Source organism: Musca autumnalis, unplaced genomic scaffold (genome assembly GCF_047663935.1).
Source record: "Musca autumnalis isolate F117 unplaced genomic scaffold, ASM4766393v1 scaffold_1, whole genome shotgun sequence".
NCBI lineage: Eukaryota > Metazoa > Arthropoda > Insecta > Diptera > Muscidae > Musca > Musca autumnalis.
In genome coordinates, this window is record NW_027411644.1 from 299,138,284 (window position 1) to 299,282,462 (window position 144,179).

Sequence of the window (144,179 nt, forward strand, 5' to 3'; positions counted from 1 at the left end):
CCTCGGTAACCTCTCAGGGCGATTCTTAACCCATCCAACTAAAACCCAGGGCCTAACATCATATTTTGATACATTACCACAAGAACAAACACATGACAATACACTAAACACTTACGGAGAACACTCTTGGAGAATAGGATCGATTGGTGGCCACGATCCACACTCGACCCACCCATCCGTGGTCCATATAGATTCCTACCTCATTTTTGTTATGGACCCCATTAGCTCCCTCTACCCATACACCTCCCTCATGCAGCCCCTTCCCTCCCTAAAATAACAACACTATTCCATATTCATTTTCTTATCAATACTCAAAAATCAAACATTTTTATTATATAAAACATAAGTCTATAATTAATAGATTATTCTTAATCCTAACAGTCAATAAAACATGATAACGACTTGTCGTGAAACAAAAAAAATTAATATCAAAAATCTTTACTTTCTTTACTCGAAATTTGGAACCTACAATCGTACGGAATTGGGGTGGTTTCGGGAAATTTCCCTAATATTTCTTGTAATCTTACTGTCCCTACCTAATCGAGCTCAATTAAGTGGTGATCGTAATATCTGAGACATTCAAAGTCTCTAAACAATTATAGAAAAACCCCTATCTATTACGCTTGTAACGTCCCTCACAATATTTTCAAGAACCAAAAAAGAAATAGATATAACAAAATTAAATACTAATAAAAAAAATTAAATAAATGGTCAAAATTTAAGAGAAACAAATAAACATAAAAATAAACTACATATACTAATAATAATACATATACTTAACTAAAAGATATGAATTTAAAGTTTTCTGGGCGAATTCCGCAAATTTGAGCCTAAAAGTCTGCTTCACATGCAGCGCTCGCACTGATTATATCAGTTTTATTTCTCGTATTCCACTTTGAGTGGCCAACTGACATACGACTATATGATGTGCAGACTATTCTTGCAATTACTGCAGTTTTATTCAAACAGCTGATAGCTGGTCAAAACTGGGTTCGGGACACTGCTACAATACTTAAGCAGCTGTCTTTTAGCACTCAGCACGCAGAGATGTATGTAACAGGGTGTTACGTAATTTGTATCGCCACAGACTGCCAGCGTATGGAGTTGCGGAGCGTAAATTGTCGCATGAAATTTAAATTCTTTGATTTTGCAACTTTTGTTGATAATTTCAGGGGATACAATACGTTTTCCTACCTTGATGTTAGTAGTATTATAAACGGCAATGCTTGATAAATCACTTGAGATCTGATTATGCGTATGACACAGGCACACACTGTGATTCATGGACTACCTATGAACAAAATAAAATTTCCTTAAGCTTTTTGCTCTTTAATTTGTCTTCTTTTTTAAAAAAAACATGACACTCACTTTCTTGATTGTAGTCTACGGCATGAATTTTGGTTGTCACAAGTGTTAAACCTTCAAAGTCTTTTTATTATTCACTCAAGTTTTTATTTTCTACCGTTTTATAGCCAACAATAGCACAACATTTACGTCCGCACTCAGAAAATTCCACTTTAAATATGGATGATTACTCTTCATTTTTACCTTTTATAGGTGCATTTTCCCAAACAGACATTCTTCCAATAAATTATCAGTTTCAACCGTTTTTCTCTTTCTTTCAAACGTATGAATTCAAAATCCCCCATTTTCTAAACATACGCCAAACGCCATGACACCAACCGTTTGCATTCAGCGCTGGCAGTTATAATTATTTGGGCTACCCTGTACTGTTTAGTACGGTTGAATTTGACAGCTGGTCTGCAAACTCAAGTTGACAGCTGACATCAAAACATTTGTGCAGCCAACCACCACATACATTTATTGAACTTTCGTCTCCCTACATAACAAAACAAATTTTGATCAACAATCGGAAAGAAACTCAACTAAAAATTGCCCACATCCTCATCAAACCAAGAACTGGAGGTTTTCATGGGGTATTAGGCAAACCTGGCTTTCGTCACAATTCCATCTCTACGTTGTTCAACATTTTTTTTTTTTATCGGTTGGAATATGTGCGTGTGTGTAGGTGGCCTCCATATTGCCGGCCGCAAAAATAAACAAACTACAAGAAAATTTTATTTATTTTTTTCCCGTACAAACATAAGCTGGAAAAGATGCATTTTTTTTATAATTATGCCCATCCCGACATGAGCTGATTGCTGCTAGGCCATCCATCCTTAAGGTTTGTCCCCATTGGTTTTAACCAAGCATTTGTATGTGTGTTTGCATACAACCAGCTTGATCATTCACAATAGTGCTGTTTTTGTGAAGAAAACCAAAACAAACATATTCTGACCAGAATTAATTTAGTTCATCTGTGTTTTTTGGTGGATTTTAGATGCATTGGTCTGTGTTTGTCTTCTGTGCCGCCTTCCTGGACTGATGCAGCGAAGGGTCGCTCCTGAAACACGCTTCCGCCTCAATGCCAAGAAAGCTAATCCATTTCCCACACAGTGTAACCACTTTAGGGTGATGGATTTTTTTTAATAATTGAATTGTCTCGGTCTAATACCCGTCCCGCAACAAAACTCCGGCTATTACGAGCCTGCGCAGGAAGAACCGGTGTGCGGAGGGTTTGTTCGTCTCTGATAGGGATTGGTAATCGCCTCAAAAAGGCAGAACTATGAACAAATCGTGATTCTAATTATGCATGCGTCCCAACGTGGGGAACTCCCACACCCTGAGGTCTCATTGGCCGGGCATAAAAACATATTTTAGGGAAGTATAGTGTAATTTTGACAAATTATGTGATCATTTACTTTGGGTATATGTTATTTTCCAGACCCCCTAGTGGATTCAACCTTGTGATTTGACGGCCCGAGTTTTATTGCTTCGACTGCTTTGGGTTCGTATTGTTCCCAGGATCTGCTGGTAAGTTCCTTTGCTTATTTTCTTAGAACTATGACATATAGGACATGCACCAAAAATAATTACTTGTATAATTAAATCAAATAATTACCTATCCTATATTGCACATAGTTACTAATACTAATATCACAGTCGTTTTCGTTTGCCATAAAACAGCCTATCACAGTTGGTTATCACCTCTTGAGGTCCTTGGCATGAGCTATACCTAACGGCCGACCTTGAAGGTCCTCAAGCTCATACATGTTATTGCCAATCGTTTTCGATATTCTACATTTCGTGAATTTTCGCGCAAATTTCGCGTTAATGTTCTTTTGGAAGTCGCTTAATACATAGTTTCGGCGAAAAACTTCCTGCCCAGGCATGAACCTTGTTACCTTGACCCTCTGGTTATACCTTTTCGCACTTGCTTCATATGCATTATGCATATTTTGTTTAATTTTTTCCCGAATTAACTGCAAACGATCGCTTTTATCTATATTAAGGATCTCGTGGTCAGTTAAAGATTTTAATTTCTTGGCCAAATCATAATCAGTTCCTTTCAGGAACATGTGATAGCCGAATAAGGCAAAAAAGGGTGTTACACCGGTGGCCGAATGTACTGCCGTTCGCAGCGCACATTCGATCTCCGTTAAATAGAGATCCCAATCCCTATGATCTTTCTCCATATATGCACGAATCGCCGCCAGAACGGATTGATTAACCCGTTCTGAGGCGTTCGATTGGGGTGAGTATGGGGCCGTTTGTAAATGTTTTATTTGGTATGCCGTTATCAGATCTTTAAATTGTTTGGAGACAAATTGTGCCCCATTATCACTATGGATAGTTTCTGGGACACCGAACTTCCTAAATACCTCTTCCACCAAAAACTTGACTACATTATTTGCAGTCGCTTCTTTCATGGATTTCAAGAACACGAACTTCGAAAAGTGGTCTACTACTATGAAAATATAAGCATTGCCACTCTTCGAACGTGGGTATTTCCCCAAAAAATCAATATAAAGCTTTTGGAAAGGTCGTTCGGTTTTAACTTCGTTTCCGATGGTGGTTTGGGTATTATAGTTTGCGTTTTTAGTCTCTTTGCACGTCGTGCATTTGCCTACATATTGACGCACTTGTGACGTCATATTGGGCCAATAATATTTTTCTCTTAGGCGACCAAGTGTTTTTGCAATACCACAGTGGGCTGAAGTGGGCAAATCATGTGCCTTTTGTATCAGATCGTGAGTTAAAGATTCTGGAACCCACAATCTCCATTCATATTCCCCAAACTCATCTTCATTATTCGGTCTCATTCTCTTGTATACTAGCCCTCCTTGAACCTTAAGATCCGGTAGCCTCTCCTTATTGTCTAGTATTGTTTTCTTCAATTCTTCATAACAGTCTTTTTGAAACTCATTCATGTCAAAGTCGAGGATTTTGTCCATTTCAAGCTCCTCAATCGTTGGAAGCCTCGACAAGGTGTCTGCCACTACATTGTCTTTCCCCTTTCTGTGTTCTATCTCGAAGCGGTAATGCTGTAACTGGAGTGACCAACGGGCGAGACGACCGCTCAAGTCTTTCAAGTTCATTAACCATTGGAGGCTAGCATGGTCTGTTATGACAGTAAAGTCCATTAATTCGACATAAGGTCGGAACTTCTTCACTGCCATAACAGCCGCTAGACACTCCTTTTCGGTTACACTGTAATTTTTTTGACTTGAGTTTAACTTCTGGGAGTAAAAAGCGATCGGGTGCTCGTCTCCGTGGTCACTCAGCTGGAACAGTACGGCCCCGATACCGTATTCCGAGGCATCACACTGAATGTAGAACCTCTTCTTAAAATCTGCATGTCTAAGCACAGGGGCACTTATTAATGCTCTTTTCAAATTGTCAAAGGCTGTAATGGCTTCTTTGCTCATAGTGAATTTTTTGTTCTTCTTTAACATGTCCGTCAGTGGGGCAGAGATGGTCGCAAAATCTCGGATGAACCGACGGTACCATCCTGCCGTTCCCAAGAAACTGCGAACTTCTCTAGGATTTCTGGGTACCGCTATCTTCTTTATGGCTTCCACCTTTTCGGGGTCTGTCTTCAACATTCCTCCCCCTATGATAAAACCTAGGTACTTAAGCTCTTGGAAGCAGAATTGTGACTTTTTAAGTCCAATGGTTAAATTTGCATTTTTGAGGCATTGTGCAACTTCCTTTAAAAGTTCTAAATGCTGCTCAAAGTCGCTTGAAATGACCAAGAGGTCATCGAGATAGACGAAGACGTTTTCCTTCAATCTGCTGGGGACGACCTTGTCCATTAGCCGGCACAATCTTTGCGCAGCATTGCATAAGCCAAAGGGCATTACGCGAAACTGGTACAAAGGTCGTCCCAGTACAGTAAAGGCCGTGTACTTCTTGCTGTCTTCGTCTAACTCGATTTGCCAGAAGGCAAATTTCAAGTCGACACTACTGATAAAAACCGTTTCATCAATCCTACTGAGTATTCCGTCGATGTTCTGGAGAGGATAAGCATCCTTCTCCGTTAATCGATTCAACTTCCTAGCATCGAGGCAGAAACGATTCTTCCCGGGCTTCCTCACCACGGTGGTTCGGTTGCTCCAGGGACTCTCGCTTTCCTCTATAACCTTAAGTTGGAGCATCTTATCAACCTCTTCGTAAGTAATTGCTTGGACAGCAGGCGACATAGGATAATGTCTATCCTTCACCGGCTCTGCCCCCTCTATCAACTTAATGGTATGTTTTTCGAGCTTGGTTCTTCCTAAACCTTTCTCTTCAAACGTATCAAATTCCTTTATGACGTCATTAAGTTTTGCTTTTTGGTCTTCTGTGAGGTTATGTGGTTTAAGCCGATGTTCAGTGCTAGAAGTTGTGAATTCTTCAGTCACTTTTTCTATATCCAATTCGCTAATTTTCAATACCTCTGGGACTAGGTCAAACTCTTGCCAAAAATCTATTCCTAGATACAACATTTGCTCCAGATCTGGACATAAATAGATGGTCATATATCGTCGTTTTTGATTGAAATCTACCTCACATTCTATCTTTCCCAGAACTCTAAAACTACGACCACTTGCTGTCGTCACGTTATGGAAAACAGGTATAATATCCATACCCAAATCGTCTACCAATTCTCGACAATCTTTTCCCAATAAGCTGACCGAAGCCCCACTGTCCAGTAACCCTTTTAAAATTCTTCCTTTTATTCCGATTTCCACATACATTCTGGGATCATTTTTATTTGACTCAGCTCGAGTAATTGATTCTGCCATTAATCGTTTCATCTTTCGTTTTTCAGTGGTCTTGTGTCGAATTTTTAATATTCGCTTCGGGACATGGGGTTCAGTTGAAGATTCCCCAAAAATTCTGGCCCTTGTTTCTTCGTAGTTCTTTTTTCGATCTTCTAGTGATAAATAATGTCTCTGACCTGGATATACTACTTTGTCCTTATTTCCTATATCTTTTTCTTTTATTTCTTCCAGGATTTGTCGTGGCTTTATTTTTATTGGGCTGTATTCTCGGGGTCCTCTCTCGGACGTGTCTCCCCCGTCGTCTCCACGCCCCTCTTGGAGTTTCCCGACTGACAATTTGGGCAATGAGGAGTTGTGGTCCTCGGCCTACCACACCTATAACAAAAGAGTTTCCGTTCTGTGGATGGGCATTCTACAAACATATGTCCTGTCATTCGGCAATTCCAACACACAATTACTCGATTCTGCTGCTGGTTTAGACGCACTGCTGAAACTTTTTCCACAACTGTCTCTGGGGAATTTGGCTCTTCATAGTCGTATTCGTCGAAAACTACCTCGTTTACTTGCCTTCCCATACGTTGCTGAGGCTGAATCGGCCTGGAATCGCGTTTTGGGAAGTTCTTTTCGGCTCCTTTACATTCCTCCCTCAACCTCTCAACAGTGGCTATTTGCATGGGGTAAACAATCATCTTAATATTTTCTTTGACATTAACTTTTATCATATTTACCATATCTAGGTCTGTTATAGGATGAACTAAACGCGATCTTAACTGACCCATGACATGAAAATATGCATCGATGGTTTCGTTTGGCAGCTGTTTGCGCTCTACCAAATCACGCATAGCTTCGAATGACGATTTGGTATTTCGATATTGGACCAATAATGCGTCTTTTAATTGTATCCACGAAGTGAATGTGCGCATCTTTTGCGTCTGCCAGAACCACTCTAGCACGGGCCCCGATATTAAAATCCGGAAATCCCTCAGAATTTCGTCCCAGGGGATCCCATACTGAGCTTGCAGACTTTCCAACCTAAATATGAATTCTTCAACAGTGAGCTTCTGCGAATTCCCGTCAAAGTTAATGCCAAATTTGTCCACCCTAATCCTGATCATGTCGTTATGGAACAATGGTGGATAGCAATTTCCATTGGAAGAAGATGTTCCCGATGGTGGAACACTAGAATGAGAGGCCCCATTCGACACCTCTGGCAACTGCGGTGGAGGGATGTTTTCATTAGCCCGTGAAGTACTGGGCATGGAAGCTGTTTCCTTATTATTCATACTCATACTTTGAACGGTTTTAACTAAGGTATCTAATGTCCTTTTCATGTCGCTTATCTCATTGCTAATGATCTTTTTCATCTTTGTTTCTAGGTATTTGTCAGTTGGTTGTCGTGATTGGTCTGGAGTTGAGAACCTCTCAGCCCCATTATCCGCTCCCACATGCGCCTGTGGTGGAGGTTGCGTGTTCACATTATCCTGTCCTGACCGCTGAATTATCGTAGCAGATAAGTCCCTGATTGTCCCATCTAAGTTTACAGTATTAATTTGGTTTTCTGCCATTTTTTTCTTTTTAGGTGCAAGGTTATGATGTTCGTTATTTGTACCGAAAGTTGGTGGCAAATTTCTTTTGCTGGCCGATCGCGTTAGCATGCCCCTTAAAACCGTCCCTAGTTATACTTTCCTAGCAGTTAATAACTAAGATTGGAAGAATGTTCTGTCTGCGAGAATCTATTTTCACCTATAGTCAACTTAACAAGTGCTTACTGTACTGGTTGTGCTAAAATCGCTATTTTGAAAACTTGATTAAAAACCTTTAAAACTATTATATTCTGTCAATCTTGTGATATAGACTATTTCTGTAAATGTCATGTATATAGAAACACTTAAGGTTCTTTTTATATCTGCATTCACTTTTTTCTATCCCTTAGCTATCTAAATATATTATTTTCAAATTTAATGTAATTAATTTTTTTCATTTAATAAGGGAGTATAGGCTGTTTTTTTCAGAGGGGGTTGTATGTTAGGAGTTATTGATCATGTTGCAATACCAACAATCATTATTCACTTTAACAAAAATCATCATTAGCTTGTTGTATTAAAACTCACTAGCATTTGGCTCTGTGATGAATTTTTGAATTGGTATTTGCAACACCGATTTTTATTGTACATACTTTTTTTCAATGAGTGTAACTTATTCTCCAAAAATGCCCTAGTCAACATATACATATACTAAACGAAATACCCCTTTTTGGATAGTAATCCCATGGCAATATTTTCCTATACTTTAAAAAAAAACAAGCTTTCATGAGTTTCTGGTAAATGACACTCTGTCTTACGGTCATAGTGGTTCCCGCAACGGCTATCACTTTTTCCATACAACTATCCTATATCAGGGTACCCTACAAGACAAAACAAAATCTACTCTTAACAAAGCACAGGTCGATACAAACATTCATAGTTACAAAAAAGACAACTAGAGATTGCACATGACCCTTAAAGGAAGTCTATCCTAAAACTAATATACCTATATCTAATATTGCACATTTATACAGAGCCTATATCGATAGACCTGGCTGCAATATAGACTAGACAAGATTAGCTTTGGACTAGATCTTTTGGTCTATTTATTCTATTTTGGGCTATTTCTAAGTGCCTCGCTTTTCTGCACTTACGCTTTCTCTTACTCCTATTACAATCTACTTAGACCTAGGAGGTACGTTTGATTTGGGCGCCATTTCTGTTATGACCCCATACGGGTGCTAATTTGGATCTTCCGGTAGCTCCTCGGTAACCTCTCAGGGCGATTCTTAACCCATCCAACTAAAACCCAGGGCCTAACATCATATTTTGATACATTACCACAAGAACAAACACATGACAATACACTAAACACTTACGGAGAACACTCTTGGAGAATAGGATCGATTGGTGGCCACGATCCACACTCGACCCACCCATCCGTGGTCCATATAGATTCCTACCTCATTTTTGTTATGGACCCCATTAGCTCCCTCTACCCATACACCTCCCTCATGCAGCCCCTTCCCTCCCTAAAATAACAACACTATTCCATATTCATTTTCTTATCAATACTCAAAAATCAAACATTTTTATTATATAAAACATAAGTCTATAATTAATAGATTATTCTTAATCCTAACAGTCAATAAAACATGATAACGACTTGTCGTGAAACAAAAAAAATTAATATCAAAAATCTTTACTTTCTTTACTCGAAATTTGGAACCTACAATCGTACGGAATTGGGGTGGTTTCGGGAAATTTCCCTAATATTTCTTGTAATCTTACTGTCCCTACCTAATCGAGCTCAATTAAGTGGTGATCGTAATATCTGAGACATTCAAAGTCTCTAAACAATTATAGAAAAACCCCTATCTATTACGCTTGTAACGTCCCTCACAATATTTTCAAGAACCAAAAAAGAAATAGATATAACAAAATTAAATACTAATAAAAAAAATTAAATAAATGGTCAAAATTTAAGAGAAACAAATAAACATAAAAATAAACTACATATACTAATAATAATACATATACTTAACTAAAAGATATGAATTTAAAGTTTTCTGGGCGAATTCCGCAAATTTGAGCCTAAAAGTCTGCTTCACATGCAGCGCTCGCACTGATTATATCAGTTTTATTTCTCGTATTCCACTTTGAGTGGCCAACTGACATACGACTATATGATGTGCAGACTATTCTTGCAATTACTGCAGTTTTATTCAAACAGCTGATAGCTGGTCAAAACTGGGTTCGGGACACTGCTACAATACTTAAGCAGCTGTCTTTTAGCACTCAGCACGCAGAGATGTATGTAACAGGGTGTTACGTAATTTGTATCGCCACAGACTGCCAGCGTATGGAGTTGCGGAGCGTAAATTGTCGCATGAAATTTAAATTCTTTGATTTTGCAACTTTTGTTGATAATTTCAGGGGATACAATACGTTTTCCTACCTTGATGTTAGTAGTATTATAAACGGCAATGCTTGATAAATCACTTGAGATCTGATTATGCGTATGACACAGGCACACACTGTGATTCATGGACTACCTATGAACAAAATAAAATTTCCTTAAGCTTTTTGCTCTTTAATTTGTCTTCTTTTTTAAAAAAAACATGACACTCACTTTCTTGATTGTAGTCTACGGCATGAATTTTGGTTGTCACAAGTGTTAAACCTTCAAAGTCTTTTTATTATTCACTCAAGTTTTTATTTTCTACCGTTTTATAGCCAACAATAGCACAACATTTACGTCCGCACTCAGAAAATTCCACTTTAAATATGGATGATTACTCTTCATTTTTACCTTTTATAGGTGCATTTTCCCAAACAGACATTCTTCCAATAAATTATCAGTTTCAACCGTTTTTCTCTTTCTTTCAAACGTATGAATTCAAAATCCCCCATTTTCTAAACATACGCCAAACGCCATGACACCAACCGTTTGCATTCAGCGCTGGCAGTTATAATTATTTGGGCTACCCTGTACTGTTTAGTACGGTTGAATTTGACAGCTGGTCTGCAAACTCAAGTTGACAGCTGACATCAAAACATTTGTGCAGCCAACCACCACATACATTTATTGAACTTTCGTCTCCCTACATAACAAAACAAATTTTGATCAACAATCGGAAAGAAACTCAACTAAAAATTGCCCACATCCTCATCAAACCAAGAACTGGAGGTTTTCATGGGGTATTAGGCAAACCTGGCTTTCGTCACAATTCCATCTCTACGTTGTTCAACATTTTTTTTTTTTATCGGTTGGAATATGTGCGTGTGTGTAGGTGGCCTCCATATTGCCGGCCGCAAAAATAAACAAACTACAAGAAAATTTTATTTATTTTTTTCCCGTACAAACATAAGCTGGAAAAGATGCATTTTTTTTATAATTATGCCCATCCCGACATGAGCTGATTGCTGCTAGGCCATCCATCCTTAAGGTTTGTCCCCATTGGTTTTAACCAAGCATTTGTATGTGTGTTTGCATACAACCAGCTTGATCATTCACAATAGTGCTGTTTTTGTGAAGAAAACCAAAACAAACATATTCTGACCAGAATTAATTTAGTTCATCTGTGTTTTTTGGTGGATTTTAGATGCATTGGTCTGTGTTTGTCTTCTGTGCCGCCTTCCTGGACTGATGCAGCGAAGGGTCGCTCCTGAAACACGCTTCCGCCTCAATGCCAAGAAAGCTAATCCATTTCCCACACAGTGTAACCACTTTAGGGTGATGGATTTTTTTTAATAATTGAATTGTCTCGGTCTAATACCCGTCCCGCAACAATGAAAAAGAGCCAACGAACGAAGTGAAAGACCCGAATCTTTTTTATGAACGGAATGAAAAAGATCGATCCGCTCAATGAACGAGATTGCCCAACACTACCCTACACCACTAACCCTGAGTATAAGCTTTTGACTGGTAAAATTCAAAATATTAAAATTTGAGATAGCTTAGCGCCTTTGCTCTGAATGTCTTCATTAATACACGTCGATTTTGTTGAAACGCATTTAAGTGCATCGACAGTACAACCCAAATAAAAAATGGAATAGTGGGATGTATGCCAACCATCAATAGGCTTCTTTCTGTTTGAGACTCCCATCAACCCCCAAAATTTCGTGAGGATCCGATCAAAATTTCGTAGTGTGATTGCACAAAAATGGAAAAAGGGATGCATTACCGACTATTGCGATATCTCTGTTGTTTGACCACCTATGACAACACACATCGTTGTAAAGGTGATATTTTCTACTTTCCTTGCCAGGTTTTGCTTTCGATATACCTCTTACAGAAGGGAGATATTAACTTTGAAATGAAACGTTGGCCTTTTTTCCAAATATTTTTGTTTCTCACATTCCGACTCCTGAATAATATCCGACCATTATCAAAAATCAAAAGTTTTTTTCCTCTGTGGGACCCCCAATAACACCCAAAATTTCGTGACGATCCAATTAAAATTTCGACCTGTAGCGTGATTTCCAAAAAAGTGGAAAAATGGGATGTATTACCGACTATTGCGATATCTCCGTTATTTGGATACCTACGCCAACCTGCTTTACATCATTGTAATGATGGGATTTTTTACTTTCATTGTCAGACTTTGGTTTTGGAAGGTCCGGAACCAAAGCTGTGATATTCGTCATTATTATTAAAATCGCAAAAATGTAAAGTTGTGTTCTATTAGCGGCTTTTGCGATATCATCTTTGTTTGACCACCTACGACAACCTACGTAACATCGTTACAAAGGTGTTTTTTCTACTTTCATCAGCAGGTTTTGCTTTTGATATACCCCTTTTAGAAGCAGAGATATTCGCTTTGAAATAAAACGTTGACTTTTTCTCCAAATAAGTTTTTTGCCCATTCCGACCTCTGAATATTATCCGACCATCACCAAAATCAATAGGCTTCTTTCTCTGTAGGATCCCCATTAGCCCCCAAAATTTCGTGACGATCCGATTAAAATTGCGACCTGTAGCGTGATTACAAAAAAATGAAAAAATGGGATGTATTGCCGACTATTGTGATATCTCCGTTATGTGGCCACCTACGCCAACCTACTTTACATCACTGTAAAGATGGGCCACCGTGGTGCAATGGTTAGCACGTCCGCCTTGCACTCAGAAGGTCTGCGGTTCGAATCCCAGGCCAAGCAACATCAAATTTTCAACGGTGGCAAAACTCCCCCTCAGTAATGCTGGCGACATTTCCTGAGTATTTAAGCCTTGAAAAACTTCTCTACAAGTGGTGTCGTAAGACACGCCGTTCGGACTCGGCAATAAAAAGTAGGTCCCATATCATTGAGCTAATATGAATCGGCGTGCACTCATTGATATGAGAGAAGTCTCCCTTGTCCCATCTGGGATGTTTGTGGAACAATTATTATTATATTATTATTATATAAAGATGGGATTTTCTACTTTCATAGTCAGACTTTGTTTTTGGAAGATCCCCAACCGAAGCTGTGATATTCGTCATTAAAATCGCAAAAATAAAAAGTTGGGTTCTATTAGCGGCTATTGCGATATATTCGTTGTTTGATCACCTACGAGAACCTACTTTACATCATTAGAAATGCGATATTTTCTACTTTCATGGCCAGGTTCTGCTTTTGGTATACCCCATATTGAAGCTGAGATATTCGCTTTGGAAAAAACGTAGTCTTTTTCTCCAAATAAGTTTTTTGCCCATTACGACCCCTAAATATTATCCGACCATCACCAAAATCAATAGGCTTCTTCATCTGTGTGACCCCTATTAACCCTCAAAATTTCGTGACGATCCGAACAAAATTGCGACCTGTAGCGTGATTTCCAAAAAAGTGGAAAAATGGGATGTATTACCTACTATTGCGGTATCTCCGTTATTTGGTCACCTACGCCGACCTAGTTTACATCATTGTAAAGATGGGATCTTCTACTTTCACAGCCAGGCTTTGCTTTTGGAAAGTCCCCAACCAAAGCTGTGATATTCGTCATTATAATTAAAATTGCAAAAATGAAAATTTGGGTTTTATTTGCGACTATTGTGATATCTTCGTTGTTTGATCACCTACGAGAACCTACTTTACATCATTAGAAAGGCGATATTTTCTACTTTTATTGTCAGGTTTTGCTTTTGGTATACCCCGTATAGAAGCTGAGATATTCGCTTTGGAAAAAAACGTTGTCTTTTTATCCACATAAGTTTTTTGCCCATTCCGACCCCTAAATATTATCCGACTATCACCAAAATAGGCTTCTTCCCCTCCGGGACCCCCATCAACATCCAAAATTTCGTGACGATCCGATCAAAATTGCGACCTGTAGCGTGATTACAAGGTTTAGATGGACAGACGGACGGACTGACGGACGGACACACAGAGCCAGATCGACTCAGCTCGTCGAGACATTCATTTTGGTATATATAAGTATGGGTCTACGTCCATTATTTCGATGCGTTACAAACTTTTTGGCCAAAACCAACTTATAATAATTGTACTGATAAACAAGTAAGAACGGCGTTAAGTTCGGCGGGGCCGAACTTGTTATACCCTCCACCACAAGTTGTATTGAAATAAAATGGAATAATTAGTTTTCCTTCGTGTATGAAGAAGACTTAATACTAAATTTCAGCAATTTCGATAAAACAATGTGAGGCACCATTCTATGGGGGCTATTTCAAAACGTCGATCAATACCGACAAATTTCTGACGGAAAGTTTTTAGGCTCAGAGAAGACTAAGTACCAAATTTCCTATATTACGGTAAGAGAATGTGGCTAAAACCTAAAAAATACCGAAAATCAAGAAGTTAGCTTCTATGCGGATATAGGAAGACGTGGACCTATACTGATAATACTCTTCTGGAATATTTTATAACTCTTGGAAGACGAAATAACGAATTTCAGCCATATCGGTTGGATATTGAAGTCACAATCTTCAGTATTACGAAAATCGGGAGGTACCGTTCTATGGGGGCTATATCGAAACGTGGACCTATACCGACGAATTTTAGTCAGAAATGGGGCAATATGAAAGCGTGGACCTGTACAGACATATTTCTGGCGAACAGTTTTATATCACATTGAAGACTAAATACCAAATTTCAGCCATTTTGGTGGAATATTGAAGACACAACCTTCAAAATACGAAAAATTGGGAGGTACCTTTCCATGGGGGCTATATGAAGGCGTGGACCTATACCGACAAATTTAAAGGGGAAGCTTGAGTACCCCCAACGAAGTCTAAATACCAAATTTCAGCCATTTTGGTGGAATATTGAAGACACAACCTTCAAAATACGAAAAATTGGGAGGTACCGTTCTATGGGGGCTATATGAAGGCATGGACCGATACCGACAAAGTTCTGGGAGAAAGTTTTATACCACCAACGTTGACTAAGTACCAAATTTCAGCCATTTCGGTGTGATAATGAAGCTAAAACCTTCAAAATACCGAAAATCGGGAGGTACCGTTCTATGGGGGCTATATGAAGGTGTGGACCGATACCGACAAAATTCTGGGGGAAAGTTTTATACCCCCAAAGAAGACTACGTACCAAATTTCAGCCATTTTGGTAGGATAATGAAGCTAAAACCTTCAAAATACCAAAAATCGGGAGGTACCGTTCTATGGGGGCTATATGAAGGTGTAGACCGATAACGACGAAATTCGAGGGAAAAGTTTTATACCCCTAAAGAAGACTACGTACCGAATTGCAGCCATTTTGGTAGGATAATGAAGCTAAAACCTTAAAAATACCGAAAATCGGGAGGTACCGTTCTATGGGGGCTATATGAAGGTGTGGACCGATACCGACAAAATTCTGGGGGAAAGTTTTATACCCCTAAAGAAGACTACGTACCAAATTTCAGCCATTTTGGTGGGATAATGAAGCTAAAACCTTAAAAATACCGAAAATCGGGAGGTACCGTTCTATGGGGGCTATATCAAAACGTGGACCGATATATCCCATTTTCAATACCAACCATCCTGCAAGTAATAAAAACTTCTGTACCAAATTTGGACTTTCTATCTTTAAAAATGCGAGCTGTATCTTGATTTCAACAGACAGACAGACGGACGGACGGACGGACAGACGGACATGGTCAAATCGACATAGAATTTTATGCTGATCAATAATATATATACTTTATAGGGTCTCCGACGAATATTTCGATGTGTTACAAACGGAATGACAAATTTAATTATACCCTCCATATGGTGGAGGGTATAAAAATTGTACTGATAACGAAATAGCGTTTTTTAAATAGATTCGGTGGAAAAAGTTTCCGCACCGACTGCGATTACTCAAGCCCTTTTGATATTTTTTCTATTTAAAATTTTAAATTTTCTTTGTTTGAATAAATATTTATAGAAAACAAATACGATTCTCGCAAGCAAAGTCATTAAAGACAGTCTGTAACTTTTGCGAATTCGTTGCAAATGATCTCTTATTCGATAGCTACAATAAATATAAATATAAAAATCGCGAGTTTATAAAAAAAACAAAAAATTGCAATATTGTCAAATGTGCATTATATCGACACCTCCAAATAATAGTATGCTAAGTCTAAAAAGTGAGTTTTGCAGGAGAAGCTCTCAAAGTTTGGAAATTTTTTTGAACTTCAGTACTATGCTAAGTCAATATTTGTTTATAACTTCTGTTCGGATTGACCGATCATTACCAAAATCTGACAGAATTTAAGTCAAAGGACGTTCGACACCTCCAAATAATAGTTTGCTAATTCTGAAAAGCGAGTTTTGCAGGACAAGCTCTAAAAGTTTGGAAATTTCTTTGACCTTCAGTACTATGCTAAGTAAATATTTGTTTATAACTTCTGTTCGGATTGTCCGATTATTACCAAAATTTGACAGAATTTAAGTTAAAGGACGTTAAATATAAAAATGTAAAGAACTTGAAAACATGCTAAGTCGACTTAGCATACTATTATTTGGAGCCGTCGATATGCTCTGGAATATTGCGATTTGATAACAAATTGGTCCAGAATGGTTTGATATTGATATTTACACTAAAAACTATTAATAAGTTATTAGTCGAAGGTCACACTAGAGTGGTTTCATTGAAACTTTTAGGGATTCTTAAATCGAGTTCCCCACTACAGCAACTTCATGATCTTACTCTAGTATGGAAATCGACCTAGGAACCCTGGATTTCATGAAATTGTTTCAATGAAACCATCTAGTTTGACCAAGGACTTACGAAAAGCGTATATGTCATTATAACAAATAAACTTAATCAATGCATTACAGAACTTCAATACATTTGGTGCGGAAACTGTTTTCGCGACAGATAAAAAATGACACCGTATTTCACAGAAGCTTTTCATTCTCTACACGGATATGCGGTGGTATTTTTGATATTTGCAAAAATTGCAAAAAAGTTATAACCCTAATGTAGATACCTATTGAGTCTATCAGCACTAGCTTGAGTTATTAGAGCTCTGTTCCAGAACTAAAAAGTTTTTACAATTTTTACCACTTTTACACATTTTGCGTTCCCGTATACAAAATTTATATGAACATCGTTTACGACTTTTACAACTTTTACCACTTTATCAAGTACGAGAACATACCATAGATGTTAATCATGGTGGATTAATAGGGTGTAACGCCAAAACAGCTGATCTTCATACCAGTTGTCAAAATGCGATATTGTGAATAAAATCACATACAAAAGCTCTGTTCCTTTACGTGCAAGAATCTTCAAGTTTTACCACTTTTTACTCGAAAAGCGTTCCTTTACTTCAGACACCATACAATTCATATGGGAGCAGTTTACAACTTTTGCTACTTTTGCCGGTTTTACCACTTTCAAAAGTAAAGGAACAGACCAAAAATGTAAACAAGCAAGTCACAGTAATGCATTACTGTGAGCAAATTTGACGTTAAACATGATTTGATGTAACACCTTCATATTCCACCATGATGTTACTTTTATATTAAAGAAATTAAAAAATTGTGTATGTTTTTTTAGCTTTATTTCAACTAGGTTGTTGTGCTTTGTTGATACAGATTCAATGTACGAGTAGATACGATGGAGGGGGAAAGACAAAAAAAAAGAAGCAAAACTAACCACAGCATATTTATAGACAAATCACAAAACCGGTTTTTGCATGAAAAGGGAGTCTCGAGAGAGAGAAAGCCAAAACAACCAGAGAGCTAATAATGGGGAAAGTAGCGGAATCTAGAAAATTTATTTTTGTATTTGAAAAGCATTCATACTTTTGAAAAAATAGAAGTTTGCACATAAATACAAAAATTTGTCCATTCACTTAAAAAGAGGTGCGTTCAAATTGTGGACAAAACAAGTAAAAAAGTATCAGTCGGCTTTGCCGACAGAGATATACCCTCAGCCTGTGTATGTTGAAACAATTATTTCCCAAAAAACGTATGTATTTAGGGGGTTTTAAAATTTTTGGGCGTTGGGAGGAGATACTAAAAGGAATGCATCGACATTAACCATTATGGAAGTGGATTTCAAGCCTCTACATATGGTGCCTATGGGGTTTTTACACCCTTCGGGCTGTTTGCTCAAGAAGTATGGACTTGCCCCTGAAAAAAACTTTTACCATCGTAATTGAGGCAGCGAATGCAAGCAACTTCAACAAAAATCAAAGTGATTCGATATGAGGTCTTAAAGTGAACTTATCCGAAATTTTGTGTGGGAGATACCGGATGGAGTGGACAAATATAGTCCATATTTGAACCTGATCTATATCTGGTAGATATATTAGGATATGTAATGTATGGACCAATTCGGCCACTCCTTTCAAGAGCAATTTTTCCGAACATTTTTTATCTTTTGTGGGGGAGATACCTGAAGGAGTGGACCGATATGGCTTATCTTCGAACTTAAACTATGTTTGGACAAAATATTACTAAGGCCAAGTGTTGGACCGAATCGTCAGATCCGTTCTAGAGTTATCTTACGCTCCAACCACCTCACACGGTGTCATAGGCGTTTTCTGCAACTTTCATGCTATTTTCTCTGGAAGTATGGACTTGCCCCTAATAAAACTTGTACCGTCGTATGGGGGACGGTGAATAGAAGTTGCTAAAATAAAAATCAAAGCGATTCGAGAGATGACCCTAAACTGAACTTGTCTAAAATTTTGTGTGGGAGGTACCAGAAGGAGTAGACCGATTGAGTCCATATTGGAACCACATCTAAGTCTGGTATATATTTCACGATTGGCAAAGTATGAATCAAATCGGTTACCTCCTTCAAGAGTTATCGTGCGCACAAATTTTCCGAACATTTTCGAACTTTTGTGGGGGAGGTACCGGAAGGACTGGACCGATATAGCCCATCTTCGAACTTAAACTAAGTAAAATATTACGAAACCCAATATTTTAACCGAATCGGTTCATCCGTTCGAGAGTTATCGTGCGCTCCAGCCAGCAGGACAGACAGACGGACGGACATGGCTAGATCGACTCCAAATTGTCTGAAACACATTTCGTCCAAACATACTTGGGGTACATACTTGAGGCACATTTTCATCGTATCAAAGTGTATGTACCCTCCTTAGCCTAACTAGGCGTTTACACCAGACAGTTTGTCTTCAAATACAACTCTGATTTACTAACACATAAATACATTTGTCGTTTGTCTCCCAGTTGTCCATCATTTCTTCACAGACAGTAGGGAAGGCAAATTTTTGAAATTTTTGTAAAAATAAGTGAAATAATAATTGAAATGTGTTGAAAACAAATGAACATGAACAAAAACGAAATATTTGAACGGAAAACAAAAAGAAATCGACGATTTTCATTCAAAATTTTACAGCAGTTTTTGCAGTTGTCGGGACGCCTACGTCACACAGGCAAGTTGTTGGATTTTGACAATCAATACATGAAGTCAACTGTCCTGTCATTTGTAAACGCAGGGTAAAGGCTGAGGGTATAAAAAACATATGGTGTAAAGTACTCATAAATTTCTGAATTTATATGAATGTAACATAAATAATAACATTTATATGGCATATTTAAATTTTGCATCAAAAATTGCAAAAAATTCGATGTTTTGCTTGCGGTTTATGCCAAATGCGTGGAAATTCATAGACCAAATGCAACTTTATAAACGTGGAATGACAGATAACAGACTGTACTATGAAAAACTCAACAAATATTGCATTTGAACATTTCGTTTGATAACTGATCTCAGCTTTTATTACTTACGGTATTTTTCACACTATTTCACACATAACATTTGGTCTGTTCCTTTACTTAAAAATGGTAACAGTGGCGGAAAATGGTAAAAGTGGTAAACTACTATCATATAAATTGTATGCTATTAAAAATAAGGGAACACTTTACAGGTTAAAAATGGTAACCTCAGGCAGGTAAAGGAACAGAGCAATTACAGGGCTTCCATACATACCTTCTAAATCCTTTCACAGTTATGGACTAAAAACATCCATAAATATTGCACTTCAACAATTCGTTTGACAGTTAATATCAGGTTTTGTTAGTTACGTTATTTTTCCACAGCATTTTCCAAATAATTTTTCTTTATTTTATTGGAAACTTTGTTGATGTTTTGTTGTTACAGCTTATCGCGGCGGCAGTGAAGATAGTGGCTGTGATATTTTATTTTTAATTACACAACCAGCTAACCACACTGCCAAAGCGCTTAGCCGATCGTAAATATATTTTAAGTTTTCTTTTTTTGCATTTTTTTATGGTTAAATCATTTAAATTAACGAAAAATCAAAGAAGCTAAAATGGCATCTCTGTTCTTTTACTTACCACAATTTCCGTGAGTCGCCATCTAACGTTGAATTAGTTTTGCGTGAGTGGCAAACTGTTGTTTATGCTATTAACCACCAATGAATGCCTTTTATGTTTATGCTTAAAAATATGCTACACAAAATAATAGGCTTGTCAATGTACATGGAAACACAGGGTGCTTCATTTCGGTGATATGGCATAAGTAGAATGTTGGCAGCATAGAGACAAAAATGTAAAAAAAAAACCGTTAAGCAAGGCTAGGAAATTTGCTGTGCTGTTTTCTCCTTTTCTATGCCATGAGAAAAAAAATCTAGAAATAAGGGTCAAGGTTGGTTGTCCTTATTTTTATGGTAGTAGTTGACATTGATGTAAGCACATAGAAATTAGTTCAAGGTCATTACAAACTTAAAGTGAATTGGATTTCTGGGTTATATATTGTTGTAAAGCATAGAGAAATTCAATGAAGTAAATCTAGGAGCGGAATTATGGTTGAAAGTTCATTCTATGCCGACATAAACACTATAAAGGCCTGGGCACATAAGCTGCCTCGCCTGCTAGCCTTGCTTGCTTCTGATAAAAGAATAAAAAAGAAAAGGGCAACCTAGTTCGAAATTTGCACGGCCTTTTCTAGTATCTTGAAATTAATTGAAAAACTCTAGATGAGAGCTTTTATTCCGGTTTTCCCGATAGTAGGAGTGCTGATTTAGACAGAAAGGTAACTCTTAAAAGAACAGTTTGCAAAAAATTATGGGAAAATTTTCGATTTTTAAGCTGGGGTTATGAACTCCAAATTCTAGTGAAACGTAATGCCGGAGTTATTGCCATACTTGGACGTATATCAATGTCTATGCAGAGGATTTTGGTGCATTTCCTAGGAAATGTGAAAATTTAGCTAACATGATTTGAAATTTCGAGTCGATTAAGTCCGATTGGACGGCTGGTGCACGCTCTTATAACTCTTGAAGGGGGTAACCAAATACGATGAACATCACAAAGTTTCTTCTAATCTTATATTATCTACGTTCCCGCCAAAAATTGCTACCACATTAAAATTTCTGCAAAATGTAGGGAAAAGAAATATGACAGTAACGAAAAAACCTGCAACTTTTTAGAGTACAGGGGCTGGATTCTTTTTCTATGAAAATTTGAAATGAAAAATATTTCCTTTATATATTTTTCATTTGACAGTTTTCTCCTTTATAAAAGTTTTTATTTCACAGTTTAATAGAAACAGAATTGAGCCCCAGGAAAGCAAAAGTCGTAAACTTTTTAGAGACTTTTTGGTTCTATTACAAAAAGGAATTGGAAGCCACTGTCGTGAAGTGATAGCACTTTCACCTTGCACTCAGAAGTCTGACCATGACATCAAAATTTTCCTGAATATTTCAAAAGGTTCTCTACAAGTGGTGTCGTAAGGCACGACGTTAGGACTCGGTGATGTACTCATTGATATGGGAGAAGTGTCGGACAAGATTTTCGGGTACCTCTCTCACAAAAGTTCAAAATTATCGCTTGATTGCAGATAAAATCAAATTACATACGGATTAAGAACTGTTCGCAAACATATTTTAATGTTTATTTCGGACAGTTCCCTCGAAGGGAATTCCCTACTTCACGAGATATTGGCCCGAAGTTCCAAAAAAGCATGTACAATCTATAATGATGCTTAATAGCTAAAGAGGATGTGTACCCTTTCATCTGATCAAAACTGTGCCTCATCGAAATAATAGTTTTAGAACCCACTTATGTTAAGACTAAATCCGATTAGCCTTGTCCGATGTAGCCATTTCCGTCCATCTGTTTGGTTGTTTGGAGGACACGATAGCTTCTTGAGCCAAACTTTCCCGTCCACGTTTTGGAATAGCTATCACATAACAGTAATACTCTAGACAGACGGCAACGTTAATTTGCATTAATTGCCTTAAATTAATTCGTGCATTATCCACATTCTTAATGTACAAAATCAAAATGAATTCAAACTGAATTTAGGTATTTCAATATGGCAATACTGTAGAAGAGAGCCCATATTCATGTAAGGGAGAGAGCATATTCATGCTCTGAGACACAATTTACATAGCAAACAACAACAAAAAGTTGTTTACGAGCAATCAGCTGTTTCGTTAATGCAGAAACTGTCGTCTGCGACGGTAAAATTAAATGCAGTTCTTAATGCAATTAATTCTGCCCATCTGTCTAGGGCATAAGAAGATTTTAGCCTCATTTTCCTCCCTCTATGAAGCAAAATTATTAGCATAGTTCAGTGTATTGGTAAAGCCCCCCGGTACCTACTGATTAACATTATTATTCTGAAGGTTTAAGTCACATTTTTAGATTCCCCATGGGCAGGAGTCAAAAGATATTGATAGGGACTATATTTTGGTGAAGTATCTAAGAGTACATAAAGACTATGCCGAATTTAGCAAATCTAGTGGATTAAAATTGTCATTTTCATACAATATATGTATGTCAAATGAATCGAGATAATACACTTAATCATTGTATAAAGCGGCTATTACACCTAACATGTTTTTATTAAAAATGCGTCATTTAAGTTGTCATTTCCATAGAATATCTGTGAAATAAATTACGTAAACTCCCAAAACAACTGTTTTAAATGCAAGAATAAAATGCGTTAAAGTTTATAGTCTAAACCAAGCTTAAGCTGTGGACAATTAGAATATTTGACATTTTTATTTCGGTGTGAAAAGGAAATATCCCTATAAAATTTAGTGGCAATGTTCCGATTTTATTAGGAACGGTAATATAAGGTTTGTCTGGTTATCCTAAAACTTGTAACAATTTGTACCAATTGTTGCTGGAAGTCTGTTAACACAAAAGTCCAGCAAAAGAGAGTGATTCGAGAGAGACATTTTGACCCGGTCGAGTAGAATAATTTCATAGAAAAACATTAATGAAATTATGCGTTTCTAGATCGAGTTCCATAGTAGAGTAAAATTATGAAATTGCTGTAGTACGGAATGCGATCTAAGAACGCCTAATTTCATGAAATTTTTGAATGAAATTCACTCTAGTGTGGACTGGGACTTACTGAGAGTTGGCAAATTCTTGCTGAACAAATTTGTTCTAGCAAGCACTTGCAACTATTCTTCTTCCTGCAAACAATAAATCAGCTGTTTTTAATTATTCGGTATACATTGGCCTGTTCCTTTACTTCTAAAAATGGTAAAACCGGCGAAAGTAGTAAAAGTTGTAAACTGCTCCCATATATGGTCTGTTCCTTTACTTTTGAAAATGGTTAAACCGGTAAAAGTAGTAAAAGTTGTAAACTGTTTCCATATGAATTGTATTGTGTCAGATGTAAAGGAACGGGTTTCGAGTAAAAAGTGGTAAAACTTGAAGATTCTTGAACTTTAAGGTACAGGGCTTATGTTTGTGAAAATTGAAAACAATTTTATTGTGGAAAGAAGCAGTCAATTGTTTTGTTTTTTGGAGAACGAGGTTGCAAAATGGAAAATTTATTTTTTTCGGGTAATTTTCTATTTTATTTTTAATAAAATATAAAATTGTTGCTTGTTTGGTTCCTTTAATGGCGGACTAAGTGTTCTGTTTTGGCAAATCAGCTGATAGCTTGCAGGTTTTTACAGGGAGGGTGTCTGTTTACTTTTTACATTTATACTTCCCGAAAAATGCCACAAAATACTGAAAATCCTCTGTATAAACAATATTTTAGGAAAAGGATTTCGGTTGTGTAACCGAATTCCTAATTTACCAATAGATGAATGCCTCCATTCACATAGGTTGAGGGTAAATCCCTGTTGACAAAGCCAAATGACCCAGTTCTATCGAATATCTGTCAAAAACCTAATGTACGTTGGCAAATAAATAATGTATTTCGGTCAAAACGTTGAATTTTGTTAAAATCTGTTAGATATTTGATGAAATAAAAAACTGTTTTAGGGACCAATGTAAATAAAGTTTTATAAAACTTTTGATATGAAAACAAACTTTACACGCAACGTATACATTACGTTTACGCATTGTATGTAAATTGTATTTATTTTGGATTATTATTGCTAGTATTTGGCCCCTGTAATAATGAGAAGAAAATAAGAAAAATACTATATAACACTGCAGTTGATTCAAATGTGAAAATACCCCAAAATAATTGTGGAATAAATACATATTTCAAGATTGCGGCTTCCAAACATTTATTTAAGAAATGAATAAAACAAAATACTTAAATAAAACTATTAATAAAACACCAAGTTAAGAAAAACGTTTGTTCAAAAAATATTCTTTATTTATTATTTTTCATTTAGTGGTCAGCTTAAAAAGAAAATATTAAATATTATTAATAAAAAAAATTTCATTTAAAAACATACCTTAAATAAATAAAACTTATATTTATCGAAAAAAACAACAACAACTTAATATTATTATTTTAAGTCTGGAAAATTATCACTAAATGTTGTTATTTCAAAACACTTTTTACTTTATTTTCGAAAAATTGCATAGCTTGTAGTAAAGTTTTTAAATTTATTACATATTTGTATTTTCATCTTATAAAAAAACAACAACAAACCAGTAGATTGATCGTAATGGCGTGTCGTACCAGATAGTGCATTTACAAACTACTTATAAACCCAGTGCAAATGTCACCCCTGATACGAACTCCAAAACAAAGGATAAATCGAACAGAAATGCAAAAAAAAAAAAACAAAGACAAACAAACAAATCAAAATTATGGCGAACAACTCAATTCAACGCAAGATGTAGAAAGTAAAGAAAGGTTGTAGTAGTTTTGTAGTTGTCGTTGTTGGTGGGTGATGGTTGGTTGGTAATCGTGGTCATGTTGAATTTGTTGATAAGTTTTAGTTGTTTCATTGTGGGTTAAGTGAAGGAAGAATATAAACGTTGGCCCAACAGCAAACAACAAACAACTCGTTATTGGAGTAAAAATCGTACTTCTAGAGCGTGGCGTAAAAGTAGTAAGGCTGCTTGAATCGTTACGCATACTTGACGTTTACATTTTGTAGGTTTATTTTGGTGTGTCTGTTTGTTCAAAGTTTAAATTTATTTATTTCTTTCTCAAAAGCAATATTTAAATTATTTTTATTCTTAAAAAAATTACTCTAGTGAAGGCATTGCTGTTCGAACCAAGTTAACGAAAAAAAATTAACTAAAAATGCTTTTCAAATAAAACCAAACAAAATAAGGCAAATCATGCTTTTTTCCTGTGCTGAAAAAATATGTGGCATGATAATATAATGTTTGTCAATGGTAATTTTATTTATAATAAGGAGTAAAGTCCACATTAGTAGTGCGAGAGAGAATGTGAGAATGCGATAACTGATATCAGAAATTTGAGATATTGAATCGTTATCTAGAGGACATTCCATATCTATAGTTTAATCGTATAGAGATATTGATGCATGTACCATGGGCCTATTATCAGGTTGTACAGCACAAACAGCTGACTATGATTTGACATATCAAAATACTCTATTTTGATCATGGCACAATAATACAGGTACAGCGGCAAAAACAGATGATTATCACATTAGTTGTCAAAATGCATTATCGTGGGATAAAATCATATACAGAAGGTAAAGAAGTAATTCACAGTAATGCGTTGTTGTGAACTAGTTTGACGTGTGGTATGATTTGATTTAACACCTTCTTATTCCACCATGATTTTGACTGAATCCATAGTGGAATAAGAAGGTGTTACATCTAATCATGCCAAACGTCAAATTTGCTCACAATAATGCATTACTGTGAATTGCTTGATTACATTTTGTATGTGATTTTATTCACAATAACGCCTTTTGACAACTGGTATGAAGATCAGCTGTTTTTGGCGTTACACCTTATTATTCCACCATGATTGAATCACAGTACAAAAAGTATAGAAATTTGACATTTAAAGAGAAAAATCATGATCAGCTGCAAGATCATTTTAAAAGTTCACGAAATCTGCGGGACAAAAGCTCTATTTTGACAGAAAATCAAGCTTCAAGCTGTCAAAATAGCGCTGTTCCTTTACGTGCAAGAATTTTCAAGTTTTACCACTTTCTACTTGAAAAGCGTTCCTTTACTTCAGACACCATACAATTCATATGGGAACAGTTTACAACTTTTGCTACTTTTGCCGGTTTTGCCATTTTCAAAAGTAAAGGAACAGGCCAAATGTCTGTGTACATGTTCATAGAATTTATTCACATTGACAAATTTGACAGATTGAAATTAATCAGTTGGCCACCTTATTATTTCATCATGATCAGATGTTTTTGCTATTATGGATGTTGAGTGTTGCCAACATAAATTAACTGACCATTGTCAATTTAAAGCTCTGTTCCTTTACGTTCAAGAATCTTCAAGTTTTACCACTTTTTACTCGAAAAGCGTTCCTTTACTTCAGACACCATACAATTCATATGGGAGCAGTTTACAACTTTTACCACTTTTGCCGGTTTTACCATTTTCAAAAGTAAAGGAACAGACCATAAAGTATGACCAAAAAAGCTTTAAGTTCATTAACTTCAAACAAGTTTTAATATAAATCTGTCAAATAAATGACGTATTTACCTAACACACTTTATTTAGGTGCCAGTGTAAATATAGTTTTAGATTGAAATGATCTACACCATGGTGCATTTATAGTATGTTTACATATAACCAGATTTAATAAATCCACTGGATTTGAAATGTCAACCCCATTGCGTAACCTCCAATGTAAACATTGGTTGAAATGTGACACTAAAATAAAAAATTGGTTTCATTTGACAGTTTGAATATATTTCATTATCACAATAAATTTGACAGCTTGTGTGAAATCATCTGGCCTTATAACGACACCGTATAATCATGGAAAACATGTATGATACAATTAAGAGCGCATTCAGACCTAAAGGAATCGGTATTAATGCTAAACATAATATAACTTTTTTTGGGACAACGCGTGTCACTCAACGGACCGTATGTGCTGAGGCATTAAGGGGCCAAATACGCGTCAAAAACAACAACCTCATGAAAAAAGTGTAAGTAAGGCCTTGAGACAGTGGCTCCGTTGAGGGCCGCTCTACAACAACCACATGCAAAAAATTTAAGTGATGCCAAGGTTTCTTTTGAAGTTTTCATGGGGTTGTTGTTTTTAATGCGTGACGCGACACACAACGAACCGATTGTGCCGAGGCCCTAACGAGAGTTAGTAAAACTCTTTTATAGTACGTTTACATCTTACATTTACTGAATTTACTAAATGTTTTGGATTTAAATTGTCAAATAAATTCTCATAAAATTTCATAAGATCACAAAAAGCTCTATTGTAAACCTGCTATAAGTCACCATTACATCCAACAGATTGTAACAAAATGCGACATTAGGTGTGTACTGCTTGGTTTACATTTACGAAATGCACTCGATTTCAACTGTCAATTCCATTGCTTAAACGTCAAATGAAATCCAATCCAAGCTTAACTCTAAACGAGAAAATTAATAAAGTCATTAAAAAAAATGATCTTCGCCCTAACAGGCAAAATTTCAAAAAATAAAAAATAGGCTGAGCCCGGCTGGGATTTGAACCCACGTCCTTGAAAACATATCAAAAAAATGTTGTCACGGCGTGTTAGCGTTCAAAGCCAAAACTCATAACTTCAAAGGCATCGCAAAAAGCGGTTGTTGTGAAGAAAATACATTTCAACGGCCAAATATCCGTTAATGTATAAAAACACATTTGCATTTGAAAAACGATAAGTTCTAGGACAGAGAAGCCATTACATAGTCGATACGTCCGAAGATTTGCTTTACCACCAATGAAACCAGGTAACGTAATTTGGTGACTATGTGGGTTCGAGTCCATGGCTTTCCTTTTTCACTTGCAAATAATTTCAGATCATTAAGCTTAACTCTAAACGAGAAAATTAATAAAGTCATTAAAAAAAAAATGATCTTCGCCCTAACAGGCAAAATTTCAAAAAATAAAAAATAGGCTGAGCCCGGCTGGGATTTGAACCCACGTCCTTGAAAACATATCAAAAAAATGTTGTCACGGCGTGTTAGCGTTCAAAGCCAAAACTCATAACTTCAAAGGCATCGCAAAAAGCGGTTGTTGTGAAGAAAATACATTTCAACGGCCAAATATCCGTTAATGTATAAAAACACATTTGCATTTGAAAAACGATAAGTTCTAGGACAGAGAAGCCATTACATAGTCGATACGTCCGAAGATTTGCTTTACCACCAATGAAACCAGGTAACGTAATTTGGTGACTATGTGGGTTCGAGTCCATGGCTTTCCTTTTTCACTTGCAAATAATTTCAGATCATTAAGCTTAACTCTAAACGAGAAAATTAATAAAGAAATCCAATGGATTTAGGATGAGTTTTCATTTGAAGTATACGCAAAGGAATTGACAGTTGAAATCGAGTGGATTTCGTAAATGTAAACCAAGCATACGATAACCCAATACTTTGTACAAATTCGTACAAATTTTTACTGAATGCTGTTCGATAACAAAATTATCCAGCAAAAGGGAGCGAGTTTGGAGAGATTTTTAGAGAGTTTTGTGACTGAGAACTTTGCGGGACAAATTTTCCCAGCAAAAATTTGCAAGTCTGATCAGCTGACTTTTAATCACCTGTTCAATGTAAACAACTCAAAATGTTAGCATTTTTGACCAAGAAAATTTCACAATTGCACATTTTTTTAGATTTTAAAGCGTGGTGGATAGGATTAATGCTCTAAATAAGTCAAATGTAATTTTAAAATTTATGTTTTTGTTCCGTTTGGTTTAAAATATCAAAATAAACAAAAACAAATTTCATACATCTTCGGAAACAGCTGACTTTCTTGCAAGTTTTTGCAAAATGCTGTTCGATAACTTTCTGCAATTTTTCTTTCTTGAGAGAGTAAAATTCACTGAGAGAGGTTGCTGGAACTGACTAATTATTGCTGGGAAAGTTATCGTACACACCTATTTAAGTTGTCACTTTCACTGAATATCTGTCAAATAAATTACGCATTTGTCCCAAATACTTGTTTAGTTGTGCCGGTGTAAATTACGTTTAATTTGTCAATTACATTGGGTAAACATCAAATAAATCTCATATTTTACTAAAGTTTTAAGTGATAGTTAATTATAGAAAATGAGGTTTAAGAAAACTCAACATGTGTTTCCATGGCCTGAAAGTGAATTGTTACCTCAATGCACTAAAGATAACAACAATTCCCTATCAGAACTATGCGGGGGGCTTTGGTGGTTACGCTTTGCATTTTTCGATTTGTGAATGGAGATAAAGTTTTATTGGACAATCAGGTGTATGAAACTGTCAAATAAAATACTGTTTAAAGTCCAAATATTGTAGACAGGTTTGACCTGATTATTTTTTGTATGTTTAGGGCCATAATTTATGACCCACAGAAATAACAAAATGACAAAGAAATAATGTAAATATTTTACATTATATTAAATGCTCGATTAAGTTTAGAAAGTGGGAATTCAGACAATTGTTCTTAGTAATTTCTTTTTCTGGTCTGAATCCAATTGATAGCTTATCAATTTGTGTTGATATAAATTCTTGATTAGTTTCTACGTAATCTGGCGATAAGAAAAAAGGCATGTTTTTTTTGAAATGGGTAATGCCGCATGACATTTAACAGGTGTTTAATAACTTGCTTAAGACATGTTATAATTTCTATAGGTATTATTGTGATTTTCCTATTTCTTTCTGTTTTTTAGGCTTTAAAGAAAAAAATTTCTTCCACTTCAGTGATTTTAATGCATTATAAATTTCTGAGATATTAAACATCAACTGAAAATTAAGCATTAAAAACATTTTTATGTGTTGAATTTTTTAAAAATGTTTTCTTTTCTTTAAGAAGAAAAAGCCAAATTCACATCAACACGCAATTTTCATGTGCTCCAATTATAAAGCAATGGTGTTAATTTTTCAACAAAAAATAATAATGAACATTTGCCATAGGAAATTTCTATTTGAGTGTTGAGTTGTGATTACTACTTCTTTAGGCCAAAAATATAAAAGAAATACAGTATTTATCACAAATCATTGAGGAAGAAAAATTAGACCATTTATTGCAGTAAATGTGAAAATTTAACAATGCGTGACCAACCGTACGGCCGACCGGCTGGTGGTTTCGTGTGTTAAAAATTTATGAGGAATTATGTATTTATGGTTTTTGTGCAACTGAACTGGTGAAACTGACCAAAGTCATTAATATTGAAAAGTGAGCAATATTTTTTTTTTTGAAAGGAAGCTTATTTTTGATTTGAAGAAAATTTGGCATAACTTTCACTATTGAGATTAATAAAAAGTGGGAATTATTAGACGGTTTTATTTGTAGAAAATTCCGTCAGTCAGTTAAAGTAAATAAAGTAGATATTGAAAATAGAAGCCACATAATAAGATAGCCAACAATAAAACCAGCAGATATGAAGGAATTGGAATACTTTAAAAGGAAGGAATTTTGGGCTGTTTTAAACGCAATTTATATATATTATATTTATAAAATGATAAAGTCCATTATCTCATTATCATTGTATGAATATGACAGCTTAAATCCTTTGGATTTGCTAAATCCAGCATAGTCTAAATGTACTGTTAGTATTAAAGAATGATGTGCTGAATAGAACCCGAAGATAATTTTTATGAATTATTAGAATAGACGACCAGAAGTCAGGCTTTACAGAAGACCAGACTCCCGTCAATTTAAGTGTCAGAATGCAAGACAGAGAGAAAAAAGGGAAATAAAAGATGTACTCTAGAAAGTTTAAGAGCTGAACAAAAGTCTTGCCAGATGTATAAACACCAAAGTAGACTAATGCTTGGTTAACATTTACGAAATCCAGTCGATTTCAACTATCATCTAAAGTCCATTGGATTTCATTTGACGTTTAAGCAATGGAACTGAAAGTTGAAATCGAGTGGATTTCGTAAATGTAAACCTAACATAACATAAAAGTTGTGTTTCAAACATTGCGCTGAGCAGCATTTTGCCACCGTTGAAAATTTGATATTGGTTAAGTACTGAAGCTGTAATTAATACCCCGTTTGCATTAGAGCCTTTTGCCGAGTTAGCCTACTTCATGAGGATTCTACCTTAATCCTCTCAATGGCTAATGCAAACATCAAAGATTAAACCGCTGGGTTTAATAGATCCAGTGGGCTAATCTTCGTAAGTGCAAACAAGATATAAAAGCAAGTATAGCTGTTATGAATTGCAAATTTTGACTTTGACAATTTTAATTATATTTAATTTGTCTTTGAAAATAAGTTGAATAAATCTGAAATAGAAATTCTTATAATGAATATTATCCATATCGTAATGACTACGTTTTTGCAAAAACTTTATAGAGAAGTTGTGCTGAATTTATTGCACTTATACCTCGTTGGCAAATGTCAATTCCATAGCGCAAACGTCAAATAAATCAAATAAATCCTCATAAAGAAGGTTAACCCGGCAAAAGCTCTAATGCAAACACCGTTTTACAGTCCACTGACTTATAATTGGATTTGATTAATCCAGTGGATTTAAATTGTCAATTCCATTGTGTATACGTCAAATGAATCCTCAGAAAGGAGAATACCCCGCCAAAAGCTCTAATGTAAACATGGTGTTATTTCAGGGCTTTAATAGAATGTGCAATTTAAGCTCTTATAGGACGTTTATATATATATATATAACCGGATTTAACAAACCCACTGGGTTTCAAATGTCAATTCCTTTGCCTATACGTCAAATAAATCCTCATTATGAAGGTTAACCCTGCCAATGGCTATAATATAAACATGCCTTAAGCCCCGGCACATACGGACCGTTGAGCGTCGCGTTACAACAACCACATGAAACTCGTTGCTTTCTTCCCACATGTGAAATTATAAAGGAATGTCAGAGACTCTTTGCAATTCCGCAGGCGATCCCCAATATAATTTGACATTTGAAAGCAAGCAACGAGCTGATTCTGTCACGGACTTTAATTGCATGAAATAGCTGTCATACAAAAATTATGTATTTATCCTAAATATATGTTTAAGGTGCCGGTGTAAATTTGCTAAAGTGGTCTTTACCATGGTACATTTATATGAGCTTTGTTCCTTTACTTTTTAATGGTAAAAGTGGTAAAAGAGAAAACTGTCGAAATTGCTCAAAATTGCTCTCTCATAAACATTTTTACCAGAAAAGGAACGAAAAAATGGTAGATCTGGTAGCAATGTCAAAAAGAAACATAAAAATCAATTTTCTTTTTTAGTTCACAGTTTTTAATTTAGTTTTGTCAGCGTTCGACTTTTTCTTCTGTTTTTCGTTCATTTTTTTCTTCATTGTGAAACAATCGTCAAACAAATGTCGATATAGAACATTCAAACCTACCGGTTGTTTCTAAATAAAGTCGGAAAAAAATAATTTGAAAAACTTGTAATTTTTGTGGAAAAAAAATTTCTAGAAATCCTCTGAATTATCAAAAAGGACTTATTTCTCTTTAATTTGGCTTTTTTCCAATATGGAAGAACTTGTCAAGGACCCGCATTCGGGGGCACGGCCCCCAATTGAATCGATAATTGCAAAAAATCCCATCAATTGTGTACATCCGACTAATATTGAAGATCAGAATTCTCCTGCTCTTCTTTCCCAATGTGGCACATTAACATCTGGCAAATCAGTGGAAAAACTTATTGCTAAAAAAGATGCAATTATCTCTAAATCACTGCAAAAGGAAAATTCAGGAGATTTTCAGTTGATGAAAGAAGGAAATTATTTTCCAACGAATCTGTCTAGTAAATCGAATTTTGGAAGTACGGATACGATAACTTCCATTTTGTCTTCTGAAGCTATGGATCATGATAATTTGAAAATCAATGGTGATGAAACGTTTACAACTGTCAAACACAAGAAATTTAAACGGGATGATGCTGGCAAAATCGTTACTTCTAGAAAACGAAAGGTTAACATGGAGGGGAATTCCGTGAGTCAAACTTCTTCTAATAGATTTTCTATATTAGGCAATATGGATATTGAATCTGATAATAACATAGCTAAAAACACACTTCCTGTAACTTCCAATACGAGTGATGCTCAAAAAACCTCTCCCTCAATTGTAAAGGGATCCGCCACGAAATCGTTTTGTCCGCCTATTTTCATGCGAAATATTAATATTAATTCCTTAATTGCTAACTTAAAAGCCAAGAACGTTGCCTTCAGGATTAAGAATAAATCAGGAGGTAGAAGTAAACTATATTTAACTGATACCAATGCGCACACTGAAATGATGCAATTGCTTAAGGAAAAGGGCTTTGATTCATATTCTTACACTCCTAAAGAGTTAAAACGCCAAACTGTTATTTGTAGGGGTTTATATTATAAAACGAACCCTATAGATATTAAACAAGATATCGACGAAATTTCTCCTAACACTGCAGAGTCAGTTACGAAATTTTCTACCGATTATTCAAGGAAAAAAGGGTTTGACACGGGCCTTTTCTTGATCACCTTAAACGCAGGAGCATTGCTTACTAATATCACAAGCATTAAGGAAATTTTGGGTCAAACGGTTACTTTTGAGAAACCTAAAGTAAATTCGAAAATTCCCCAATGTTGGAGGTGCCAACAATGGGGTCATTTTTCTAAAAATTGTAACAGGCCTTTTGCTTGCCTTAAGTGTGATCAATCACACGCCCCTGGTGAATGCTCATTTAAATCTGATGGCGGTCTTCAACCATTCTGTGTTAATTGTAAAGAACGAGGGCATCCTTCTAATTACAGAGGTTGTAAAGCCTATGAAAATTTCTGTGCTATGCGTAATAAACATATAAATGAGCAAAAGTCGCGTAACCTGGCAGCAACTAATATTGTAGATAAGGCTTGTCAAAATGCTGTAGGTCAATCATATGCAAGTTTTTTTAAAAAATCTGACTCTAACCAGTCTCAGTCCAAAAATCTCAATTCGTCGCTAATTTCGGATTTTATGAGTATTGCTAAACAGTTCCTTGAGCCTGAGGAACCTACTTTGGAGCAACAGATAATGACATTTATGAAGAAGTATAAGACAATGTCTAAAGAGGAAGCTAAAGCTGAATGCATAAGAATCTTGAAGACTATTGAGTCTCAATATGGCTCGTAGAAATTTACATATTGTTACATTTAATGTCAGATCTTTAATAGATCGTTCTAGAAGAGTTGAATTAAATTCTATTATGACTAACTACAAAGTAGATATAGCTTTTTTGCAAGAATTACACTTGCGTAATAACACTTTTTCACTCTTAGATAATTACTCAGTAATTTACGATAAAAGCCCTTTAGGAGTTGCGATCGCATTTAAAAAATCCCTTTCTTTTAGAAGAATTTGTATCCCGGGACATAACTTCTTAAGCGTTTTTGCAGTTGTGGATGTCAAATACAATGGAGCCAATAAGAAATTTATTGTAGGTTCTCTTTACTTCCCCAGCAATTATAATCGTTTAGAAATTGTAAATGGTTTGAATGCAATTTTACGATATGCCGAGAGTTTTGATGGTCTAATCTTAGGAGGAGACCTAAATGCGAAAAATATTTCCTGGGGTGATGCTGATAACAATTACAATGGTTGCATTCTGTTGAATTGGTTGCAGAACGAATCCCTTTCTGTTTCAAGGATTTGTGATTTGCATCCTTCTTTTCCCTCTGGTTCTTCGCACTTAGATCATTTCGTAATAAGTAATAACATTATTGACAGTTTGAGTATAAACTATAAAACGTCAACATTGCCTACTTTTTCGGATCATCTCCCATTGAGTATTAATATTGTCTTACCAGACTTTGATTTTATATATAAAAATCCAAGAACGTTTACTTCTTTTATGAACACCAACTGGGTAGTTTTCAAAAATGATGTTAGTAGCGCAATTTCAGCGATCATGCCTCCGAAAAATCGAAATTTGTCTAACCAGGAGATTGATTATTATATAGAAAAATTTGAGACATCAGTAAATTTAGTTTCTTCCCGCCACTCCGAACAAATTGAAATTTCCAATAAAAAATTTGTTCCATCTGAGAAAGTTAAAAAACTCTTAAAAACTAAATATAGGTGGCAAAAGGACTTGAAAAATATTTATTCTCGTACCCTTAATCGCAGGCATCCTGATTATCTACTTACTTCAAAACAAATTGAACTTATTTCGGTAATAATAAAAGAGCAAATAAATATAGAGCAAGCCAAAGCGTTTAATAACCGCCTTGCTAAAATTAAACCTGGTCCCTCGACATACAAAGACATTTACAATATTATTGGTCGTTCTAATCGCGCTTCTATTAAAACAGTAGCCGTCAATGGGTTAGAAATCGAAGGTACTGATCGTCAGCTAGTTGCTTTAAAATACCATTTTCAAGCCGTTTTTAATTCTCCATCTCGCGTCAGAAATGCTGATGTTGTTGACGATACTATTAATCAAGTCATGTCAAATATTCCACTTTCAATTGCAACATTTAACGATGAGTGTGACGTGGCAAACGACCTTGTTAGTTCCTTGTTTACTTCCAAAAGTGAAGTTATGGGTATAGTAAATTCTATGAACAATAAAAAATCTGCAGGTATAGACAACATTTCGAATTTTGTAATTAAAAAATTTCCAGAAGAGGCGTATGAATTTTTAGCTATTATTTATAATAATTGTTTTAATAACTCCTATTTTCCAAATTCATGGAAAATTGCTAAAATACTACCGATTCAGAAACAACGTGGTAACAATGACGTAACTGCATTGAGACCCATTTCTCTGCTTCCAAATTTAGGAAAATTATTTGAAAAAATTATTAAAATAAAATTGGACTTAAGTGTTACCAGTAGTTTTATTCCAGAATGTCAATTTGGGTTTAAAAAAGGAAATTCAACACTACATCCTCTTCTTAAATTTACAAGCGATGTTGTTCAACATTTGAGGGAACGTAAGTGTACAATTGCGGTTTCACTTGATGTTGAAAAAGCATTTGATAGGGCCGATCATAAGGGCATATTGTATAAAATGATAAGAATAGGTTTTCCAAATTCTTTGAACAAGCTTGTCCAAAGTTTTTTTAAAAATAGGAAATTCTGTGTTTTGCATAACAATGAATTGTCATCTATGGGGGATATAACCTGTGGAGTCCCACAAGGTTCAATACTTTCCCCTTATTTGTTTAACATTTTTTTATCCGATTTTCCTCACGAATTTGGTGATTCGAAGGGAATATTATATGCCGATGATTCGTTACTTTACGCGCACCATGAATCACCCGTCGAAGCTCTCCGTCAGGTATCTTCTCACCTTGAGCAAGTGAATAATTTTTATTTGGATTGGGGAATTAAAATCAATGTGGCGAAAAGTAAAGCGTTATGCTTACGAAACGCATCCGGAAAATGCAAACGGTTCGTGGTTCCACAAAGCAAAAATTTGAAATTATTTCTTCATGGGAACGAAATTCCATTTGAAAACTCATTTAAATACCTTGGAGTTAACTTCGATAAATTGTTAAAATTTAATAAGCACGCTAGGGAAAACCTTAGAAAAGCTAACAGAATGAAGGGATCGTTTGCTACATTATTTCATAACAAATTCTTATCGGCTGAAACAAAATTACTCCTATACAAGGTTAGTATAAGACCAGTCCTTCTTTATGCTTTTCCGATTTGGTTCACCATTTCACCAACCGTTATGAAAGAAATGGAAGTTTTTGAAAGAAATATTATTCGGAAATGCATAAGGAAGAACTACAAATCGGAAAACAGGAGATTTTCAAATAAATATATTTATGAAAAGTCATCAGTCGTGCGCATTGCAGATTACGCCCAAAATTGTACTCTTAAATTTGTACAGAGTCTCCAAAATTTTGAAGGAAACGTTATGCAAAATATTTTAAGTGCAGAACAAAATTTAAGTTGGACAAATACAAATTATTTGTCTCCCATTGGTATTTTGGTGGATCCAAACAACATTCCTGGCAGTTCCTTTTATGCATCCACTATTCCTGGTACACACAGAGGTTAGTTTTTTTCTGTTATTTTTAGTTTGTAAGATAGTTTGTAAGGTAAAAATTTAAATGTAGTTTTTAAGGATTTTATCTGTAGACCAAGAGCTCTACAAAATATGGTGGATGCCGGGAGCAAGCATAATTTAGCATTTGTTATGATAATTAATAACTAAAATATTACTTTTACCACAATTTCAATTTGTTAATTCACCCAAATTACTAAAATTAAAATAATACATTATAGTTTTAAGTCCTCTTGTAAATGTTTTAAATTGTATGCATTGCATTGTATGTTTTTTTATGAGTCTCAATAAACTTTAACTTAACTTAACTTAACAAATGTCGAAAAATCAGTTCTACCAAATTTGCAGAAATTTGTCTGGTAGCCTGTGGTAGAAGTGAAAGACATATGTGCTCTCTCTCTCCTCTCTCACTCTCTTAAAAATTGCTGCCAGTTTTACCACTTTTTGGGGTTAAGGAACGCTTTGCAGGTTAAAAATGGTAACAAATGGTAAAAATGGTAACCTCAGGTAAGTAAAGGAACACAGCTATGGTGACACGAAAATAACCGTTGTTTTCTTCCGAGCTGTTGTAGCGCATTTACAGCAAGCGGGAATCAGTAAATCTCGGGATTAAACGATAGAATAAAGAGAATCTCATATTTTCCTAATATTCGAGTTTTTGGAATCAGTGTAAATTGGGTTGAAGTTTATAGTAATTATGCTTTAATGGTATGCAAATTACAATAGTCAAAAAAGAACAGAAAGTGTCTTTACATGAAAAAAGATTTGATAAAGCTCGGGACTAAAATTGTCAATTCATTGGATATTGATCAAATAAAACTTTAACTAGAGAATTGCGTACATATTTATATGTAAAATAAATCCCCATAAAGGAGGAAAGCCACAAAAGGCTTTCGTGTAAACATGATATAAGTTACATTTTAGAAAAACGGGCATAAATTCTTAATAGTACGTTTAGACTTATAAATCCACTCGATTTCTAATGTCAATTCCATAGTATATACTTCAAATAAATCGTAGTTCTAAATCCACTGGATTTTATTTGACGTATATTGTATGGGATTGACAGTTTAAATCATAGCATAAGTTCATAGTCTAACAGGCGTTTAAGCCATATCAATAAAGATAACTACAATTCCCTAGCAGAACTTTGCGGGGCGTGATTTGTGAATGAAGAATTTGGACTGTATTTATTTCTCCTATTTCAAGTTATTTTATGCGATTTTTTTTTGTATTTGGAATTCAGTGCTCCGTTTATTTATTTTTTTCCATAAAATTACTAATCATTTTTGCACAATATGTAGTTGCATTCATATATGTACGTATGTATAACAACAAGAGCAACAACAACCATATGCTTGTTATATAATTAAGTTAATTATCACGTGCATTGTTATTGTACTCACACATGAACACACACTTAAAAGTATGCGGTGTATGAGTCAAATAGCATTCATTTTCATGTGAAACGGATTTGTGAAAAATACAGTGTGGTAGATTTGGATAAGAACATGTAATTTAAATTTAAAATAAAATGTAAAGATAGGGAGGTGGTATCATAAGCAATATATCGTATATTAAAAAAATACCACTAGACTACCAACTATAGTGTAAGAGGCGTATGAAGGAGTAGTCGTAAATATTGGAATATTTCTTGGCTCATATCTTAAGAAGTATTGGCTTTCCCAGCATCAAATTATAATACTTGGTTTAGATTTACGAAATCTACTCGATTTCAACTGTCAATTCCTTTGTGTATAGGTCAAATGAAAACTCATCTAAAATCCATTGGATTTCATTTGACGTTTAAGCAATGGAATTGACAGTTAAAATCGAGTGGATTTCGTAAATGTAAACTTATAATATTAGATCTGTCTGGTTACCCTAAAACTTGTAACAATTTGTACCAATTGTTGCTGGAAGTCGTCTGTTAACACAAAAAGCCAGCAAAAGAGAGCGATTCGAGAGAGACATTTTGACAGTTCTTTTACTGAGAGTTTGAAAATTCTTGCTGGACAAATTTCTTCTAGCAAGCACTTGTAACTCTTCTTCTTCCTGAAAACAATCAATCAGCTGTTTTTAATTATTCGGTGATTTATGCTCGTGAAAATTAAAAACAAGCCTAATTGCATTGTTTTTTTTTCGGAGAAAAAAGTGGCAATGCACAGTGGTCCCACTTGTATGGAAAAAGCGCCAAAAATAGTTCTAATCGAGCTACCGCCTCCAAATTTTAAACGTAGGTTTATAACCAGCCAAAAAGAAAGAAACCCATTTTTAGTGGATGTAGGTCCATATTTGGGTATAGCTCCCATATAAAGGTACCGCCTGATTTTTGGTATTTTGACGATTTTGGCCAAATTTACCAACCGATTTGGATGTTATTTTGCATTTTGAGTTCTGAGTGAATAAACTACCTCCTTGCAAAAAATATTCAATATAGGTCTACGTTTAGGTATAGCCCCCATATAAATGTACCCTAATATTTTCGGTATTTTGACAATTTTAGCTAAATTTTCCAACTGATTTGGCTGTAATTCGGCATTTTGAGTTCTGAGTGTACCAAATACCTCCATGCAAAAAATGGTCAATATCGGTCTACGTTTAGGTATAGCCCCCATATAAACGTACCTCCCGATTTTCAAAATTTTGACGATTTTACCCACATTTTCCAACCGATTTGGCTGTATTTTTGCATTTTGAGTTCTGAGTGAGCAATATACCTCCTTGTAAAAAATGTTCAGTATAGGTCCAAGTTTAGGTATAGCTCCCATATAAACGTACCTCCCGATTTTTGGAATTTTGACGATTTTACAGGCGAGGTATAAGAGGAATAACTTAGCGGGTGGCAGATGGGGGCAGCTGGACTTTTTTAATCGTAAACTAGAGACTTTCCCGTGAATTTTAAAAAAATTTCGAGACTCACAAATGCTCACAACATTAGTAAAACTTAACATAAATTAACAGTAATTATATTAAAAATAGCAGAAAAAGTCATATATAAAGAATTTATTTTTAATGAAGTTAGAAAACGAATTATGAATTTGTTTTTCACAAAAACATTGTCAATGCCATCACCTATAAGTTTCATTTAGAAAATTACACATTTACCTCTTCAATTTTTTATAATTTTACTCATAAGCTACGAATGCTTTGCGGATGTATTTTTCGTTTTTAATGCCTCACATACAAATCACAGTTTCTTCTACTTAACTTGGCGTATAACCGATGTAAATTTACAAAAATAATGCTGGATGTTAAAAATTTGATATGTTTAGAGAATATTTATTTCAATCGCAATCAGATTTGTCGCCATCAATTTTTCGATTTTTGTGCAAGGGCGGAACCACTGTGCAATGTGGAAAAATTCCTTTTTGGATCATTTTCTATTTTATACCCTAGACAGACGGCAGCGTTAATTTGCATAAACTGCCTTAATTCAAATTAATTCGTGCATTATCCACATTCTTAATGCACAAAATCAAAGGAAATTTAAACTGAATTTAGGTATTTCAATATGGCAATGCTGTAAAAGAGAGCCCATATTCATGTAGGAGAGAGAGCATATTCATGCTCTGAGACACAATTTGCATTGAAAATCAATTGTCTTTTGTCAAATTTCCATGTTTAAGAAAATAAAAAAGGAAAATAAATCAGAAATTTTCGCGTTTCTTTCAAATAAGTAGTGTTCTTTTTCGAATGGAATAGCAGCTAATCGTTTTTCAAGCCTTCTAACAAATCTCTGTTTAAAATTTTTATTTTCACAACAATTTTCATTACCCACCATACCAATTCTATCAAAAATTATATCTTCTACAAATGTTCTTTTTTAAATTTTGCAATATTTGTATAATATTAAAAAGTCTCAAAAATATCGCGAATAAATTAAATTTATTTTTGCATTATCGTGGTGAAAAATTCAATGGTAGAAAGTATATTTGTTTCGCATATTTTGGCGAACTTTTGTAAAACTTTATGAAATGGTCTGCTGGGTACAAACAAACAAAACAAACAGCTGTTTCATAAATGCAGAAACTATCGTCTGTCAGGATAAAAAGTTAATTCAAATTAAGGAATTTTTAATGCAAATTAACTCTGCCGTCTGTCTAGGGTATTATTTTAAATAGAATACAACATTTCTGCTTCCTTTTTTCTGTTTTGGCAAGTCAGCTGATTGCTTGCTTGTTTTTGCTGGGAAGGTGTCTGTTTACTTTTTAGAATTTTCTTGCAAAAGAGCACAAAAACTCCTTACTCTCTGAGAAAGTTCTTGCTGGGAAAATAAAAAAATGTCTTCAGAAATGACGTTAAACAGTTTGAAGCGCAAAAATCTTGAACTTTTGCGAAAGATGTGTACCAACAGACTCCATCTTGGAACTGGATCTAATTTTGAGAGTCGTTTCTTTCTATATTTATCGTGCCCATTTGAGTTGGTCACTGTAGGATTTTTTTTGGAGCGGGACATTATGTAAGAAAGCATGGATTTGCCCACAAAAAAATTATATTTTTGCAATCGCTGAAAATTTCAAAACAATCCTCGAGCGGCCTTTGAACTCCACTCAAGCGAAAATTTTGACCTTTTCTGAAAAAAGGTTCCGATAAAAGCTGTCCAAAATTGCGATCTGCAATGGTTCTACCGGTGTCTGTCACTCTTTACGATAGTTAATGTTCCCCCAGCAATTTTAGTTTGTCGTCATAGGACTTTTTAGAGCATTTCAGGAATCATGGATTTGCCCACGAAAAACAGTATATCGCTGTAATCAGAATCACAAGGACTACCTTCGGTAAAAATGTCAAAACAATCTTCGAACAGCTTTTAAACTGCAATTAACCGAAAGTTGGGAACTTTGTGAGGGGGAAACCGAAATTGTTGTCCTTCATGAAATTTGATGTAGGTTTGCAATAAATTTCTTTATTAAATCATCAATCATCTAATTACAGTGTGTAACATTTTTAAGGTAATCTTGTGAAAACAATTTGAACTGAGGATTTTTTAAAGGTACAGACCCAAACTACCAAAACCCCAGGTTGGATTTTATGGCCCCATCTAAACATGGTTAAATATTGACTTTTTTAAGCAATTCTGGCCTATATCTCTGAAACCTATGTGAATCTACATCTGATCACCGAAGCATATATGTAGATAAAGGCAAGAATAACATATTTGGACAAATAATGAACTCAAAACATTACATTTATTGCCTCAAATTTTAACAAATATCGAAAATTTCCATAATTGTATACATTTCGCACCATATCTCCAAAACCGTTAATTTTTTCTAAGTGTTTTCTTTTGGAAAAATATTCGCTAAAATGTAATACACAACTCTTCAGAACATGCTATTTTGTAAAATAACTCTATCACATTGCTTTCCGTATTTTTTTAAAATACTTTTTAATAAATATGGTGTGAAGTGTGTTTGAAATACGTGTTTTGAAAAAGATATGATGCAAAATACCGCTGAAATAACATGAAGTGAACATTTTAGAGTTTCAGAATGTTCTGAAGAATTGCTGAGAAATTTATTTGGAATATTTTTGCAAAAGGTTACTTGGTTCAACTCCCAACAGTTTAGCTGATACTGACCAGAATTTCAGCAATTATGTAAAATTTTCTATATTTTATCGATTTTGATGCCCTAGATGAAGTTTTCTTATGTGTTCTGTTCAAAAGATAAGTTCTACTAGTTTAGGGCTACAGTATTTCCAAAGACAGTAGGATCAAATTCCTATCCGTTTTTGATATAAAGTCCCGATAAATGCAAAAAGCTGTAGTTTTAGCCCGGTTTAGATGATGCCGTAATCCGAACTGGATCTGACAGGACAAACCCCTACTAGGGTTTTTGTAGTCTCAATATGTACTTTCAAAAAATGGCATACTAGAAGTTGTTTGCATTTTCTGTGTTGCATAGTGTTATTACAATGCAATTATCCATATATTTATTTAAAATTTTATATTTCTATTGCCCTATTTGAATTTTCTCCACTGTCTTTAACTTTGTTATTGCAGTTATTATCGTTGTTGTATGTTTTTGCACTTTCCATAAGTTCCATGTGTATTACTCAACAAATCGTTCGTATAGAAATGCCTGATATAATGGCTTCCAAATTAAACCAACAAAACGAATGTCAAAGGAAAAAATATCAAAGGTCATTTGGTTTACAAAGCTTCTAAAAGTTTAGAGAGAACCCTCATCAAACAAGCATTTCAATTTTGTTTCAATGGATTTGAGGGCAGAACAAATATACACCCCCCTCCTTGCTAACATTAACAAATTAATTAAATAAAAAGTACTACTAAATGTTTATTACATGTGAACAATATTTATCTTGTTTTGCGAGAGAGCGTGTTTGTGTTTTTCTGTGCGGTTTTATAGTTGTTGGTTAAATGTTTTATTTGTCATGGCTTTTTAATAGAGTTGTACAATCTAGTTCATTTGAAAGATCTAGTTCAATAGCTCAGCTCTTAAAACTGAACTAGGTCAGTAATATAGTTCATAGTTCACTGTCCAGTTCAATCATTCGGATCAAAATCGTTCACCGGCTCTTAATCGGTCGTTTGATGAAAACGCATACATACACCAAATACAAACAAACATAAGACTAATATAATTTAACTACTCCATAACAAAAATATTTTTGGTCTGTTCCTTTACTTTTGAAAATGGTAAAACTGGCAAAAGTAGTAAAAGTTGTAAACTGCTACAATATGAATTGTATTGTAACTGAAGTAAAGGAACGCTTTTCGAGTAAAAAGTGGTAAAACTTGAAGATTCTTGCACGTAAAGGAACAGAGCTTATATTTATATAGTATTATTGCATTCTTAAAGAAAGATTAATTTTAGAAAAAACATGCTTCATTTAGGTGGCTGGAAAAAATCGTATGTTGTGTGTGTAGAAATTGTCATTTTAAATATTTTTTTCTGTCCAAAAAGGCAGATTCAATAGGTAATGGATTCGACATATTGTAATATGTTAGGTCTCGTATGTTTTTGTAGAAATCTTCATTTTCGGAAAGCTATTCCATGTACCTTGATCCAAAACATAAACAAACTGATCACATTACAAGGGCATCCCTTAACAAAGACGACGCCGTCATTTTATGTATTTGTGAACGACATGTTGAACTAGATTGTGAATCGTTCGTTGATCGTACGGTTACCGACTGATTACAGTTCAGTGAACTATTGAACTATAATGAACTATATCGACTGACTAGTTCATACGCTCTATTCAATGAATCGTTCAATTGAACTAGTTCGTTCATGAACTATACAACTCTACTTTTTAATTTAATTTATAGCAAAAAATAAAAAAATACAAACATTTGCTCTACATTTCATTTTTAAGTTTAAAGTGTGTACGATGTGGAATTTTATGGCATGCGTTTTTCATGTAGAATGATTTGTTGTTGTTTGTAATGTGTCATTTGTTGCCATGAATTAGTCGTTTTATTTTTGGAAGAATTGTTTTTGGATTTAGTAAAGAGTGCTGACATGTGTAATTTCATAAAATTTTGATTTGTCGTCCACAATTTCTTGTTGGTTGGTTGATAAAGAACTTGTCCACAAAATGCCCGACCGACCATTTCATTCATTTTTTTTATTGTGGTTACCTACATTTTTATGATTATTTTCTGACTTTCTTCAAGTATTATTTTCTAGGAAGTTGTTGGCCACAAATTTAGGCCACATGACATGTGTTTTGTTGTACATTATGGCGGTGAGAAGTAGAGAAAAGTCAACAACAACAAAACGGATATACCTTTATAATTGTGGTTACTTTTAGTTATTTCAGAAATTGAACATGTGTCCAAGTTGTAAAAAAAACTAGTTATGTATGACATACATTGTATGTTGTAATCGTTCCAAATTCTAAGGTCAAGTTCATGTTTTATTCTCCACATAAAAGTGGGTCACCATGTTTGTTGTTGCGAGTTTTCTCTCCCATGCTGAGTATGGTGAGCAATTACTTGCCGCCTACATAACCCCGACAATGTCATTTATGGAAATTGTGCAAAATAAATTATATTCTACTCAGTAGTTGGAATTGTGGGAGTATATTATGGAGAGAATGAAAAGCTGTTGCCATCAGAAGCAAATATGTATGTTTGTCATATTTTGCAAATGCAATTGGTGCATTTAGTTCAGGGTTGGGAGATGTGAATCTTTTAATAAAAAGATAAATAATTTTTTTTAATTTCTTACGAAATTCTATAATATGGCAAATAACAAAATTCTGAAGTGGGGTATACACGACCAGTTTTGCTCAAATAATCGGTTGCTTGCCAGCGTGGCCGTTCATTTTTGTCAGTCATCAGGCAACCACAAAATATTTTGTGGTTGCTGGACAGTTTGACATTTATCGATATTTCCGAAAAATCGACAGTCAAAACTGATCGTGTGTACCCCACCTGACGTTGACACTTTCGAAACATAAAAACAAAATATGATCTGTTTTGGGCCAAACAAATTAATCTCAAATTACTTAAATGGCTACAAACATATTTATATGACTAATTTGTAAGCACGTGGGATAAAAGAATGTTGTAGTAAATCTTGTTGCTAGGCATATGTCAGAGTTTCATACTTAAAAACAACAACAACAACATCAATATAGCATTGTTCATTCATAAAGATATCTCAAACAGCATATGTACTTTTTTAAACAAAAACAAAGCAAGCCACAATGGAAAGAAAAAAATGTTTTAGTCAACAACGACAACAAGTTAGTACGACGGCAAACATGTGTTTGAAGTATACCTGACTAAACCAGAACCAAACGAAAAACGACGCTAATGATTTCATGATATCACTTTGTAAATATGTATATACGCACATACATATGTAGACAGCAGACTGCTTACGCATTGCCCGGCATACCCGGCTTACATACGTATGTCATTATGTACATTTTGATATCTATATAAATGTTTCATATTTTAGCTGGGGGTTTTCTTGAACATTATCTAAAAAAAAAAAAATATTGGCCTACTCCATTCCCCCAAAAAAATGTTTTGTGTTTTCTTTATCTTTTGAGATGGTCAAAGTTTGCCTTTTATGTGCCTACGTATAAATATTTATATATTTATATGAGTATATAGATCATGTGATATACCAAATTGTGGAGCATTCCAAAATAAACTTGTTGAGGACACAATGATGATGAAGCAGAAGAAACAAAAAAAAAAACATAAAATGTGCAAATGAATAAAACCCACAGAGAAAACAAAAAATCTACGTCACCATAAAGGCGTAAATATAGACGTCATTTTGGTGTGTGCGTGTGTTTGTCCGTCTGCCGGTCTTATATTTGCTTTATTCGTTTTAGTTTTATGAGTTTTTGTGTTTATAACACCTCTGGAATTTGTGTGGATTGAATTCCTATGCCTAGGTATCATCATGATGCCTAATACAGATGTTATTTAGTTTAAACAAAACCTCATGACCTATTCATGATTGAAACTAGCAAATACTAGTTCATCGTAAAAATACATACGAACGGAAGAAAAGTTGTGGAGAGGGCCGGTGGTTACCTTTAGTTTGATAAGAATTAAAAAGTAACGTTTCTCATTGATGACATGAGCATATCATTAATCGTAAGACATCGACGTTATCAATCAATTGACAGTTATATGTAAAAATGTATGTCACATCGGAATAATTGATTATTTTTGAACCCTGTAATTGAATGTTTTAATAGCAATTAAAATGCGTTTCTATAATTCATTGATTAATTTCATTTGAATTGTAGGTTCTTCAATCTTCTGTCTAGGTTGCGATTCTGTAACCAGTTATACCCTAAACAGACGGCAGCGTTAATTTGCATTAAGAACTGTATTTAATTTTACCGTGACAGAAGACAGTTTCTGCATTTACGAAACAGCTGATTGCTGGTAAACAACTCTTGTTGTTTGCTATGTAAATTGTGTCTCAGAGCATGAATATGTTCTCTCCCTTACATGAATATGGGCTCTCTTCTACAATATTGCCATATTGAAATACCTAAATTCAGTTTAAATTCCTTTTGATTTTGTGCATTAAGAATGTGGATAATGCACGAATTAATTTGAATTAAGGGTATTAACGACAGAATTGCTGCTATTTGTTGAAAAAGTTATGTTTTTATATGCCAATGACTTCGAACGAACATTTAAATTGTCAATTCCATACAATATCTGTCAAATAAATAACGTAAACTCCCAAAACACCTTTTTAAGTGCAAGTGTAAAATGCTTTTAAGCTTGAGACTAAAATAAGTAGCCACTAAGTCGCAGCTATACACTGTGTTTTGGTTTGTGTTTTGAAATAGGTTTGTCTGGTTACCCTAACATTTGTAACAATTTGTACCAATTGTTGCTCGAAGTCGTCTGTTACTAGGCGCTTACACCAGACAATTTGTCTTCAAATACAACTCTCGGGTTAAAAAATTGTTTACATTTTTGTAAAAGTAAGTGAGATAATAATTGAAATGTGTTGAAAACAAAAGAAAATGAACAAAAACTAAATATGTGAACGGAAAACAAAAAGAAATCGATGATTTTCATTAATAATTTTAAAACTGTTTTTGAATTTGTCGGGACGCCTACGTCACACAGGCAAGTCTTGGGATTTTGACAATCAATCGGGTATGTTCTGAAACACACTTCACCTGTCACTTCACAGCTCAAGCATCTTGTTCACCCCATTTTCTTCTAATTTTTGGTAATTTTTTGGGGCTAAGGTTCTTTAAGAAGAGTACACCCTAGTCAGTCCATAAAATACTCGAAAAATAAGCTTAAATGGCTTGAACAAATTGCTTGAGGCGAGAAGTGAGAGGTGAAAAGTGTCTCAGAACATACCCGAATACCTGAAGTCAGCTGTCCTGTCAACGCAGGGTTAACACAAAAATCTAGAAAAAAGTGCGATTCGAGAGAGGGCCATTTTGACAGTTCTTTTACTGAGAGTTTGCAAATTCTTGCTGGACATATTTCTTCTTGCAACCACTTGCAACTCTTCTTCTTCCTGAAAACAATCATCTGTTTTTAATTATTCGTAGCAAATTGAAAACAAATTTATTGCGGAAATAGCAACAAAATTGCAAAATGGAAAATTCCTTTTTTGGGTTATTTAATTTTTTTTATTTTTAATAAAATATAACATTTTTGCTTGCTTTGGTTCCTTCAATGGCGGACAAATTGTTCTGTTTTGGCAAATCAGCTGATTGCTTGCAAGTTTTTACAGGGAAGGTATCTGTTTACTTTTTACATTTTTTCTTGCAAAAGAGAAAAAAACGCCTTTCTCTCTGAGAAAGTTCCTGCTGGGAAAGTAACCAGGCAGACCTAATATTTCTGTTAAAATTATCGACCTGAATTTTTGAGAAACAACAATTGGTTTGTTCCAGTATCTCAAAACTCAAAAATGTGTTTTCTGAGTTAGCGAGTTACGGCTTATTTTCTAGGAGTTTGACATAAAATTAAGCAATAAAACACTTCAAATCATGCTTGATCTTGCGCTGAAATTTAACACTATTATTTGGGTAGCTCTTAAAAAAATAGGGCCCATGTGGTTATTTTATTTTTTTGTAATAATCGTTTTAAGGTGGGAAGTCAAATTTCAATCGGCAAATTAAAACGCGTTTTTCTCGAAATTTGATATTTTGAGATGTAAAACTCTTTGAGTAAATGAGCGATATATAAAATACCTAAAAACGGGCCAAAAAGTGACCATAAGCTGGTTTCAAGACTTTTGCATTTTTTGGCGGAACATACCCCAAGGTTTAGACTGACATGGCTTAAGGGGTTATCCCTAGTTGTGCAGACCCAAAAAACTAATTTTTCATGAATTTTCTTACAAAAACAAGTAAAAAAAGTATCAGTCAGCTTTGCTGACAGAGATATACATACCCTCAGCCTGTGTATATTGAGAAAAAATGTTGGATGTATGAACAGACAAAAATGTTGATTGGGATAAAAGATCAAAAGTTTTGCGGAGGAGATACCTAAAACAATGGATCGACATCGACATGACCATTACGAAAGTGGATCTCCAGCCACTACATATGGTGCCATAAGGGGTTTTTACACTCCTCGGGCTGTTTGCTCAAGAAATATGGACTTGCCCCTGAAAAAAATTTTACATCGTAATTGAGGCAGCGAATGCAAGTTGCTTCCACAAAAATCAAAGTGATTCGATTGGAGGTCTTAAAGTGAACTTATCCGAAATTTTGTTTTGGAGGTACCGGATGGAGTGGACAAATATAGTCCACATTTGAACCTGATCTACATCTGGTAGATATATTAGGATGTGTAAAGTATAGACCAATTCGGCCACTCCCTTCAAGAGTTACCGTACGAACAATTTTTCCACACATTTTGAACTTTTGTGGGGGAGGTACCTGAAGGACTGGACCGATGTGGCTTATCTTCGAATTTAAACTATGTTTGGACAAAATATTACGAAGGCAAAATTTTGGACCGAATCTGCAGATCAGTTCGAGAGTTATATTGGGCTCCAACCACCCCACACGGTGTCATAGGGGTTTTTTTCAACTTTGGGGCTATTTTCTCAGGAAGTGTGGACTTGCCCCTGATGAAACTTGTACCGTCGTAGGGAGTGCAGTGAATACAAGTTTCTAAAACAAAAATCAAAGCGATTCGAGAGCAGGTCCTAAACTGAACTTATCCCAAATTTTGTGTGGGAGGTACCCGAAGGAGTGGACCGGTTGAGTCCACATTGGAAATTTATCGAAGTCCGGTAGACATTTCACGATTTGCCAAGTATAAACCAAATCGGTTAGTCCCTTCAAGAGTCATCGTACGTACAAATTTTCCAAACATTTTCGAACTTTTGTGGGGGAGGTACCGGAAGGAGTGGATCGATATAACCCATCTTCGAACTTGAACTAAGTTTTGACAAAATATTACGAAAGCCAAATTTTGGATCGAATCAGTTGATCCGTTCGAGAGTTATCGTGCGCTCCAGCCAGACAGACAGACAGACAGACAGACGGACATTGCTCAATCGACTCCAAATTGTCTGAAACACATTTCGTCCAAACATACTTGGGGTCTAAAACCATTATTTCGATGGGGCACATTTTGCCCGTATGAAAGTGTATGTACCCTCGTTAGCCTAAATGCTGAGGGTATAAAAATCAATTTTTAATGAATTTTCTTACAAAAAACTACCAATATTTCTAAGTAGTTCTTTCTTTTATCTGAAAGTGCACATCTTGTACTATTTTTGGAATTTTTGTTGTTGAAAGTTATTGCATAGTTTTGTTGTAAGTGGCTACCTGCGAAACCCATTTTTTTGGAAAAGCGTTGCCAACGATAGCTGGTGCGATCTTCGTATATTTTTTTAAGAACTTAATAATCTAGTCTTTAAGCTAAACGGAATTAAAGTTTTTTTTGTGAGCTGCCGAAGTTTGGATTTTAACGAAAAAATTGGCCGTTTTTTGTCAAAAAACTTGGGCAAAAAAATTAAAAAAAAATTGTCTCGCTTAAAGTCAATCTTTATGTATTTAATAACCTCACCAAACCATATGAAGATCGGTCAATGCTACATACAAATCACAATAAATTGCTCCCTCCCAATGATCATATCTAAGCCAATTTAGCTGAGATCAACTTGAAACTTTTTGCGGCATACTCTTTACTACCGCATTTAAAAAAAAAAAAACATTTTTTTTTCGATTTTTTGAAAGTGACAAGTAGAGCTAACCCCTTAATTCGAATTGGTTAGGCTCGTCGCGAGTCGTGTCCAAAGGACTTGATCAAACATATGTGGAATATAAATCTATTATTTCCATGAGTTACATGATTGACGGTATTGAAGTGTATAAAACATCATTACCCATGCGATTGAGGGTATAGAAATTCCATTATATATCATGGATGCCAAACAACGCTTAAAAGTGTCCACCAACAAAAACACTCAGTGGTAAAATTTAATTTACTTTAAAGTCTTCACATTATTTTTACTTTTGTATAAAACATATTTTTCGAATATACTGCCATGTCAAAAGTTTATATCAAAACGTTCTCCCTCGTCGGGAGTTGCTACCATTTAATACATGTAATAGTTTTATATCTATTATTTCCATGAGGTACATGTTTGATGGTTCTGGAGTGTCGAAAACCTCATTGAGGTCTAAACAAAGTCCTCCAACAACAACACTCAGGGGTGTAATACAATTCACTTCAAAGTCTCGACTTAATTCCGACTTTCATATGAAAAAAACAAAATGTCTTTATTAGCTCACCTTAATTTCACAATTTTTGTTTTTTTAAATTGTTTAACAAATTTAATTTCACTTCAATAATGGCAAAATTTCAACATTTCCTTTTTTTCTATAGAAGGAAAATTTATTTTTTTTCCTTTCTGTATCCTTCAAAGGATAATAGCACACTATTTTCGCCCGTTATCCTCAATTATATATAATTATTTATATTTCAATTTTTCTCTTCTTGTTATTGTTGTTCAATGTCACCACAACTGTTTTTGTACTACTAAATAAACTGTTATTGAAAATGGTGGGCATAGCTTAAAAATTGTTGTTTTCAGGGAATGATTGATAAAAACAAAGCTAAATAATGGACTAATGGACGGACAAACAATGAGGAGAGGATGACGACGCTATAGCAGGGTTCTTTGTTTGGTTTTTTTTGTTATTTACAAACAATATTAGCAACAACAACAAATAACAAATATTTATTTGTTTGTTTGCTTTGCAAAAATTTACAAAAAAAAATAGAAAAAATACTGAAAAAACAATAGTGGATCAAGGTTAAAGTGAATTTGTTGAAAGTGAAATTTTAAAGGCACTTTAATTGAAAAAAAGGTTACTTTTTTTGGTGGAGAGAGTTAAAGAGAATAAAATGTGAAATTTGAAGTCATTCATCTCTCTTCATATCTACAAATTGGAATATTGGCGTTTTAAAATCGACTGTTCTTAAAACCCGGATAAGGGGGAAAGGAAAGGAACTTTATCAAAAGTATAAAAAAGGTGAGATTTTAGGAGTGAAATAGGGAAAGAAAGGAAATTGTGACCTATTTCATCACCATCATAACCATTAACTACCAAACTGTTCTTTGGACATGACTGATGATCAATCCCCGGTATTTTATTGGGGTTAATCTGAACATAAGTTCCCCGTGAGTTTTCTCACTTTCTCCTTTAAGATGAAACGTCGGAAAGACGCGGGATTTTGGTTCAGAATAATACCTTATCTATTTGTATGTTCCCACAAACATTCGGGAGAGGATAAGGGAGACTTTCCTCATATCCATGATTACACCCGATTCATATTAGCTCTATAATATGGAACCTAATATTTATAGCTGAGTCCGAACGACGTGTCTTACAACACCACTTGCAGAAAAGTTTTACTTGGCTGAAATACTTCGGAAATATTGCCCTCATTACGCTGAGGGATGTTTTTGCCACGGAATATTTTCCTTACTTTTATTAGCGAATCCCAACAGTATGATGTTCATTATAACTCTGGTCACCTGTATTACAAAAAGCAAAAATTAACCATCAAGGTCGTTTGCTTGATTTCAATTATTTCAGGTGGGTTTACATAACCAAAAAAAAAAAGGCTAGGACGAATTGAAAACAAAAAAGGCAAATAGCAAAAGAATTTCAAGAAATATTGAACAAAGAGTTGCACATGTATGGGTATACTATGTATTTCGCCAAGACTAGCATAATTGAAAGTGAAATTGTAATATTGAAAAAAACGAATGAAAACGAAAGACAATGAAATGTCATTCTTTGCATTTACAAAAAAAAACCCTCCGGCCTCTCTGTAAAGGTATGGGGGTGGGTATGAGTAACAATCCGTTTGTTCATTGTGTATACGTACAAGTGTCAAATGCAAGGCTATGGCATTTACCAAAGAGTGGTGGAATGAAAAACCAACTATCATCGTTCTCTTTCTATTCCCAATTGATTTTTCTTTCTTCCTTTATAGACTTTTACTGGCATGATGCAGAAAATACATGCATACATATGTATTATATTGTTCAATATGTACACATGTTTGCTTACATGTGTGTGCATAATGATGACACACAAATGACATTTTAAGTAAACTACATACAATGCAAATATGTATGTGTACATGTGGTGTGTTAATGTTTGCATGTTTGAAATAAAATTGAAAATATTTGCCTAAAAACCAATTTTACATTTGTGCATTTTTTTCTTGCAAATAATACAAAATTGTTTTTTTTTTCGGCAATGTTTGTGCTCTTCTTCTTATACACGTGTAACTGCTAGTTATGCCTGTATGTATGTGTAAGATTTAACACATATATATGAATTGCTGCACAAATCCCATTGAGATTTTTTTTAACACGTTGCAATGCAATTTTTTTTGTGTGCCAAGTTTTTTGTTCTTGTTTTTGGTGCATTCCCACTAACACAAACACACATACTCACATACACATTGCTTTATGTATTTGCTTGCTTTCTTTCTTTCGTTCTTAAGAAGGTGTCAATGTGTTTGCAGCAAATTTTTCGGTTGCGTAATGTCTACATATGTCTCACACCACATGTTGTCGTTAGACATTTTGCCTGCACATGCAGTTTGTGGCAAAGCATTTTACAAAATACAAAAAAAAAAAAGACTAAAAGAATGAAAAAAAACTATATAAGAAAACTGCTGAGGAAAACACTTAAAAACCCTCTAACATTGGTTTGTCACAAAGTCGCATGTATGGCGAATTTTCCTTGAATATGACAACGTTTGTCCTTATTTTCACTTTCACAATCTATTTTTAAACTTTTTTTATTTCGCATTTAAAATCAACTGCAAGTTTGTCGTTGTTGTTGTGATCATTATAGTAAAGGGAATTTTCCTTTTTTTGTTTGAATAATGAAATCTATTAATAGTAAAATAATAAAAAAAACAACCGACCTCTAAATAGTAAATTAGTGGGAATTTCACCATATTTTGATATATTTACATGGGGAAAAGATTGTGGAGTTGAGTTGCTTTTAAACCTAGGTTATTTGGGGGTAAGTTTGGGAAGAGGCATGGTTGATGATAAGGCCAATGCAGGCTATTTTTTATACCCTCAGCATTTATGCTAACGAGGGTATATACACTTTCATTCGGGCAAAATGTGTCTCATCGAAATAATGGTTTTAGACCCCAAGTATGTTTGGACGAAATGTGTTTCAGACAATTTTGAGTCGATTGAGCAATGTCCGTCTGTCTGGCTGGAGCGCACGATAACTCTCGAACGGATCAACCGATTCGGTCCAAAATTTGGCTTTCGTAATATTTTGTCCAAACTTAGTTTAAGTTCGAAGATGGATTATATGTGTCCACTCCTTCCGGTAACTCCCCCACAAAAGTTCGAAAATGTTCGGACAATTTTTGCGTACGATAACTATTGAAGGGCGTAACCAATTCGGTCCATAATTTGCAACTCGTGAAACGTCTACCAGACTTAGATGAGGTTCCAATATGGACTCAATCGGCCCACTCCTTTGGGTACCTCCCACACAAAATTTTGGATAAGTTCAGTTTAGGACCTGCTCTCGAACCGCTTTGATTTTTGTTTTAGCAACTTGTATTCACTGCGCCCCATATGACGGTACAAGTTTCATCAGGGGCAAGTCCATATTTCCTGAGAAAATAGGCTGAAAGTTCCACAAAACCCCTATGACATCGTGTGAGGTGGTTAAGGCGCAAGATAACTCTAGAACGGATCTGCCGATCCGGTCCAACATTTGGCCTTAGTAATATTTTGTCCAAACATAGTTTAAGTTCGAAGATAAGCCATATCGGTCCACTCCTTCAGGTACCTCCCCCACAAAAGTTCAAAAATGTTCGGAGAAATTTTTCGTACGGTAACTTTTGAAGGGAGTGGCCGAATTGGTCCATACTTTGCACATCCTAATATATCTACCAGATATAGATCAGATTCAAATGTGGACTATATTTGTCCACTCCATCCGGTACCTCCCACACAAAATTTCGGATAAGTTCACTTTAAGACCTGATATCGAATCACTTTGATTTTTGCTGAAGCAACTTGCATTCGCTGCCTCAATTACGATGGTAAAAGTTTTTTTTTAAATAAATAAAATGATTCGAACTACAAATGGAATAATTCGAATCACAAATGGAACAATTCAAATAACAAATGGAATAATTCGAATTAGAAGCGGAATAATTCGAATTACAAATGGAATTCTCGAATTACAAATTATATGTTACGAATTACCATTAGAATTCTCCAATTACAATTAAAATAATTCAAATTACATCTGAAAAAGTGATATAGGAATTCTGAACATTCTAAACCTTTCGAAATTTGTTTGTACCTTGAAGGCGTTCCGATGGTCGTTCGGCAACCAATGACCTTCCACCAAGACTTCGATATCAAAGTTTTCCCACAGCGGCTGATCTGAGACACATTGTAAAGTGTTATGTGTATAAAAGACCAAATCGGAAAGACGTTCCGTCTTTTTAAGATAGGTCTCCTGCAGTGTGATTCTTTAACTAATTTTTTTTGAGTTACCGACAAAAATGGGTAAAACACTAATAACTTCGGTACTTAATGAATGATATTTTTTGGTAAGTTAGCGTCCAAAATAGTAGACGTAAAGTGCTATCGATAGCAAGAATGCTGCCGTTTTTTTTATTACAAATTTTCATTCATAATTTTGCGTTTCAATTTTACCGATTTTTGTCGGTAACTCAGGAATCGTCGTTCGATCGTTTGCCCATAGGAGGCCAAGAAGGTTCTTTGCAACGCCTTCTGATCATTTCTGTGTGTAGATAATCTTTTTCTGAAAGGACTTCTATCTATAAAATACTTTCTGTAAAGCCATCAGTCTATAGATGACCCTGTTAAAGATTTTCTTTCTATCGAATTTTTACGGAAGACGCGTTGTCTGAAGGTGGCCTTTTAAATCCTATCGTTGATCTTTTTAAAGGTCTTTATTCAAAAGAACACCTTTTTGAAGGTTCTTCTTTCTGTCTGTAGAAGATTTTTAGAACTTTTAAAGGGTATTATATCCTACAATTTGAAGGGTCGTTGGATTATATATATAATCTTGTAAGGTTCCTTTGAAATCTATTTTGCGTATAGAAGGAAATTTCATTGTTTTCTGTGTGGAGAAAGTCTTCTGTATTCAGGTATTCTAAAGGGGATTCCTATAAACGATTTCTATAAAGTGATCCGTCTATAGAAGACCCACTTAAAGATCTTCAGTCTATAGAAGATCATTTGAACGATTTTCTGTCTAAAGAAGATGCTTTGTAAGGTCATTGTCTGCAGAATACCTTTTAAAAGCTCTTCTGTCTACAGTATATGTTCTTCTGTTTGTAGAACATTTATTGAATTTTAATGTGTATTCTGATTTAGGAAGACCTTTTTAAAATGTATATGGCCTCATAATCTAATAGAAGTAGTCTTTATGTCTTTGTAGGACCAATAAAACGTTCTTCTATCTGTGAACAAACCTTTGAAAGGTCACGTATCTTTGGAATACCTTTTGCAGGTCTTATATGTTCAGAATTTCTTTCGAAAGGTCTCTATTTGTAGAGTGACTTTAACTGCTCTACTGTCCCTTGAGTCGTCTTTTGTCTAGCTATAGGTGACCTTTTGAAATATATTCTCTTTACTGAAGAATTGTTGCAGGGTATTCTGTCTATAAGACTTCTTACTATGTTAAGGGTCTATAGTCCATTTTTGATCATTGGGAATAGAAAGATTATGTTTCAATTATAGAATACGCCCTCAATCGCTTTAATACTACTTGAGCTCAGTTTTTTTAAGCGATTTATTTTTCATCGCTTCTAGTGGGTAGCTTGGAACATAACTTTTGCTCTGAGGAGGTGTTAAAGAAATTCTATGAAATTGTTTTCCTATTGGCACTTTGTGTTTTGGATGTTTTCTAGTAACCTGGGAATTCTGAGATAACTAGTTCTCAGGATTCCCCTGATACTAGAAAACAGCCAGGATACTAGAAACGAGCGATCTTTCAAAACTAAAATGACCAGGGGTCTCCTTTGAACAATAACTAGAATGAGTGTGGAATATACATGGGTTTTAATTTTTTTTTTTTCATTTAATTTATAATCTTCAAATGCCAGCAATAAATTTAACCATGAAATCCATTTAAATTTCTATTATCTGTCTCTTCTTACTTGTGTACGAAATAAAAAGAAAATGTAATCAATAAATTTTGTTGTACTATATGCTATAAATAATTAAAACAAGCACAATAATTGGTTATAGTAGTTGTATTGATTTTTCATATTACACATAAATATATTGCATTAGAAAAACTACAAATTGAAAACCCCCCAAAAATATATTGAAAAAACAGAAAAACATTTAACGTTCGTTCAGAAAACAACAAACAGCAATATTCCCTCGCAATGTCCACTACCGCACTTGCCCCACTCGGCAACAAAGTGAATGCATTTTTGTAGAGAAAATTGCATTGTTTGTTTTTCATCAATGTCGTGGTGAACCAAAAAAAAAAAAAAAAAAAAATAGAAGGAAGAAGGTGACAGAAAAAACACAATTGGGAGAAGGAGGTAGTACGAGGACAAAGAGGATATGAATTTGTAGCACAAATTGGCTTTTGGCCAAATTGTTTGGGGTGTTGTGTCGTTGTTTCTGTGTGTGTGTGCGTTCTTTATTTTTGACATTATTTGGTTTTGCTGATACATTTTTGTCTTGTCTATTTTCGTGTGGAGTATAGGATATAAAAAAAGATTTGTACATACATATGTGTATACATAAATATAGGCATTTTATGTGGCAACAAATATTTGCCCAAAAGTACTCGAACATTTGTTGGTGATTTGCACAAAATCAACAACAACAAACAACTACAATTTTTTCATTTGGCACCGTTTTCATTGATTTCTTTCCTTTTGAATGCTGCCGTCTTTGCTTTGCCTTGTTTAGTTGTTTTTGTTTGCCATGTGTTTATGTCATATTCTATTAAAGGAGACTCGGGTTTCTACTTTGTTTAAATAAAAAATATGCATTTAGAAGGTTGTATGTCCTGCTACCATGCAGTTAGTCAGGCATTCATTCAATTGCAAATGGTTTGCCTGATTGCAAGTAAGTCAGAAAAAATGATAATAAAACAAAAATCAATAACCATTTATAATTTATGGGAATTAAAACTAGCAGCAACAACAACAATCAAAGAGCTATAGTAACAATGTCATCTAGCAAAGTCAGTCAGCCAGTCGTTCAGTCAGTCAGTAAATAAATGAGGCTAAACATTTACTTGGTGCCAATGAAAAAGTGAGAGCTCTCATTTTTGCCATGCACACACACAATATTGCACGTATCGAATGCTATACTGCTTTGTGGGTCACTACGATTGACAGGTCGACAGTCAGCCTATTGCATGTTCTTCAAAATGAAAAAAAAAAAAATGAAACTGAAACTGAAACTAAAGGATTATGCAATAGTTTCTATTAAATTAAAACAGTAAGTATTGCACATGAGAAAGAAAAATTGCCATTTGCTTAAAACAAATGTCCTTGCTGATAACAAACACTAAACGAAAGAAAAAAAACGACGTATGAAGTGCTGACACATCCATTCTCTGTTAGATTTGACAAAAGTTCTCGAATTACATGACGCCTGCTTGGCAGCTACTAATCTCGTCATGCCAAGCACATTTATAAATGACTGGAACAGCATGTCCTTGTAAATCTCTTTTCTAAGACAATGGTAGTTGTAATCAGGACGTTATTTTAATGACTGATAGCCATTTCAAAAGAAATAGTTGTAGATTTGGAAAAATATTTTTTTTAATAAATTAAAAAAATTAACACATTCTTTGTGTCTTTGAATTTGTTGTACAGAATTTGTTGGAAGAAGGATCTTGTGAAAGGTCTTAAAACAGAAGAATATACCTTGTAGCATCGTTTGTCTTTAGAAGACCTTGCTTGTCCTTTTTAAATTTCTTCTGTGTATAGAAGGTCCTATGAATATTCTTTGAAAGATCGTTTGTCTATAGAAGACCTGGTAAGGTCTCTTTAACATCTCGTCAGTGTAAAGAAAGTCCTTTGCAAGTTCTTATGTGCAATTCTGCGCATAGAAAGTTTTCTATACTCAGAACTTCTAAAAGGACTTCTACCTATAAAAGTCTGTAATAAAGACGTTTATAAAAGACTCTGTTAAAGTCCGCCTGCCTATAGAAGATACTTCGAAATAGAAGAAAATTTTAAAGTTTTGTCAGAAGAAGATCTTTCAAAAGCTCTTCTGTCTACAGAATATATTTTGTCTATAGAATACACTGTTAAATATCTTCTGCCTATTTCCAAAAAATGGGCTTGCCATTGTAATCAGTAGTGCGATTCTTTAACTCATTTTTGAGTTACCGACAAAAATCGGTAAAATTAAAATGTTTTTTTTTTGCCTTACTAAGGCGAAGGTCATTTATAGTGATATTTAATTAACTCTTTCGAGTTGAGCTGTTAGACCTTAGATATACATTGAAAAATTAAGAGTCTACCGAAATCCCACGCATCCAACCATTACGCTACGTTTCACGGGTGGTTAAGCCGATCTTCATGCGTATTAGGATGTTTTTGTGGCAGAAAGGTGAAAGGCCTTCTGCTGGTAGAATATGCGAAAATAATCTCAATTTGCTACACACCGGTTATTGGGATTTTTTTAGCCACAGATTTCCAAAAAATTAGCTTGCCTTTGTAATCAGTGGAGCGATTCTCTAACTCATTTTTGAGTTACCGACAAAAATCGGTAAAATTAAAATGCTTTTAATTTCGGTAATTAAAGATGTTTTTCGGTAAGTAAGCGACGAATAAAAAGTAGTCGTATAGTTCTACCGATAGTAAGAGTGCTGTCACCTTTTATTTAAACTTTTTATTCATAATTTTGCGTTTTAATTTTACCGATATTTGTAGGTAACTCAATATTTTTAGGTAACTCTATTTAAGGGCAAACATTTTATGGTTTGTTTAGGGTTGGGTTGTTTTCCAGAAACTAAATTATGTTTATGAAGGTTGAAGGAGAATCTGCTAAAGTGGGTCTGGCGGTAAACGGCGAGAAGTCCAAGTTGATGGTGTCGCGCAATGCGTCCATTGAGCTCGGACCAAATGTTGAAGTTGGCTTCTATAATTTTGAGGTAGTAAAACACTTCGTATACCTCGGCAACGCCGTAAACACAACAAACGACATCAGTTGTGAAATAAAAAGAAGAATTATATCGGCCAACAGATGCTACTTTGGTTTAAGCAAGCAGTTTAAAAACAATGCCACATTTCTTTAAACAGAAATAACGCTTTCCAAAACACTGATACTACCCGTGCTAATGTATGGTTCCGAATGAGCGACGATGAACCAGCTAAAAAGGCGTATAAATACGGGCGGCTTGGCGGTGGACGTGAAATTGGCAGGTCGATAGTTGGCGCAAACAAGAGGATGAAGAGATGAAAAGGCGCGGTATTCCAGGAAGCGAAGTAATGAACAGAGTGAAATGGAGATCTTTTCTTAGTTCGGGCTATTGAACAAATGTTCTGTAATGGGCTAGCTAAGTAAGTAAGTAAATCATGTTTATAAATATTTTTGTTAAAAAAAAAACAACATTTTATCGTTGTAAGCAGGACCACAAGGAGTATCTTCGATAAAAAATTTAAAACTATCCCCGAATAGCCTTTAAACTGCACATAAGCAAAGATTTGGCAGTTCAATGGAGAGAAAATCTGTAATGAGGATCACACGAACTACGTTCGGTGAAAATTTCAAACTGAGCCTCGAAGAGCCCTTAAAGGGCAGTAAAGTGACTATTTTGGTACGTGGGTAGGTAGCCGAAGGTGTTGTTTTCCTATTTAGACCTTCTTAGAACTTTGGCTCATATTTTGAATCTTGATCTATGCCTTGAAAATATAACTTTTGTGGGGGAGGTACCAGAATAATTGGATCGATATGACCCTTCTTTGACCTTTATCTGAGTTTAGTCAAAACGTTATGAGATGCAAGGGTTGCACCAAGAGTTATCGATTGCACCAGTCAGCCAACCCAACAGACCGATTGACGGATAGTGCAAAATCGACTCAAAATTGTCTGAATCGGATTTCGTCCAAACATATTTGGCATACAAAACCATTATTTCGATGAGGCACATTTTTTACCATCAGTCTTTAAAATAATCTTAAGCCAAAATTTTGAATTTTTTTGAAGGAGGTACCCCAACTTTTTGCCCGTTATAGACCATCTTGGAACTAGAGATATTCAAGCGTATACTAAATTCGTAGTTTCAGTTGGTATCGACAGGGGTTTTCGGGAACTTTTAAGGAAGGAACTTTCGGGCCTGCACTAGTCCCCGAAAAAAAACGTTTTCATTCCAAAAGGGATCACGAGGACAACCTGCAGTAATATTATTCGAGGTTAGTCCGAAACTACCCTCTTGAAAAAAAATAAATAAAATTGAAATATATTCGAACCTAGTATTGTCTCCAAAGTTAGGGTAGAATCGGCAACTCTCTTTGACAGTTATCTTGCGCACCATTTAACGGAAAAATGTTGAACTTTTGTGGGTCATTGTCGAACTTGATCTAAGTTTCGAAACAAATTTACGAGGTGCATAGATTGGACCAAATCGGTGGATCCTCTTCACAATGGACCATAGGACCTTCTTCACGGAAGACAATTAGTTTTTTTATGGAAACCCATTAGGTCTTCTGCATAGAAGACTTTTTGTTTTTTCTTCGTAGAATATCTTTTAATTGATAACCATAATGTCTTCTTATAGAAGACCATTAGGATTTCTTATAGAATACCATCCTGTCATCATGTAGAAGACCATTACGCCTTCTTGTGGAAGACCAGTTGGTTTTATTATTGAGGACCATTTGGTTTTCTTCAAGGTGGATCAATTGGTCTTCTTCATACACGTTTTTTGGCCTTCTTCATAGAAAAAAGTAGGTCTCTTTGCAGAAGGCCATTCAGTCTTTTTATAAGTCTATTAGGTCCTCTTATATAAGAAGATTATTTGGTCTTCTTAAAGAAGACCATTACGTCTTCTCAAAGACGACCATTATCACTTCTTGTCGGAAACCGTTTATCCTCTCATCGATGACAATAAGGTCTTCTTAAAGAAGACAACTAGGTCTTCTCATAGAAGACTATTAGGTCTTCTCATAGAAGGCCATTAGGTCTTCTTCTTACAGAAGACTACTAGGTTTTCATTTTATAGAAGGCCACTAAGTCGTCTTCTTAAAGAAGTCCACTTGGACTTCTTACAGAAAAATGTTAGGTATCCTATAAGGTCAATACGTCTTCTTAAGGAAGAACATTAAGTTTTCTTATAGATGACCATTGGGTCTTCTTATAGAACACTTTTAAATCTTCTTACAGAAACCTTATGTATCCGTATAAAAACCAGAAAAAGACCTTTTTTATAGAAGGCAACTAGGGTTTCTTATAAAAGACCAATAGGTATTCTTATAGAAGATCATTAGGTCTTCTTATAGAGGACCAGTAGGTACTCTTATTGAAAATCATTAGGTCTTCTTCTTAAAGAAGCCCACTTATAGAAGAATATTAGGCATGCTATAAGATCTGTATGTCTTCTTAAACAAGAACATCAGGTTTTCTTATAGATTACCATTTTGACTTCTTATAGACCTCCATTACAGAAGACTTTATGTCTTTTTTATAGAAGACCACTAAGTCTTTTTTATAGAAGGCAACTAGGTTGTTTTATAAAAGACCACAAGGGTTCTTAAAGAAGAATACTAGGTCATACTATAGAAGATCAGTAGGTCTTCCTAGGTATTCTTCTTATAGAAGACCACTAGGTATTCTTCTTACAGAAGACCACTAGGCATTCTTCTTATAGAAGACAACTTCTTATAGAGGACCTTTTTCATAAGGACACCATTACGTCTTCTCAAAGACGACTATTATGAATTCTTATAGAAAATCGTTTATCTTCACATCGATGACAAGTAGGCCTTCTTCTTATAGAAGGCGACTAGGTCTTCTTATAGAAAAATGGTAGGTAGAACATTATGTTTTCTTATAGATGACCATTTGGTCTTCTTATAGAACACTTTAAATCTTATTACAGAAGACCTTATGTATTCTTATAGAATACCAGACATAGACCTTTTTTATAGAAGGCAACTAGATTTTCTTATAAAAGACCAATAGGTATGCTTATAGAAGACCATTAGGTCTTCTTATAGAGGACCAGTAGGTACGCTAATTGAAAATCATTAGGTCTTCTTCTTAAAGAAGACCACTTATAGAAGAATATTAGGCATGTTATAAGATCTGTAGGTCTTCTTAAGCAAGAACATCAGGTTTTCTTATAGATGACCATTTTGTCTTCTTATATAACTCCATTACAGAAGACTTTTTGTCTTCTTATAGAAGACCACTAAGTCTTTTTTATAGAAAGCAACTAGGTCGTCTTATAAAAGACCGCAATGGTTCTTAAGGAAGCCTACTAGGTCATCCTATAGAAGATCAGTAGGTCTTCTTAGGTATTCTTCTTATAGAATACCACTTAGTATTCTTCTTATAGAAGACAACTAGGCCTTCTTAAAGAAGAATATCAGACATCCTATAAGATCAGCAGGTCTTCATAGAGAAGACCATTAGGTTCTCTTGTAGAACAACATTAGAGAAGACTACAAGGTCTTCTCTCAGACGACCATAAGGTCTTCTTATAGAAGGCTACTAGGTATTATTCTTAAAGAAGACTACTAGGTCTTCTTATAGAAGACCATTACGACTTCTAATAGAAGAATATTAGGCATCCTTAAAGAAGGCAATTAGATCTTCTATAAGATCTTTGTATATACCATTAAGTCTTCTTTAGAAAGACCATTAGGATATCCTATAGAACACCATTAGGATTTCTAATAGAAATCTATTTGGTTCTCATATAGAAGACCATTAGGTCGTCTTATTAAAGGTTATTATGCCTTTCTATAGGAGACCAGTAGGTCTTTTTATAGAAAACTATTTGGTTTTTATATATAATATAGAAAATCGTTAGGTCTTCTGATAGGTGACACTTGGGTCTTATTCTATAACACAATTAAGCTTTCATAAAAAACTACGTTTTCTTATAGAAAACTAATGCGTCTCCTCCGGTGCCATCGTGGTGCAATGGTATAGAACCCTCATTGCACACCGAATGTCCGAGTTCGTTTTCAAGTCCAGACGACATTTCCTATGTATTGCAGTGATGTAAAATTTATCTTCAAGTGATATTTTAAGACATGTGGTTCGGACTCGGCTATAAAAATTAAGTTCATTAACATTGAGCTAATATATGTATGTATATCGGGGTGACCTCATTGATACGAGAGAAGTCTCCACGGTCCCTTCTGGGACGTTTGTGAGAAAATATTTATGTAAGAGTCTCCTCATGTCATGTGGCATGTTGCCGCAAATATGACCACAAAACAGCATCAACTGTAATCTTCCAAGTAACACTGACCCTCTTTCTTTGGAAGCCCGAGCACATACAACTTCATGTACAAGTATGCATATTTATGCTTCACTATTTGCAAGTATTCTATATCTGTTTGTAAACAAAAGAATTAGAAGATTTTTTGTGGTTTTCTTGTTGCTTAACCTTTACCTTAATGCCTCAAGGTCAAAAGAGATAAAATACATTTTTTTTTTTTAAATTTTATATAAAATAAGATTATGTGTGCAATAAAAGAAAGACAGCAAAATAATAAAAAAAAAATAAATAAACAATGATGACATAATTAATTGGCAAAAACTCAAAAAGAAAAGAAAATGAATGATTGCCATTGATGGCGGTTTTACTGTTTGTTGTTGCTCTTAGTTGCTTGTTGTTGGCTTTTATTGTGGGACATTAATTTGCAACGAATAATAGACGGCTTTGATTTATAGTTTATCGAAAGGAGAAGATAGGATTAATTAAAACTAATTGTTTTAAAGAGAAGTTTAAAAGGTAAGCCATTAAAGCTTTTTTTATTAAATAAATGTGTAGAAAAATTATTGGCCATGGCCCCAGAATAAATTAAAAATCGCCTAATAATGGTTTTAAATAATTTTCAAAAATATTTCAATATTTGTATTTATAATACAAAAAATATGTAAACAAAGTGAAATTGTTGAGGCTGACATGTTTAGCGACTGGTTGAAACGAAAAAAAAAAAAACAGATAAAATGTGGTTCTAAAGCTGTTGTGAGCGAAAGAGGAAGAGATTTTTTAAAGTTTTTTTCGTAATTTTTATTAATTTAATTAATCGAGCTCTATGACCTAAGGAGAATAAATTGAAAAATTGATATCTAGCGAAGTCCTTTACATACACACATCAATAGCTATGCGACGATCGTTTCGTTAGCTGGTTAGGCTAACATCCTCAGTCATATTAGATGTTGTTGTTGCTAGACAATTTTCGCCATTTGGAGCCCCTATTTATACATCCAAGATTGCAAATTTGCATTTGTAAATTTCAAATTGAAGCTTTTTATTTCCAAAGACGACTCATTTGTCTCCCTACTATTCGTAATGTTTTAGTGTTTTTCGTGTTTATTTGAAAAAAATTAAATATTATATTAAATAAATAAAAATATTAAATTTATTCAAATAAAAAAATGCAATGGCATTGATTTATTGATAAATATTATATTTAATAAATAAAAAATATTAAATTTAATAAAAAAAAGCATAAACATTGATGTATTGATAGTAAAAAAATACTGCTAAATGTTGGACAACTTTAAAGTTGTTGAATAACGCTCCAGTTTGCTCTAAAAATCCTTTATTCTTCTTTAGATTTTAATTCAGCCTATGACGTAGGCGAGAAAGTCAATTGTTTTCTGTGTCTCAGCCTCTTAAGGGAACCCCCTTCAAGTTTAAATGTTTGCATATTTGTTTGTTTAAATTCAATTTTATATTTGCATATTTAGCAAATTATGTTTTCAATGTCAAAAAAATAGATAACAAACATAAACTATAACCAAAACAAATCGCAGACAAAACAAAATTTTGGACAACAAAGTTTTGTTATCAGAAAATATATTTCTATATACAAATATGTATGTACGTTGTTTTATTTATATTTTTTTGTATATAAAAACAAAACTTAAATCATATATTTTATAGGTTTTATGGCAGCAAAAAAAAAAAAAAAAGTAGACAAAGTCCAGTAGCATTACTAAGAAGAAGAGAACACTTTTTGATTTGCTCTTAAACAAATCCTAAAAATAATATGATTCCCAAATAAATGCTAATTATTGTTGTAGAATAATTTTGTTGAATTGGCTGTGTTAGCAACAAATATGTATATTATGAAGCGTTTAGTCGTCAGGCGACTTCTAAATATTTATTTCATATTTTTTTGGTTTTGGTACACAGTCAATGAACCTGCCCAGACGTTTGTGGTTTCTTTTTTTTTTGGGATTTTTAAAAATGAAATAATTTTTTTTATCGCAATTGTTTTGGAGGGAATTATATTTCAAGTGTGTTTGTGTGCACGTGTGTTTGTCTGTGATTTTAATTGCATGACGATATATTAATTCATAATTTGTGTTTAAATAAGAAATTTAATATGTCTGCATAAATTTAAAATAGAATTTGAATAAAAACCTAATAAGAACAAATTACTCTTAAATAAGACCTTAATGTTGAATAAATGTTGGAACACACTGGCTTACTGGCAAATTTGTTAATACAGAAATTTGGAAAATCCAAGTAGAAAGTGTCTAAACAGATTCTGTATATAAAATGGGGAAAATCCCTAATCAAGTTATATATGTATTTTGAAAAATATTTTTCGAGAGCCATATATATGAGTATGTAGTTCATTTTTATAGCTCTATTGTACCATTTTACAAAGACAAAAAACCTATAAAGACTTGAAAGAACGCATTTAACATGCAAATATTTAAAAACCAGTAAAGAAAGGATCAAGGTCGGGCGGGGCCGACTATATGATACCCTACACCACTGTGAATAGGTAAAATATATATGAGAGCTAAATCCAAATGTGAACAGATTACGACATAATTTGGCACATATATTTCTAGACCAAACACCGTCACACATTTCAAATTTCATCAAAATTAGACATACATAGGGTCTTTGGTGCATTAAATACCTTAAATCGGCCGAAAATATATATGGGAGCTATATCCAAATCCGAACCGATTTCTATAAAATTTGGCACACTTATTTCTAGACCAAATTCCGTCACACATTCCGCACTTCATTGAGATCGGACATATATAAACTGTTTCGTGCACCAAATACCAAAAATCGGCCAAAAATATATATGGGAGCTATAACCAAATCTGAACCGATTTTGATATAATTTGGCACATGTATGTCTAGACCAAATTCCGTCACACATTCCAAATTTCAGTGAGATCGGACATATATAACATCTTTCGTGCACCAAATACCAAAAATCGGCCAAAAATTTATATGGGAGCTATATCCAAATCTGAACCGATTTTGATATAATTTGGCACATGCATGTCTAGACCAAATTCCGTCACACATTCCAAATTTCATTGAGATCGGACATATATAACATCTTTCGTGCACCAAATACCGAAAATCGGCCAAAAATATATATGGGAGCTATATCCAAATCCGAACCGATTTCGATATAATTTGGCGCATTTATCTATAGACCTAATTTCGTAACACATTCCAAATTTCATCAAAATTGGACAGATACAGCGTGTTTGGGGCATCAAATACCTCAAATCGGCCGAAAATATATATGGGAGCTATATCCAAATCTGAACCGATTTTCACCAAAAGCAATAGCGTTCTTCATTAGGCTAAAAAAATGATCTTCCCCAATTTTCAGCCAAATCGAACAATAAATGCGAACTGTACGGTGTGCTGTGTTGCGAACGGACGGACGGACATGCATAAATCGACTTAGAAAGTGATTCTATGCATATCCCGAGAGGGGACTATGGGTCTATCTCTTTTTCTTAGGCATGTTACATACAAATGCACTAACACACAACACCCTTACCGCAGGTTGGTGTAGGGTATAAAAATTGCAAGGGCGCTGTTGTATAACAGAGACATGTTAGAATAAAACAATAGTTGTGTCTTTTTACGTGATAATTAGTAATAATTATTACTAATGTTGCATATTTTGACAGTTGTATAAAGGAAAAGTTGCTGAAAAAAATGTTTCAGCAACATTTAGTAAGTAAAAAGACACACCTAATAAACATAATAAAAGGGCAACATGGAAGTCAGGACAAAAAATATTGAAATAATTTAATATTTGAATTCACAATTGTATTCCATAGCAGTTTCCAGTCCCTCAGATTTTGCTTTAGCTATTAAAATCGCCAACAATGTGATGTCGTAGCAACAGAGTTTAGCTCCATCAGTTGACAAATTTTAACAAATAAATTTTCATATTCTATATTTCTATTTTTTAGACCTTGAACTTTGTGATGATGCCTCTCAATAAATCTGTTACCTACTCGTATGCACATACAAGTAAGTTCATTGAATAACCTACAATTAATATTGAAACACCTAAGATTTATATTTAGCACCTTTTTATCTGTTTGTCTGGCAAACCTGTTTTTTTTTCGTTACGAACGCATGTTGATTTTTGAAAATGATGCAATTTTATAGAAAATAAAATCATGACTTGATGAATATTTTGTAATTGTTGTTGTACTTAATTGCAGTTGTCTGTTAGAAAAAAAAAAATAATAATAACAACAACGGAGAGTATTTTCCATAATTGCATCATAGCAAACGAAAGAAGAAAGAAGAGCCAAGCAAAATTTGTTAAAAATATTTAAAAATGCATTGAAGTGTGGGTGAGAATTGTGAGTGTTTGCAATTTGGCATTTGTTTATTTCGCCAACACCTTTTGTTTGCCTTTGGATAATATTTACTTATTTGCACAGACTCCATACAGAATGATTATGAAACAAACCCAACGAGAAAAATGTGAAATATTGTGGCAACTAAAAACCTAGAAATTAGTCCATAAATGAGAAGTTCCCTCCCAATATTTTATGGACGTACCAATCTGTTTAATTAGAACAAGAAAACTCAAGCTCCACCACAGGGGCATTTTCGACGTTGAAAAATCGGCTAAGCAAAATGCAAGCCACATTTTCGACTGTCGAGAAACGTTTTTGTGGCTTGATGTTCATGTTTAACCACCGTGGCATAGTGGAAAACATGCCCGCCTTGCCCACAGAGGGTCTTGTTTTATCTTCCTGACCACACCATGCCATTGTTCGGCAGTGGTGAACTCCCCCAAGGAAAATGCTAGACACATATTATGAGGTTTTTCGGCTATGACCAACTTCTCTAAGAGTAGTGTCGATTTTCGGGACGCCGTTCGGAATCGTCGATAAAAAGAACTGCAAATAAAATCGATCTGTTCTTCTCGATATGAGACAAGTCTCCGCTTGTCTCTGACGATATATTCGTGGAACTTTTTTTTACTTCTTTTGTAAAAGTGCAATTTTAGACGTTTCCATTTGTGTCTTTAACTAAAACGTCGGTAGAAAAAATCGAATGATAGAAAAATTTGATTTTGTCAAATCAGTTAAAAACTGACTTTCCAACCGACTCATGTCAACTATAATCGGTTTCGTGATAGATATTAGGGTGTTTTGGATACAAATTGGTACCATCAGAGGGTCAATTTCAGAATCGTGATCTCTGAAAAATCTTTAGTAGGAATATCGAAAATCTAATAAGAAAAGTCGTTAAGGCAAAAAGTCGACTAATCGACTAGTCGAAAGACGACTTACCTATGGTATGGGGTAATTTCAGTTTAGACGTTCTGTCTGACCTAGCTTCTAGCACATAATGGAATTTCCCATAGAAATATTGGAAAATAAATAAATGTAAGAAATACACTGTAGCGGGTCTGCGGTGAGAGTTTCGGAGTGCGAGTTCATATGGAACCTTGTTCGACGAGGCGAGTCTTTAACGATCCCTAAATTAACAAATATTACGTTTTATCAGGTGAACTTTAAAATTATGAATATGCGGAAAGAAAAGTAACTTTAATAATAAGTAAAATACGTCTATTAGTAGGCTTGTCCCATAGCTAAGTCTTTGACTGTACAAAAAAAAAAAACATAATGCTCCTAATTCTAAAAATGAATACCAGAGCAAAGAAGCTTTGGAAGTATTCAGCGTAACTTATTGGACGTTTGTGGGTCAGGTATCACAAATAATGAACCTCATTATTCTCCTGACAGACCTCATTATTCCAATCAACAGAGCCTGCACCAAAACGTCTCTCTGTTTAAGATTGTACAAAAAACAATAACAGGATTGTCTCTGATCCATAAATGAATACCAGACAAAAGAGGTTTGAAAGTTTTAAGCTTAACTTTTTAGGTGTTTGCGCGTCAGCTAAACCAAACAGTGTACATCATAATTCTCCTGGCAGACCTGATTATTCCAACTACACCAAAAACATAAAAAAACAATAATTCTTCTTATATTGCAAGAAACCAATTGTAAAATTCGGGTCACATTGGACCTTCATGTACTCTATAAAGATTTCTTTCAGGTCACCTAAAAAGAACACGTTCACTTCGTCTACAAAGACTCCCCTTTTGATCGTCCCCAAAGTCTTCTTTTAGATCGCCTAATAGGACTTATTTACGCCTATAAGATCGCTATTAAAATCTCCTAAAAGGTCGTCTATAAAGACTCGTTGGCACCCTTTTTGTCGTCCATAAAGACTATTTTTTGGTCCTCTATAAATTTTTCCTCCTGGTCGTCTATAAAGACTCCCTTTTTGTCGTCCTTAAAGGTTTCCTTCTTGTCGTGTATAAATACTCCCTTCTGGTCGTTTATAAAGACTCCCTTCTGGTCGTCTATAAAGACTTCCTTCTGGTCGTCTATAAAGACTCGCTTCTGGTCGCCTATAAAGACTCCCTTCTGGTCGTCTATAATGACTCCCTTCTGCTCGTCTATAAAGACTCCCTTCTGGTCGTCTATAAAGACTCCCTTCTGGTCGTCTATAAAGACCCCCTTCTGGTCGTCTATAAAGACTCCCTTCTGGTCGTCTATAAAGACTCCCTTCTGGTCGTCTATAAAGACTCCCTTCTGGTCGTCTATAAAGACTCCCTTCTGGTCGTCTATAAAGACTCCCTTCTGGTCGTCTAAAAAGACTCCCTTCTGATCGTCCATAAAGACTCTCTTCTGGTCGCCTATAAAGACTTCCTTTGGGTCATCTATAAAGACTTTCTTCTGGTCGTCTATAAACACTACCCCTTGGTCGTCTATAAAGGCTCCCTTCTGGTCGTCCATAAAGACTTCCTTCTAATCGCCCATAAGGACTTCTTCCCGGTCATCTATGAAGACTTCCTTCTGGTCGTTTATAAAGACTCCCTTCTGGTCGTCTATAAAGACTTCCTTCTGGTCGTCTATAAAGACTCCCTTCTGGTCGTCTATAATGACTCCCTTCTGGTCGTCTATAAAGACTCCCTTCTGGTCGTCTATAAAGACCCCCTTCTGGTCGTCTATAAAGACTCCCTTCTGGTCGTCTATAAAGACTCCCTTCTGGTCGTCCATAAAGACTCTCTTCTGGTCGCCTATAAAGACTTCTTTGGGTCATCTATAAAGACTTTCTTCTGGTCGTCTATAAACACTACACCTTGGTCGTCTATAAAGGCTCCCTTCTGGTCGTCCATAAAGACTTCCTTCTAATCGCCCATAAGGACTTCTTCCCGGTCATCTATGAAGACTTCCTTCTGGTCGTCTATAAAGACTTCCTTCTGGTCGTCTATAAAAACTCCCTTCTGGTCGCCTATAAAGACTTCCTTTGGGTCATCTATAAAGACTTTCTTCTGGTCGTCTATAAAGACTCCTTTCGTCTAAAAAGAAAAAATTAGTTGCCCATCGTAGAATTTTTTATAGCTTTTGGATAATTATATGTCAGGAAGCATGGACTTGCCCCCCAACAAAACTTTGTATCATTATAATCAGAATCGCAAGGACTGACTTCGAAGAAAATTTCAAAATAATTTAGGGAAAATTTAAAAATTTTGTGAGGCAGTTACACAAAGGTGTTATCCGATATAGACCTTCCTGGAACTTGATATATGTTTTAGGGAAATTTTACGATGCGCAAATCTTGGACAAATGTCAATCACTTATTTAGATTTCGTGACTTCCAACCATTTGGGTTTGTCACCGCAGGATTTTTTAGAGCTTGGACATTGCCATGATAAACATTATATTACTGTAAAAAGGATCGCAAGGAGTATCTTCGGTAAACATTTCAAAACAATCCTCGAAAAGCCCTTAAACTGCAGTTAATCGAAAATTTTGAACTTTTTCGAGGCAGGTGCCCGAAGGTGGCGTTCGATGAAATTTTGTTCAAAGGTTCGGTCAATCAAACGTTCAATTGGTAAGTTATCGTTCTCATCAATAGGGTCTGCAAGGACTACCTGCTATAAACATTTAAAATAATCCGAAAGTGTCCTAAACTAACTATTTGTAAAAAATGTTGAAATTTTGTTTAGGAATTACCAAAAGAATGGACCAATTTATTCTATATTCGAACTTGATCTGATGCCGGTGGTAATCAAAGGTGGACCATCTTCCAAATTGATTTATGTTTGAACAAACTATGACATAAACAAGTAAGAACGTATCAGTAAGCTGTGCCGACACAGAAATACCCTACGCCTCGAACCTAAAGAAATTAAGCAAACGCAATATCTCTGACGTCTATAGGTTTTTTTTTGAGTTTTTGACTAATTTCTATACCATTATCTCATGAAGTATGGACTTGCACCGAAAAAAATCGCACCACAGTGAAGGAGACCGCAACGACAATATGCTGAAAAAATTTCAAAACTATCCGAGAGCAGATCTTAAACTTCTCTTTTTTCCGAATTTTGTGAGGGATGTACTCAAAGGAGTGGACCGATATAGTCCATATTCGAACCCGACCTATGCCTCAAAGTAATATTACCATGTCCAAAGTTATGAGTTATCCTGCACACCACTTTAGCGAAAATTTTTGATCTTTTGTGGGGAAGATATCGGAAGGAGTGGACCGATATGGCCTATCTTCGAACTTAAACTAAGTTTGTATAAAATATTACGAATACCGTGCGCACCAGCCAGACAGACGGACGGACATGGCTAAATCGACTTCATATTGTCTGAAACAGATTTCGGCCAAACATACTTGGGGTCTAAACCCATTATTTCGATTAGGCACATTTTGGTCGGAAATGTTTTTTCGGAAATGGTTTACTTTTATCACCACATCTCTCGAATCCGTTTGAATTTTTTTATTAAAGGTAGTCATCGAAATCGAAATCTAGAAAATGCTCGGGTCAGTAGAAACCCTTTCTTCTGAGTATAAACTGAAATGATTCTGGACTTTTTTTCAGTAAAAAATTGTTTATTAGTGTTTTATGTGAGCTTCTGGCATTTCAGGTCAGTAGTTCGCACAACACCTGCAAATAGTATATCTGTGCACATACATATGTACTTATACATATAATATATATAAAAAAAACTATGTAGTCATTTTGACTGCAGGGGCATTCTCTCTCAAAGTATATTACTCACGTAAGAGTATGGAGATGATAATGATGACGAAGTTGCTTTCCATGATAATAATGATGATGATGGTGTTGGCAATGAATTGCCACTATGTATTACTATTGTTGTTGTTATAATTTTTCTCCTACATATTCTAAGGCAATTTTCTTGTCATTTTCATTACGTACATTTCTCATACGTTCGTTATTCATTCCTTTCCTACTTTTATTTCACTGTACAAGGTCAAGTCATTAGTTTAAGTTTACTTGAAGCACTATTATTATTATTATTGTTTTTGTTGTTGTGTGTTGCTGTCATCGTTTCGTTTTTGTTTAAGGTTTTTTTGCAGTAACGTTTATTTTTTCTGACGTTTTTGCCTCTTTCCTCTGCTGATATTTAATAAATATTTTTAACTATTGTTTTTTTATTCTGAGGTATATTTTCTCTCTAGAGAGTTGCATGTGTTTCTATTTTGACATTAACTCGTCATCGCCAAATGATGATGAATTGGACAATAAATTGTAGTTATGGAGATGAGGTGTTCGGTTCGCCAATTTACACACACACCCATACAACCAGCGGATGTGTTAAACATCGAAATAAAAATGAGCTTAGATTTGTTTTTGTCACATGTCTCTTATATGTTTGTGTGTATATTGAACGTTTTTGGGACTGTAAAGTGTGTTTAAAATTTATACAAGATTTTTCTGTAACTTTTTTCACACTTTTTTGAGAATACAAACATTTTCCTTTGGTGTTGCCGCTTTTCGTTGTTGTGTTTTTCATACAATGAATGAAAAACATGGCATTAAATACAACAACTACATGATGTCAGTTTTTATAACAGCTGACTTGGATAGATTTTCATTAGTCACATGGTTTGAATCATTTCAACATTGTATATTAATCAGGGAAATAATAGGCCCATCTAAAACAAAATTGGGATGGTTAATTTGTTTATTGTAATACAAAAAAATTTCACCCCTAAAATATATTCTTAAAACCTCTAAAATATTTCAATGTTCCTATTTTTGATGCAATTATTAAAACCATAAAAATGCCTTCATTTTTATTTTAATTCTCAGAAATCAAAACTTGGTATTTTGATTGCAATTGCTATCAAAAGGCCATAAAATACTAGACATACATACAGACAGACAGACAGAGAAAATTGATTGTTTTAAATCCAACCTCGTGCCCATACTGACAGACGAATGGCCCACAAACTCTCATAACAACACCTAAATTAAATGCAACGCAATGCGCATTGAGGGGAGCAGTAGAGGGTACGCCTAGCCAACATTATCTAAAACCCCCCATACACACAACAGAAAAAAAAATAAAAAGTACAACAACTACAACACCACTTGTACTGCAAAAAGTCAGCACAATGATGATGATATAATAGGTTGCATGGTCAAAGGCAGAACTACTACAACTATTCGCTGGCCGCTAGCAAAAGCTGGCCGTCGCAGTAGCAGCAGCAGCACCGACCGAAAGCTACAAAAACAAAAAATGTGCATCATCACATGGTGCAAGCGACTAGAAAAAAACCCTCACTAAATTAGCTAGCCTCTAAAGCGGATAAAGTACAAACAGAAAAAAAACTGAAACTGTTTATATAAAAAATATGTAGAATGTTAAACTATTATAACAATCAAAACAACAATAACAGCAACAACAAGAATGTGGGTAACAAATGTGTAGCCAAAGCAATGATGTGTCATTGTTTAAACACACAGAAAAATGGGCAATTTTCAATTTAATTGTAACTACAATTTAGGTCCGGTAGGTGAAAAATTGTCGAAGACATTTTTTTCTTTGCGAAATGAACAATTCAGCTTAGCTGAATTAGAAATTTTGAAGAAAAGTAAGATTCAGCCTAGCTGAATTAAAGGTTTTGTAATGTAAAACTTAATTCAGCTGAGCTTTTATGGATATTTTGAAACGAAAATTTAATTTAGCTAAACAGATCTGAAGTTTTTGTGTAGAAACCCTAATTCAGCTCAGCTGAATTAAATTTTTGTAAAAAAAAATAAAATTCAATAATTAAAACAGAATTCAGCAGAGTTTTTATGGGTATTTTGAAGATCACATATTATTTAGATAAGTAGAATTAAAGTGATTGTGTAGAAACCCAAATTCAGCTTAGCAAATTATAATTTTTAAAAGGAAAATTATATTCAGCACGAAGATAATCTATTTTTCAAAAAAAAAAAAAATCGCTATTCAGCTCAGCTGAATTAGAGTTTATGTACAAAAATAATGATTCAGCTCATCTGAATTAGAGTTTTTGCAAAGTAAAGAACAGAATTCAGCAGAGTTTTTATGGATATTTTGAAAAGAAAATTTTATTCAGCTAATTATAATAGACGTTTTTGTGGAGAAACCCCAAATTCAGCTTAGCAAAATTTTAATTTTTAACAAGAAAATTATATTCAATATTCAGCATTTTCTTATTAGATACATTCAGGAAGGCAACCTATTTTTTCTAAAAAAAAAAAAAAACAAAAAAAGATTCAGCTCAGCTGAATTCAAATTCAAATTTGTAAGGTTAAACTAAATTCAGAGTTTTCGACAAAGAAATTAAATTCAGCTAAGATGAATTGAAGTGGTTGTGTAGGAACCCTTTATTCAGCTTATCCAAATTATAATTTTTAGGGAAAAATATTATATTCAGCAGGGTCTAAATAATTTTTAGGTCACAAATTTATGAATACCACTTTTTTGTCACAAAATTCACAATTCAGCTTAGCTGAATTATATTTTTGTATAATAAAATAACATTCAGCAAAGCTGAATCAGAGTTTTTGTAAAGTAAAACTGAATTCAGCAGAGTTGTCATTGATATTTTGAACAGAAAATTCATTTCAGCTAAGTAGAATTGAAGTTTTTGTTTAGAAATACATACATAGCATAGCAAAATGTATATTTAAGAAGAAGATTATATTCAGCAAAGTCTATGATATTCAGCTAAACGCTAATGATGTTTTTGTAAAGTGTAACTGAATTCAGCAGGAAATTTTGAAAAGAAAATGTAATTCAGCATACCAAAATTTAAAATTTTTACCACGAAAAATTATATTCAGCAAGTTCTAATTGATTTTTATATGGATAATGAAGGTGAAACAACTACGGAGACAACTTATTTCACAAAATGCACAAATTAACTTAGCTGAATTGTATTTTTGTTTGAAGAAATTGAATTCAGCTAAGCTGAATTATATTTATTCAGAGGTAGAACTGTATTCAGCAAAGTTTTTATGGATATTTTAAGAAGTAAATTATATTCAGCAGGGTCTAATAAATGTTTTTGTGGAGGAAATTAAATTCAGCTGAATGCGTATGAAGTGTTTGTAAAGACAAATATAATTCAGCTAAGCTGAATTGTATTTTTTTTTATAAAAAACAAGAGTTTTTTTAGCTGAATATCTTTCAGAACAAGAAACTTCAAATTCAGCCGTACGCAATTGGCATTTTTGGTATAAAAAGGCAAATTCAGCAAAGCTGAATTAGAAAACCTTAATAGGAAATAGTTGAATTAGAATTTTCTTAAACTAAACATGGTTTGAATTAGCTGAATATAATTCCTAATAAAAATCTAAATTCAGCTGTGAGAAATCTGTCATTTTGGTAAAAAAAAACTTAAATTCAGCAAAGTTGAATTCTAATTTTCTGTAAAATACTCATAAATTTTTGTTGAAATTTTATATTTCATATAGGCTAATAAGATGAAGATAGGAAAAATAACTGTAATTGGAATTTTGTTGAAAATATCGGATTCATACAGCTGAATAGTTTCGCTCCTACCCAGAATCAAAAGTTGAAGAACTTCTATGCAATGTTTAATGAATTCTGCTTGACTGAATATATCATTTTCGCCATAAAAGAAAAAAAAGTTTCGTCTAAATTGAATTGATGTGCTAAATATTGAATTTACCACAACAAAATTAATCATTCTAAAGGAAATATTGAATTCAGCATAGCTGAATTGCAATATTTTTATCCAAAACTGAATTAAATCGAACTTGTGTAATGTTTTCGATGAATTCAGCAGTGCTGAATATACGTTTTTCCACTGGAAAGTCAATATAAACAAGGTTGTGATATTCTAGAATATAAAGCTATCGTTTCAGCTGAATATGAAAATGAATATAATATATGAAAAATTGCGGAATTGGAGTTTTTGTGTTGAAAATGTTGAATTCAGCATATCTGAATAGCCGCATTTCATCTCAAAACTGCATATAATACAACTATTATCCAATGCTTTAAAAATTCAGCTGTGCTGAATATACCTTTTTTGGTTGAAAACATATTATTAAGAACTTAGTTGTTTTATATAAGAAGTATTGAATTCAGCATAGCTGAATTGCACTATTTTTATCCAAGAATGAATTAAATTGGATTTATGTAATGTTTTCAATAAATTCAGCTGTGCTGAATATAAATTTTTCCATTGGAAAGTCAATATAAAAAAGGTTGTTTGGTGATATTCTAAAATATAAAGCTATCGTTGCAGCTGAATATGAAAAATAATAGGATTCGAGATTTTTGTGTTGAAAATGTAGAATTCAGCATAGCTGGATTGCCGTACTTCATCTCAAAACTGCATATAATACAACTATTATCGAATGCTTTATAAATTCAGCTGTGCTGAATATACCTTTTTCGGTTGAAAACTTAATATTAAGAAGTTCAGCATAGCTGAATTGCACTATTTTTATCCAAGACTGAATTAAATTGGTTTTATGTAATGTTTTCAATAAATTCAGCTGTGCTGAATATACATTTTTCCATTGGAAAGTCAATATAAACAAGGTTGTGTGGTGATACTCTAAAATATCAAGCTATCGTTTCAGCTGAATATGAAAAATAATAGGATTCGAGATTTTTGTGTTGAAAATGTTGAATTCAGCATAGCTGAATTGCCGAATTTCATCTCAAAACTGCATATAATACAACTATTACCCAATGCTTTATAAATTCAGCTGTGCTGAATATACTTTTTTCGGTTGAAAACATATTTTTAAGAACTTTGTTGTTTTATAAAGGAAATATTGAATTCAGCAAAGCTGAATTGCACTATTTTTATCCAAGACTGAATTAAATTGGTTTTATGGAATGTTTTCAATAAATTCAGCTGTGCTGAATATACGTTTTTTCATTGGAATGTCATATAGATAAGACTGTTTGATTTTAGCCCAATGATTAAAGACATCAACATAGCCAAATTGAGTTAAAATGTCAATTATTTAATCTTTATTCAGAAAAGTTATGAAAAATAATGGGATTTCAAGTTTTTGTATGGGAAATGTTGAATTCAGCATAGCTGAATTAACATATTTGAACCTAAAACTAAATGTAACATAACAAACATACAATTCAGCTTAGCTGAATATATTTCTTTGGTCGAAAACTTGTTATTAAGAACTATGTTTTGAGATTTTCGTTATAAATAAATCGTTAACCTTCATGTAAGCAGTGCAGAGCCGTTCTTAAAATTTGAAAAAGAAAGAGAAAACTCAGTTTTGTGTAACAACAAGTTCAATTTGATTTGGATATGCCATTACGGAACTAATTTGAAATATATGTATGTAAATTTCTTTCATCTTCAAAACCAACATCTTCACCAATAATGTTGTGAGATTTGGCAATAGTTGTGAGATTTTGAATATTATCTAATTTTCTTTGCATATTTATGCAGCTAATAAGGAAATCTATTACCCAGCATGAAAATCTGACACTCTCAGGGGAAGCTGTTTTCATTTGGCTGGCTGTAATGGAAATATTGATTGTTTTCTTGTGACTTGTCATAGAGTATTTTTACATTTTCAAGGAAAAAACACGTAGAAACACAACAACAACAATGATGATGCACCTGGTTATGTGCAAGAAGAAGAAGCAGAAGATGGCAACCAAGGCTTGCTTTCTCCCCCATGCCTAACGCCAATGCCATCATACAGAGCAAAAGCCTCTGAGAGTTTTGTGTGAATTGAATATTTTTTTGCCATTTCCTTGGTCACACTCGTATACACAGAGAGTGTGTTTTCCCAACAACTACAACAATGTGTACATATCTGTACATATCTACATGCTTATATTGTGACTTTGTTGGCATGTTGCAGTTTTGCAAAAAAGTTAATTTTAGCTTTTTTCATTTGCCTGCTAAAATAAGGTAATTTTTTCATGTTGTTGTCATTTTGTTGGTATGCACGGTGGTGGTTGTGCATTACATTGGCTTAATAAAAATGTATGGGTGCGTATTTGTAGTTTTTGGGGAGGTAAACAAGTGCAACATTAGGTGTAGCTTCGTTCGCTTGTGCGATTTTTTTTCTGTGTTGTGTTCCGTCTAATTGGCAAAAGCACGAAAATTAAAGGAGAAGACTGGCTGAACAAACAACAAACAGATAGATAGGCCAGGCCGCCTTGCAAAAATAATCACATTTAGAAATAAGGTGAATTATGCCCCATTGCATAATCGCATGGAAGAGGCAGAAAAAAATCGCAGTTGTGAAAAATATTTTTGAATTTTTCTCATTTTTCCTTGCTTCAAATTATTAACACAACAATGTGATAAAGGAAAAAAACACTTCACTATGTATTGAAGAAATAAGAGAACCAACCAGAAGTAAACGAAGAGAGAGAGCGAGAGTGAGTGAATTGCATATGCATGTTTACAGGTATGCACAGGTAACTATTTAACTTGCTTGGAGTCTTCTAGGCTGATGATGAGTTGTAGCTACTTCGTGAACATGTGTTAATTAAAATGACAAATAAATATGTAATACAACAAAAATATACAGTCTGAGCCGAATATATGGAACGGTAATATTTTGAAGTAGGATTTTTTTCAAGTAAAATTCTTTACAGAAACATTTTTTTACATTATTGGTTAAGAACGTCAATGAGTCCTCTCCTTTTAATGTCAAACTTAGGCTATGAAAAAAAATCAAGTTTGCGCGATGTTGTAATCCAGTAGTGGCGATTTGATGAATCTAGACAACAGATGCCAGGAGTATGAATCATGGATGTTGATATGAAGTATGAATCAGCTGATTTGTGAAATCTGGCTGACGGAATGCATAGTCTTGGCATCAGATGACCAAGTTGAACAAAGTTGCTGCTTTGTTGGTTGGGTTTCTGCTATGGAAGATGAGGAGAGCCAATTGGAACACAAACAAAACCCAACATTATAGATGAAGTGGACTGTATTTTTAATTATAAATTATTCCTCATAGCCAATGAGGAATAATTAGCGGTGTGTAAAGAGATGAGAAATATAACGCAAAGAAATTAATATTTTCATAAAACGTTATAAAGGGTAGTCCAATTTATTAAATATAAAAACGTTAGAGACGAGAAGAAATGCTTACCAGTCGGTTAGTGCAAAAGAAGTGATTTTATTCAAAGAGAAGAGTACTGGTGAATCAAAGATAAAAGCATAGAGCAAAGAGCAAAGAGGAGACGTGAAATTAGTACAATTCAGTAACGCATTATTTAATATAAAATGACATCAAGCTATACTTATATGTTAGTTTACATTAAGAGGGTTTAAGTATAATAAAAATTAGCACATTAAGAAATTGTTTAAACGAAGTTTGAGTTGAAGTTTGAAGGTGATTTCTCAAAGCATGGTCTCACAAATTACATTATTCGTATGTTCCTAAGCACGTAAGTATTCAGGACCACAAGGACAAGTTGCAATACAGAATTCAGAACTTTTTTTTTTAATTTTAGTGGGGAAAGATATTTATAGGAAGGCCAATGTACCGATATTGGCCTTCTACGAATTTATATAGGCTTGGAAGAACACATGACAATGTACCAAGTTGGGGCGGGTACTCCTTTAAAGCGTTTTGAATAATTGTTCCACAAACATCCCAGGTGGGACAGGGGAGACTTCTCTCATATCAATGAGTGCACCCCGATTCATATTAGCTCAATGATATGGGACCTACTGTTTATCGCCGAGTCCGAACGGCGTGTCTAAGACACCAGTTGTAGAGAAGTTGTACAAGGCTGAATTACTCAGAAAATGTCGCCAACATTACTGAGGGGTATTTTGCCACCGTTGAAAAGTGTTTGATGTTGACTGATCGGGGAATCACACCCACGACCTTTAGCGTGCAAGGCGGGTGTGCATACCATTGCACCACTGTGGCACCCAAATTGGAACTACAAAATAAAATATCCCTTTTTGGAATTTTTAGGGGATTTTTCCATTCTTAGATATACATTTGGGACATTTTGGATTTCAATACAAATAATGAACTGAATGTATATAAAATAGTTTTAGGGGAAATTATTAATTTAGGTCATAAATTAAAATTTCCCTTTAAGGATATTTAAAAAATATTAGTATTTCTGATAGCTTTTCTATAAAATTAAATAATTGAATTGGATAATTGAATTGGATAGAATTATTAAGGAAATTATGGACACTGTTTAGAAATGGAAATTTCCCAATAAGGGAATTTTTGTTTATGCGGATACTTTTGAGAGAAACTAAAACGTTTGCAATGAAACATTTAAAAATCCATTTTAGGAAATTTTTAGATTCACTGAAATTCAATGAAAGTTTTGGAACATAAATTGAAATGTTGTGAAACAAGTTTTGGAGCACATACATTTTCTGCTAGTGAATTTTTTCACATGGGTATAAAACAAGTAAAAAAGTATCAGTCGGCAGAGATATACCCTCATCCTGTGTATATTTAAACAGTTTTTTTTCCAACAAACGTATGTAAAAACGTACGTACAATTTTGGGCGTATGAAACAACAAAAATGTTAATTAGGATAAAAGAGCAAAAGTTTTGCGGAGGAAATACTTAAAGGAATGGATCGACTTTGACCATTATGGAAGTGGATCTCCAGCCATTACATATGGTGCCATAGGGGGTTTTTACATCCTTCGGGCTGTTTGCTCAAGAAGTGTGGATATGCCCCAGAAAAAACTTTTACCATCGTAATTGAGGCAGCGAATGCAAGTTGCTTCAACAAAAATCAAAATGATTCGATAGCAGGTCTTAAAGTGAACTTATCTGAAATTTTGTTTGGGAGGTACTGGATGAAGTGGACAAATATAGTCCATATTTGAATCTGATCTTTGTCTGGTAGATATAATAGGATGTGCAGAGTATGGCCTACATCGGATACTCCCTTCACGAGTTATCGTGCGCACAATATATCCGAACATTTGTGAACTTTTGTGTGGGAGTTACCTGAAGAAGTGGATTGATATGGCTTATCTTCGAACTTAAACTATGTTTGGACAAAATATTACTAAGGCCAAATTTTGGACCCAATCGGCAGACCCTTTCGAGAGTTTTATTGCGCTCCAACCACCTCACACGGTGTCATAGGGGTTTTGTGCAACTTTCAGGCTATTTTCTCATGAAGTATGGACTTGCCCCTGATGAAACTTGTACCGTCGTATGGGGGGCAGTGAATACAAGGTGCTAAAACAAACATCAAAGCGATTCGAGAGCAGGTCCTAAACTGAACTTATCCGAAATTTTGTGTGGGAGGTACTCGAAGGAGTGGACCGATTGAGTCCATATTGGAACGTCATCTAGGTCTGGTAGGAATTTCCCGATGTGCAAAATATGGGCGAAATCGGTTACTCCCTTCAAGAGTTATCGTGCACACAATTTTTCCGAACATTTTCGAACTTTTGTGGTGGAGATACCGGAAGGAGTGGACCGATATAACCATCTTCGAACTTAAACTAAGTTTGGACAAAATATTGCGAAAGCCAAATTTTATACCGAAAGAGAGAGTTATCTTGCGCTCCAGCCAGCCAGACAGACAGATGGACGGACATTGCTGAATCGACTCCAAATTGTCCGAAACACATTTCGTCCAAACATACTTGGGGTCTAAAACCATTATTTCGATGAGGCACATTTTGCCCGTATAAAAGTGGATATACGAGAGTGTACATGTGATCGAGAGATTTCCGAATTTCCTTCCTTATGACCAATTCGGTTACTCCCTTCGAGAGTTATCGTGCGTGCGCACCATTTCAGCGAAAATTTTTGAACTTTTGTGGGGGAAATATTTGAAGCAGTGTACCGATAAGGCCCATCTTCGAACTTAAACTAGGCTTGGGCAAAACGTTGTGAACTATAAAATTTGCTTCCAATCGGTTGATCCGTTCGAGCGATGAGGTCCTTTATTTTAAGAGCCGCTATAAAACTACCACAAGGTGGCGTTTTTCAGCTTCAAAATGTTCTGCAAAAATTTCGCTCAGGAAATTTTAGGTACGACTCTCATTGACAACTAATCGATTTTGTCGCGTTAACTACGACTAATAGTCGATCACGATTAAAAGTCGACTAGGAATAATAAGATACTACGACTACTAATAATAGTTGACTCCGTCTTTCGGTTTTTGTACTGTCAATAGTCGACTACGATTAACCGAAATCGATTTTACGCATCCCTATGACCGACCTGGTGTCGACCTTGCCTACATCATTTGTGTTTGCCTTCTCTGTATCAGAAGAATTGATAATCAATCTTGTATTTTTCATGTTTTATAGTTCTGAAGTTTTTTTTTTGAAAAGTTGGTGGTGGCTGAGAATGCCAAGACGTTGACAACCTTGTCACTTGGTTGTCAGAGAATTATGTAGATTCGATTTCCAGGCTTACCTTATTAAGGTGAAGGACATTCATTTATTGCTATTTTTATTAGTTAGTGCCTATAACCGATTCGCTCTGTATTGTAAAATGATATCATTTTACAACAGTTCCATTTCATATTGAAATAAAAGGGTTGTGAAATGTATTTTTCCACTAATTGCCTGTATTGCCGATAACGGACTCACACTGTGCTGTAATTAAAAATCATGAAAAATTCATCATCATTATTGATCAGTTCCAGAAAAATTAAAAAAATGTTTCCCCAGCTAATTTTAAAAGGGTCGGGTTGCCGTAAACTTAAAATAGTAGTCGCCTATAGAGGACTCTCACTGTAGTGTAATTCATTAAATTAATTAATTGAACATTAAAAATAAATATTTCCAATAATTTTAAGTTGGTTCTCTATAAGGGGTCCCACTGTATGGCAATGTAAAGAGAATATTACAATTTTTTCACATTGTCACCCCATTTTGAAATATTAAACAAGTTGGCAACATTGTCTCCCAGCGAATTTTTAGGATTGAGATGCCTAAAACGGGATCACACTGTATGTGGTAATTTTTAAAGCAGAAAAAAATTAATTTTGTATGATTTTGGAATAATACGGGAATAACGTTGTTTAAATTAAATTAAAATTGATTCGTTGGTAATGCTGTTTCACTTTGGAATATTCCGCAACATGTCAAATTAAGTTTTAAACATAGTGGAGTTTCCTTTAACGGCCTTACACTGTGGAGTGATTTATAAAATCAATTTTGCACCACATTTTGAAATTATAAAACAAAAATGTTCAAAAAGTTTATCTAACTAATTTTAACTTGGTTCGTTGGCAATGCTGCTTCACTTGAAGATATTCCGAAATATGTCAAATTAATTTTAAAACACAGTGGAGTTGCCTGTAGCGGCCTTACACTGTGTTGTAATTTATAAAAAAAATCCATGATTTTTAAATTATAAAATAAAAATGTTTACAAAAGAGTTAACTTGGTTCAATTGCAATGCTTGTTCACTTTAAGATAATTGTAACTTTTCAAATGTCTTGATTCTATTTTTTTTATAAAAATGTATTAAGAATTAATTTTTGTTTCCTTAAAACAGACACACACGTGTTCAAAATACGTTACGTTTTGTTTTCATTTCTTGTATCGATGTTTTTTTTTTTCGTTTTCGAGATAACACACTTTTCTGCTGTATTGAGTAACTACTCGCCATCCTGCTGCTCGAACTGCTGCTGCACAATGAATGTGACTGGCGTACGTTCGTACACATGTAATATGGCGTAACGTATGCGTAACATTATTTAATCCTCAAGAAAGAACGGGGCTTGTATGTATGCATGTATTTTTGGTTGGCCTCGTAACTGCAAGGAAACAGCTGATGACCATGATGTTGGTGATAGATATTCGATTTGTTGTTGCTGGTTGTTGGTTATAGTGCAAATTGTGCACGGGGGGTAGAAACTTCTTCTTCTTCTTCAAGGCGATTTTTACAACGATGCAATTTAATTTTGTTCAATATCAATTTATATTTTTTATATTAATTTGCCATTATGTTTTGAGTGATTTTTTTGTCTTTTTAATTTATTTGATTTGATTTTAATTTAATTTGTATTTTTTTAACCATATATTTTTAATTTGATTTTTTTATTTGTTTCAAAGTTATTTGGCAGGTTGGTGGTAGGTTGGTTGATGGCTTGTTTGATATTGACGATGTTTTTTTCTCGTTCGACAACGACTAGTAAATGCTGTTGCTGACTCGATGTATAGCTTAACACTGATGGTCGAATTTTTTCTAAAACTGCAAGCAGCCCGCAGCAGCAGCAGCCCAAACGGCAAACGTTAACGTAAACGCCGCCAACAAAACGACATAGTCATCATCATTAGAGCGAACAAAAAACAAAAACCGAAGCGAAATGGTATTTACGAAGAAGACGACCGAGCGACCACAAGGTAAGAGGTGGCAGCCCCACTCTCTGCCAGTAGTGGAGGAGAGTCGGTTATTTGTTATTGTAGTATTCGTGGGATTTTTTGTTGTTATTGTTGTTGTTGGTGGACTGTGTGTTTCCAAATGAGAAGTTGGATGGATGGTTTGTTGGTATTTTTGTTGGTTCTTTATCGTTGAAAATGTTACTGGTGTTGTTGTTGTTGATATTCTCAACAATGCATTCCTCTTTCATTTTTTAGAGAATGCAACCCCACACTCTTTTTTTAATAAAAAGAAAATAATTTTTTATTTATTTTATTTGTTGTTGGTTTGCTCTACAACAACAACAGAATCACAACACACTATTTTTCTTACTCATAGCTACTATTTTTTATTATAACAAAATCAAAACCAAGCAAAACCCATTTTGTTGCACTTGAAATTCTCCCCTTCTCTTTAAATGTTGTTTTTTTGTTTGCTCTCTCTCTCCCTCTCTTTTAGTTGTGGGGGAAATGCAGTTAGTCAGTTACTCGGTCATTGGTTAACTTTCTTTTTTTGATAATAACAATGCATTTTCCGAGTCTCCACGAATCATTGCCTCGTAAAAGTCATACATCTCGTTGTGTGTGTGCGTGTGTGTGTCCATGAGTCATGGTGGCGTATGTTTGTTGGTTTTTTCTTACACATAGCCATCATTTCAAAAAGCCTCTGTAGGTTATTTACTTCAAACATAAGGCAATGCAATTTCTCAAACTCTCACGTAGAACAACAGCAACAACACCACACCAAACAACGGATTACAAGAGAAATGGCGACCTTCAAATCTCACTCACTGTCATAACTGAACTAAGGCCATAACTGGGGAAAAATTTTGTAGAAAGAGGTAAATGAAAGAAAAAAAAGCTTTTTTAGGTAAAACTTTTAAGTTTTTTTTAACTCTTTTGTAGCAACAACCCAAAGTTTAGTTTCCAAGTTTGAGAGAGAGTGAGTTACAGCTGTTACTTGTTGTTTTCTGTTATGAATGGCATGTTCAATTTGCTGAAATAATTTGAAAGCTTTTGCGTATGTCGCTCTCTCTATTCGCAAGAGTCTCTGTATGTTTTTTTTTTCTCTAAGAACTAGTAAGCTCTGTTGCTATTTTAATTACATAGTTGGTGTGTTGCAGTCTGCGTAAATGTTTAGGTGGCACTCCCCCACCTTTTTTCCGTTTGGCAAGTTCTTAGCTGGCTGTTGGTTGGCCATTTTACATTGGGCGTCGTTGATGTTCAAGGTGATTTGCAACCATTGCATTCAAAAAAAAAAAAAAAAAAAAAAAAAACTGTATGTATAACATTGTCCCTTGTTGTTGTGCGTTATACATATACATTCACATGGAGACATACACGTAAAGCGAAACTGTATGCAACTATGCAATTTGGCAGAGCCTCAAAGCTTGCAATTCTAACAGCACACACACAGAATATACATACACACAACAGTATGTACATCTGTATGTACATATATCTAACACATAACAGCACGGTATATTGCAAGCTTCCACTAAAAAAAGCTTAACTATATATACAATAACTGCAAGTGAAGTGAATCTATTATTGATATTAGTGCAGCAGCTGCTGCTGCAGCCTCTGTCACATTTAGTTGCTTGCAAATTTCTGCTGCTACTGTCTGCTTGTATGTTTGTCTGTTTGCTTGCTTGCCGTTTTATCTCTTTACAATTATGTGAAATTATCGATCAATTTTTGAGGTTAAGGTTACATTGCTGCTGTTTGTTTGTTTTGAAGTTTATACTTGTGTGCTACAGAATCTATTTTAAACAGTAAAATGCATATCAAAATATATGTAAGTATGTTTGTATGTATTTGGGTTAAATTTTCTCACTGATTCTGCTGCTGTTACTCTTTAAATGAAAAAAAATAAATGGAAATAACAACAATAACTTTAAAACTTTACTGTGTGTTTTTTTGTTTTGGTGTTATTTAAAATGGAAATTCCAAATTATATCATCTTTGGTGGGGTAACAAAGTGCAAATGAATGAAAAATAAGTCATTGGATCAGATATTATGTCATTTAGAAGAGAAATTGAAACTTTACAAAGACAAAATAATAATTTAATTTTAAAATGACAACATTGGGTAAAGTATTTCCTATTCTATTTCCACTTTTCAGAAATAAGTTTTTTTATATAATTACTTTTTTAATTCATTACGTGTTAGCGTTCAGAGCCAGACTCATTACTTTCAAAGGCGGCGCTAAGTGTTTGTCATGCAAGCCATATAATTAAATGGGCAAATACCCCCAAAAAAGACAGAAAAAATTGCATTTGAAAGATGAAAAATTCGATGACAGAGAAGCCACTCCACAGCCGATATGTCTGACGAGCCTCTCTACCAAATGCGAAATATGCATGTCACATAGTCGTGGTTTTGTGGGTTCGAATATTCGGCTTTCCTTTTTCACTTGTAAAAATAAACGGTCATTAAGCTCGATTCCAAGGAGAGATGAATTAAAAATAAAACTTTATTGTCGCACCAAGGTCTTTAAGTACAACAAATTCAAATTCAAAATAAATTCAATTCTTTTACAAATAATTGGCCCTGAATAAAACACTGAATACCTTGAACACGCTTAAATCGTACTCAAAACTGTTCCTCCTTCAGTAAAATTCGTATTAAAATGGAATAACAAAATGAGTCTTATGATATATTTCTCTAACAAAGCTGGAAAGTCTTCAAGAAGATCAGAAGTTCTTTAATGATACTAGAAGGCCTTTATAGAGGCGCAGAAAACTTTTTTGGGGATGCCAAAAGATATTCATATAGAAAGAGAAGTTTTTAAAAATACCAGAAGGTCTTATTTATATAAGGCTAGAAGTCTTTAAGAATACCAAAATGCCTTAATTGAAAAAACATAAAGTGCTCATAGAGGGTCAGAGGGACTTCATGTAGAGGTCCTGAGGGTCTTTAAGACCACCCACACTTCCTCGAGAATACATAAACAATATTCTTGAGAATCCCAGACGGTCTTAAAAAATACCAGAAGACCATCACAGAAAGCTAGAAGATCTTCCATGGAGACGAGAACGGCTTAATAGAAGACCAGAAATTCCTTAAGAAGACTAAAATGCCTTCATAGAAGGCCACAAGGTCTTTCAAAAAAGAAGAAGGTCTTCAAAAATACCAAAAGGTTTTTAAGAAGACCAGAAGGCCTTTAGGAAATCTCGGCGATCTTCATAGAGGATCAGAAAGTCTCTTAGAAAACCAGAAGGTATTCATAGAGGGCCAGAAGATATTTAAAAAAAAACATAAGGTCTTCATTTAAGACCAAATGGTATTTAAAAAAGTAGGTATTTAAGAATACCACGATACCATAGAAGGCGAGAAAGTCTTTTAGAGGAGCATAAGGTTTTGACATTAAGCAGGTCTTTAAAGAGACCAGAATGTCTTCATAAAAGGTCACTAGGCCTTAAGAAGACCAGGAGGCCTTATGAATTCCAAAAGCTTTTAGGAAGACCAGAAGGCCATAATGAAATCTCGGCGATCTTTTTGGAGCGTCAGAAGGCCTCTTAGAAGACCAGAAGGTATTCATAGAGGGCCAGAAGATCTTTAAAAAGAACAGAAGATCTAATGGTATTAGAAAAGTCCAGAAGGTCTTTAAGAAGACCAGAAAGTCTTTATAGAAGGCCACAAGGTTTTTAAAAATATCAGAAGGTATTTATCGGTGGCCAGAAAGTCTTCAAAAGGTCTTCAATGAAGAATAGAGATTCTTCATAGAAGACCAGAAGCCCTGCATAGAAGACTGGGAGGTCTTAATAGAAGCGAGAAGGTCTTCATAAAAAAAACAGAAAGTCTCCATAGAAGGCCAAACGGTCTTAATAGTGGAGCAGGAGGTGTTTAAAAAGACCAGAGTAGTAGTTTAAAAATACCATCAAAAGGTATTCATAAAAGGCCAGAAGATCTTTAACAACACCAGAAGGTCTTCATAAAAGGCAAGAAGATACTCATAGGAGGCCAGAAGTTATTCACAGAAGTCCGGAAGGTCTCCGTAGAAGGCCAGGAGGTCTTAATAGAACCAGTAATGTTAGCTCAGAAGGTCTTCATTGAAGGCCAGAAGATGTTCACAGAAGGACAGAAGGTCTTCACAGAAAAGCAGGAGGTCTTTTAAAAGACCAACACGTCTTTACAGAAGTCTTCATAGAGACCAGAAGGTCTTCATAAAAGGCCAGTAGATATTCACAGGAGGCCAGAAGTTATTCACAGAAGTCCGTAAGGTCTCCATAGAAGGCCAGGAGGTCTTAATAGAACCATTAATGTAAGGTGGTATTTACAGAAGGACAGAAGGTCTTCATAGAAGGCCAGAAGGTGTTCACAGAGAGACAGAAGGTCTTTATAGAAAAGTAGGAGGTCTTTATAAAAGACCAAAAAGTCTTCATAGGGGACCAAACGCCTTGCACCGAGAAGGTCGGCGGTTTGGTTCAATCCATGGCCAGAACATCAAATCTTTCGGCGATGGCAAATTCTCTTAGAGTAATGTTGGCTTGCAATTCCTCAGTATTTCAGCCATGAAAAACTTTTCTACAATTGTTTTCGGACTCTGTGATATAAAGTAGGTCGCACATCATTGAGCCAATATGAATCGAGGTGCATTCATTGATATGAGAGAAGTCTCCCTTGTCCCCTCTGGGATGTTTGTAGAACAATTATAATTATATTAGCTACTGAAGAATAGTACAGACCGATTTCGCTATTATTTCCAGTTCCCCATCTTAAAAATAGTTATCCACTTGCAGATTATTAGCATGGGTTTCGTAAGCAGCACAACACGACAACAGCACCTCACTCCATCTTTTCATATATTAGTCGATGACTTAACCAGAACATCCGTGACGATTGACTTATCAAAATTTATTGATGCTGATAGTCTGCTAAGTTTGAAATATGTGTGGACGCCACTCGTATATGGAATTTAGAAACAAAGTCGTCGAAGCACTTTATAGTTAAACAGGGAGTTCCCTTAAGATCAGGTCATAGGTTCGTAAATGTTTACCTCTACCTTTCTAGTATTCAACTCCATTCCACCCCTCCCTAACTAATTGAATACCATTAAAACTATTCCTTAAATGTAGAACTATAGGTCTTCTATAGATGGAAATAAAGTCTAGTTATAGAAGACCACTGGACCATGTCACAGAAGATCGGTACATACTTTTACTGTGACCATCAGCTCTTTTCACCGAAGGACATTACAATAAATTATTAGTTCTTCAAATCACCTCGTAGAAGACCCTAAGCACATAACTTTCCAGTTGATGAGTTTCAATTGAGACTAAACACTGTTAAATGAGTTTATCATAACTGGATCCTATTTAGGGACAAGCGAAATGTCCAAAAATTTTAATGTATGAACCATTAGACTTGAATATTATCAAGCGTTAAAGGCAGTGTAATAGTTTTTACAGGAATAGAAAAGGCCTCCTCTCCAATTGACAGACAACTCTAACATTTAAAAATGACGAAATATTTTATAATCCATTTAAAATTTTACCATATCTTAAATTTAAGTAACTAATGCCAACGAAAGGATATTTTATTGCCAACAATTTATAAAGGCTATCATTTCAAGGACAATTCTCAACCTATATTAGTTACATAGTTATACATACATATATTATTTTTGGAGAACCTCCAAAGTTCTTTTTTTTTTGCCATGACAAAAAAAAAACGAACTTATCAACCAACCTAGTCTACTTAGAGACGACGAAGAAGAAGCAAAAAAAAATCCGTATTATGAAATACTAAGTGAAAAGGGAAAACGCAGTGAGTGAGAAAAGAAAATCGTGCCACATTTAACATTGGCACAATTTTCAAGTACTTTGACCACATGTAAATGCATTCGGTTGTAAGTATATAAACGCTCACACACACACACACAAAGCTTGTGGTTACATACCACACACAACGAGCAACGCACAACGATGAAACACTAAAGGATAATTGACGGTCATACTAAAAATAAGTCAAATGCCAAAAATAAAAATAGTATTGGTCATCCCACCACCAGCACCGTTCAGCACCGCCAACAAATTTTGCTTTTTTGCCACAAAACAAATCGAAATCGAATGCAACTAAAAGCGTCGTTATATGTTTTGTTTGTTTTGCGGCAACGCGAAATAGGTGTGTACGACAAGCGAGTACATATAATGAATATGTACGGATATACAAATGTACATATGTATTTTACAAACATACATACATGTATGTAAATAAAGGCAAACGGTCAAGAATGACATATAATGTCACCACAAAGTCTTTGCAGCTAAAATGAAAAAAAAAAAAAAACAAAAATTAAAGCAAATAAAATCGATCTATAATAACCCAATCAGAGGTATTACAACCATTTATATAGGCGAGTGCGGTAAAATATTTTACAAGTTTTATTGCCAAAAAATACATACATAAGTATGTTTTATTTTGGGAAGGGAAATTTGAATAGATAGAAATCTTGACATCTTATCTTTAAGTACTTCAAATAAAATTTGTAATTTTTTTTCTGTGAATGTTAACCATTTCGATTTGTTGAGGACATTTGTTTTGAAAATAATTAGAAATTTGAAAAGAACGAATATTCTTCACTTCGTATATGAAATATTAAATCAGATTGTTTATAAGGTATAATAAGGTTTTCATATTTTCCTCTCAGCGTAATGTGAGTGACATTTCCTGAGTATTTCAGTCATGTAAATTTTCTCTATAAGTGGTGTCTGAAGACACGAAATGTGAATCGAGAGATGTCTTCTTGCATTCCATCCCCAAAAATAGTAACTAAAATATTAAGTATACGTACAAGGTACAATTTGTGTCAAAATGTACATACTCGTATGTACAGTGAGTCGTATGATTAATATAGTGGACAAAATTTGCCATACGACTATAGGGACACTACAATAGGATGATAGCATCGAGACGACATTAAAAGCATTATAGTTATAGAGAGATAATTCAATGACAAAAATTATAACAAGGAAAACCGAACAGATTATCAAAGAGGACCGAAAAATAAAAGACACGATGTTACCTAAATTGAGGGGGGCCCTTTTATTAACTATCAAATTACATTCGTTGTAAACCTTGTGTCTTCCGCAATATTACTAAAATTACTATGAGGAATATTTTTGTAGTAGATAATTAACACTCTAAAGTGTTTTTGGTCCATTTTTTTTAAAGAGATTTAAAATTTTTTTTAAAACATAGGCCGTAGCGGACTCATATATTCTACAAAAATGGTCGGCGTAACATTTTACTACAGGCCGAGGAAATAAACTAAAAATGCATTTTAGAGTATTTAACCCTTTTTTTCGAATTGATGTCAAATTGTTTAACAAAAATTCCTTTAAAAATTTGGCATCAGGGACAAAAAAATCCTCATAAAATTTTGCCAGAGGTCGTAAGGTTTGACATAATGAAACGAAGCAAACCCAGTATGGGTTGTTTTTCAAAATATTAGCGTCGTAATGAATACTACTGGAATTATCCGAAATAAAGTTTAAAATTTATCCGCTAACAAGTCTCTGGAATATCCTAAGTTTTTGCAGGGTAGGTCCAGTTTGACCACTGGCGGATGTACCGCTGCTCTGACCATGACATTCAAATAGTTCTTGGATATTTTAATCTGAAAATTAGAAGGGAAAATATATTTGGTCTCACAGTATCAGTTTGCTTTTCCGACAGAGATATGTCCTAAGCCACAACATCCGATAAGTGACCATAAACTTCAATAAAGATTTAATATGTTGTGATTTTGCGGATGTGATACCTGACAAATAACAATAATAACGTTGTAATCAGAACCACCAAGGCTACCTTCTGTAAAATTTTCAAAACTTCCGCACGCAAGATTTTGTAACGAGGACAATCTTCTGCAAAACATCTCAAAACGATCCGTAGCATGTCCTTAAACTGCACTTTTGTGGGAGGTGACGGAAGTAGTGGACTAATATAGCCCATATTTCTGATTCTGACCTGTGTCTAGAAGAAATATTTTTACTTGTTGAAACTTTGAGAATAACTCCTTGGTGGGTCAACATAGGATTTTTAAAAGCTTTAGAATGGACCTGAATAGAGTTTTCAGAGACGACCTGAAGGTAGTCTTTGAAAAGCATCTAAACAGTCTGATTTGAAGGGAGCTGAAGAGATTTCTTTAAGACGACATGAATTGATCTTTATAGACGAAGGGATGATATAGACTTTTAGACGAGCTGTAGATCTATACAGAGGATCTGAAGGGAGCTGAAGGTAGTATTTATAGACGACTTGAGTTATACAGAGGACCTGAAGGGAGTTTTCATAGACGACCTGTAGAGAGACTTTATAGACGACCTTAAAGGAGTCCTTTTAGACGAACTGAAGGGAGTCTTTATAGATGACCTGCAGGGGGTCTTTATAGACGAGAGTGTCTTTTTAGATTGGATAAGGTGAGTCTTTATAGACTAATTAAAGGCAGTCTTTATAGACATGCTAAAGGGAGTCTTTGCTGAGCTAAGGGAATCTATATAGACGAGCTGAAGGGAGCTTTTATAGAAGAGCTGTAGGGATTCTTTATAGACGAACTGAAGGGAGACATAATGGATTGGTTGAAGGGAGGCTGTATAGACGAGCTGAAGGGAGTCTTTATAGACGAGCTGTAGGGCGTATGGATTCTTTATAAACGTCCTGAAGGGAGTCTATATAGACGACCTGAAGGGAATCTTTATAGACGTTCCGAAGGTCGTCTTTATAGACCAGCCGAAGGTCGTCTTTATGGACCAGCCGAAGGTCGTCTTTATAGAAGAGCTAAAGGGAGTCTTTATAGGCGGTCTGACGGAAGTCTTTATAGACGACTTGAAGGAAGTCTTTATAGACGAGCTGAAGAGAGTTTTTATAGACGATCCTAAGGTTGTCTTCAAAGACGATTCTAAGGTTGTCCGAAGGTCGTCTTTATAGACGAGCCGAAGGTCGTCTTTATAGACCAGCCTAAGGTCGTCTTTATAGATGAGCCGAAGGTCGTCTTTATAGAAGAGCTAAAGGGAGCCTTTATAGGCGGTCTGACGGAAGTCTTTAAAGACGACTTGAAGGAAGTCTTTATAGACGAGCTGAAGAGAGTTTTTATAGACGAGCCGAAGTTTGTCTTAATAGATGAGCCGAAGATCGTATTTATAGACGAGCCGAAGATCGTCTTTATAGACGAGCTGAAGGTCGTCTTTGTAGACGAGCCGAAGGTCGTATTTATAGACGACCCGAAGGTCGTCTTCATAGACGAGCCGAAAGTCGTCTTTATAGACGAGCCGAAGGTCGTCTTTATAGACGAGCCGAAGTTTGTCTTAATAGATGAGCCGAAGGTCGTCTTTATAGACGAGCCGAAGGTCGTCTTTATAGACGAGCCGAAGGTCGTCTTCATAGACGAGCCGAAGGTCGTCTTCATAGACGAGCCGAAGGTCGTCTTTATACACAAGCCGAAGTTCGTCTTTATAGACAAGCCGAAGTTCGTCTTTATAGACCAGCCGAAGTTCGCCTTTATAGACCAGCCGAAGGTGGTCTTTATAGATAAACCGAAGATCGTCTTTATAGACCAGCCGAAGGACGTCTTTATAGACGAGCCGAAAGTTGTCTTTATAGACGACGTGAAAGTCGTCTTTATAGACGACGTGAAAGTCGTCTTTATAGACGACGTGAAAGTCGTCTTTATAGACGACGTGAAAGGAATCTTTATACACGACCGGAAGGGAGTCCTTATATACGACCGGGAGTCTTTATCGATAACCTGAATGGATTCTTTATAGTCTAGCTGCAAGCGGTCCTTTTAGACGACCTCTACATAGTTTATATAGAGTTCTATATAGACAAGTTGGATTTGGATTGGATTCTTTTGGGTGGAGGAAGTCTTTGTAGACTGGCCAAGAGGCCAGACTATACTAGATGAATCGAGTCTTTATCGTGGGACCGAAGAAAGTATTGATAGACAAGATGCATGTAGTCTTTGTAGACGAGCTGTAGGGAGTCTTTGTAGACGAGCTAAGGGGAGTCTTTTTAGAAGAGAGGAGTGTTTCAGAGACGAGTTGTGCACATAGACAATTGTTAGGAACATGGCAGTTTCAAATTTCTTTCGAGTGTAGCCTAGATCAAACCTATATTAAAAGTTGAAATGGCAAGACTCCACACATAGGGACACAAAAAATGTATATGCCAATGGAGGAACCCATGCTGTTAGTCGTTTAAGAAACGTTGAAAAAGGGGTCCTTTAACTATAAAAATATCACTTTTGCAGAATATTGGGGACAAATTTTATAAGGCAAAATATTAACCTTTAAGGAGAACTCTTTAGAGAGCCTCTCAGATTCCGCTTCTTAAAACTTCAAAGCTTTAAAGCTTGTTTGGTCTTTCAGAAATCTGGAAATCCTTAGTTTGTAGCATTTAATGAGGTCTTCTAGAGCCGAGAACGACGGATGGGCACAGCTTGATCGACTTCAAATTATCTGAAAAAGGTTTGGTCTTAATATGTGTGTCATATGTGTCGGGTCTAAAACCATAATTTCGATAAAACTTATTCAAAAGTATCTATATATCCTCTTTAGTCATAAGGTTGAGGTAAACCCCATTAAGATCACCTGTCGCTTGTTTGTCTCACCATGCTCATTTATTACAAAAAAAAAAAACAACAACAACAAAACTCCCTCATCAGAATGATGGATGATACATTCTTTCCAATAAAAGAGCAGCAAATTAAAAAAAGACAACAAAAACAACAATCTTGTTAAACTGTTGCTTTTCATCGATGCAATCAGATAACATCGGATGAGTATCACTGAAACAAACTCTAACAAAGCTTGAGGCCTGGTGAAATAGAATTTCGACAGACCGATCGACTGACAGCCAAACAGAATGTGAATGAGTGCTTTCAATGCGGTGGCATGCTTTTTGATGTTTACGATACACTTTAATAACTTTATGAGCCATTACATGCTGCTGCCTATAAGTTGTGTTCTGTTTTGATATTATAAATTGTTGTTGTTTTTGCTGTAGATAATGTTGTTTATTCATTCGGTTTGTTGTTATTATTAGAAGAAGATGAAGAAGACAAGTTATAAGTTTTTTATAAGTTTTCTATGCTTTTAATGTTCTTATCTAATTATGAATGTTGCTTGCCCCTACGTCCTACTCTTGACTAGGTGGAGGTCTATTTCATTTCAAATTGAAAACACAACAACAACGCAAAAACAACAAATGCATTTTTTTGTGGAAAATATACATTTTCATTAATCAAAACTTTTTCTTTACTTTTTAGAGCGTTAAATACATGAAGCTAATTTGTGAGTAAGTGACTGACTGACAGAGCGAATGAGTTGTTGTAAATTACAGGTGGCTTAGTTTGAGATTAATTAAATTAATGTTAGGTATTTTTGTCTATTATAGGTAGAGGCAAAATAGTGAAAAAAATAAAATAATCATAATTAAATTGGATGCAATTTCATCTCACAGAAGAAATATAGAGCATCACTATACGGAGGAATAGAAAAATAGATGCGTGTATCACACATTTCTTAGGTGATGTTTACCGACTCAAAAAACAGATGAAAAATAATCTGTAATATGTTTTTAAAACTGCTGCGGTGTCCACAGTTCAAACCCCCAAATTGAAAAGCTATAAAATAAATTCAAAACATATTTTGTAATGTTGATGTTATTTTTTTAATTTTCGGTTTCAATTTATCACACCTTGATTTTATCATTTTCTACTAGAAAACAATTTATCTAAACTACATAAACGGAAAACATAAAACCGAAAATGAATTTAATAACTGGACTGTAAATTAATAAAACACACTAAACTATTTCGTTTTTTTTTTTCAATTTCAATTAAGTCATAAAAAAATAAAAAACGTAACAATTTCACACTAATTGTCGGCTCAACTACAAGAAGTGCCTTTCTATTGCATTTCTATTTAAGTGAGCTGTTCAAAATAATTGAACGAATGGATGGATGGGTGTGAGTAAGTGAGCGAGTGAATGAATGGCAGCGGGTGAAATGTTTTGTGTTGAGCTCAATTTTGTGTGTAGAATAGACCAATTTGTTGTTTTGTTAGTGATTAATGAGCTATAAACGCTATGCATTTTATCTTTCGGATTTTTTTTTATTTCGGCCACATACGATCAATCAATCAATTTGTTTCTTGATTTGTTTGGAATATTTTTATAGAAAATTTATATTTTTGCTTAGAATGATTTTTGATTTTAAATCACATTTTTTCATTTAGAATAATTAAAAAAAATTAAAAAAAAATTCTACAGTTATGCAATTTTTCTTTAATAAGGTTTTTGCACTTTGAAAATAAAAATTTTATTTTGATTATATGTAATAAATTGTGTTCATAATTTTGGTTGTATACAACGATTCTATTAATATTGTTTGATTTTTATTTTGAAATAACAAGTCTAGTTGGTAAATTTCTAATGTAATGGAATCCAATTTTGGAAATTATATGTAATTATATAGATTATTTTCTGTAATTTTTTAAAAAAATAAATAAAAAATTATATAAATGAATGTAAATGATAAGCTTAGGCTAAAAAATTAAAAATATAAAATTTTATAAATATATGAAAATAAAGTTTGTAAAGTGGGAATAAAAGTGTAGAGATCCAAAGGTAGTAAACAGCAGGAGTATTTGGTGTAAATTGCATCTTCCGTAAAAAAAAGAGAAAAAAACTAGTAAGAAAGTATCAGTCAGCTGTGCCGACAGACCTATAGGTAATTTTTCAGTTTTTGGGCCAATTTCTCAAGAACATGGATTTGCCCCCGAAACAAAATTGCACCGTCTTAACTAGTAACCGTATACACAACATGTTGCCAAAAATTTAAAACCGATCCCATACTGGTCCTTAAACTGCACTCTTTCTTAACTTTGTGTGGGAGTCAATATTCGGACATGATTCGAGGCTGTAAGAAATAATACGATGTACAACATTTGGACCAAATCGGTTTCTTCCTTCGAGGGTTAGCTTACGAACTATCCAGTTTAGTTGTTATTGGCACGCTTTCTTGGCGATTTTGGGCCATTATCTCAGGAAATATGGACTTGCCCCCGAAAAAAAATTGCGACGTCGTTACAGGCCCCGCAAGAAGAACTTTTTGGAATAAATTTCAAAACGATCCGAGAAGAGATGTTAAACTGCACTTTTTTCTCCAAATTTTGTGTGGGAGTTAACTGAGGGACGGAACCGAATGACCCATTCTATTTGGCTTCATAGAGTCCTTATTTGAGAGTCTTAATGAGCCCTTCTAGAGTCCCGACAGGCGGACGGTCAAGGTTGAATAGGTTTTGGTCTCAACTTGTGTGAGGTCTAAAACCATTACTTTGTTGAAGCTTATTCAAAAAAATCTATGTATGTATTCTATTTAAATTATCTATCGATTGTTTTACTCATATTCCAACCTGATACATGAAATAATACGATGTGCAACATTTGGACCAATCTGAATCTCCTTGCGAGAGTTATCTTGCGGACTTGCATTTTAAGTTGGTGCTGTCAAGGGTTCTTGGAACATTTATGGATTTGCCACAGAAAAATTGTACTGTCGTAAAGGAGGCGGCAAGGAAAACTTGCTGAAAAAATTTCAAACCATCCAAGAGGAGATCTTAAACTTCAGTTCTTCCCAATTTACTGTGGGGGGTGTAACCGAAGGAGTGGATCGCTATGGTCCATATTCGAATCCGATTTATGCCAGATAGACAGCCGGACGGGCATTGCTCAATCGACTTCAAATTGTTTGAAACAGATTTTGTACAAACATACTTAGGGCTTAAATCCATCTCAAAAAAAAAAAAAAATGGTAAAATTGGTAACTACTAACAAAACCATCTACTAACCCATTATTTTAACAAGGGCATGTCGCACTGAATTACTATTTATTCTATGACCACTACAATAACTAGTTATTCTGTGCCCACTAGAAGTTAAAAAAATAAGCTAAAAAATTTTTGTTTAGAACAGTTGAGGTCGAATTTGTTTTCAATTTCAACACACTTCATATTTTTATTTTATTTTATTTTATTTTATTTTATTTTATTTTATTTTATTTTATTTTATTTTATTTTATTTTATTTTATTTTATTTTATTTTATTTTATTTTATTTTATTTTATTTTATTTTATTTTATTTTATTTTATTTTATTTTATTTTATTTTATTTTATTTTATTTTATTTTATTTTATTTTATTTTATTTTATTTTATTTTATTTTATTTTATTTTATTTTATTTTATTTTATTTTATTTTATTTTATTTTATTTTATTTTATTTTATTTTATTTTATTTTATTTTATTTTATTTTATTTTATTTTATTTTATTTTATTTTATTTTATTTTATTTTATTTTATTTTATTTTATTTTATTTTATTTTATTTTATTTTATTTTATTTTATTTTATTTTATTTTATTTTATTTTATTTTATTTTATTTTATTTTATTTTATTTTATTTTATTTTATTTTATTTTATTTTATTTTATTTTATTTTATTTTATTTTATTTTATTTTATTTTATTTTATTTTATTTTATTTTATTTTATTTTATTTTATTTTATTTTATTTTATTTTATTGTATTTTATTTTATTTTTTTTATTTTATTTTTTATTTTATTTTATTTTATTTTATATTATTTTATTGGAAAGAGTTTTGTAAGGAAAACTGTTAGCAGAGGTTCACCGCAGTAGAAGAATTCCCTCACCCCAACTCTAGTTTATGGCAATAACGAAATTCCGGTGGATTTCGACCAGCTGAAAACTAAGGTGGTGGCTTATGCTGATAATGTGGCAATTTTTTACCAACATTTTCAGGAAGGTGATCTGGTACAAATGTCAATTGGGCCCATTACAATGGTCTTGGATTCAACCCGGAGAAGACGGAACTCGCAATATTCACCAGAAAATGTGAACTTCCCGCCTTCTAGTTTTGGAACTAATTGCATTAGAACATTCTCCAGAAAGTAATTGCCCAGTAAAATCGTGGAAAATTGTTTGACTTGGAAAAGGAATATCTGGGAGCGGACAAAGAAAGGTCTTATTACAATATAATCCTGCAAGAACTCCATTTAACCATGGTTCTGCACATTTTGTCTGATTGCCACCGTTTTGCAATGATATGTAAGCCCGCCTTGCACTCTGTATACCCGGGATCGATTCCCAGACCGGGCGAAGACATCATAGTTTCCAACAGTGGATACTTCTCAACGTAATGTGGGCGACATTTCCTGAGTCTCCAAGCCAGCTAAAACTTCTCTATACGTGGTGTCGTAAGACATGCCGTTCAGACTCGGTCCATGTCATGGAGCTAGAGCTAATATGAATCGGCATGCACTCATTGATATGGGACCAGTCTCCCGTGTCCCTTCGGGGATGTGTATAGCAACATATGTATTATTTGTCTGTTGGCAAGCAGTTCAGAAATATGTAGTGAGTTAATTCTGATTATTGGGCACGGTGCGCCTGAACCAACTATTAATGGAAGGTGCTTTCACCTGGGAAGTTTTTGCGGATTCTGAAACTACAATTTTCATAGATGAGAAAAAATCAAAAAAAAAAAAAAATCGCCGTAGGGCTTTTTCAATAAATCGCGGTCAAAGTTCACATTTTTAATTTTTTGTAGGTTTTTACTATTTTGCTTGGAAACCAAGTCCTATCGAAATGGGATTAGAGAAAATGTTGCAACTGTGAAAATTCTCTGCAAGATTGACCTTTATTATATTTTCGTAGGTTTTGCCGTTTTTGAGATATGAAAGTTCAGAAACATCGTGCAGAGAAATCAAAAGGCTGCTTTAAACGTGATCCTGGATCTTAAACATCTAGATATCCTACTCCCGTTTAAGGCTGCGAGATTTTCATCTTGAATCCGGCGACCTTTTCCAGGTATGACGCAGCCTCTAAGCAGGTAAATTTTGCTGAAGGTAACCCTACGCTGGACGGTCTGGCAATATACACAGATGGATCCAAAATGAAGGAATGCACTGACACCGGCATCTATTACGATAGTTGAAGCACCATTTAAGCAGGAAAACAACAGAATTAGTTGAAGGACTTGAAGGCAGTCTCACATCACCCATGACTATATATCTGGATAGTCAGGCGGGCCGTAAGGCTCTCAGGTTATTGACCATAAACACTACCTCAGTCTGGCTCTTAGTGATCGATTAACCATCGATAGGCCATCGATGTGCTGCTACTATATGGGCAAACTTCGTAATATGGTTGGAGGACACCTAAAGTAATGTGGCCTGCAATCCCGCAACGTAGAACCACTTGTCTTCTCTCACCCGATAAATTGGAAATGAGAGTCTTACGAGTCATTCTAGGGTTAGATCTCTTAGGCAAGGTAGGATGTGATTTGGACTACTCTAGATTATGGGAGAGGCATAAAAGATAGGGGCGGTCGAGCATATATTTTGCAGGTACCTCTGTTATAATAGTTCCAGGCTTAAAATCGTATGGTTTACCAGAACGTTGTATAGTTCCTCTTTTATTTTGTTTTTTTTTTTAGAAAAATATTGTTTATACCCTCAGCATTTATGCTAACGAGGGTATATACACTTTCATACGGGCAAAATGTGTCTCATCGAAATAATGGTTTTAGACCCCAAGTATGTTTGGACGAAATGTGTTTCAGACAATTTGGAGTTGATTTAGCCATGTCCGTCCGTCCGTCTGGCTGGAGCGCACGATAACTCTCGAACGGATCAACCGATTCGGTCCAAAATTTGGCTTTCGTAATATTTTGTCCAAACTTAGTTTAAGTTTGAAAATGGGTTATATCGGTCCACTCCTTCCGGTACCTCCCCCACAAAATTTCCGAAATGTTCGGAAAATTTGTGCGCACGATAGCTCTTGAAGGGATTAACCAATTTGGTCCCTACTTTGCACATCGTGAAATTTCTACTAGCCTTAGATGAAGTTCCAGTATGGACCCAATCCGTCCACTTCTTCGGGTACCTCCCACACAAAATTTTGGGAAAGTTCACTTTAGGATCTGCTCTTGAATCGCTTTGATTTTTATTGTGACAACTTCTATTCACTGTCCTCTATACGACAGTGCTAATTTCATCGAGGGCAAGTCCATACTTCCTGAGAAAATAGCCTGAATGATGCAAAAATTCCCTATGACACCGTGTGTAGTGGTTGGAGCGCAAGATAACTCTTGAACGGACCTGCCGATTCGGTCCAAAATTTGGCTTTAGTAATATTTTGTCCTTAGTTTAAGTATGAAGATAAGCTATATCAGTCCACTCCTTCAGGTACCTCCTCCCCAAGAGTTCAAAAATGTTCGGAAAAATTGTGCGCATGATAACTCTTGATGGTAGTGACCGATTTGGTCCATACTTTACACATCCCAATATATCTACCAAATATATATATCAGGTTCGAATATGAACTATATTTGTCGACTCCTTCGGGTACCTCCCACACAAAATTTTGGATAAGTTCACTTTAAGAACTGCTCTGCAATCACCTTAATTGTTGTCGCTGCCTCAATTACGACGGTAAAAGTTTTTTTCAGGAGCATGTCTATACTTCTTGAGAAAACAGCTCGAAAAATGTAGAAACCCTCTATGCTACCATGTAGTGGCTGGAGAGCACGACAACTCTCGAACCAAATACTGAGTTGATCCACACTTTGCATATCGTAATATTTCTTCGAAAATTAGATGAAATTCGATGGTGGTGCTTGTAGATCCACTAAAAGAGTACGCGCGTTATCTCATAAACAGAGCAACATGGTTAAGGATATGTGCGAGGATCCCATGACAATTTTTATCTAGTGGTCCTGTTTACAGCGATATCATGTTTTTCGTAGGCAAGTACATGCTTCCTGATATAATGGTCCAAAACCTGTGAATTATATGGTGACCACCTATCGAGAGGAATGACACCCAAAATAAGGCCTACTTTCAAAATGGAATATGTCGGTCCATTCCTTTCGATACCTTCCCCGCAAAACTTTTTGAGCTTCTCTCCAAATCCATATTTTTGTAGGTTCATACGCCCAAAATTTTCAAAACCCTTTAAATATATACTTTTTGGGGAAAAAAGTGTTTCAATTCACACAGGCTGAGGGTATATCTCTGTCGGCAAAGCCGACTGATATTTTTTACTTGCTTTATTTGAGATTTAATGTTCGCAGCTGAAGTCTTTTCGTTTACTTGAAAATAAAAATGTGTCTATTGGTTCCCTTCGCTTTACTTAGAGGTCTATTGTGTGCTAGTTCGGCTTAGAAGTAGTTCGGAATTAATTAAATTGCAACAATTGGAATTTTCATAGCTAGCGGGTAATATGCGTTAACCGTATTTTTGCTCAACAGAGCAAAGGTAACCGAAAGGCTCTTCTAATTATACGCTCAGCCTTTAGACTAGTGAGAGTATATATAATTTAATACGCTCGAAAATGTGTCTCATCGAAATAATTTTGTTTTGGACCCCAAGTATGTTTGCACAAAATCCGTTTCAAACAATTTGGAGTCGATTTAGACTTGTCAGTCCGTCTGTCGGTATCTCTTCCATGAATATCATGATTTTGATTTTAAAATCAATATATTTTATGGACATCAGGACTAAAAGATTTAGATTAACTTCTTTTGTTTATGTCACAGGTTTAGAATATATCTCTCTTTGCAAATTCGACTGATATTTTCTTCTTTTTGACTTCCTAATTTTGCCTAACTTTAAACCATAACTATTTCAATTTTGTTTATTTTTCATAACAGCGCAAGGATAGTGAAGTAGAAAAAATATTTTATTTATTCTAAGATTCGCTACTAAAGTCCTAAAATAACTGAGATTTTAGAAGTGTGACAGAAAAATTGCGGAGGTCCTCTGTGGATATTTTAGCTTAATTAAATAATACCTAGAAAACTACTTTACTTTGTGTATTTATAAAGGACCATTTACCACAATATTCAAGGACTAACTAACTGCCTATTCAATATTAACTAAACCAGTCACTCAGCTCAGTACCTTCCACCGTCCTTGTTGACTCATTTCAACTTTTATTCCCACTTAATATTGTGAAAAAAAAATTTTAAATAAATAATTTAAATAAATATAAACAAAATGAAAGAAGAACTAAAACAAAACAAATACAATTTTTTTGTTCTTTTTAAATAGCACTTACCTTGTAATCAATGTTGAATGTGGATGGATGGGCAATGTGGTGAATGGTGGTCCGTTACACTACCACAACCACCACACCACATTATTGTGGTGTGTTAGAACAAAACAAAAAAGCTTCTCCTTGAATTGAATGGAAATTCAACAAAAAAATACAATAAAACAAAATAAAGATAAAAACGTATAAATATATGGTGGAAATGGGAAAAATGGGTGGGTGTGGGATACAAGAAATCAATAATTGTTTTTTTTCATGGAAGACCACCATCCCCGGTTCACACCCACTTACATACTTAGTTGGGGCAAAATATATCATTGTGTGTTCTTGTTGGCTGTAATAATATGCCGCTACCACTGAGATACCACCAGCTGTGTTCACTGATATCAAATTGTTAGCTTAAACTTCAAAGCGAGCACAGGGTGTATCCCGGCAGTAAAAGACATTGTTAGACATTGTTGTGAACTTTTATTTTCACAGTACTGTGGAGGAAAGCTTTTTTTGTTACGACAAAAGCATTCGTTAAGTTTACCAAAGTTTATATGTTAATGTGTTGTATGCGTGTTTGGTTGTGTTTGATTAGTTAAGACAATCACCAATGCTTTTATATTTTTTGTTTATAGTTTTGATAAAGCTTTTCATAAGCTTTTCACCTCTATGTTGCTACACAAATACGACAGTAAAATATTTAAAAATAAAAAATATTTAAATTTACTTCTATTAGTTATATATATATAACAAACTCTTGGAAATAAATTATTTTTATTTTAGTCTACCAAACGTTTTGTTTTATTGCCAAAAATAATATAATATAAAGGACAATAAAATAAAAAGGACAAAAATAAAACTTTTGCGTCTAAAATATTGAATAATTTAAAAAAAAATACCAGAGGGAAACAGGGCCGCCGGTAATGCAGAGGTCTTGCTAATAAACCGATAAAATGTAAATCGGTAAAACTTTTGAGTGTTTTCAAATATTTAAAAAATAAAAATCTATGAAAAGCTGGTTTTTAGGCTGATTTGCAAATAGGCCCCTGAGATGGGGTTAAAAGAACAATCTATGAAAAATCGCAACATGTAATTATGTATCTGAAAGAGCAGCCTTTTGGAAAGTAACCCAAATAGAAAAATGGTTGGACATTATAGAGGAATATTGGGATAAACGGCAGCAGCTGGTAAACAGAAATGAAGGTGATGAAGATTTTATGTCGAAGATGGAAAAGGAAAAAGAAGTGTTCTCTCAAATTCGATTATATATTTCGACAAGGATTTTAAAACTTGGAAAAATACTAATCTAAGTACGAACTTTCCATGAATTTGACAATCTGAGTAGCCGAAAAATGGTTTGATACATTGCATAAGCTTTATATGGAGATCCAGCAGATACTTCCTGAGAAAACGGATATTCGTTTTTTCCACGCTAAAATTCCGTAATATTTGGATGGAATAATTGTAAGAATTAGTGGTTGTGGCTGGCAGCAAATCCCCACCAAACTTTGAACATAGTGACCCAGTTGTCAGGGTATAAATGTCTATGGAGTCTTTATAAAAGTGTGTAACATAAGGTAACTGTTGGGAGACAAGATAAAATGGCTAGAGGGGCTAACGCTGGTTGAGCGGATACATTGCTTCAGTTGATGCACCGTGAATTATATTACATTTCACCAGGATTCAAGGAGATTACTATAGTTAGCCTGACACCCGATATTTATTTCCATCAATAGACCACCCGACCTCATTACCTTTTAACCTTCCCTTACCATGAGAAAGGCAATTGACAAGGTTTCGGAAAATTTACGCTTCTGAGAACTGCCCAATCCCTCTGATATTCGTGTAGCAAGGAGAAATTTTAGCTAATGCCGTACAAACCATAGCGACTCCAGTGATGGAGAATAAACATTGGAAGGCTGGCGATAAACACATAAGGACAACGGTTAAGGCGCTATCAGACCGTGTCTTGTTTATCCCACTTAGCGCCGAGAATTTTTTTGCGAGAAACTTAAAAATTTTTTATGAAAATTATATTTTTGAGACTTTTTAAGATTTTTTTTTTTTTTAAATAACTTTTTTCTCTAAAACTGTACGTTTTCCTGCAATCAAGCCTTCTTTTAAAAGTGCCAAAAACTTTGGAATTTTTGCAACCATTTTTCTGTGGCGTTATACGACCAGTGGCTTTATCTGGGTTAAGAGAGTGTTACCACTTTTTACGATGGACCTGACAGAATTTCAGTTGTAATATTAAAGCGGTTTAATAAACTTGGAGACGAGTACACAGAAAAGTCTTAAAATTGTCATTAGCCATTGTAAAACATACCCGAAGCCTGGAAAATTGTCAGGGCGGTCCTGTGTTCCGGCAAAGGTATAGTGTCACAATAGTTGTCATTACACACGATGTAAACACTTCAAACAGAATATGTAATATAATGAAACAGCAGTGGTAGCATTAGACCAGGGACATAACCAGAAATTCATCTCCACACCTTTTGTAGGGGAGGGGGTGGTGTGGCTAACGAACTTAATTTGACCTTTTTAATCCCCTCACCATATGGAGGGTATAATTAAATTTGTCATTCCGTTTGTAACACATCGAAATATTCGTCGGAGACCCTATAAAGTATATATATTATTGATCAGCATAAAATTCTATGTCGATTTAACCATGCCCGTCTGTCTGTTGAAATCAAGATACAGCTCACAATTTTAAAGATAGAGAGTTAATATTTGGTGCAGAAGTTTTTATTACTTGCAGGATGGTTGGTATTGAAAATGGGATATATCGGTCCACGTTTTGATATAGCCCCCCATAGAACGGTACCTCCCGATTTTCGGTATTTTTAAGGTTTTAGCTTCATTATCCTACCAAAATGGCTCAAATTTGGTACATAGTCTTCTTTAGGGGTATACAACTTTCCTCCAGAATTTTTTCGGTATCGGTCCACGCCTTTATATAGCCCCTATAGAACGCTACCTCCCGATTTTCGGTTTTTTTAACGTTGTGGCCTCAATATTCCACCATAATGGCTGAAATTTGGAATTTAGACTTCGTTGGGGGGTACTCAAACTACCCCTTTAAATTTGTCGGTATAGGTCCACGCCTTCATATAGCCCTCATGGAAAGGTACCTCCCGATTTTCCGTATTTGGCTTCTATATTGCACCAAAATGGCTGAAATTTGGTATTTAGCCTTCAATGTGATATAAAACTGTTCGCCAGAAATTTGTCTGTACAGGTCCACGCTTTCATATTGCCCCATTTCCGACTAAAATTCGTCGGTATAGGTCCACGGTTTGTTGTAAGCTATGCGACGCAAGTGTGGTATTTCAACATCAGGTATTTCAACTGCCAGAATGCAGCCCTGAGAAATACAACAGGGCGTCTCCTCATGTGGACCTCTCACATGAGGAGGCAAAGGTCTTGCCAGTCGGCACAACAAACTATTGTCGAAGCAATATCTGCATGGGTGCTACATACAAAAATAAGGGTACCTAAACCGTCCAAGCACATCTTCATGATCTAGAGAGATATCCAATGATATAAAAGAGAACCTCTAGATCAACAGACATATAAAGCAGGTTGGTTCAAACTATTGCAATCACGGAGTCTCTAAGAGTGAATCGTACGAGTACCATTCTTGGAGGCAACCTACCATCCCTGGCAGTCGATCAATAACAACTGCATCGACAAACGAGAGTAGCTATTTAGCAATTAAAATTCGGTTGGTGCAGTGCGCCTCAATTCATGTTGGGCCAGGATTGATGACGTAACGCAGAACATCTGTCCAACATGCAATAACGGTCGGCATGATACGCTGCACCTGTTCAACTGCCGAGTTAAACCAACTCGCCTAACTCCCATTTCGTTATGGAAAAATCCTATCCAGTCGGCTTCATTTTTAAGCTTGTAGTTGTGAGCAGAACCAGAAAGATATAAATAAGTATTATACACGTGATATTTTTTTTTTTTTTTTTTTTGGGAGAACTATTTCGATGTGCAATGTTTGGACCATATACATATGTAGTTAGACATTTTGTGAGGATGGGACCTGAAGAAATGAACCGATAAAATCCATCATTCGGTAGTAATCGTGCCCACTAGTCATTTTAGTCGGTCACCGTAGGATTTTTTAGAGCTTTTGAAATATTATGTTATATCGTATTAAACGGGACCCCGAGGAGTAGCTCCGGTAAAAATTTCAAAACGATCCTCCAACAGACTTTATACAGCACTTACGTGCAGATTTTGTTTTTTTTTTTCTTGGAACTTAATGTACGTTTCAATGACATTTTACCATGTGCAACATTTTGGCAAAATCAGATACTCTGTTCGTTATCGTGCTCATCAGTCGTTTTAGTTGGCGCCGGCAGGGTTTTGGAGCTTTTGGCCTTCCCCAAAAATTTGTACAGTTGTAATAAGGACCGCGAGAACAGCCAGATGCAAACGATTCGATAAGTATCCCTAAACTGCACTTGAACTAAAACATTTTAAAAATATTGTGTGGGACTACGGTTTGAAATACGACCATGTGTTGTATTGTTTACAGCGAATTGCAAAAAATCATTTTGCAAAAAAAAAAGAAGGAATTTACTTGCGAACATTTTCATCCGATCATTTTTTAAAATTTTCGATGAAGATTATCAGGACAAGAGTTCATCGATGAACATAAATCTTTTTATGGCAATAAAGCACCATCCTATAGCACCGTGAAAAAATTGGTGGGCCGACTCTCGCTCAAAGGCGAAGGTCGTCCAAACACGACCGTTATGCCAGAGAACAGTGGATATATACATTCGAATTTGCATGAACATCTGTCCGTAAGTAATTTTTTTTCTTGGATCAGGTACAATTTGACAATAGTTTAAAAAAGGGCTGGTGTCGATTGCTTCAAAATATGATGGCGGTGCTTCAAAATACGTTTATAAAATCGTCACATGTGACGGATTTTTGATCTATGCGTACGAGCCCGAAACAAGACAGCAATCAACCTTAAGGTCTTAGAAGACAAAAGTTGTCGTGGAAGAAGAACATCGAAACAAATGGTCGCCTTTTTCTTGCGCGTAACTGGTCATGTGTTGACTATTCCGCTTGAGCAACGAAGGCCGTTCAATTCTGAGTGGTACACCACAATTTGTTTGTCTGAAGTCGTCCCAGAAATTCGAAAAACGAACAAGAGAAGACGATTCATTGTGCACCATTGTCATGGTGAGAATTAAACCAGCGCCTTTTTAAATAGCAAAAAGAATGTCTAGACGAGCTGAGTCGACCTGGCTATGGGTGGTCGTCTGTCCCTCTGTCCATCTGAAGCTTGTAATCACACTGCAGGCCACAATCTTGATTTGATCATTACGATGATGTACCATCACCAGTGATCGGAATGGCCGAATAACTTCTGTGAGGAAATTAGTCAACTTTTTTATTCTAATACAAATATTCTAGCTTCACCTTCGAAAATCGAAAATCTCACTTTACAATAAGGCAATGTGGGTCGCAGTATGTGATCAAACAACGGAGATGTTTCAATTTGCCCATTTTCCAATTTTTATCATTTAATTGTAATGAAGAATATTTCAGCTCAATCTCAATATAATTGAAAGAAGACTTTCTGAGCTTAAATTTGTTGCCAAATGTTAAAATACGAAAAACATAGAAAAAATGTGGAATTTTATTTGCAATGCCATGGAAAATTTCCATATTTTTTCCATAGAAAATCTGATAATGAAAATTAGTGGTAACAAGTAAAAAAGTGTCAGTCACTTTTGCCAACAGAGATATACCCGATATACCATCAGCATGTGTGAATTTACACTTTCATTTATGAACAGATCAAATACAGGCTATACAAAAAAATCCTTTTCGGAGGAGGTACCTGAAGAAATGGACCGACATAGTCCATGTTAGAAGTGCATCTTATTTTGTGAGTCATTCCTTTCGATAGATATCTCGCCCACCATTCATGTGAGCTTTCAGACCATTATGTCAGGAAGCATCGCACAGTGGTCCCACTTGCATGGAAAGGATTGGAAAGCCAAATTTTCTAACCGAGTTGGCAGTAATTTTGTATTTTGACTTCGGAGGGAACACCGTACCTCCGTGCAAAAAATGTTCAATATAGGTCCACGTTTAAGTCCATATAAACGTAGCTACCGATTTTCGGAATTTTGGCGATTTTACAGGAGTAGTATAAGGGGAATAACTTACAGGGTGGCAGCTAGGGGCAGCTGGATCTCGTTTCATCGTAAACTAGAGACTTTTACCTGTATTTTGGAAAAAATATGGACTTGTCCTTACGGGGGCAACATTAGTAAAACTCAACATAACTTTTTAGTAATGATATTAAAAATAGCACAAAAAGACATTTGCAAAGAATTTATTTTTAAGGAAGTTAGAAAACGAATTTTCAATATGTTTTTTCGTTTTGAAAATTGTACATTTACCTCTCCATTTTTTTTTAATTTCACTCATAAACTACGAATGCTTTGTGTATCTATTTTTCGTTTTTAAGGCACCGCATACAAGTCTCAACTTCTTCGCCTTAACTTGATATATTACCGCTGTAAATTGGCAAAAATAATATTGGATATTAAACATTTTATGTGTTTAGAGAATATTTCTTTCATCGCAATCAAATTTGTCGCCATAAAATGTTCGTTATTGTCTCCGGGCGGAACCACAGTGCATCGGTTCAAACCAGTGTCACGAAAAACATAAAATCGCTGTAAACAGCACACAAGAAATACCTTTGATAAAAATTTCCAAAGAATTCTCGAATAGGCCTTAAACTGCACATGAACTAATATGTTGAACTTTTGTGAGAGAAGATCCTTAAGAAGTGGACTGATATGACCCATCAATCGGTTACTGCGTTCAAACGCTGTATCCGGTTCGAATGTTGTCGTGCACACCAGCTACTACACATGGTTTCCGTAGGGGTTATTTACAACTTTCGGGCCATTTACTCAGGAAGTATGGACTTGCGCCTAAAAATTGTATCGTCGTAAAATGGGCGAAGTGGACCGATATGGACTATAAATAGTTTACTCCGTTCAAACGGAGTATCCTGTTCGATGGTTGTCGTACGCACCAGTCAATACACATGGTTTCAGGAAGTATGGGCTTGCCCCTAAACAAGTAAAAAAGCATCAGTCGACATTGTCGACAGAGATATTTCTCAGCCTGTGTGGATTAAAATACTTTTGTTTTCCAAAAAAACTTACGTATTTAGCAGGGTTTTCAGAACAATATGGATATGATTAAAGCGCAAAAATTTGCGGGGATATCGATAGATAGAGCTTTTTTAAACTGAGTTTCGACAGTATTTAGAGTGCCATTTTAGCGTATATTTTCGAACTTTTGTGGGGGAGGTATCGAAAGGTCCACTCCTTTCACCTTCTAATATTCTAAGAAATATTACGATATCCAAAGTGTGGACGAACGCAGTATTCGGTTCGAGCTTTCCAGTCACTACATATGGTGCCATAGGGGGTTTTTACAACTTTCGGGTTTTTTCTCAGGAAGTATGGACTTGCCCTTGAAAAAACTTTTACTGTCGTAATTGAGGCAGCGAATGCAAGTTGCTTCAACAAAAATCAAAGCGATGCGAGAGCAGGTCTTAAAGTGAATTTATCCAAAAATGTGTGTGGGAGGTACCCGACGGAGTGGACAAATATAGACCATATTCGAACCTGACCTATACCTGGTATATATATTAGGATGTGTAAAGTATATACCAAATCTGTCACTCCCATCAAGAGTTATCGTATGCACAATTTTTCCGAACATTTTTGAACTTTGGGGGAGAGGTACCTGAAGGTGTTTACCGATATGGCTTATCTTCGAACTTAAACTAAGTTTGCACAAAATATTACGAAGGCCACATTTTGGACCGAAACGTCAGATCCGTTCGAGAGTTATCTTACGCTCCAAACACTTAACACGGTGTCATAGGGTTTTTTTTGTATCTTTCAGGCTATTTTCTCAGGAAGTATGGACTTGCCCCTGACGAAACTTGTACCGTCATATGGGGGGCAGTGAATATAAGTTGCTACAGCTAAAATGTGTGGGAGGTACCCGAAGGAATGGACTGATTGAGTCCATTTTGAAACCTTATCTAAATCTGGTATACATTTCACGATGTGCAAAGTATGGACCAAATCGGTTACTCCCTTCAAGAGTTACCGTGCGCACAAGTTTTCCGAACATTTTTGAACTTTTGTGGGGGAGGTGCCTGAAGTAGTGGACCGATATGGCTTATCTTCGAACTTAAACTAAGTTTGCACAAAATATTACGAAGGCCACATTTTGGACCGAAACGGCAGATCCGTTCGAGAGTTATCTTACGATCCAAGCACTTCACACGGTGTCATAGGGGTTTTTTTTTTTGTATCTTTCAGACTATTTTCTCAGAAGTATGGACTTGCCCCTGATGAAACTTGTTCCATCGTATGGGGGCCAGTGAATATAAGTTGCTACAGCAAAAATCAAAGCAATTCGAGAGTAGGCCCTAAACTGAACTTTTCCGAAATTTTGTGTGGGATGTACCCGAAGAAGTGGACCGAGTGAAACCTTATCTAAGTCTGGTACACATTTCACGATGTGCAAAGTATGGACCAAATCGGTTGTTCACAAATTTTCCGAACATTTTCGAACTTTTGTGGGGGAAGTACCGGAAAGAGTAGACCGATATGGCCTATCTTCGAACTTAAACTAAGTTTGGACAAAATATTACGATAGCCAAATTTTGGACCAAATCGGCTCATCCGTTTGAGAGTTATCGTGCGCACCAGCCAGCTACACAGACAGACAGACGGATTGACATTGCAAAATCAACTCCAAATTGTCTGAAACACATTTCGTCCAAACATACTTGGGGTCTAAAACGATTATTTCGATGAGGCACATTTTGCCCGTATGAAATTGTATATACCCTTTCTAGCCTAAAGGCTAGAATCGCCGACAGAACATTCCTTAAACTTCACTTTTTCGTAAATTTGGCAAAAAACAAAACAAAAAAATCTAAACTATTCGAGAGGTACTAGAAAGTGTGGGCCGATATATATTCGAACCTGAGCTATGTCTGGTAGAAATATTACGATGTTCCAAGTTCCAAATTTTGAGCCGAATCGGTTGATCCGTTCGAGAGTTATCGTCTAGCCAGACGGACATACATTGCTAAATCGACTCGAAATTCTCTTATGCGGATTTCGTCCAAATATTATTGGGATCTCCAACCATTATTTCGATAAGGCATATTTTGGTCGTATGCCAGTGTATATACTCTCTTTAGCATAAAGGCTGAGGGTATAACAATTCGGTATGTCATCCCAATTTGAAAATTTTAAAATTTGTATTTTAATGTCAAATATCTCTGCTGTTCAGGTATGTTCAAAACATGTAACCTGCTAATCAAACTATCGATTTGTTTTGTAATACCAAGGGAAATACTCACTTTTCCATTTTAATTTTAATAGTTCGGTTCGAGAAGAATAAGAAGAAGATTTTTCACATGATATTTACAGGTGAGTACCACACAATCTTCCAAGAAATACAATACTTTGTTTGCAATATGGTGCGAGCTATTTACTTTAATAAGATTCTCTTTTTACTGTTGTAACTATAAACACACATACACACACACACTTATTGATATTACAATAAAGGCAATGCCGCCGAAGAAGGGGCAACAAGTGGGCATGTATTTGAAACAAATAACGACACTAACTTTGAAACGAAACACGAACGAACGCTGTGATATACCGAGGATAACATGGAAAAGGACATGATGGAGGCAATAAAACAAAACGCTTTTTGGAAAACTATAATTTGTTAAAAAATATGTATGGAATTTTTCAACTATCTTTACACTTTTATTGTTTTTCTTTTAGCATATGCCACCAAATAAACGACCTTGAAATGTCGCAATTTTTTTAAGTTGAAAAATGTAAAAAATACTGAAAATGTATTAAATTTCCAAATAAGTTTTATGTCATGTTTTTGTCATCACCTTTTTTTCTGTTGTTTTGTTTTCTTAAAATGATGACGTGGTATTAGCACAAAATTGTCCAGTTTGTTGTTTTTTCACTTTAATTTAATTTTATATTGCGGCTTAATTTATTTATTTTGTTTTTTTCTCGTTTTGTATGAAAATAAGTTGTACACTTTTTCGTTGGTAATATGAAACTCTTCTCAGTTTTTGTTTGCACAACACCAATGAAATGAATAAAAAAGAACAACAACACTTCTCGAAAATCTATTTTAATTCACGGCATCAACACCTGTATGGTGCTGATGCCACAAAGGCTTTATTCATCTGGACGCGTTATGGAGTTGATGAGCCAGCCAGTCAGTCAACCAGCCAGGCAGGCATGAAGACAACAACAAAACAGCAGGATTTGTTTTTGTTCTGAAGGACGTTGGCAGGAAACACTGAGATATCATACGAGATTCATACACACACTGGCACAAACACACGAATGGCGATTTCGAGTCAGTGTGTGTGTGTGTGCCACCTACACACTTTGATTCAGATTGGAAAACGCAAAGAAAATTGATTTTTAACAGTATTGAAAAAGCTTTTTTTGGGGGAATTTTTGTTTGTTAAATAAAACTTGCTCTCCAAGTAGAAAGAGAGTTAACAAACCAAAGAGTAAAAGTTAAGCAACTCTCTTTGAGTTGGTGTTTAAATAAAAAACTGAAATTTTTTAGAATTTTAATAAATTAAATAACTTTCTAAATTAATGGAAATAGTTTTACTCAAAATTTCTTGCCAACTCACCCGTAAGTTGAAGATGGCATAAAGTTGTAATATTGCTCTCTTTTCGTTTGAATTTTGGCTCTTCCAAACAGTCCTTGCTTTTATGTATCTGGAAATTTTTACAACATAGAGTTTTCTGTCTCCCCTCCAATGCACACTGTTCCAATAGCACATGAAATGCTCCTGCACATTCGGGATATACATATTTGTTTTTGGGGCAGCAAAGATTTCACTTTCATTGCAATCGTAGTTACAACCCTTGCGGCAAGGCAATATAAAGCATCCAACACACCAACCAAACAACCCATCCACCCAATGACGTCCAGGTCAGATAAATAATTTTTATTGGTGTGAATGGTGTGGGGATTAGGCTGGGGCGATTTGTATGGAAGGAAAAAAGTGATAGTGGGCGCCTGGAGTTTCTGATTCTTGGGATTGTACTGAGCAAAAAAGTCCACTAGACCATATGTCTACGGTGAAAATCGAGCCCCCGGATTTTGAGTTGAAATTTTTTTCAAGGATATTTTGGCCAAACCATGTCTCAGAAACTTGACCTATCCTGAAAATTTCCTTTTGCGTTCTTAGTACACTCACCAAGGGCTTTCATCTCCAAAAGGAAATTTCCACCCACTGACTTTGAGTCAAATTTTGTAGCACAGCGTAATTTATCGATATTTTCCGAAAAATGTGCACATTCTCGGGGCCATAACTGCCTGAAGGAGCGTTCCAATGCTTTTGCTATGTACTAGAAAGTTCTTAATTATTGTCTTGGCTACAATTTGTGTCTTTGTGTTGGATCGAAAATCTCAGTGGTTTGGCTGTTACATATATGCCAAAATATACAAAAAACCTTGAAAAAAAAACTTCAAGTCAAAATCCGGGGGCTCGATTTTCACCGTAGACATATTGTCTAGTGGACTTTTTTGATCAGTACAATCCCAAAAATCAGAAAATCCAGGCGCCCGTGGTGGTGTTCAAATCGCCCCACCCTAGTGGGGATCCTCCTCCCACACACCAACCCAGACAAACACTCAAAAGGAATTTCAGGTTCAAGTGCAGTTGCGCAGTTACCATGGCTGCCAGCAAAAACACTCAGAGACGTTTGACATTAAAATGCATTCCAGGTCTTCTATTCTTTTACCTCCTCCATCACATCACAACAAAATGGGCAACAGCAGCATCACACTGCCATCATTGCAGTGGTAAGGATAAGGCGAGGTGTTGCAAACATTTCCACTACAAATTAACCCATATTGGCAGGCACACACATACACCTACGTGCATGTACATGGTTAGTTTATTTTTTGTTTTGCCATTTTCTTTTCAGGTTTGTTTAGGGGCATTATTTCAACTAGTCCTTAATGACTCTTGCTGTCGTCATTGAGTTTACACACACATGGACAAAGTATATATACATAAGCTGTATATATTATATACCAATAATGTGTTATATATTATATACCAATATATGTATATATGTGTTTGTGTGTTTCATGTTTGTTGATAGTTGGTGGTTATTGAATTAGCAGTCATGTAGTTTTTTTTTTAAATATCCGCCGTTATCGTTCGCCGCTTTTCTCTTTTGTTATAATCGAATTTCCATTATTCTGCTGTCAACGTCTGATGTGGTGTTGTTTTTTTGTTGTTGCTTCTGTTGCCAGCTTAACAACTGCAACGAAAGAGAATGAAAGAAAGAAAATTAATTATTTTTTATTGAAATTATATTTACTTCATGTAAAAAGGTCGCCGTTTAATAACGTTAAGTAATAAAGCAAATGAGGAAATTAATTTCTTAAGAAAACAAGTCGCATGTTCTTCTAAATACACTTAGAGAAATTAACAAGTAAAAAAGTATCAGTCGACTTTGCCGACAGAGATATACCCTCAGCCTATGTGAATTGAAACTTTCATCTAGGAAAGATTGAATGTATGTAAGGGTATTTTGAGAATTTTTTGGCCCTCTTTGGACATTTGAACTTGCCGGCAAAATGTGGACTAGGATTAAAGTTCAAAAGTGTTGCGGAGGAGGTACTTAAAGGAATAGAACAACACAGTCCATTATGGAAGTGGGTATTATTTCGAGAGTCATATCTATTCGATAGATATCGTTTCAGTGGGTTATCGTATAACTTTTGTAACAGTATGCTAGGTATGTATTTAGGATATTTTCAGAATTTGTTGGCCCTTTTTGGACATTTGAACTTGCTGACAAACTGTGGATTAGGATTAAAGTTCAAAAGTGTTGCGGATGAAGTACTTAAAGGAATGGACCGACATAGTGCATTACGGAAGTGGATCTTGTTTTGAGAGTCATATCTTTTCGATAGATATCGCGCCCACTAGTCATTTCAGTGGGTCACCGTATAACTTTTGGACCAGTATGCCAGGAAGCATGGACTTGTCCACGGATAACATAATATCATCACAACAAACAGCGTCGGTATACATTTCTAAAGGATCTTCGAAGAGTCCCTAAACTACACTTACAACAAATCGCTCATTTACTCAAAGAGTGGCATAACTCAAAAAATGCGTTTTCTGAGATAGCAATTTCTATTTTTTCTACGACTTCTATTTTATGTTGTGTCAAATTTTCATGTTGATATCTCTAAAACTCTACGAGTTACAGCTCATTTACTACGAGTTTGGCATTATACAACAAAAAAGTTTATTGAGTTTATGAAGCACTAAGACACTTCAAATCATGCTTGATCTTGCACAGAAATTTAGCAGTGATATCTGGCAAGCTGTTTACGTAATATGGTCCATGTAGTTATTTTAGTTTTTGTGTAATAATCTTTTTAAGTTGGGAAGTCAAATTTCAATCGTCAACTTAAAACGCGTTTTTCTCGAAACTCGATTTTTTGAAATGTGTCACTCTTTGAGTAAATGAGCGAAATGTTGAACTTTTGTGGGGAAGGTACCCAAAGGAGAGGATCGATATGGTCAATTTTAGAAGTTCAACTAAATTTGGAAAAAGTATTAGGAGATCCAAAGTTTGGACCAAATTGGTTGCCCCGTTCAAGGGATATCGTGCATATCATTTTAATGAATTTTTTAAATATTGTGGGGAGGTACCGAAAGTTGTGGACCGGTATTGCCTATCTTCGAACTGAAACTTAGTTTGGACAAAATATGACGAAGGCCAAATTTTGAACCAAATCGGTTGATCAGTTCAAGATTTATCGTGCTCTCCAGCCACTACATGTGGTGCCATGGGGATTTTTAACACCTTCCGGGCTGTTTTCTCAAGAAGAATGGACTTGCCCCTGAAAAAACTTTTAACGTAGTAATGGAGGCAGCGAATGCAGGTTGCTTCAACAAAAATCAAAGTGATTCGAGAACAGGTTTTAAACTCCACGTATCCGAAATTTTGTGAGGAAGGTACCCAAAGGAGTGGACAAATGTAGTCCATATTCAAACCTGATTTATATCTGGTAGATACATTAGGATGGGTAAAGTATGAAGCAAATCGGTCACTTCCTTCATGAGTTATCGTGCGCACAATTTTTCCGAACATTTTTGATTTTTTTGTGGGGAAGGTACCTGAAGAAGTGGACCAATATGGCATATTTTCGAACTTATACTAAGTTTGAACTAAATATTTTGAGGGTCAAATTTTTGACCGAATCGGCGGCCCCGTTCGATGGTTATTTGGCGCTCCAACCATTACACCCGGTGTCATAGGGTTTTTTTGCACCTTTCAGGCTATTTGCTGAGGAAGTGTGGTGTTGCCCCTGATGAAACTTGTACCGCCGTATAGGTGGCAGTGAATACAAGTTGTTAGAACAAGAATCAAAGCGATTCGAGAGCAGGTCTTAAATGGCACCTTTCCTACATTTGGTGTGGGAGGTACCCGAAAGGGTGGACCGATTGAGTCCATATTTAGATCTTTCCAAAGCATTTGACAAGGTCTCGCATTACATTCTACTACAAAAGCTATCTAATATGGGCATTCATTCTAATTGTTTAAATTGGATTAAGTCATATTTATCTAGTAGGATTTATACTGTATCAATTGATGGTAAAAACTCTGAAGCTTATATTGCTAATTCTGGTGTTCCCCAAGGTAGTATCCTTGGCCCACTTCTGTTTAATTTCTTCATTAATGATCTATCCAGTTGTTTGTCTAATGCACAATGTTTATTGTATGCTGATGATATAAAACTATTTAAAAGCGTTAAAAATCTCTTTATTACAGCTTGATTTAACTAACATTGTGAATTGGTGTGCAAGTAACTGTATATTACTTAATCTTAATAAATGTTTTTACGTATGTTACGGTCGTTTGCGATCTCCAATTATTATGGAGTATTATGTTAATCATAAGCGCATTTCACAAGTTTCAGAAATACTAGATTTGGATGTTTACTTCGATTCAAAATTGGTATTTAATTTGCATATTGACTACATTATGCCCAAGGCTTACGCTCTTTTAGCCTTCATAAAACGTCAATGCTCTGATTTCACGGACCCTTATGTTCATAAGGCCATTTACTCTTCCCTTATAAGATCTAGATTAGAATATGCTCTGGTTGTTTGGAATCCAACAACTTACACACAAGTTAATCGCATTGAAAGGCTCCAAAAAAAGTTTATAAAGTTTGCACTTTTCTCAATAAATTTTAGCGTTCCATTTCCCTCATACGAAGCTCGCTGCAAATTAATACATTTGCCACTGCTTTACAATAGTAGATACTTACAGTCTATAATGTTTTTGTACAAACTTATTAATGGTTTGACTGATTGTCCCCAACTTCTGGAATTAATACGTTTTAATACTCCCATCCGTTCTCTGAGGAATACTGAATATTTTTATATACCTTATGATAGAACAATGTATGCAATGAATGAGCCAATCTTAAAAATCCTTCGCGAATTTAATAGAATTAGTCAAACTTAGATTTCTCTGATTCTATTAAAAAAATCCAAAAATATGTTAGAATTAATTTATTATTTATGTATTTATTTATTATTTTTAATGCATTAGTCTGTAAGGAATTTGTACTCCATAGACGAAATAAATAAATAAATAAATATTTGAACCTCATATTACTCTGGTAGAAAGTTTACGCTATACATTGTAAGGACCAAATCGGTTACTCCCTTCAAGAGTTATCGTGCGCACAAACTTTCCGAACATATTCGAACTTTTGTTGGGGAGGTACCGGAAGGAGTGGACCGATGTAGCTCATCTTCGAACTTAAACTAAGTTTGGACAAAATATTACGAAAGCCAAATTTTGGACCATCGGTTGCTCTGTTCGACAGTTATCTTGCATTCCAACCACTACACACGGTGTCATAGGTGTTTCTTGCAACTTTCAGGCTATTTTCTCAGGAAGTATAGACTTGCACCTGATGAAAATTGTACCGTCGTAAGGGGGAAGTGAATACAAGTTGTTACAAAAAAATTAAGGCGATTCGAAAGCAGTTCCTAAACTGAACTTTTCCCGAAACTTTGTGTGGGAGCTACACGAAGGAGTGGACCGATTGAGTCCATACTAGAACTTCATCTACTCGGCTACTCTCTTCAAGAGTTATCGTGCGCACAAATTTTTCGAACATATTCGAACTTTTGTGGGGGAGGTACAGGAAGGAGTAGACCGATATGGCCCATCTTCGAACTTAAACTAAGTTTGGACAAAATATGTTGAAGGCCAAATTTTTGACCGAATCGGCAAATCCGTTCGAGAGTTATCGTGCGCACCAGCCAGCCAGACAGACGGACGGACATTGTTAAATCGACTCAAAATTGTCTGAACGGATTTCGTCCAAACATACTAGGCGTCTAAAACCATCATTTCGATGAGGTACATTTTCCCAGTATGAAAGTGAAAATTCCCTTGTTAGCATAAATGCTGAGGGTATACAAAGTGCTGCGGAGGATGTGCCTGAAGGAATACATCCATTTTGCAAATGGATTTTATTTTGGGACTCATTTCATATAACTTGGAGGTTTTGGACCACTATGTCGGGAACCATGGATTTGCCCATGAAAAGCATAATATTGCTGCCAACAGGAGCACAATGAGTAGAATCTGCATAATTTTCCAAAGGATTCACGAACAGATCCTAAACTGCATTTAAACAAAAATGTTGAGCTTTTGTTGGGGAGGTACCTTAAAAAGCAATCCGATATGGACTATTTTCGAAGTTAAACTACATTTCAACAAAATATTAGGAGATCCAAAGTTTGGACCAAATGGGTTGTTCCCTACATTTTAGTGAAATTTTTTTACTTTTTGGAGTGGTACCTGAAGGAGCGAACCGATATGGCTTGCCTTCGAACTTAAACGAAGTTTGGGCAAAATATTGTGAAGGCCAAGTTTTGAACCGCATTGGCTGATTTTTTCGAGAGTTATCGTGCGCTCCAGCCACTACACATAGTGACATAGGGGTTTTTACAGCTTTCGGGCTATTTTATCAAAAAGTATGGACTTGCACCTAAAAAAACCTTGTATCGCCGTGGGCAGCGAATACAAGTGGTTGCAAATCAAAGCGATTAGTGAGCAGGTCTTAAATTGAACTTTTCCGAAATTTTTTGTGGCAGGTACCCGATATAGTCCATATTGGAACCTCATCTATGTCTCGTATCAATATTATGATGTGCAAAGTATGGACCAAATCGGTTACTCGCTTCAAAAGATATCTTGCACACTAGCCATTTTAGTAGGTGCCGGCAGCGTTTCTTTGTTTGGAACTTTCCCATCAAAAAAAGTCCTCGCAAAATCATGGGTTTCGTAAGGGATTTTTAGCAGCCGTAACTACTCTCAAATCCCCTTTCTTCCCCATTATTTTCACAAGGGCATGTCGCACTCAGTTCTGTGACCAATAGAAGTTGAAAAGTAAGGTGAAAAAAAATCTATTTTTATAACAGCTGATGTGGAGAATTTGTTTTTAATTTCAACACACTTCTTACTTTTATTTTACTTTATTTTATTTCGCTCCCTGCCCGAGTTGAGCACACGAACCCTCTGATTTCTAGCCAAACACACTACACACTGTGCCACGCACACGAACATTCAGGGTTGCTTAAGAACTTATATGTGCAGTGCACAAGTGCACCACGAACTGTTATTTTCTAATTAACTACTTGTAGTGCGAAAAGAAGCTTGTTTACATTACTTTGTAAAGGGTTACGTAATGACTATCGGATCCAAATTTTTGCTGGGTTTGGACCATTATCTCAGGAAGTATGAATTAACTCCAGAAGAAAATTGTACCGTTGTAATAGAGAAAACAGCCTTCTGCAATAAAATTCAAATAAATCCGAGATGAGTCCACACACTGCACTTTCCCAAATTTTGTGTGGAAGGTACCCGAAGAACTCGACCGATGTAGTCCATATTGCACAAAGTTTGGACCAATAATCCAATCATAAGCTCCCTGTGAGACTCAACTTGCGGATTTGCCATTTTAGTTGGGGAAGTTAGAGTTTCTTGGGGCTTTAAGGCCATTATCTCAGGAAGTTAAACTTGTCCCAGAAAGAAATAATACCGTTGTAAAACGGCCGCAAAGAAAAAGTTTCAAAACAAACCAAGAGCAGCTCTTAAACTTCACCTTTTCCGAATTTTGTGTGGGAGGTACCCGAAGGAGTGGCATAGTCCTTATTCGAACCCGTTATAATCTGGAAAGAATAATACGATGGGCAAAGTTTTTTACCTATTCGGCAACTCCCTTCGAGACATTATTATTTCGATGAGACACATTTTGCCCATATGAAATTGTATATTAGGGTTATGATTTTTTTACAACCTCGTATCCCTGTATGATATTTTGATTTGTTTTTATCTAAGATTACATAAAATTTTAATTATAAAGTTATTCGATAAAAAAAGCTTCCGCACAAAGCTTTTAAAGTTTTTATTTTACAGAAATGTTGACAATTTTTTGAAGTCACTGTAAGAAGACATTTAACTGAAAACAAGTTATACGCCTATAACTTGTTTTCAGTTGAACATAACCAAAATGACAAAAATGTTTGTTTCTCACTAATTTTATCATCGTATTATATTCTTTTTGTTCATTCCGACCACTGAATATTAACCGACTATCACCAATAGGCTTCTTCCCTTACGGGACCTCAAAGAGCCAGAATTTGTTTACGATCATGTTTACAAGGTTAAGATGGACAGATGGTCTGACACACAAACATTTCCAGATCGACTCGTCGAAACATTCAGTATAGGTCTACGACCATTATTTTTATGTCTTACAAACTTTTGGGGAAAAAACCAACTTATACTACCCTCCCCACATAGTGGTGTGGCGTATATAAATATAATTAAAAAAATTCTTAAGTTCTGTCGGGGCGAAATTTTTTTTAACCACAAAATATTCTGAATTAAAATGGAATAATTTTATTTGGAGATATTTTGTGCCTAATTAGAAATTCGAATTATTTCATTTGTAGACATTTTATTTGTAATTCGAAAAACCAAATATAAAACCATTGCAACTCAAAATTGTGTATTTTTTAATTACAATTGAAATTCAATTGATATGATTCGATTTATTTCTGAAAATTGCGTAGGAAAGCAATATTCGGTGTTAGAGTTGGGGAAAGACTCCTCTTTCATAATGTGAATACGACGACGCACAGTGTTGCCGCTTCCATACCAAAGTGGACGAAAATAGAAGGAGTTGACCTAGGTTGATGAATTTTTGCACAAGTACTTGTAAGGGCATAGGAATGAAAAATGTCATCTTTGGTCCATATCGGTTCAGATTTGGATATAGCCCCCATATATATATTTTCCTCGATTTTGCTATAACTCGGTCAATTTTGATCGAATAGCCTTCAAATTTAATATGTAACATTTTTCGGTCAATTTTGATCGAATAGCCTTCAAATTTAATATGTAATATTTTTTTAGGCCGATTTTCATAAAATATATATCTTTCCCCCATTTTGCTATAACTCGGTCAATTTTAATCGAATAGCCTTCAAATTTTATATGTGATATTTTCTTATGCCCCCGAGTAGCTCTACCGATTTTCACAAAAATCGGTTCAAATTTGGATATGGCCCGCTATATATATCTTCCCCGATTTTGCTATAAGTCGGTCAATTTTGATCGAATAGCCCTTAAAATTTAGCATAGGATGTTTTCTCAGGCCACTGTTCAATTTTACCGATTTTGATTTGATTTCGCAAAAAATCGGTACAGATTTGGATATAGCCTCCATATACATCTTTCATCTAGTATGCTATAAATCGATCAATTTTTGAAACATAGCCTTCAAATTTAACATGGGATGTTTTATTAAGGCCTTTTTCAGTTTCACCGATTTTGACAAAAACCTAGGTCAACGGTAAAACTGAACAGGGGCCTGAGGAACATCCCATGTTAAATTTGAAGGCTATTCATCAAAAATTAAGCGAATTATAGTAAAATCGGGGGAAGATATATATGGGGGCTATATCCAAATCCGAACCAATTTTTACGGTGAATCTATTCAGTGGTCTAAGAAAATATCACACATAAAATTTGAAGGCTATCCGATTAAAATTGACCGAGTTATAGCAAAATCGAGGATAGATATATATGTGGGCTATATCCAAATCTGAACCGATTGTAGTGAAAATCGGTGTAGCTATTCAGGGGCCTACGAAAATAACACGTACTAAATCGTCTAATTTTCATATGATTATCACTTTAGATTACCTGGGAAATATTTTTCATATTTAAAGAGCTATAACTTCATTATGGGCGCACATATCGACAAAATTCTTTCAGATTCGTTGTATCGGATTTGTTTATTGTAAGAAGAAAACATAAACATATGTTAAAGTTAACATCACAGTTTTTGATTTTTGTATCTCTGCACTGGCTCAGGAATGCAAGACCTGAAGAATTCCTGAAATTTACACTTTAATGGAGTCCGTCACATTTCACCGATATTGAAATATGATGGATGAGACGGTGACAAACGGAACCAAACCCTGGCCCGGGGTTACTTTCTTGCCGGCACGGACCAGAAAAATCCGCAAGAATCGAACACGAACAAGCAGTTGTTTGTGTCAATCCAGTATGGGTAGGATGGTCGTAGACAGATTAGACAGAAACTCGTTTTATCACGAAGTAAAACGAATTAGGTCCATAAATTTTTGCATATTTTGCATATCGTGTATATTTTGACATATGTTTACATATTTGCATAAAATGAGCATATGTAAAACCATAAGCAATTACATATACAAAGATTTGTGGTCTAAATATCCCACGGAAATGGCTGAAAGTTGGTATTAAGTCTTCGTTAGGAGCAGGAAATTTTACACATTTGTCAGCATAGGTCCACGTCTTCATATAGCCCCCATAAAACCGTTGCTTCCCGATTTCCGATGTTTTGAAGATTGTGGCCTCAACATCACACTGAAAAGGCTGACAGTTTGTATTAAGTCTTCGTTGGGAGTATACAACTTTCCATCTGAAATTTGTCAGTATAAGTCCACGTCTTCATATAGCCCCCATAGAACGGTACCTCCCGATTTTCCGTATTTTGAACGATGCGGTCTCAATATCCCAACGAAAAGACTGGTATTTGGTATTTAGTCTTCGTTGGGAGTATAAAAATTTCCATCTGAAATTTGTCAGTATAAATCCACGTCTCCATATAGCCCCCATACCTCCCGATATTCGGTATTTTGAAGGTTGTGGCCTCAATACCCCACCGAAATTACTGAAATTTGGCATTTAGTCTTAGTTGAAAACTTTCCACCTGAAATTTGTCGGTAAAGGTCCACGGCTTCGTAAAGCCCCCATAGAACGGTACCTTCGGATTTCTGGTATTTTGAAGGTTGTATCCTCAATATCCCTCCGAAATGGCTGAAATTTGGTATTAAGTCTTCCGTGGGGGTATAAAACTTTTCACCTGAAATTTATCGGTATAGGTCCACGTCTTCATATAGCCTCCACAGAACGCTACCTCCCCTTTTCCGGTATTTTAAAGGTTGTGACCTCAATATCCCTCCGAAATGACTGAAATTTGGCATTTAGTCTTCTTTGGGGGTATACAACTTTCCACCTGAAATTTGTCGGTATAGGTCCACATCTCCATATAGCCCCCTATAGGACGGTACCTACGGATTTCTGGCATTTTGAAGGTTGTAGCCTCAATATCCCTCCGAAATGGCTGAAATTTGGTATTAAGTCTTCCTTGGGGGTATAAAACTTTCCACCTGAAATTTATAGGTCCACGTCTTCATATAGCCCCCATAGAACGGTACCTCCGGATTTCTGGTATTTTGAAGGTTGTGGCCTCAATATCCCTCCGAAATGGCTAAAATTTGGTGTTAAGTCTTCCTTGGGGTATAAAACTTTCCACCTGAAATTTATCGAAATGGGTCCACGTCTTCATATAGCCCCCAAAATTTGACCTGAATCGGATCAAAATTAGGGGTTGCATAAAATTCCGCTGTCTAATGATGATGTATCGAACGAACAGAAGTAGATTGATATACTTATCTTCGAATTTGCTTTAAGTAATGAGAACTATTACGATGGAACAAATCGGGTACTCCCTTTCCTTCGAGAATTATCTTGCGAACAAGGCAGTTAGTATTAGGGTAATTATCTCATGAAGTATGGACTTGCCCGTGAGAAAAAAATATACCGTTTGTGTAGCGGTCGCAAGGATTATCTCCTCTGAGTATTTCACAATGATCTGAGAGCTGGTCTTAATCTGCACTTTTGTCAAATTTTTGAGTTTTTCATGGATATATTCCATATAAGAATCTGATTTATGTCTGGTAGGAATTTTATGGCTGGTATGCGCAAAGTTTGGACCAAATCGGTGATTAGATCACGAAAAGTGTTGATCTTTTGTTTGGGAGGTATCGAAAGGATTGGACCTATGTAGCCCGTTTTAAGTCGATCTACACCTCGGAAAGACCTGGAGGAAGTCTTTATAGACGGGCATGAGGGACGTGAGTTTTTTTTATGGAAGAACTCTCTATTTACAACCAAAACTGACAGAATGGCGAAGACAATTTTGCTAAAAAATTTACTTTATAAACGAACTGTATAAAGTCCCTGGCTTTAACGCTGAGGGTATACAAGTAAATCGGTCCACATTAATTGGAATGCTTTAATCGAAGCAACAATCTTGCATTTCGTTTGCACACATTTTGCCATAATAAAATTCAAAATCACTGTAAATCATCACCTACTCCTCCTGATAAGAACACACGACCAGGAGAAACTTTCGTAATATTTCAACTTACGTATCTCTCGGTACTCTACAAAGTTAGAACTCTTTTGGAAAACTTCTCTGCTAAAAGTTCTTGGCAAAATGAGTACACAAATATAAAAAAGATAAAATGTTGTCCATTTTTTAACTCACAGCTCTCTCCCGGTTTTTGTATTCCTTGTACTTTCTTCTGGCTGGAATTGAAAACAAAACCAACGAAACCAACCAAAGCTAACATTATATCAGTGGCAACAACAGTTGGCGCTGTTGCCAACGACTGCGATAGCAGTAGCAGAAGGCAGCTGCAGTGGCAGCAGTTGGCAATAAAACTACGAAAAGCGAAAAAAGTGAGTTTGTATCTACAACAAAACACAACATCAGACAAACACACAGCCATCCATCCATCCATATTCACATGCATACAAACTGAAAACTTAACCTTGAACTTGAAATACATTTGGTTTTGTGTATAACGTGTGGTTGAGTAGTTATTGTTGTTATATGTACATTGTTCGTCGTTATTCTCTCGTTCTCTGTTGTGTTTTTTCTGCTTGTTACAGATGGATGCGTTGTATGTATGTAGGTATGGATGGCTGTATTCTATGTATGTAAATAGGTGTCGGGGAGACGAGGTATGCATCGGTGTACAATTGTTTTGTATACATACACCAGAGAGGTTGCTATGTAGGTAGGTAGGTATATAATGGATGTTTGTGGATTGTTGTTGTGTTTTCATTCCCTGCACATTGTTTGTACTTTAATACTCAATTCAATTGTTTGTATCTGCTCTTTGCTTCATATTTTCGTATACTGTGCATTGTTTTTTTTTATTTGTTTATTTGTAGGTTTTTTTCTGGGTATCTCTCTCACGCGATTTTCTTTAATGGATGGAATCTGCCAGGTGACTGTGGGGGACAAGGCGTTGTTCGGTTTTTGGTGAGTGTTAAAGTGGTAGAAAATTGATTCACTGCACCAAACAATTTCAAATAAAAAGTTTTTTTTATAAATATTTTGTTGATGAATATTTTTATTTTTTTGCAAAAATATAAAAGATGACTTACCAAAGAGCAATAACTCAGGAAGTTATGAAATTGTTATGAAATATTGTGTTTATTATTAGGATGACACGATTCAAAACATTTTGAATACATTTTTAATAATTAGAAAAGAATACTGAAGGGTGTCTTTATAGATGAGCTGAAAGGATAGGGAGATTTAAAGACGAGCTATAGGGAACCTTTATAGACGAGCTGAAGGTCGTCTTTATAGACGAGCTGAAGGTCGTCTTTATAGACGAGCTGAAGGTCGTCTTTATAGACGAGCTGAAGGTCGTCTTTATAGACGAGCTGAAGGTCGTCTTTATAGACGAGCTGAAGGTCGTCTTTATAGACGAGCTGAAGGTCGTCTTTATAGACGAGCTGAAGGTCAACTTTATAGACGAGCTGAAGGTCGTCTTCATAGACTAACTGAACGTCGTCTTTATAGACGAGCTGAAGGTCGTCTTCATAGACTAACTGAACGTCGTCTTTATAGACGAGCTGAAGGTCGTCTTCATAGACTAACTGAACGTCGTCTTTATAGACGAGCTGAAGGTCGTCTTTATAGACGAGCTGAAGGTCGTCTTTATAGACGAGCTGAATGTGATCGTCTTTATAGACGAGCTGAATGTGGTCGTCTTTATAGACGAGCTGAATGTGGTCGTCTTTATAGACGAGCTGAATGTGGTCGTCTTTATAGACGAGCTGAATGTGGTCGTCTTTATAGACGAGCTGAATGTGGTCGTCTTTATAGACGAGCTGAATGTGGTCGTCTTTATAGACGAGCTGAATGTGGTCGTCTTTATAGACGAGCTGAATGTGGTCGTCTTTATAGACGAGCTGAATGTGGTCGTTTTATAGACGAGCTGAATGTGGTCGTCTTTATAGACGAGCTGAATGTGGTCGTCTTTATAGACGAGCTGAATGTGGTCGTCTTTATAGACGAGCTGAATGTGGTCGTCTTTATAGACGAGCTGAATGTTGTCGCCTTTATAGACGAGGTGAATGTGGTCGTCTTTATAGACGAGCTGAATGTGGTCGTCTTTATAGACGAGCTGAATGTGGTCGTCTTTATAGACGAGCTGAATGTGGTCGTCTTTATAGAAGAGCTGAATGTGGTCGCCTTTATAGACGAGCTGAATGTGGTCGTCTTTATAGACGAGCTGAATGTGGTCGTCTTTATAGACGAGCTTAAGGTCGTCTTTAGAGACGAGCTGAATGTGGTCGTCTTTATAGACGAGGTGAATGTGGTCGTCTTTATAGACGAGCTGAATGTGGTCGTCTTTATAGACGAGCTGAATGTGGTCGTCTTTATAGACGAGGTGAATGTGGTCGTCTTTATAGACGAGCTGAAGGTCGTCTTTATAGACGAGCTTAAGGTCGTCTTTATAGGCGAGCTTAAGGTCGTCTTCATAGGCGAGCTGCTGAAGGTCGTCTTTATAGGCGAGCTTAAGGTCGTCTTTATAGGCGAGCTTAAGGTCGTCTTTATAGGCGAGCTAAAATGTCGTCTTTATAGACGAGCTGCTGAAGGTCGTCTTTATAGACGAGCTGCTGAAGGTCGGTAGACGAGCTGAATGTGGTCGTCTTTATAGACGAGCCGAATGTGGTCGTCTTTATAGACGAGCTGAATGTGGTCGTCTTTATAGACGAGCTGAATGTGGTCGTCTTTATAGACGAGCTAAATGTGGTCGCCTTTATAGACGAGCTGAATGTGGTCGTCTTTATAGACGAGCTGAATGTGGTCGTCTTTATAGACGAGCTGAAGGTCGTCTTCATAGACTAACTGAACGTCGTCTTTATAGACGAGCTGAAGGTCGTCTTTATAGACGAGCTGAAGGTCGTCTTTATAGACGAGCTGAAGGTCGTCTTTATAGACGAGCTGAAGGTCGTCTTTATAGACGAGCTGAATGTGATCGTCTTTATAGACGAGCTGAATGTGGTCGTCTTTATAGACGAGCTGAATGTGGTCGTCTTTATAGACGAGCTGAATGTGGTCGTCTTTATAGACGAGCTGAATGTGGTCGTCTTTATAGACGAGCTGAATGTGGTCGTCTTTATAGACGAGCTGAATGTGGTCGTCTTTATAGACGAGCTGAATGTGGTCGTCTTTATAGACGAGCTGAATGTGGTCGTCTTTATAGACGAGCTGAATGTGGTCGTTTTATAGACGAGCTGAATGTGGTCGTCTTTATAGACGAGCTGAATGTGGTCGTCTTTATAGACGAGCTGAATGTGGTCGTCTTTATAGACGAGCTGAATGTGGTCGTCTTTATAGACGAGCTGAATGTGGTCGTCTTTATAGACGAGCTGAATGTGGTCGTCTTTATAGACGAGCTGAATGTGGTCGTTTTATAGACGAGCTGAATGTGGTCGTCTTTATAGACGAGCTGAATGTGGTCGTCTTTATAGACGAGCTGAATGTGGTCGTCTTTATAGACGAGCTGAATGTGGTCGTCTTTATAGACGAGCTGAATGTGGTCGTCTTTATAGACGAGCTGAATGTTGTCGCCTTTATAGACGAGGTGAATGTGGTCGTCTTTATAGACGAGCTGAATGTGGTCGTCTTTATAGACGAGCTGAATGTGGTCGTCTTTATAGAAGAGCTGAATGTGGTCGTCTTTATAGACGAGCTGAATGTGGTCGTCTTTATAGACGAGCTGAATGTGGTCGTCTTTATAGACGAGCTGAATGTCGTCTTTATAGGCGAGCTGAATGTGGTCGTCTATAAAGACGAGCTTAAGGTCGTCTTTAGAGACGAGCTGAATGTGGTCGTCTTTATAGACGAGGTGAATGTGGTCGTCTTTATAGACGAGCTGAATGTGGTCGTCTTTATAGACGAGCTGAATGTGGTCGTCTTTATAGACGAGGTGAATGTGGTCGTCTTTATAGACGAGCTGAAGGTCGTCTTTATAGACGAGCTTAAGGTCGTCTTTATAGGCGAGCTTAAGGTCGTCTTCATAGGCGAGCTGCTGAAGGTCGTCTTCATAGGCGAGCTGCTGAAGGTCGTCTTTATAGGCGAGCTTAAGGTCGTCTTTATAGGCGAGCTAAAATGTCGTCTTTATAGACGAGCTGCTGAAGGTCGTCTTTATAGACGAGCTGCTGAAGGTCGTCTTTATAGACGAGCTGCTGAAGGTCGGTAGACGAGCTGAATGTGGTCGTCTTTATAGACGAGCCGAATGTGGTCTTCTTTATAGACGAGCTGAATGTGGTCGTCTTTATAGACGAGCTGAATGTGGTCGTCTTTATAGACGAGCTAAATGTGGTCGCCTTTATAGACGAGCTGAATGTGGTCGTCTTTATAGACGAGCTGAATGTGGTCGTCTTTATAGACGAGCTGAAGGTCGTCTTTATAGACGAGCTTAAGGTCGTCTTTATAGGCGAGCTTAAGGTCGTCTTTATAGGCGAGCTTAAGGTCTATAAAGACGACCTTAAGCTCGTCTATAAAGACGGGCTGCAGGTCGTCTTTATAGACGAGCTTAAGGTCGTCTTTATAGACGAGTAAATGAGTAAACGAGCTGAAGGTCGTATTTATAGACGAGTAAATGAGTAAACGAGCTGAAGGTCGTCTTTATAGACAAGCTTAAGGTCGTCTTTATAGACGAGCTTAAGGTCGTCTTTATAGACGAGCTTAAGGTCGTCTTTATAGACGAGCTTAAGGTCGTCTTTATAGACGAGCTTAAGGTCGTCTTTATAGACGAGCTTAAGGTCGTCTTTATAGACGAGCTTAAGGTCGTCTTTATAGACGAGCTTAAGGTCGTCTTTATAGACGAGCTTAAGGTCGTCTTTATAGACGAGCTTAAGGTCGTCTTTATAGACGAGCTTAAGGTCGTCTTTATAGACGAGCTTAAGGTCGTCTTTATAGACGAGCTTAAGGTCGTCTTTATAGACGAGCTGAAGGTCGTCTTTACCGACGAGCTGCTGTAAGTCGTCTTTATAGACGAGCTGAATGAGGTCGACTTTATAGACGAGCTGAATGAGGTCGTCTTTATAGACGAGCTATTGGTCGTCTTTATAGACGAGTTGTTGATGACCTTTAGGTCGTCTTTATTGACGAGCTGTAGGTCGTCTTTATAGACGAGCTGTTGGTCGTCTTTGTAGACGAGCTGTTGGTCGTCTTTATAGACGAGCTAAAGGTCGTCTTTATAGACGAGCTAAAGGTCGTCTTTACAGACGAGCTTAAGGTCGTCTGTACAGAAGAGCTTAAGGTCGTCTTTATAGACGAGCTAAAGGTCGTCTTTATAGACGAGCTAAATGTCGTCTTTATAGACGAGCTAAAGGTCGTCTTTACAGACGAGAAAGTCGTCGTATTTATAGACGAGCTGTTGGTCGTCTTTATAGACGAGCTGTTGGTCGTCTTTATAGACGAGCTGTTGGTCGTCTTTATAGACGAGCTGTTGGTCGTCTTTATAGACGAGCTGTTGGTCGTCTTTATAGACGAGCTGTTGGTCGTCTTTATAGACGAGCTGTTGGTCGTCTTTATAGACGAGCTGTTGGTCGTCTTTATAGACGAGCTGTTGGTCGTCTTTATAGACGAGCTGTTGGTCGTCTTTATAGACGAGCTGTTGGTCGTCTTTATAGACGAGCTGTTGGTCGTCTTTATAGACGAGCTGTTGGTCGTCTTTATAGACGAGCTGTTGGTCGTCTTTATAGACGAGCTGTTGGTCGTCTTTATAGACTAGCTTAAGGTCGTCTTTATAGACTAGCTTAAGGTCGTCTTTATAGACTAGCTTAAGGTCGTCTTTATAGACGAACTTAAGGTCGTCTTTATAGGCGAACTTAAGGTCGTTTTTATAGACGAGCTGCTGAAGGTCGTCTTTATAGACGAACTGAAGGCAGTCTTCATAGATGGACGGAAGGAAGTGAAATCCTTACATATGACCTCAGTGAAGTCCTAATTGTGGACCTAAATGGAGTCCGTATAGACGACTATAAGAAAGTCCATTTAGACGATCTCAAAATAGACCTTATAGACGACTTCAAGAGAATCGTTATTGGCGACCACAATGAAGTTCTTATAGAAGACCTAAAGAGAGCCTTTATTGAGGTCGTCATAGGCACATAAAGGGAGTGCTTATAGAAGTCCCCAAGGGAATCCTCATAGACGGCCTCAAGGGCGTCCTTATAGACGAGCTGAGCGGCGTCTGTATAGACCATGGGAGGGAATTCTTTATGGACGAAGTAAAGGGAGTCTTTATCGACGACCTGAAGGAATTCTCTATAGATTAGATTGAATATACTTAACTACACGCAGAGAAAAAAATATGATTGATCCAACAATATCGAAGACCAAAATATGTATTGTAAAGATATTGTTAGATTCCGCATGTAGGATTGTGAGTCCAACAATCGTTTTGTTAATTACAACAATTGTTTTTTGTCATATCCAACAATAGTTTTTGTCTGCTGGACATTATTATTCTCTTTTCTTCGACGATTTTATACTTTTCTCTCGGTAATCGATGTCGTGGTGAAAAAACAATTTTGGTAAGTTTTGTTCGTATTAGTTCCCCTTATTTTTTTAGTTTATCTTTGTTCTTTTTTTATGTATGTACACAATGAGATTCTTGTTTTTATTTGTATGTTCTTTCTCATTCTTTTGTGTGTTTTGATAGTTGAGTTATACCACAATCTGAGAAGTGTTTTTGGTCGTAATTTGTGTTTTTTTTTGTCATATTTGTTGTGGTTTTATGGTATTCCTTATGTTGGGGTAGGTGATTGGAGGATGAGCGCAACAGGGCAGTTATGTTTCTTCATTCAATTTGTTGTCTTTTTAGTTAGACCTGGCAAAACCTGGCCATGCGTAGCGTTTTTCAATGCTCATAATATTTTACGTGACATTTTTAACAAAGTTATGTGGAAAGTGTATATGAGAATTATATACGTTAAAATCAAAAATTTCAGTAACAGGTTTTCTGGCTGACAATAGTTTTTGTAAAAATGCTAGATTGTGATAGTTCCTGATTTTTACAATATTGAGGAATTTCGCAAGTTGTTTTTGTTTTGTATGTTTGGAGCATACAATGGAATTTTTGGATTTGCAATTGCAATGCTTGAAAAAAAATAATTGTTGGAACAAAAATAGATATTGTTGTTCCAACAAAAGCGAAATATGTTTTTTCTCTGCGTGTAAAGTTGTACATTAGGAATAGGTTAGAAAAAAGACTTACCGAAAATGGTCTATGACAGAAATAAGGGTAACTCAATAACCTAGACCTGCATACAGATAACATCTAATATCATAAAAAAGTCACACATTCATAAATTTTGTTACTTACTCTCCATTTGTGAAGTTCAAAGTAATAGCGGTTGAGAATCTTGAGACCCTGAAAAATATAGAAAGAATATATTTATTGCAAAATTTTTTAAGTAAATCGATTAACAAAATATATGTAAATTTAGAATAACTTATATACTTTAATAATAAATAATTATATATTAATTATATTTTACTCCTGAGGTAGGTATGTGGTCTTTAAAGTTGATCATTGGTGTCGGAAGCTACTGTATTCTTCATAAGAGCTATGAATATACCCCAGCCAGACATTAAGTCTAACACTTTAAAGCAAAATTACAAATTTGTTTTTGCTTCTATTTTTTCTAATTTCTAAGTTCTATGCTACAGGCGACAAAAAGTCTTCGAAAAATAAATTAAATAAAAACAAAATCGATACGACATGACAAATTGGCATAGAAATACATACATAATACGTACAATTGTATTGTTATGCACATAAAAAATAAGACATAAAACCAGACCAAAGATGAAGACCGATTCGCTTACGTAGGAATTGCGCGATTGACTCAACGATTTGGTGTGGTTGTTGTGCTTATTTGTCATTCATTGTTCACTAACAGCAGACATGCTGACTATAAACAATAACAAAAAATTATTTATTTTTTATTTTGTTGCTCGTAATTATTATTCTATTGATTATTATGTTGTTGTTGCTTTCTTCTACAAAAGCATAGTACTTTTTGGCAATTTAAAAAAAGTAAACTAATAAAAAATAATAAAAAAATAGTAAAAACCCATAAAATAAATAAACATTAGAGTGTCGTCCACAATTGTGACGTTTTAATTGCAATTTTCAAGTAGCTTTTGAGATTTCTTCTTCCAAGTGCAGTGTTTCATATTGTATTGAATTTATTGTAAGCCTGTTTATATATGTATGGCAAATTGACATTGCCAATCAATGATTGCAGTCATCAGTATCACAAGTCATTTTTCATTATCAATATTGTGTTTTGTTTTGCTGTTCACATCAGTTTCACACACCTACACATTTGTAGCGACATTTGTTTTACATTCGTCTTACGTAAACGGGAATATTGGGTGTATTCATAAATTATGGCCAATATGGATTTTTTTGCCAATTAATATTTCTTGTAATTGTTATCAACATTAGCGTAATTGTTATCACTTTTGTGTGCACACCCACATTTACGTACACATGTATGAATAATTTGTCAAAAGAGATATGGGAATTTTTTGAATTGCATTAATGTATTTAATTTTTATTGTGTCGATATACAAATTGTCCAAAAGCATGGTTGGTGGAGCTGGAATTTTATGTAGACGAGCTGAGTGGAGTTTCTATAGATATTGAGTGGTTCACCATATATGAGGTGCTCAGCCCCAAAACGGCCTAACCACATGCCCAAAAAAAATCAAACTGAATATAAAGATTTATCCGGAACCTTTTGAAATAAATACTAAACAAGTAAAACAGTATCAGTCAGCATTGCCGACAGAGATATACCCTCAGCCTGTATATATTGAAAAAAATTCCCAAAAAACTTACACTAGCGGTCATCTGAATAGGTTTGAATTTTTTTCTTTTTATATGTTAAGGTATCTTCTGATGTGTTCGTATTGCAGATCCATACTATTTAGTTTTTGAGAGTCCTATACTATGCCAACATTCCCAAGAAAAAACTTGACGGTGTTGCCATATTTTCGGAAAATATCCTAATTATAATAAAAAATGTACAAAAAGTGACCAATTTTTGCGATCATCAGAATAGGTTTGAATCAAATAAAATTGAAAAATTGTACTATAGAAGCAAATATTGCGCAGTTTTTTGGTTTAGTTTAGTAAAATGGAACATTCTGATAAATCCTACAACAAATTTGACCCGCTTTATTTGGAACGTGGGTTCAATTCTCAACATTGAAAAGTTACCAAGAACTTTCAGATAAAATCAAGAAATACTCAAACCAAACCGTTTTATAAATTTGCTTTAAATGACTTTTTGATTTCGTTAGATCTATTCTGAGCTTCGAAAATTGTCTGAAAGCAAATACCAAGTGTAGCCATATTATTAGGATCGATAAAATAGAAAGGTCATTGAAAATAGATGGTATTTTAGTTCAAGTTTCATTTTTTAACTATCCTTGCAGTACAAATTTATGTGTTATCATGCTCATAAATCCACCATAGTTGACCACATGTATCATAAATGTTCGAAAATTGGTCTGGAAGAATGTTTAATCGACGACAATAAAGTAGAAAATTGTAATTCAAATTTAAGACAAAAGGGCATGATATCACCGACTGTTATAGTGCTGTAATATCTATATAGTCAGTTCAAAAGGTTTTTTTCTGTTCACAAGTCATAAAACAAACACGAATAAGTACAAAAGAATGGACTACTGAGGTTATACAGCACTATAAAAGTCGGCGATATCATGCCCCTTTGACTTAAATCTGAATTACAATTTTCTACTTTATTGTCGTCGATTAAACATTCTTCCAGACCAATTTTCGAACATTTATGATACATGTGGTCAACTATGGTGGATTTATGAGCATGATAACACATAAATTTGTACTGCAAGGATAGTTAAAAAATGAAACTTGAACTAAAATACCATCTATTTTCAATGACCTTTCTATTTTATCGATCCTAATAATATGGCTACACTTGGTATTTGCTTTCAGACAATTTTCGAAGCTCAGAATAGATCTAACGAAATCAAAAAGTCATTTAAAGCAAATTTATAAAACGGTTTGGTTTGAGTATTTCTTGATTTTATCTGAAAGTTCTTGGTAACTTTTCAATGTTGAGAATTGAACCCACGTTCCAAATAAAGCGGGTCAAATTTGTTGTAGGATTTATCAGAATGTTCCATTTTACTAAACTAAACCAAAAAACTGCGCAATATTTGCTTCTATAGTACAATTTTTCAATTTTATTTGATTCAAACCTATTCTGATGATCGCAAAAATTGGTCACTTTTTGTACATTTTTTATTATAATTAGGATATTTTCCGAAAATATGGCAACACCGTCAAGTTTTTTCTTGGGAATGTTGGCATAGTATAGGACTCTCAAAAACTAAATAGTATGGATCTGCAATACAAACACATCAGAAGATACCTTAACATATAAAAAGAAAAAAATTCAAACCTATTCAGATGACCGCTAGTGTATGTTTTAGGGGGGTTTTAAAAATTTGATGTATGAACCGACAAAAATGTTGATTAGGATTATAGATCAAAAGTTTTGCGGAGGAGATACTTACAGTAATGGATCGACATTGACCATTATGGAAGTGGATCTCCAGCCACAACATATGGTTCCATAGGGGGTTTTTACACTCTTCGGGCTGTTTGCTCAAGAAGTATGGACTTGCCACAAAAAAATCTTTTACCATCGTAATTGAGGCAGCGAATGCAAGTTGCTTCAACAAAAATCAAAGTGATTCGATATCAGGTCTTAAAGTGAACTTATCCGAAATTTTGTGTGGGAGGTACCGGATGGACTGGACAAATATATTCCATATTTGAACCTGATCTATATCTGGTAGATATATTAGGATGTGTAAAGTATGGCCCAATTCGGCCAATCCCTTCAAGAGTTACCGTACGAACAATTTGTCCGAACATTTTTGAACTATTGTGGGGGAGGTACCTGGATCGATATGGCTTAGTGGAGTGGACCGATATGGCTTATCTTCGAACTTAAACTTTGTTTGGACAAAATATTACTAAGGCCAAATTTTGGACCGAATCGGCAGATCCGTTCGATAGCTATCTTGCGCTCCAACCACCTCTAACGGTGTCATAGGTTTTTTTGCAACTTTCAGGCTATTTTCTCAGGAAGTGTGGACTTGCCCCTGATGAAACTTGTACCGTCGTATGGGGGGCAGTGAATATAAGTCGCTAAAACAAAAATCAAAGCGATTCGCGAGCAGGTCCTAAACTGAACATATCCTACATTTTGTGTGGGAGGTACCCGAAGGAGTGGACCGGTTGAGTCCACATTGGAACCTTATCTAAGTCTGGTAGACATTTCACGATTTGCAAAGTATGGACCAAATCAATTACTCCCTTCAAGAGTTATCGTACGTATAAATTTTCCGAACATTTTCGAACTGTTGTGGGGGAGGTACCGGAAGGAGTGGACCGATATAACCCATCTTCGAACTTAAACTAAGTTTGGACAAAATATTACGAAAGCCAAATTTTGGATGGAATCGGTTGATCCGTTCGAGAGTTATCGTGCGCTCCAGCCAGCCAGACAGACAGACAGACGGACGGGCATTGCTCAATCGACTCCAAATTGTCTGAAACACATTTCGTCCAAACATACATGGGGTCTAAAATCATTATTTCGATGAGGCACATTTTGCCCGTATGCAAGTGTATATTAGGCCGGGGCGATTTGTGTGGAAGGAAAAAAGTGTTATCGGGCGCCTGGAGTTTCTGATTCTTGGGATTGTACTGAGCAAAAAAGTCAACTAGACCATATGTCTACGGTGAAAATCGAGCCCCCGGATTTTGACTTGAAGTTTTTTTTCAAGGATTTTTGGATATTTTGGCATATGACAACCAAACCACTGAGATTTTCGATCCAACCCAAAGACAACAATTGTAGCCAAGACAATAATAAAGAACTCTCTAGTACATCGCAAAAGCATTGGAACGCTCCTTCAGGTAGTTATGGCCTCGAGAAGGTGCACATTTTTCGGAAAATATCGATAAACGACACTGTGCTACAAAATGGAACTCAAAGTCAGTGGGTGGAAAGTTTCTTTTGGAGATGAAAGCCCTTGGTGAGTGTACTGAGAACCCAAAAGTAAATTTTCACCATAGGTCAAGTTTCCGAGATATTGCGTGATTAATGGTTTAATTTTGGCCCCTTAATTTGTGATCAAATAGCTTTATATCTCTCTAAAGCGTTATTGTAGCTTCATTTTGACATTACATGTCTTCAGTCAAATCGAATGGTGAATCTTTTTGTAGAATATTCCATCCCTCTAACTTAATTCCTTTCATGTCCTTTTCGTCCTTTATTTTTTGAACCGTAGTAAAAGTACCAAAAGGCGAGATTTTACAGCATCCAAATATTCTACAAAAATGTTGTTCAGAAGATTTTAGATACCGTTCTCATTGATGACCAATCGATATTTCCCCGTTTTCATGGTTCTTTTTGACATTTTACCGGTTTTTGTTCAGAAAACTACGTTTTGTTTTTTATGTATATTCATTATTGGTCTGTGGTGCTTCTGAAATACTTACCATAAATAGCTCTTGTAATGACGAACACGTTAATAACAAATTTTATTGGAGGACAGATCCGGTTATCTAAATTTTTGAACCGGATATTCTGATATTAAAACCGATTTTGGAACCGGTTTTAAGTAACCGATTAACCGAATATGTATATCATTAGAAAGCTAATAAAATGGTCAATCAAATGACAGCAAGTAGCTGATTATAACTTTGTCGGTTACGAAGCTTTTCAAAATAAATATTGAACAAAACAAAAAACATTATAATTAATTAATTGGATTAATCGAGCTAACATGGCCTAAGGAGTTTTGTATTGAAAAATGAATTCTAGCGAAATACCACACACTCAACCATTACGCTACGTTGATTGACCATTTTATTAGCTTTCTAATGATACACATATTCGGTTAATCGGTTACTTAAAACCGGTTCCAAAATCGGTTTTAATATCAGAATATCCGGTTCAAAAATTTAGATAACCGGATCTGTCCTCCAATAAAATTTGTTATTAACGTGTTCGTCATTACAAGAGCTATTTATGGTAAGTATTTCAGAAGCACCACAGACCAATAATGAATATACATAAAAAACAAAACGTAGGTTTCTGAACAAAAACCGGTAAAATGTCAAAAAGAACCATGAAAACGGGGAAATATCGATTGGTCATCAATGAGAACCGTACCTAAAATCTTCTGAACAACATTTTTGTAGAATATTTGGATGCTGTAAAATCTCGCCTTTTGGTACTTTTACTACGGTTCAAAAAATAAAGGACGAAAAGGACATGAAAGGAATTGAGTTAGAGGGATGAAATATTCTACAAAAAGATTCACCATTCGATTTGACTGAAGACATGTAATGTCAAAATGAAGCTACAATAACGCTTTAGAGAGATATAAAGCTATTTGATCACAAATTAAGGGGCCAAAATTAAACCATTAATCACGCAATATCTCGGAAACTTGACCTATGGTGAAAATTTCCTTTTGGGTTCTCAGTACACTCACCAAGGGCTGTCATCTCCAAAAGAAACTTTCCACCCACTGACTTTGAGTTCCATTTTGTAGCACAGTGTCGTTTATCGATATTTTCCGAAAAATGTGCACCTTCTCGAGGCCATAACTACCTGAAGGAGCGTTCCAATGCTTTTGCGATGTACTAGAGAGTTCTTTATTATTGTCTTGGCTACAATTGTTGTCTTTGTGTTGGATCGAAAATCTCAGTGGTTTGGTTGTTATATGCCAAAATATCCAAAAATCGTTGAAAAAAAACTTCAAGTCAAAATCCGGGGGCTCGATTTTCACCGTAGACATAGGGTCTAGTTGACTTTTTTACTCAGTACAATCCCAAGAATCAGAAACTCCAGGCGCCCGCGATGGTGTTCAAATCGCCCCACTCTAGTGTATATACCCTCGTTAGCATAAATGCTGAGGGTATAAAAACTTCATATTGCATTATTTTAGCAGGTAGAATAACCTAGTATTACACTATGCAACACTGAAAATGCAAACAACTTTTAGTATGTATGTTTTGAAAGTACATATTTAGACTACAAAAACCCTAGTATGGTTTTGTCCTGCCAGATCCAGTTCGGATTTTATGGCCTCATCTAAACCGGACTAAATCTACACTTTTTTGCATTTATCAGGCCTTTATCGCAGAAACGAACAGGAATTTGGCCTTGCTGTCTTTAGCAATATTGTAGCTCTAAGCTAGTAGAACTTATCTTTTGGAAAAATCACATAAGAAAAGCTCCATCTAGGTCAGTATCGGCTAAACTATTGGGAGTTGAACCAACTAACCTTTTGCAAAAATCTTCCAAATAAAATTCTCAACAATTCTTTAGAACATTCTGAAACTCTAAAATGCTTACTTCATGTTGTTTCAGCGGTATTTCGCATCATATCTTTTACAACACGTACATATTTCAAACACAGTTCACACCAACAGTTTATTCGCGCTTATCGGATTTCACTACATTATTGACATTTTTATTAAATCGTCGTTGAAAAATGTGCTGAAAACAACGGGATAGAGGCATTTTACAACAATGACATGTGTACTACACACCAGGGAATATTTTTGCAAAAGAAAATATTCAGAAAAAATTAACGGTTTTGGAGATACGGTGCGAAATGTATAAAAATTGTGGAATTTTTGCATATATTTTGAAATTTGAGGCAATAAATATAGTTTTTCGAATTCATTATTTCTCCAAATATTTTATTCCTGTCCTTATCTACAAATTTGCTTCAGAGGTCAGAAGATTCGCATTGGTTTCAGAGATATAGCCCTGCATTTCTTTCAAAACTCAATATTTAACCAGGTTTAGATGGGGCCATAAAATCCGAGTTGGATCTGACACAACAAAACCTAACTAGGGTTTCTTGTCGTTTGGGTCTGTACTTTCAAAAAAACCTCAGTTCGAATTGTTTGCACAAGATCACCTTAAATGGTGTTTTTAGTATTTATTTCAAAAGGTTCCGATTAGATCTTTATCGTCAGTTTGATATTTTTGGGCATGTGGATTAGGCCGTTTTGGCACTGAGCGCCTCATATGAGCTAATTGGAGTCTATATACATAGATGAGCTGAATGGTGTCTTTATATACGATGGGTGTCTCTTTAGATGAGTTGAATGAAGGGAGTCTTTATAGAAAGATGTGTTTATAGCAAATTCTTATAGGTTACCTATTAAAATGCGCAATGGTTAAAAATCCGAATTTAATTTTTGAAGTTTGAAAAAGTCATACGACAACAGTTTTGGCGTATGTGTATTATCGTTAGTTATACGCCATAAGTCCATCTATCATATAATATTTTAACTTCACATTCTACACATTCATACAGTGCTACTCAAAACATTTGCAACTGGAATGACTATTTCACATTTTATATAGTTCTTAGGTAATTTATGGATTTAAAATGCAAATATTTTTGTTAGTTGATTGTTCATTGCTCCTTTTTTAAGATTTAAAAAATAATTTGCAATAATTGCACTTACTTTAGAAAAATATACAAAACAAAGTTTTGGTTCTGCTCAAAACATTTGCA

The 144,179-nt window shown here is 35.3% G+C and overlaps 6 long non-coding RNA genes across 6 annotated transcripts; 3 read left to right on the forward strand and 3 right to left on the reverse strand.

Annotated features, from left to right (window-relative positions):
* Nucleotides 1-296: 296 nt before the first annotated feature.
* LOC141389804 (uncharacterized) lies at nt 297-1,762 on the reverse strand. The gene is made up of 2 exons (XR_012409178.1): nt 1,369-1,762; nt 297-1,291 (listed from the first exon to the last, which is right to left on the reverse strand). It is a non-coding gene; the product is annotated as an uncharacterized lncRNA (long non-coding RNA).
* A 7,428-nt stretch (nt 1,763-9,190) lies between these two features.
* Nucleotides 9,191-10,656, reverse strand: LOC141389805 (uncharacterized). Its single transcript, XR_012409179.1, has 2 exons — nt 10,263-10,656; nt 9,191-10,185 (listed from the first exon to the last, which is right to left on the reverse strand). It is a non-coding gene; the product is annotated as an uncharacterized lncRNA (long non-coding RNA).
* Nucleotides 10,657-23,845: 13,189 nt separating this feature from the next.
* LOC141389814 (uncharacterized) lies at nt 23,846-61,786 on the reverse strand. The gene is made up of 2 exons (XR_012409183.1): nt 57,320-61,786; nt 23,846-57,275 (listed from the first exon to the last, which is right to left on the reverse strand). It is a non-coding gene; the product is annotated as an uncharacterized lncRNA (long non-coding RNA).
* LOC141389813 (uncharacterized) lies at nt 58,300-58,903 on the forward strand. The gene is made up of 2 exons (XR_012409182.1): nt 58,300-58,433; nt 58,503-58,903. It is a non-coding gene; the product is annotated as an uncharacterized lncRNA (long non-coding RNA).
* A 3,392-nt stretch (nt 61,787-65,178) lies between the features above and the next one.
* Nucleotides 65,179-100,618, forward strand: LOC141389811 (uncharacterized). Its single transcript, XR_012409180.1, has 4 exons — nt 65,179-65,292; nt 68,763-68,823; nt 74,964-99,140; nt 99,228-100,618. It is a non-coding gene; the product is annotated as an uncharacterized lncRNA (long non-coding RNA).
* Nucleotides 100,619-101,068: 450 nt separating this feature from the next.
* LOC141389812 (uncharacterized) lies at nt 101,069-115,881 on the forward strand. Its single transcript, XR_012409181.1, has 2 exons — nt 101,069-103,299; nt 103,763-115,881. It is a non-coding gene; the product is annotated as an uncharacterized lncRNA (long non-coding RNA).
* The last annotated feature ends 28,298 nt before the right edge of the window (nt 115,882-144,179 follow it).